At 44.3% G+C, this 144,179-nt stretch overlaps 2 protein-coding genes and 1 pseudogene across 3 annotated transcripts; 2 read left to right on the forward strand and 1 right to left on the reverse strand.

Moving 5' to 3' along the window:
• The first annotated feature begins 5,404 nt into the window (after window positions 1-5,404).
• Ero1b (endoplasmic reticulum oxidoreductase 1 beta) lies at window positions 5,405-51,508 on the forward strand. Its single transcript, XM_051167774.1, has 16 exons — window positions 5,405-5,533; window positions 15,878-15,997; window positions 19,639-19,722; window positions 22,643-22,684; window positions 24,450-24,532; window positions 27,887-27,960; window positions 35,077-35,197; window positions 35,301-35,347; window positions 37,887-37,898; window positions 39,861-39,887; window positions 44,126-44,218; window positions 44,366-44,612; window positions 45,485-45,554; window positions 46,522-46,608; window positions 48,016-48,149; window positions 50,514-51,508. The coding sequence occupies exons 1-16, from the start codon at window positions 5,432-5,434 to the stop codon at window positions 50,572-50,574; spliced, it is 1,404 nt and encodes a 467-aa protein (XP_051023731.1). The 5' UTR covers window positions 5,405-5,431; the 3' UTR covers window positions 50,575-51,508.
• Window positions 51,509-58,463: 6,955 nt separating this feature from the next.
• On the reverse strand, window positions 58,464-91,904 carry Gpr137b (G protein-coupled receptor 137B). Of its 2 annotated transcripts, none has more exons than XM_051167793.1 (7): window positions 91,408-91,904; window positions 74,695-74,744; window positions 68,077-68,299; window positions 65,568-65,717; window positions 63,941-64,069; window positions 60,310-60,434; window positions 58,464-58,684 (listed from the first exon to the last, which is right to left on the reverse strand). In XM_051167793.1, the coding sequence occupies exons 1-7, from the start codon at window positions 91,774-91,776 to the stop codon at window positions 58,573-58,575; spliced, it is 1,158 nt and encodes a 385-aa protein (XP_051023750.1). In that variant the 5' UTR covers window positions 91,777-91,904; the 3' UTR covers window positions 58,464-58,572. The 2 variants fall into 2 exon arrangements, with proteins under 2 accessions (XP_051023750.1, XP_051023742.1); XM_051167785.1 differs by lacking the exon at window positions 58,464-58,684 and adding an exon at window positions 58,703-60,075 and having other exon boundaries at window positions 91,408-91,902.
• A 38,343-nt stretch (window positions 91,905-130,247) lies between these two features.
• Window positions 130,248-134,339, forward strand: LOC127186896 (60S ribosomal protein L7-like; annotated as a pseudogene).
• The last annotated feature ends 9,840 nt before the right edge of the window (window positions 134,340-144,179 follow it).

Genomic DNA, 144,179 nt, shown 5'->3' on the forward strand with positions numbered 1-144,179 from the left:
GAGGCAGAGGCAGGCAGATCTCTATGAGTTCGAGGCCAGCCTGGTCTACAGACTGAGGTCCAAGACAACCAGGCCTTTTACACAGAAAAACCCTGTCTTGAAAAATAAAACAGAACAAAAAAGATTTCAGCATTTTCATTTATTTAACTGTCCTCACCCCCATCAAATCATAGATTACTGGTGAGCCTGATGGCATAGCCATGTAATCCTAGCTACTTGGAAGGCTGAGGCAGAAGATCACAAGTTTAAGCCTAGCCTGGGATATAGTGTGGGTTCAGGGACAGCTTGAGTTACTTAATGAACCATATCTCAAAATAAAAAGTAAAAGAAGAGGCCTCAGGGTATAGCTCACTTGCCAATGATGGATGAAATTCTAGCTTAAACTCCAAGTATTACAAAGAAAATAAAAGATTATGTATTCCTTTTTAGTATAATAACATACTGAATCTATTATATAAGAGGTTTTATTCAAATTGCACAAAACCTGTAAATGCATTTAGGACTAGCACTACTTCTTAGCCGATTCGAGTCTATCAACTTTAATGCTATCTAGTGAGTGAGCACACTTGAGTGCTGCAGCTGGGTAAATACTAAGAAGCACAGGAACACTTTAGAAGGGAGACTGCCTAATACAGAACCATACACCAGCCAGGCTCTTTGGTTTTCATTAGTTTTAATCTCAATTCATTGCAAAAGAAAAGGAGAAGAAATCCCCTAAATTAAAATTCAGAGATGTGATCACCAAGCAAAAAGTCCCTTTTAAGTCATAGATGGAGATCCCATACAAAAAGAAAAAGAAAAATCGTCCCCATGGTCATTTGTAGACACACCAGGACTATCAACACAGATGTTTAAACATGCCAGATTGCTACCTTGTAGGTTCATTAGTCACAGTTCAGCTTGCTATCACAAGAAAATGACTGGTGCTACTAAATTTCCACTCGATTGCCTTGACTTTAATTTAGGGCCATCAGTCAGATTTTCCTCAGCAGAAGTCAGGAGTTATCCAGGCCCTTGAAGAAACACACGCACTTGGAGACATTTTGGAAACATGCCACTTTGGTAAACTTACGTCTCTTTGGTATCATGGCCATTCACCCGAGCTAGTTTTTAAGTCTTTGCTTTAAAACAAAACAAAACAAAACAGACAAGCAAGCAGAAAACTGAGCAGTAACAGACATTTCAAGTAATGTTTGAGGTTAACTAAAAAAACAGAGAGAAGTTAATTTTATAAAATAAAGGGCTTGCGCTGGGCTCAGTGGTGCACACCTGTAATCCCAGCACTGGGGAGGCAGAGACAGGTTGATCTCTGTGAGTTCAAAGCCAGCCTGGTCTACAAGTGAGTGCAGGACAGTCAAGGCTATACAGTGAAACTCTGTCTTGAAAAACCAAAATAAATAAATAAAAATAAAATAAATAAAGGGCTTAGTTACATATGTGGACCTAAAACAATTTGATATTCTCCTTTACTGCCGTTTGTCCTCCGTCCCCTACAGGTCATCCCATTTTCAATGAAGGAAACTGTTAAAGCTTAGCTGTTGAGAGCCCTGACTGTTCTTCCAGAGCGTCCAATTCCCATGCTGAGTTCATTTAGGCTTCTTTGAGGGTTACAAGAAATAAAATCATGCCTTACCAGCTGTCATAATTTGGATATAAAATGCCCCCGGAGGCTCCTGTATTTGAATATTTGATCAGCTGGTAGCCCTGTTTCGGGAGGGTGTGAACCCTTTAGAAGGGGAGCCCAGCTTAAGGAAATCAGCTTCTGGTGTGTGTGTGTGTGTGTGTGTGTGTGTGTGTGTGTGTGTGTGTGTGTGTCTTGAAGTTTATAGCCTGACTTGTCTTGTTTCCTAGTCCCCTGAGATGTCAGTATTCAGCCTTATGCGCCCACTGCTACAGATTAGAGCCTGTTCCCTGTACCCATGGATCTGCCTACCCCAATGATGGACTCACCTGTTTCCCTTTATGTTGCTTCTTGTTGGGAACTGGTCATAATAGCAATGAGAAAAGTAACTGATATGCCAACTGCACTGCAAGAACATGTTACTGCTATGTTTGGTTGTCAGGGTACTGATGTATATATACTTCTCAGTGCACCCACAGACCAGGGCATCTGGGATAATTTAATGAATGTACGAATGCAAGCCAAGGTAAAGAAAAGTCAATTTAAAGCCAGGCCTACCACCATTCTAGTTACTCTAGAGGCTTGAGACGGGAGAATGGAAATTTCATGGCTTATCTAGAAAACTTAGCAAAATAAGAAAATAAGGGAGCTGGAGAGATGGCTCAGTGGTTAAGAGCACTGGCTGCTCCTGCAGAGGACTCCAGTCGTGTTCTAAGCACCTATATCAAGCAGTCCCTAATCTCCTGCAATCCCAGTTCCAGGGGATCTGATACCTTATTCTGTCCTCTGCAGGCACTGCGTGCACAGTGTGCACTAAAAGCGGGTATACATGCATACACATAAATACAACAAAATTTTGAAGAAATTAAAATATAAAGAAGACTGGGGACATGGCTCAGTAGTGAAGCACTTGACTAGCAGATGTGAGGCCCTAGGTTCAATCTCTACTACCACAGGGGGGATAGTGAATTCGTATGACATCTAGTGCTTCTGTCTGTCTACCCTCTTTCTCTATAAATGTTGGAAAGCAATGGGTCTTACCATGCACTTGTGTAGCTAGTCTCTTCCCATGCTTTGTGCTTTCTATTTCTGTTTCTCTCTCTCTCTCTCTCTCTCTCTCTCTCTCTCTCTCTCTCTCTCTCTCTCCCTCTCTCTCTCTCTCCCTCCCTCCCTCCCTCTCTCAGCTAAACTTGAGGAGGAATTTGAATTTTGATGGGAGGTAAATGATGAAAAGTAACTGGAAATATTGAGTCAATACCTTGATAATGTTCTGGAAAAGACTAGCCACTAGTCCCTATTCCTCTTGCTCCCTGAAGTACACCCAGATGGACTCACCTTTCCAGAACTGTAAGTGGTCAAGCCTTCTTCAGTCCCATTAGTTGTCATTTTTCCCACTTACCATTATTTTTCTCATTGTTTTTAAATGTAGCTGTATTTGAATTTTTCTATACCTTGCCATTAAGGGGATATGGATCAGAAATTTGAAACTGAGGATTATAGGTAGACAGAAAGGCAACGCCTGTCCTAATTGATTTTATGCTGATTTTAATGAAAGCAGGAATAAACAGCAAGGCCAAAACTGAGGAAGGCAGCTTGTTTATGAGTGAACAATCCCCTCACACTGCTCATTACAACAAACACTAAAACAGATCACAGCACAGGTCAGTGTGAATGACCCTTGGTGCCTTTCCCCTCTCACACTAAGAGAGAAAAATTGCTTTTAAACATTGTGAGTCAAGTTTCTGATCTGAAAGCCAAATACTGTGTATCATATGACTCTATTATAATTTTTGTAAACTCTTATCCTTCTATCAATTGGTCATTCAGGTTTTTCTTCAGTGACAGACCCTGGAGTGGCTCTGAATGGTAGCCATGGGTTCTGCTCTTGATATCAGATATTAAAAAGTTGAGGTTTTGAAATAGGACAGTTCATAACTTAAAAAAAAATTATGGCCATGTCCCAAATGCAGCACAAAGGGGCCGGAAGAAAGTCCCCTCATAGCCAAAGCAGATAGAAAGGCAACATTGAGAAGAAAATGGAAGTTATGTTGGCTACGTAGGTAAAGGAGGCCTGGGCCAGAGTGGAGGCAACACAAGTGTGGAGGAGAAAAGGGATCAGCAAAGCTGAAGTCAAAAGAAGGCAGTCTGTGGAGTTCCATGGCCTTGCACTTGGTTTATTGCTCTGCTGTCACTGTCATGAAATTCCTCACATTTTCCCAAAGAGAGTTCCTTTACTTTCATTTCTGGTTGACCCTACAGATCATGCAGTAGGTCTGGAGAAGTCATCTATGTTCTCTGAGAGAAAGAACCGCTGCTGGGCTGACGAGTGCGCAGCCATGCCTGCGGGGCTGACGTGTGGGCAGCCATGCGTGCTCCTGCCCTAATCTCTGGAGCTTGTAGATGTTACTCCAGAGGGCAAACGAGACTTGAGACTTTGGAGATGTGATTAAGGGTTCTGAGATAAGGAAATTGCCTGCGTTATCTAGGTGAGCCCCATGCCATCGCAGGTCTTTACATGCAGGGGCACAAGAGAGATGGGGTCAGAAAAGACAGCAACAGCAGGTTACGTCACTGTGTCACCGAGGTCCTGAGTGTAGGAATGCTAGTGTCTGTAGAAGCTGGACAAAGCAAGAAGCATTGTTCCCTGTAATACTCAAAACGAATACAGTCCTGTGGATTCATTTTAGACTCCTGGCTTCCGGAATGTAAGATAATGCATGGAGTTTGTTTTCAATCATTAAAATCGTGATCATTTGTTACATCAACAATGACAAATTGATACACACTACTCAAATTCAGGAATATTGATAAAGCTAGCAGCTACCATTTATTGAACACTTCCTATTTGCTAGGCACTACAGGAAGCCAGTGTACACACTCTTAAATTAACCTAGAACAATATTTGGGATATAAATAAGATGATGAAACTGACTAGAATGTGATAAATTTGGGATAGTCCATGTCCTTTGAAGCTTTTGTGTGCCTTTATCCTGATTTATTCCCCACCCCCTATAGCTTTGGGTTTATCTTCATGTTTTAAAGTGCATTATAGATTTTCCGGTTTTGGAGAGGAGTAGGGCAGACACCAAGCGATGACATTCACTTCTGGGCGTGTGACATGAAGCCTCCTTGACAAGCCGCCAGGTGGTTTTAGATAACTGCAGAGGTGACAAAAGAAGCAAGGAAAGCTCCTGGGATAGCGGGTCAAATATTCCTCCGGTTGAGGATGTCCTAGATCCAGGAGGCCAAGCAGTGACAAAGAGCGACCTGCACAGTGCAGGAAGCCCTGCGGGCCCTCAGCCTTGTTCCTCAGAGCGACAAAACGACAGCTCCACAGCCTCTGGCCAACCCTTAAAACAGTAGCCGCTCTCCCGCCCGCTCTGGAGTGTTTTGGAGGCCTCGTGGTCCCGCCTCATTGGCCGCCTCGGAGCCCCGCCTCAGGGGGGCAGAGCGACCTCCGAGCCTGTAGTTCTCCATTTTTGAGGCCTCCCCGTTGTGGAGGGGACCTCCAGGGGCTATTGGGACTACAACTCCCAGAAGGCTTTGCGCAGAGGGCGTGATCACAACTGAGGACGCCGGGGGCGGGGCCTCCTGGGACGAAGCGGGGGCGGGCAGCGCTGGTATATTAGTCGCTGCTGCTGGCAACGGTACGTTGTTCCCTGCCTGAGGACGGCGCCCAGGCTTCAGGTCCTGGAGGCTCCCGGCTCCTGGCTCCGTGCTCCCGGGCACTGCCCCCTGCAGTAGTCGTCGCGGCGGCCGGCCGTTCCCCAGTCCCGAGCGGCCGAGGCGACCCCAGCGGCCGAGGTCACCATGAGTCCCGGTTTTCAGCGGGCGGTCGCCGGGCAGGGGGCGGCGGCCGCAGTGCAACTGCTTGTCATCCTGAGCGTCCTCCCAAATCTAGTCAGGACCCAGGTAAACCCGAGGGACTGGAGGCGCGGGGGACGGGCGTCGCCGAGAGGCCGAGGGGCAGGTGCGAGTGGCCGGCCAGGAACTGAAAGAACCGCACAGGCTAGTGCGGGAAACGTCTGTAAAACGCGGCGGGCGCGGGTACGGCGACACGCGTGGCGGCGGTAGACGGAAGAGGAAGGATGGTGACGGCTAGTAAGCGCTAGCTAGCGGGTTTATCTTTGTGATGGTGACGGGGAGGAAAAACGTCTGTGTCTTGAGCAAAGGTTGGGGTCGGGGGACGATCCTCTGACACCCTTCCCTCAGGAGAAGACAGGGAGGCAGGCCCTTCACCCCTTTCCAGAGAGGACTGTAGGGGGACAGGACTTCACTTCCTAGAACTTGTGCACTAGAGATATCCAGGCTGTACCCGCTCTGTTATTACCCACCTATCCTAAGTATGCAAAGTGGCATTGCCAGATGAGGTGAACCCAGTTACGACTTTGGAGGGTCTGGGCCCCAAGTATGAGCCTCTAGAGTGAGGCTTGCTGGCTGGAGAGTCTGTTAGACTTTGGAGTTGCCTTGGTGAGGCAGGTGTTATTTGAGGTGTTCACTAGATGCTAGAAAGCCAAGGCTTAGCTGACCACAGCCTCTTGCCTTGAGGAGAGAGGTAGGTTTGCTGCCTTCTTTAGTGAGGAAGATTAGAACAGGTTGCCAGATGCTGTTGTATCTTGTGTGCACCTGCTGCAAAGTGTTAGCTCGAAGAGCCAAAAATGAAGCAAAACAAAAGTGTCCCAGAAGGCCTGATAATGAGGGGGCATGCAGTTTGAAGCAATTAAAGCTCATTGCTAAGGAAAACAAAAAACAAAAAACAAAAAAACCCAAAAAGATGGTAACTATGAGGGTAACTGTGTAAACATGTTTTTCTGACTTTGTTCATGATATTACGGTGTCCAGCACTAAATCCTAGAATCCTTGACTGTTCTGCTTGTGTCTGTGTGTGAATGCTCTTTAAATGAATGATTTGATAAAAAAAATAAAAGAAACAGCTGGGAATAGTGATACACACCTGTGGCCTCAGCACTCGGGAGGCAAACAAGCAGAAGGATTGCCACAGGTTGGACGCTAGCCTGGTCTACATATCGAGTTACAGGTTAGCCATGACTGCATAGCAAGACCCTCTCTCAACTAAACAATGATCCAAAGCGGTGGGTGGGAGGTGGGGTGGGGTGGGGGCTGCGGGGGTAGGGAGTGGGGGGCACTGAAAAAAGGGAAGGGAAACAAATTCTTTGTTAAACATGCAAATTCTCTAACACCCTTCTAAATATCCTGAGTCCATCTGGAACTAAGCAAGGAATCAGCATTTTAAACAAGCCTTGTAAGTGTCTGTAATGCTATTGTTTTTTTTTCCACTACATTTTAGCCTGGCTTGGAAAGCAGTGATAGAATTCTGGGTGTATCTACCAAAGTTAGAAAAAATAAATATCCTAGGCTGTCAATAGCAAAATTATTTTGTAGTTACTAGTTTGAGTGTTTGGTTTGAATGGAACTTATATTTAGATGTTTTTATAGAATCTAACTTCTCATGCTCTTGCTTGATATATGTCATATATTAATTGTATACTTTATAACCAGTCTAAAAGTTTCACTTAAGGTTTCCCCAGCTACCAATAATCATATCTAATTAGTGGTTTATAATGTACCTGTAATTCTATTTCGTTATATCTAAATGAATATTTATAGATAGATGAACAATTAAATATTTGTGCATTTCAAAATAACACTGTACCAAACAGTCTACAAAAGTGTACATATGTTTTTGTTTCTAGTGGTACTTTCTAGTGCAGTTTTGATGACATTTTTAGATAGCACTTTAACCTGTAACATGCTTAATTATATATTACCAAATTTTATTTGGTACGTATGTCAAATTTAAGGCTGTGATGGTAAGTGAGGTTCAGAGAGCTTAATTGACTTGTTAACTAACATAAACTGGGGCCCTAATGTAGCCCTTTCTACTCTACCCAGCATTAACAAACTGGCATATTTGCTTCAGTGTACAGAAAAACAGAGAGCAGGAAATCACAAAATGGAATGATGACAGACAGTTCTCTTACTCCTCATGCATCTTAATCTTGGTAGAGGGGAAAAAACAAAGGGAAGAACTAGAATTTTTGAAAAACACCTGTTTTGTAAGAAATCAAAGTCATTTAAGGGATTAGGTACTTTACCTTCTATATTGAAAAGAGGAAAATATTTTTGACCATGTTAAAGGATGTTCATTTGTATATCTCATGCCCTCATGCTCTTATAAATGAAATGAAAATATTATGGCATGTTAACATACAGTTTTCCTGAGCTGGGCTTGGTGGTGCACGCCTTTAATCCCAGCACTCGGGAGGCAGAGGCAGGCAGATCACTGAGTTCCAGGCCAGCCTGGTCTACAAAGCAAGTCCAGGACAACCAAGGCTAACCCAGAGAAACCCTGTCTAGAAAAACCAAAAAAAAAAAACAAACAAAAAAAACAAACCATACAATTTTCCTGTAAAAGCATGCTTCAGTCAGATATATTTAAAATGCCCATCTTGAGGTGCCATGAAATCAAAGAACACACAGCTTCCCATTGAATGGAAGTCAGAAATGTGGGACTCATAGTGCCTAACTATTCTATTACCTCATGGGGGTGGAACTGGCAAGAAATAACACCAGTGTCTTCCTTCTTAAGATGGGAGAATGAACCCGGACTACAAGAGAAACCCTGTCTGGGGTGGAAGGGGGGGGGGGGTGAGACTCACTACAAAGTCTGTACCCAAAGAGCTATACATCCTTAGTGTAAGTGTGAATATGAAACGAGTCCCAGCTGGAAGTGGTGGCATATGCCTGTGATCCCAACACTCAGGGAGGCAAAGGCAGAAAGATCTCAGAGTTCAAGGCCAGCCTAGTCTACAAAGCAAGTCCAGGACAGCCAAGGGTACACAGAGGAATCCTGTGTCGAAAAACAAAACAAAAAGCCCCTTTTTAAGGAAGAGGAAAATAAAAGAACTTGCTAGAAGTAAGGGATGAAAACTATGAGCCATCACTTGCCTTTTCAGGCCAACTTTGTAGCACTTGTGCTAGGACAAGCGAATTCACAAGTCCAGGTTACCAGAGAAAGCAAGTATCCATTCCTCTTAGAGAAGTATATTTTCAACTGAAGGACTTAAGATTTTTCAAAGATTGTGTTCATTGTAGTAAACAGTAGAATAAGCAGTGTGCCAAAGAAAGTAATCACAAACCACGAAGCAAGAGAGCACCGTGAGTTGGAGGCAGATGGCCCTGCCTTATGGAGGCTGGGTTTACCTCGGGTTTGTGTTTTTGTTTTTTTTAACTTTTGTTGTTTTCTCTGACTAGTTATGTACTTTCAATGCTGGGCAGGGACAGTGAGCCACAGTTCCCCACCTATGCCCACACAAGGGTAAACAACTTGTACTCCACAAGTTGTCTCCTGTGTTTCTGACCTATGATGTATGGTAGGTTCTGTGTCTTGACTGCATTTCCATTGGTATTTTTGATTAGTGGGATTATTGGGGATTTTTTTAATGGGAAGTTGAAGAATACCTATTGTGGAAACACTAGAGACAATAAATGGCCTTAGGTTCTGAAATTTTTAGGTAGATTATTTAATATCAATTTTAATGTAGTAGAAAAGCATAGAAGTATGAAAAAAACAAAGATCTCAAAGAATGAACAAAATATTAAAAATAGTGACATTTTTCAAATTTTTCTAAGTAAAATTTAAGACAAGTAGGTGATATACACCTATAATCTCTCTCAAGAGGTAGAGTCAGAGGGGCTGGAGAGATGGCTCAGAGGTTAAGAGCACTGTCTGTTCTTCCAAAGGTCCTGAGTTTAATTCCTAGCAACCACATGGTGGCTCACAACCATCTGCAATGAGATCTGGTGCCCTCTTCTGCATGCGGGCATACATGTGGGCAAAATACTGTATAAATAATAAATAAATCTTAAAAAAAAAAAAAAGAGGTAGAGTCAGGGGTTAGTTTCAGTTACAGAGCCAGCTCCTTTTTGGCTTGAACTACTTGAGACTCTGTCTCACAAAAAGATGGGGAATGGGCAGGGGGAGGGGAGGAAAAAAGAAAACATAAAACTCAGAGGATGACTTAACTAGCTGATTATACCTAGTTTAAGAAGTCATTAGTACAGTTTTTCTACATAATCCTTCATCATCTGCTCTTCTGTCCTGCCAGCTTTATGCCTTGTTAGCAAAAGAGAACTTACCGGTCTCTGTGCTGACTCTGTGTTGGTTAAAGCCATGGATGAATCTTTTGTGCTCTTATATTGTATATTAGGGTCCATTTATGCTTTCCTACCTGAGGATATGGTTCCCTTTGTGTCTCCCCACCCCCACCCCTGTCATTAATTTTTCCTTCCTCTAATGGATTTTTACTGTCATCCTAAAATATGATCTTGGGTTCTTGGTATTGAACTCTGGTCCTTATCAAGCTCTCTAACAATTGAGCTATCCCTTCCCCATTTTCAAATTCTGTATCTAGAAAATTTCCTGAGCTGTCTTCATTTTATCTCTCCTGTTGTATTTAGCTTGTTTTAGTCTTTGTTTTGTTTTGTTTTAATATTTTATTTAATTTTAATTTATGTGCATTGGTGTGAGGGTGTCAGATCTTGGAGTTACAGACAGTTGTGAGCTGCCATGTGAGTGCTGGGACTTGAACCTGGGTCCTGTGGAAGAGCAGGCAGTGCTCTTAACCACTGAGCCATCTCTCCAGCCCCCTTCTTTGTTTTGTTGAGCCTGTTCATTACAGCTTTGTTCTTTAGCCAAATTCATAGTTAGTATGGAATATATTTGTTTCCTGTTGGTGCTATAACAAATCTTCACAATTTAGTCACTAAACACAATATAAATTTTTAAAAGTTATAGTTTTGGGGACCAAAAATCTGAAAATGAGTTTTACAGTGATAAAATTAAGATAAGAAGAAGGTGGGAGCCCTGGAGGCTGTAGGTGGGAACTGTTCCTTGATCCTGCCAAGCTTCTAAAAGCATCTTTAGTCTTTGGCTTGTGACATCTGCCTGTATCTTCAGTGTCAGTGCTGTAAACTCTTCTAATGTCTCCTGAACCAGTACTCCTGCCTACTTCTGATAAGGAATTCTGTTAACTCTATTGGTCTCCCTTGAGTAATCCATATAGTATTCATGTCTTAAGATCCTTAATCACATCTTTAAATTTTACTTTAAATTTTTTAGTGTATGTGTGTTTGCACATGCATGTGCACTTGCTTGCTTGCCACAGCATGTGTGTAGATATCAGGAGTTGGCTCTTTGTTTCCAACTTTACATGGGTTCCAAGGATTAAATTCAGGTTGCTAGGCTTGCCTGGCAAGCATACTTACCCACTGAGCCATCATGCCTGCCCCTGACCCCATCTTTAAAGACTCTTGCTTTGTATACCTTGAGCTGTAGTTCAGCTGGATAAGCTGTGATTTTTTTTTCATATTATACAGCATTTACAACAAGGAAAGTGAATGAGCTAGCTACAAATAAAACTCACCATCATAGATAAATGCTAAAGGGAAATGTTAGTAAAAGCAACATCTTGCACAAGAATCGAAATGAAATATTAAAATTATTAAAATGGGAATTGTGAGTATATTGTTTAGGGATGCCTTACAAAGAAAATTAATCACAGCAATAAGCTTTATTTTAACTTCTATGTAGATATAATTGAGAAGGAACTTCAAGAATATAGGAAATATTCACATCTACATTTCAAACTTGTGATACACAAGTTTTAAAAGTTACAGATATGTATTAACAGTAATTTATCCTTCTTACAGTGAAAATGGCTTTTGTGTATGCGCATATACGTGCACATGGAAGCTGGAAGTTGACATTAGGTACCATTTCTCTCCACCTTATTTTTTGAGACAGTCTTATGAAGCTGGAGCTCACCAACTCAGTTAGACTGCCTGCCCAGCAGGCCCCAGGGATCCTTCAGCCTCTGTTGCCCTAGTGCTGTCTCCTCAGCTTCTTATGTACATGTTGGAGATCTGGATTTAGGCCTTTATGCTTGTGTGGCAAGCATTTTGCTAACTGATCCATCTTCCCAGCCCCTGAAAATATTATGGTTTACAAACCAAAAATTTTCAGTTTAAAAACATTACTAAGAGGAGGCTGGAGAGATGGTTCAAAGATTAAGAGCACTGACTGCTCTTGCAAAAGTCCTGAGTTCAAGTCTCAGCAACCACATGGTGTCTCACAATCATCTATAATGCGATCTGGTACCCTCCTCTGGCCTGCAAGCATAGATGCAGGCAGAACACTATACATAATAAATAAATCTTAAAAAACAAAAACAAAAACAAAAAACCATTGCTAAGAAAGAACCGTTACTAAATAAAGTTTTTTTTTTTTTTTTTTTTTTAGTTTTTTTTTTTTTTTTTTTTTTAGTTTTTTGTTTTGTTTTGTTTTTGTACGGGTTTTCTCTGTATAGCCCTGCCCTTGAACTCTGTAGATCAGGCTAGCCCCAAATGCAAAGATCTGCCTGCCTCTGCCTCCCAAGTACTGGGATTAGAGGCATATGCCACCATGCCTGGCTTAGAAAAAGTATATACACGGCTACAAATTCTACATCTTATCACTGCTTGTGTGCCCTCTTCTATCCAAGGGCTTCATGAATAGAACCTTTAATAGGCAGAGTCCCATTCTTGCTTTTAGTTAAAACCTTGAACTGAGATAGCTGTAAGTTCATGTGCCCTTGTAGGAAATAATACAAAGAAGTACTATGTCTCCTTTACCACAATGATAACGTCTTGTAATGTCTCAAGGGGAAAAAAAACCAACAATAATAAAAAAGACAGAGTTATAAACAGAATGTTGCTATTAATAGAATGATTTAATATTTTCCTAACTCTTTGTACCTTATTTGTGTGTATTCTTTTATTTATTAATTTCTTGAGACAGGGTCTCTCTGTGTAGCCTTAGCTGTCCCAAAACTTGGCTTTGTAGACCAGGCAGGCTGGCCTTAAACTCAAAAATCTGCCTGTCTCTGCTTCCTGAGTGCTGGGATTAAAGGAGTGAACCACCATTGCTTGGTTATATTCACATTTTTATTACATACTGTTTCATGCATTCACCACCACGGTGAAAATATGCATCAGGCTATTCACGTCAAGCATCTATCCTGTCCCCATCCTCCTCCTCCTTATCATTTCATGTATTCACGTGTGCAATGTGTGGATACAGATGTTCCATTAAAGCATCTATCTTGTTCCTATCATCATCATCATTTGTGTGCATGTGGGCGTATGTGTGCACAGTGTAGGTGCAGACACACATAGGGAGGTCAGATGACAACTTTTGGAAATTAGTTCTTCCTTTCCACCATGGACTCCAGGGATTGAATTAGGCGATCAAGTTTGGAACATAAGTGTTTCTACTTGCTGAGCCATCTCACTGTCCATATTTGTCACACTATCTTGTTCCTACTCCAGCTTGTACCCCCAACCCAGCCTCTAAGCCCTGGAAATTAGTACCCGTTCCACCATTTCTTAAATATTTTCAGAATATTCTGTACATGGAACCATAGCATGTAAGTTTGGGAAATACTGTTTTTTACTTAGGAGATTTCTTTCAGGATTAACTCAAGTTGAGACAGAGTTTCTCTGTAAAAGGAACTTTTATTCACCTGTTTCAGTTATTGTCTGGGAGGCTTACAGCCTCTGTCTGCTAACCTAGGCCTACAACTGGAAGTGTGTAGTCTCGGTACAATCTAACCTAAAGGGCTAGAATGTTTTCAGATTCAGAGTTACTGCTAAATAAGCTCACCCTTTCTTGTTCTTTCTGAGCTCAAAACTGGCTGGTTCAATCCAGCTAACTCACTCAATCTGGCTTTTTTCTCAGGCTCTGAATTTCTCTGTGTTGAAGTTATTTTTATATAATTCTGTTTCTCTTAGCTTATGTCTTAACCTGGCTATCACACAAATAATTGAAACTCCTTTATATTTATTTATAAGGTTTTACAACACAATCTTGAGCAGTTTAAGTATGTTCTTAGCCTTCTGTTACCCTGACTTCATCTTTGCCACAATCCCCAAGTTACTTGCTTTTAGTTCTTTCTTTGCTCCAGCTAAATCTTCATCCCTCCTTCACCTCTGCTTGTGGCTGAATCCCCTGCTTCCTCCTCTAATCCCTGCTCCCCTGGATGGCAAGAAGTCCTGCCCTATTCTCTCCCAAACTCAGAGATTAGCTATAAGCTGCTTTATTGGCTAACCAGGGAACAACTGGAGAGCAGTGTTTATACAACATTGAGACAAATCAGCATTTAAACTACACAATAACCTTATACCTAAAGCTCTGCTTGGCCTTAAACTAACTCCAACAATCTGCTCTAATCTGGCTCCTTCTCATTCTCTGGCTCGTTCAGCCTTCAACCTCTCTCTATAAAACTCTCCCAGTAAAACTGCCCCTTCCCCCAGGATAGAGGTAAGGACATCCTATTGGGACTCTAGGTGAGAGAAGTATGGGAGATTGGGGAAATAGAAGGATCCAGAGGGTCCTAGAAACCTACAAGAAGAACACTATGACGGGCAGATCTGGACCCAGTTCTGCACAATCTATGGCACCAACCAAGGACAGTGCATGCAGTAAGCATCAAATCCCTACCAAGATCCAGCCAATGGACAGGACATTCTCCACAGTTAAGTGGAAAGTGGGGACTGACTTTCACATGAACTCTGGTGCCCCATATTTAACCACGTGTCCTTGATGGGGAGGCCTGGTGGCACTCAGAGGAAGGATAGCAGGATACCAAGAAGGGACTTGATACCCCAGGATCGTATACAGGGGGAGGAGGTCCCCCACAGTCACAGTCATAGGGGAGGGGAATAGGGTGAAAGTGGGAGGGAGGGAGGAATGGGAGGATACAAGGGATGGGATAACAATTGAGATGTAATACGAATATTATCAATTAAAAAGATAGTTTTAAAAAAAACTGACCCGCCCCCAGCACTGACCCTTAAGTAGCTTCCCTTTCCTCCTTCCTCTGAAAGTTGGGTGTACCCTATTCTGTTAGCTCTTTCTCTGATTTGTCACTTTTTCTGCCACTCACTCAAATAGACATCACTTTCAAACATGAGTGCTTCCTTCTACAAACTAACTTTACCTTCATTGTTTAGGATTAAAGGCATGTACTACTATTCCTGGACTTAAGCTTTTCTTTACCTGAAACTTGCTGTATACCTGGCTGGCTTTGAACTCAGATCTGTTTGCCTTTGTCTCCTGGATTAAAGGTGTGTTTGTATTTCAGATCTAGGAGGTCTTTAGATGTGATCTCTTGCCAGACCAGGCATGTTCTGAATGAAAATCCTCGACATTTCTCCATGTGTAGCTTTGGCTGTCCTGCAACTCACTCTGTAGACCAGGCTGGCGATCCACCTGCCTGTGCCTCCCAAATGCTGGGATTAAAGGTATATGCCACCACACCCAGCTGAGAGTCATTTTAAAAATAAAGCTGAAGAGTGCCTTACAGAACTTTTTGGACTTAAATTTTACCTCATATATACCTGTTTCTCTTCTTGGCTTCATCGATACTTTGAGTAGTGGGGAAGAACATAGACTTAAAGCCTGTAGATTTGAGAGTTAAGTTCCATGGGTATGTAAAACAATCATTGTAAGCTTTGTTAGGCCGTAATTTCCTACAGTGAGGGCCATAATGCCTTATTTGCAGGAAAGCTTTAAAGAGTAGATGAGGTGACTTATAAAGCTCTTAACATCAGGCCTGATACACAAATGGCAGCCCAAAAGAAAGACACAGGTGGTTTCAGCAGTGGCACTACAGGTGTGGCTTCTAGGTTAGTCTGGAATCTAGTGGCTACTTGGATTTTTATTGGTGGTTTAGGCAGGGAAAAGGCAGAAATATCTTCCATTCTGAACCCTAAAGGAAGGTTTGATATTTCTAAGTAGGAATATGTAATTTTCCTAGGTTTCCTTCTTTGTTTTTTGATTCAATTGCCATAGTTAAAAGTGACTACTTTAATGTTATGAATCTTGAAAATACTTTTTACAGGTAGTTATTTTGTGAGTGTGTGTTGGGGGTTGGCATGCATATAAAAGTCAGAGAACAAGCTGCAAGAGTCACCTCCCTCCTTCCACCATATAGAGGGAGATTGAATTCAGGTCTTCAGACTTGGCAACAAGCATTTTTACCCACTAAGCTATTTCATTGGCTCTAATGTTATTCATAACATTAATCAGTAAAACTGGCTAACTTGAATGAATAAATTTTCTTTTAAAGTAATAGAATATAGTTATTAAGGTATATACATTAGTGATTTCCATGTCTTATATGATACACATTCTAGGTGACTGGAGTCCTGGATGACTGCTTGTGTGACATTGACAGCATTGATAAATTCAACACCTACAAAATCTTCCCCAAAATAAAAAAGTTACAAGAACGAGACTATTTTCGTTATTACAAGGTAAGGTGGTAATTTTAAAATCTGTTAAACTAAAGATTTCTCTATAGTTGTCTATAAATGTGACTTGTTTTATTATGTTTTGCAAAATCTTTTAAAAATAAAACTTAGTATTATAATGGGAAAATTGCTATGTTTGGGGAATTACTCTTCTTTCAGTTTTGGTTTTTGAGATGAAGAGTCCTTCTTTACAGAAGCTTCAGATGCCCACACAGACTTTGACAGCCTCTGTGAGCATAGATTCTGTATCTGTCCAGGCTTCAGTTAGGCAGTGTGTTGGTATAATGGGTATGCTGCAGCAGTGCAGAGTCACAGACTGTCACTGGGACACTTTGTGGGGGCTACAAACCAAGTGATGCTACAAGTAGAACATGCTCACAGTAATTCTGCAGAATCTGTTTTTAACCTAAGATGAATCTCCAGGCCCTCTGAAAATACCAGTGATAAGGCAGCAAGCAGTTTTTAAGTATGTCAATAATCAGAACTCAAAGAAAAATTGTAATTTTACATTTTAAAGGAGACAATACCAAGGATATAGCCTAGTGAGTTAAAAAATTTTTCATTAGTGTATATTCATTGTATAAAGCAGTGGGCTTAATGGTGGCCTTTTGGTTCAAGTACATCATGTGCTTTGACCATATTCACTTCCTGTTCTTCCAGTCTCTGGAGGTTCTGTGATCTGGAGTCTCAGTGTGTCACAGAGTCTATTTTACAAGTGTATTTTAAAGCTACACTTGGCTTTACTTGGCCTTGTTCTTGCTCTTAGGATTTAGTTGGTATATAATTTAGTTTTTATTTTAGTTTGTTCTAAAATTTAAACATGATTTCCTTTTTTTATCTGAATAGATTATCTTAGGTCTTTAAATATTTTTGAGGGTGAAAATTTTAATCTTTTGGCACTTGTAGATTGTCCAAGAAGATAAATTAGAAAATGTCATATTTGGGAAACCATCTTTTTGTCTACAAATACCAAGAATATCCAGAAAGCAGTGAATGCTTCTTCTTGTATCATATCTGTTAGGATTAAAAGACAAACTGAAATAGTCCATGTCAGAAAAGATGAAAGTAGAGCAGGCACTAATGGCCATTCTCTTTAAGATAACACCAAAGCTTTGTGGTGGTTGAATCTAGGCTCTCTGGCATGGTAGGCAACTAGGTAAGCACTGTTTCACTGAGCTGTGTCATCACCCTTCACTGAACATTCAGCCTAAATTAGCTACTTTCTCTTTTGTTATTGTTCTTCTTTTTCTTTATACAAGAGTCATATTTCTGGAGGAGAGAAGCATGATCAGTCCAAAAAGTCATGTGATACTTTTACCAAAAGAAGGAAGGATTCCTTGGGTGGCAGTACTATTCAAAGGAGCATGAGGAATTATTGTTTCTTAAAGGGAAATTAGAAGAGTTACCGTAGAAAGAAAAATGGAAGCTAAGTAGGTGAAAATAACAATGTGGCCCTGGGCAACTCAACATAGATTTTCATTTCTCTGCTTGTTTAAAATGCTCTAACATGTCTGGCTCAGAGGTTAAGAGCACTGGTTGCTCTTCCAAAGGTCCTGAGTTCAATTCCCAGCAACCACATGGTGGCTCACAACCATCTATAATGAGATCTGGTGCCCTCTTCTGGCATGCAGGCATACATGCAGGCAGAACATTGTATGCAATAAATCTTAAAAAAAAAAAAAAAATGCTCTAACAGGATAAGATTGTTCTATACATGACCAAACATACTTATGCCTGTTCCCCAAGAGACTGCAGCCCTGGTTTTGCTGATGCCCTCATTCCAGGAACAGGCAGGCATTTGAGGGAGAGATGTTCTGCTTCTAATTCTGTCTGCCTGTGAGGAAAACAGAAAGCTCTAACCATTCACAGTATACTGTACAAGTGGAAACCTAAGAGCAGTTGATTTCAAACACATATACATACTCGGTTCAGTGAACAAGGAGCTGGGGGTAGAAGCACCCACCCACCTTTGCAGCTAGGCAATTGGTCACACTAGTGACTCTGACAACCTCTAGTTTTGGTACTGTGGATACAGCAGTAAGAAGGACAAAGCTTTTGTTCTGCTTAGGGAGACAAACAAAAAAGTATACATTAAACTGTATTGTCAGATGTAAGGTGAATACTATAGAAAAAATAAATCAGGAGACAGTATAAATGGGGTGGAGATAAGGGATACAGAGATTGATAGCCTTGCTTTGATGAAATGATCAGGAAAGGATGGTATTTATGCTAATGGAATATTTGAGCAAAGACCTTTCTAATTGAAAGTGTAAGTGGTGGTGAGATCTCGAGAAAATATTCCAGGGAAGTTGAGTGAATACTGTAAAAATTTGACATGAGAATAAGCTTAGTATGTTTGAAGAATTTAAAGAAGGCTTGGGCCATAGAAGCAGGTCAGTGAGTAGGAGTATTGGAGAGGTAGGGTACATACATGGTACATACACACATGAAATCATACAGCAATATATTAGGGGGTGGTTACATTTGAAGTACATCTTTGGAAGGTCTAGTCTCCATTGCTGTTGAGAAACCTGAGTAAGGTGGCGGAACAAACTTTCTATAGGCGAAATAATACAGATAAGAAGAATGGGCAGTATAGAAACTTTGGGGTTTAAGGAGCCTGGTGTATCAAGCAGAAATGCAGTGTAGTAGATGAGGTAAGAAAGGCAGATGACAGTGGTTGCATAGTAGTGTCTAGCACTGCCGCAGCACTAGATTTGCTCCACGGGAGATAGAGATGAAAATGCACAGGAAAATCCTGGTGTGCTGTGTGCAATAGATAGTGGTAGAAGGAGGGAAACTATCGCAGTAACTTAGGCAAGTGACAAATGATGGTGGTAAAAAGTAACAACTAAGGGAGAAACAAAACTTCAGTTTTTAGCTTGGGCAATATGTTGTAAATTCTGTTGTATTATCAGCTTCCTATTGTATGAAGAATATGGAAATCAGTGTTTACCATGTGACCTTTGCCCTTATTGTCCATTCTTTTCCCACTGAAAATAGTGGAATTGGTGTCTCTTCATTGTTATCACCATCAGAGCTCTCCATTGCTTTAGCCAAATGCTTTAATCTTCCTAAAATATGATGTCCCCAGAAGCCATCAGCACTACTACTGCAAAACTCTGGATTCTTCTTTGGAGCACATATTACTGTTTGCAATGAAATAAGTATGCAAGTATTTGATTTTTTTCTTTCTTCAGGATATTATAAGTCCTAGGAGAGAGAGCTGTCTTTGGCCTTGAGTTTAGCCTGGTGTCTAACAGGTATACCAGTTTTCACTACATACCGACTAAGGTAGTACAGGAACCATAAGGCTTAGGGGATGGTAGGTGTTTGGGGAATGTTAAAATCATTCTGAAATGCTGCCCAATGATGACTGCGCTTCAAACGAGCAGTGAACTCAAATGCCGTTCCTCTTTTCAGTGTCAGAGAACCTATAGCCATTTAAAAAAAAAAGTTAACACTCCATCCAGATGCCTGCAAAGCTGCAGTCATTTAATATCTGAACTGTGTATATGCCACAGAGTAAAAAAGCTTCTCTTTCCCCATCACCACTGTGTCACTGTGCCCAACACAGTGACACTAGCAGACATTCTGTAATTATCATACCCAATTGCTAATATTGATTTCTTCTTCCTTGAAAGGTTAATCTGAAGCGACCATGTCCTTTCTGGGCAGAAGATGGCCACTGCTCAATAAAAGACTGTCATGTGGAGCCCTGTCCGGAGGTCAGTAAGTAAGAGTATAATAATGGGGGGCGGGGAGTGCGGGGGCAGGCTGGTCTCCTCTTGGACTTTTAAAAAATTGTAACCCCTTGCCAGTATCATTGTGTTTGGACTTGTCAGCAGATTCCTAGGCTTTCAGATCTTATGACTAGGTTCCTTGAGAGATGGGTTGAGGAACTCTTGTATCCAGTGTGTTGAGGATGGGATGTGGATGTAGGTCTGATTCTAAAATGGGAGGAAGATCAGAAGCTCGTTCTAGGATTAGACATATGGCGGGCTTTATTGAATCTGCATCTTGTTTCATGGGCAAAACGAACACTTCTGGACCTAAAACTTCACATGTAAAATGGGGATGAGACCCTACTACTTAAGCCCTCTGAGACCTTGTCTTTCATGTCTCTCAGCTCTGGCCTGGAAGTCTCTCAGCTTCTCTCCTGGGCTACTTTGTCTCTCAGCTCCCACTCAGAGCTTATAGAAAATACTCCTTCCAGCAAAGTTGGTTTTGTGAGACTTTCTCTCTTCCTCCATGGACTTAGATTTTTATTAAAGCCTCATTCTGTTACCACAAACAGCTTGGCCTCAGTACAGTTCAAATGGCCAAAATTGGCATGCTCGATTTTCAATGATGGCAATTTTGATCACTGTATAAACAAATGATCCAAAAAAAAACTTTTGATCCTAATTAAGAACGCATGGGACCCCAGGTAGGATACAGGGATCATTGGTAAACTTTACTATAGCATTCACCACAGTCACCCATCAGGAACAACCAAAATACAGAGGGTACACATCCTACTCTCTCAACCCCTAGGTTTAGACACAGTAGAAGTAGTCCAAAGCTCAAGGGTCCTCATATCCCTAATATCACCCCTATTAGATGATATTAATCCCATCTCCCTTTCATGCCATCTCTTGTTTCAGACCTTAACCTCTGGCTATCAGCTATTCAATAATGCTCTACCTGACTGCTTTGGAGAATGTTGGTCGTGGATCAAACTCAAGACCACCATTTGTGGCCTTGCCCACTGGCTTAGTAAATTCTTTCACTTTGCTGATTGTTCATTGTTTAAAGCCAAATATCTCTCCCACCCCTTATCTTTCCCACATCTCTCTCTTTGGTATCACAGACTGCTTTAGCTCTTTAGGAAGACACTTTGTGGGTACACTGGAGTCCACAGACTGTAATAATACCCTAACCATTAGTACTACCATCCAACTCCTATGTCCAAACATTCACAATGCCTCAGCTATCTACAACATTCCTGCATACCACTGCCTACCTGCTGGATGATCTGGGCTTGGGCTCTGGTGTTCCTTTTTTCCCCAAACTGGTGAAACCCAGTGAAGAACTCTTGCCAATTCCAGTTACCAGGTTTCTAGAGGCACAACATGATAAACGAGTAATTTATATCATACCCTTTCTAGCAGTCCTGGGCATAACCACTGGCGTGACCACTGGAGTGACAGGACTGACTGCTTCTCTAGCTATTTACCACAGAGTTTCCCTCTCAGTTCATCCATATCTACACCAGGGGTGGCTCAGACCATCCTTACCTTCCAAGGCCAGACAGACTCACTGGCCTCAGTAGTGTTAGAAAAATCAATGAGGATTAGATTTACTAATAGCAGAGAGAGGTGGCCTTTGTCTCTTTTAGGGAGGATTGTTGCTTCTATACTAACCATTTGGGTATAGTAAATGATTTGACAACTCCAGATGGATCTCAAAAAAAAAAAAAAGTAAGAAGCAGCTTGATACCTCTGCTCAGTGGATCATTGACAGTCTAGTACGGAATTGGATACCTTAACCCTGCTTCTCCTTCTTTTCTTAATCCTACTAATAACACCCTGCTTCATAAACTTCTTGTCTAAATTTCTCCAATGAAAGACTTCTCACCAGACTTCTAATCAGTTGCTATTACAGGATTACTGGGCCCTAGCTGTGGAGCCAGAGGCCTACAACACAGATTATATCCTGACAGCAAAAAGCAAACCAAGGAACTGCCCCTTATCAGCAGGAAGTAATCTAATAATGTCACCCTCCTTTCCGACCCCGGACTTTATCAAAAGTAAACAAAAGGGAGAATGTTGGTTACTCACACCAACTCAAGCAACAGGCAGGGACTCCCTTTGTAAACTTTGTGTACTTTGTAAAGTTTGTAAACCCTCAACTTAGGAAAACGGCCAGTGGCTCCCCCTCACACACTTTAGGCACTTTAGTGGTCAGGTCCAACCCCCAGACTTCCTTAATTATCCTAATGTTTGTGTTCTAACAGCTGTGATGGTTATTCCCAGCCTGATGCAGAGGAGTGGCAGGTCCTGCCTTACAAGGAAAAAAAAATCCCATCAATCCCCAAACAGGAAAATCCACCAATCTCTGAATTTGCCACAGGAACCCACCAATCCCTGAACAGGAAAACCACCAATCCCTGAGCTTCCCCAAGCAATCCCACCAATCCTCACTCTGGAAATCACCTTAGAAAGCTCTGCCCATCCCTGTTAGTGTGTTACCACCCCACCACCACCACCACTACCACCCCCGCTCCCCCCACCACCCCCGCAAGAAACTCCCTATAAAGCCTGTCTGCTCAGTTCCCTGCTGTTTCTCACCAAGCAACTGCCCTCCTGGGCTTTTCCCTCCCAATAAATCTCTTGTGTGAGGTTTGTTGTGCTGTGTGACTTCGTGGTATTTCTTGGCTCCTGACTGCCAGGATACTACCCCTTCAGAGCTATAATACTTACACATATATGCAGGCAAAACATTCACACACATAAAACATAGTTTGTTTTAGTTTTTAGAGACAAGTCATAACATAAGAAGCAAAAAAAGACAGATGCATTTTGTTCCCCTCCGTTCCCTCTGATAGCAACCATCCCTTCTGACTGTCTTCTAAGTAATGTTTTTTTTTTTTTTTTTTTTTTTAAGAGTAAAATTCCAGTTGGAATTAAAGCTGGCCATTCAAATAAGGTGAGTTATTTTTCTTTCTTGAATACTTTTGGATAATGGGGGCAGTAGAAAGGCATGAATTTAGCCTGGAATGGGGGCACTTGACCTCAGAGTTCAAATTGCTAACTCTTGAATTAAGCAGTGAGGCTCTGCATGCCTGGCTTCTTTTGAAATTACATCTGTTTACAGAATCTCTAGATAGAAAGACTAAACTGTAACTGCAGCAAAAATACTAGTAGCTATTTTCAGTCTTTAGTTTCAATTAGTGTCTCTTTTAGATTCAGATTATATTGTATAAAGAAAATTATTACCAAGATATTTGGAGCCAAGCACTTAGAAATGGTGTTAGGGTATTTGTTGTGTTTTTTGGGGGGATAGGGTGGGGTGGGGTAGGCGATGTTCTTAGCTGGCAGTTAACTCACTTTCCACTGCTGCACATAAATGATGAAGATTTCCCCCTCTCACGTCCTTTTCCTTTTGTACTGTTTCTTTATTCTGTCCATCTCTCCCATGCATTGTTGATGTTTACTTGCTCATATTTACTTTGGTTTCAAAGCTTTAATAAACAAAGTAGCATCAAGGCAGTCCACTCCCCAACACTGTTCTAATCCCATTTTACTTCCTCTTCCCAGAGGCAGCCACTTTCTGCAGTGACTTAAGTGTTCTACTCCTACTACCTATGTGCCTGTCTAAGTAACACATTTTCAGGGCATGTATCTGCAGTACAATATATATATAGATTATTTTATGGAAAGTGAAAAATAATTTTATAAATATAGATTTCAAGTTGTAAATACTTTTTAGCTTATGTTTTGGCTCAGCATTTTTGCTTCTAAGCCTCTGTCTCTGTTGGCATATCAGATCTTGTGCATTCATCTTTATAGCTACATTTTAGTCATTGGTATAACTAACAGTAGCCACCTGCACATGAACATTTCAGTCATTCTGGTTCTTTCTTTGCTCTTATAGTGAAATACTGGCACTTTTTTCCCTGGTCTCATTGTGAATACATGAAAGTTTCCTTGGTGCTGTGTATACAAGTTGGATGCTGGGGGGCTAGAGAGATGGCTCAGCAGTTAAGAGCACTGTCTGCTCTTCCAGAGGTCCTTAGTTTAATTCCCAGCAAGCACATGGAGGTTCACAACGATCTGTAATGAGATCTGGTGCCCTCTTCTGACAGGCAGGCACACATGCAGGCAGAACATTGTATACATAATAAATAAATAAATCTTTTTTTTTTTTTTTTTTTTAAGTAGGATGCTGGATCATAGGGACCATAGGTTCTGTATATCGCAGAATTTTAAAATTATACAAAACAATAAGATGGTTGTAAAAAAAAAAGATGTTTAAAAAAGTTATCTGGGCATGGTGGTACACACCTGTAATCCCAGCACTCTGGGGGGCAGAAGCAGGCAGATCTCTAGGAGTTAGAGGCCAGCCTGGTCTACAAAGTGAGTCTAGGACAGCCAAGACTACACAGGCACTGTTTCGAAAAACAAAGTTGCCTTGGGATATGGTATAAGTTGAAGACAGCTGTTCTAAGGATTTATGTGTTTGTAAAACTCTAGATACATATTTATCCAATTTCTTTCCCAGATGACATCATCACCAGTACACTCTTGCCTTCTTAATGCCATTGTTCACTTAATGGGTAGAGATTCATGCCTTCTTAAAAAAAAAAAGTCTTTTTTACTCTAAGGATTTTGGTGATAGAACGTGTCATGATTGATTGTCACTAAAGAGGAGCTAATCCCTGTCAGTTAACCACATACGCACTTTCTTATAGTACTTGGGAGCGGTAAACAGCACCCTAGACCTGGAGGACTGTGAGCAGGCTAACAAGCTGGGGGCCATCAACAGCACATTAAGGCAAGTTTAGTTGTACGTAGTTTGTTTACATCAGTGACTGTTTGTGATTTTCTTTTTGAGACAGGGTTCTTTGTGTAGCTCTGGCTGTTCTGGAATTCACTTTGTTGGCCAAGCTGGCCTCAAATATCTGCCTGCTTCTGCCTCCTGAGTGCTGGGAGTAAAGGCTTGCACCACCACTGCCTAGCTTGTTATTTTAATAAAATATTTTTACTTAAACATTAAATTTTCAGCTAGTGAACAATCTATAATGTCTGCATCCTTTGGCCTATTTTATCCTCAGTAATAATTCACTAACTGCAGAGGACGGGTGGCCTGGCAGCACTTTGTGCTCCTCAGGAGCACTGTGTGGGAGGAGCCTGAGCCTCTGAGTCTCTAATAGGCAGGAATCCAGTCTGTGTATTTTCAGTAATGAAAATTGCTGTTGACCTAATTTAAGTTTCATCATTTTTTATGATGGCTTCTTCTTATTTGGTCTAAACAGAAACTTGCTTTTAAAGGTCAGCATAATTGATAATAAACTCAGATTATTCAGTATAAAGTGACTCAGTGTAACTTATAGTTGGGTTGCAATATTCATAAATTCTTTTAAAATTTATAATTGCTATTAAATCATAACATTAATGGTCTTTATATTATATTTGTTATATGAAGATAATAGTCTACATTATTTACCATTAAAATTTTAATGTAGAAAAGTTGAAAGGATAATAGAAAAACAGCTACAAAATTGCTCTTCACATGTCAACATTTTAATGTAATGTTTATTTGTGGCCTGTGTACCGAACCTAGGGCCTCACCTATATTAGACATGTTTTCTGCCTCTGAACTATATTCCTGGTCCTCTTTTTATTTTTTTCTTGACTGTACATTTGCTTTCAAGGCTTCTGTTGAAACAGATTTATCTAGTTCCTTTAACTGATAGATGTTTTCATTGTGTAAGTGCATTACATTTTACTCTCCTGCTCTCTTTTTTCTCCTATGAGAAGCTTTTAAAATTAACTTTAAGTATAATATGGGAACAATTAAGACATGTGAACAGTGTGAACTTTATAGCTGTAACCTAGCATAGTGTCCATACTACCCAGATGACCCTGTGAACTCTCCTAGCTGCTACCACCTTCCAAAATTCACCATGATTAGAAATTAGTGTTATTCATTTATACAAGTAGAATAATCTAAAATGTGTTCCTTTGTATTTGTGGGTGTTTTTTTTTTTTTAATTTTTGGTTTTGTTTGCTTCTTTGTTTTGTTTTGTTTGAGACAGTGTCTTACTTTATAGCCCTGGCTGCTCTGGAATTCACTATGCAGGCCACGCTGTCCTCACCCTGAGAGATCTGCCTAGCTCTGCCTTCTGAGGCAGAAGTACTGGGATTAAAGATATGCACCACCATGCCTAGACTTCTCCACCACCTCTTTTTTTTTTTTTTAAGGTGAGATCTTAGGCTAGCCTGTAATTCATGATTCTCCTGCCTTCTTAGCCTCTCAAGTTCAGGGATTACTGGTCTGTGGCATCACATCCATCTTGGGTCTGTCTTCTTTAAAGTATGTTTGAGGCTTCCTTCATGTTCTTGAGCATATAAACACTCGTTTTTGTTGGCACATAATATTCTATAGTATTGTTGGAATCCTACTATTGATAGCTAGATGCTTTCCACTTAGAGGCCATTTTAAAAACAATTGGGTCATACCTGTGTGCATTTCTAAGAGAATAATCCTAAAAGTGGAGTTAAGAACTTCCAAATGGTTTCTCAAAATACTATAGCAAATCACATTGTCACTAGTAGTATATAAGATAGCTCAGTAGGTAAAAGCACTTGCTACACAAACTTGACAATATGAGTTTGATCCTTGGGGCCCATGTGAAATGCCAGATCTAGTGATGCACATCTGTAATTCCAGTATTCTTTTGGCAAAATGGGAGGTGGGTATAGGAGAATAGGCTGGAAGCCCAGGGGCAGCTAGCTGGAGTACACATATGGCAACAGAAAGACCCTGCCTCAAAACAAGGTGAAAAGAGAGAACTGACTCCCCAGTTGTCCTCTGACCTGTACATGTGCACCATGGCACTAGCATGCTCACATGTATAAATACACACACAAACACACACAAACACACACACACACACACACACACACACACACACACACACATACACATGGGGCGGGCAGAGAGAGTTATCCTAGTTCTGCATTCCTCTGACAATTCATACTATAATTTTAAACAACTTTATTTTGAAGTGTACTTGACACATAGTGTGATGTACATATTTGAAATGTATAGCTTCATAGTTGGATATATGCCATGGAATGAGGTCACAATTAAGGCCAGCCTTGTGTCCACTCACACTTCCTCATCCTATGTTTTCTCATATTTTTGCCTGTTATTTTTCCCCTTTTGTATAGTGAATGAAGGATAGGATAGCACCTGAACTTTTTTAATTATTGTTACCATTGTGTATTAAAGAATGAGAAGGCCTGAATATAGATTAGAGCAGGTGTGGGTCAGAGTGTATTGAATGAATGTGATTGGTTCTTACATTAGAACTCATTACCACAGATTTTTTTAAAATGTCAGGTGGAATATAAAATAATGATAGACCACAGGGAGAAGGAAACAATGCAGCTCTTGCCAACATGGGTGGTGCATACCTGCAATCCCAGCACTTGGGAGGTGGAGGCAGGAGGATTTGGAAATTGAAGCGAGTCTAAATTATATGACAACACCCTGTTTAAAAAATGCAAGTGTTGAAGTGTCAGCTGTGTGGTTAGAGGGCTAGGCTAGTATGCAGAGGTGATCCCATGCAGCATAAATTAGTTAACACAATAAAGTTCTTGGTATTTGGGGGGGTCTATAAATATAGAAGCAACTTAAATTTAAAGAATCCAGAAAACAAGCTGAGGTTCTATTTGAAAGAACAACATTACTACAGTTGGTTGTTATATATTTTGTAAATTACATTCAAATTACTGAAAAGAAAACTAGGGCTAAGAATAATTTTAACTTTAATCTCAGCATTTAGGAGGCAGAGGCAGACGAATCTCTGTGAGTTCAAGGCTAGCCTGGCCAGCTAAGTGAGTCCAGGACAGTCAGGGTTAAAACAGAGAAACCCTGTTTCAAAAAAACAAACAAACAAAAAGAATTAAAGTAGTATAGTTAGGAAATATAAACAACTCATAGATATTGATAGCTCTGATTTTCATATGAATTGCTTTTATCATTCCTTCATTTAACAATTGCTAGAATTTGTGGCATCATCTTTTGAAAAAATGATCTCTATTTTTGTTCACTAGAGTACAATGTTAAATTTCAGCTCCAAATGTAATTTTTTTTTTTTTTTGTTCCTCCTTCTTATAGTAATGAAAGCAAAGAAGCATTCATTGACTGGGCGAGATATGACGATTCACAGGACCATTTTTGTGAACTTGATGGTAATAAAATAAGTTGTCATCATCACTTTAACCTGAAGCCTTTTATAAGACACTTGAACTATTGAAAATATGACCTGAGTTAGTGCTTTCATACTAGCTTTTTCTGTGGAGACCTTACTATTGATAGTGATATTAATTGAGAGAGATGTTTGAGGCCCTGTGTTAGTGCTATAGATATATTATTTCTTTCTGATCTTACAGCTTCCTTGGTATATGCATACTGTTCTATGGCTGAGAAACTTCAGCTTCAAAAAGCAACAAACTTACTCAAGGTCATATAACAGCAAGATGCTGAGGCATGATTCAGCCCTAGATCTGAGTCCCAAACGTATTCTTAATGTTCCAGTATGCCGTCTCCTGTGGGCCTTCACTTCAGATCACTCAGTTCTCGGAGCAGGCCATGAGAACCTATATCATTCCCCTGCAGGATGGAGGACGCTGACTTGACTTTACCATAGCCCTCTCTTTCCAAGCACCCCTTGGAAGGCTGATTGGAAGGACACTGGCCAGCCATGTAACTTCCACTTCCCTTAGCAAAAGAAAATTACAGTAACTCAAAATTGCCTGCGAATATTTCTACTGTGCTGTGTATTCAGTTATTTATTTGGCCTCTCTCCACTTTTTACTGTACTGTTAACTTGTGGGAAGTGGGAAAGAACATGAGACTCATCCTACGCAGATGGTAATGGAACTTGGGAAGCAGAAACTTCCCTTTAGGGAGCTAAGGTGTCATACTGCTTTGTAAGGATTTGAAGAAGATTCTCAGATTGTCTAGTTAGTTTTCTACTGCTGTGATAAAACCCCTTGACCAAGGCAACTTGTAAGAGAAAGCATTTAATTGGACTTAACAGATTCAGAGGGCAGGAGTCCATGGTGGTAGACTGAAGGCATGGTGGTAGGAATAGCTGAGAGCTTACGTCTTGATCCTCAAGCACAAGGCAGAGAGACGGAACACCAGGAATGGCTGGAGTCTTTTGAAACATCTGAGTCCACCCCAAGTGACCCGCTTCCTCCAATGAGGCCATATCTTCTGATCCTTCCCAAACAGTTCCACTAACTGGAGACCAAGTATTCAAACATATGAGTCTGGGGACTGTTCTCTTTCAGATGCCACACAAAACTATGCTGTGATAAATGTTAAAATGGAGACACTTATTGAGGGCTCCTGCTGTAGCAGAATTAAGATGAGAACTGAGCTGGAGTGTTACCATGGTTTTTCTGGATATACCAATATATAACCAGTGCAATGTGAAATGTCTCTATTGTGGTGCTTAGAATTGGTGGTTTTGTCAGAGCTATGTTCTCTGGCTGCTATCTCTCTACTTGAGTGGAAGTACCTCAAGTACTTGTCACTGTTTATTTTATGTCACTATTCTTTCATTTGCTGAGGTTTACATTCAAGTATGATGAGTGCTTAGAACCATAGGTATTTCTAAGTGCTACAAGTCATGCTTGTGATCCCTGAACTTGGGATATGGAGGAGGGAGGATCAGGAACTCAAAGTCATCCTCGGCTACATAGAATTCAAGTCTAGCATGGCTACATGAAACCCTCATCTTAAAAAGATGTACCAACGAAACAAACCCACTATAATCATTTCTTTCAGTTAAAAAAAATCAAGCATGGTTATTTTGGAGACTTTCATAATAATATATTCTGTGATTATATATTACATTCAAAATAGGCATCTCATAAAACTCTATTCAGGGTTGAAGATATGGCTCAGTGGATAAAGCACTTGTCTTGCAAACCCAAGGATCTGGGTTTGAATCCTCAGCACTCATATAAAGCTGAACATAGTAAGCAGCAAGGGACTTTATCTAAAGGCAAAGACCAACAACCAAAGCTGCCCTCTGGTCTCTACATGCATGCTATGGCACATGCACACACTTCTGCGTACTGGGTTTAAAGAAGAGAGGGAAAAAAAAAACCCTCACCACAAACACCTATATCCTATCAGTCTGCAGGAAAATTGTTAAGCTGATGTGTTAGGTTACCTGTCATTAACATAGTGTTAGTAATTTTTTTTTAGATAGATTATCTGTGTGTAGCCCTGGATAACCTAGAACTCACTACGTAGAACAAATTAGCTTTGAAGTCTTAGTGATCCATCTGCCTCTGACACCTGGGTGCTGGGAAAGGCATGTACCACTGTCTTAGTCAGTGTTCTATTGCTATGAAGAAACACCATGACCGTGGCAAGTTTTATAAAAGAAATCATTTAGTTGGGGCTTGTTTACAGTTTCAGAGGTTTAGTCCATTATCCTCATGGTGAGTAGACATAGTAGCTGAGAGTTCTACATCTGAATCCAAAGGCAGCAGGAAGAGAGAGAGAGCCACTTAGCCTGGCTTGGGCCTTTAAAATCTCAAAGTCCACCTCCAGTGACACTCTTCCTCCAACAAGGACATACCACCTAATCCCTCTCAAGTAGTCCCATTCCCTGATGGCCAGCATTCAAATATATGAACCCTTGCGGACCATTCTTATTCAGCTACCATGCCCAGCTTAACCATTTTTTTTTTAATGTTTTTTTCACCAGACTTGCTGAAACATGCGTGTAAGAGAGGGAGTGGCAGAAAGATCTCTTGAGTTTCAGGTCTACAAAGTAAATTCCAGAACTACACCAAGGAACATTGTCTGGAAAAAACCAAATAATAAAAAAATCATTGGTTTCTTAAATTGTAAAATTGGAAGGCATATTCTGTAACAATATTTATTGAAGCAGGGTCTGTCAGCTGAACCAGAGCTCACTGAATGCAGCTAGTCCAGCCCTCTTGCTCCCGGAGCCCTAGCTCTGCCTCCTGAGTTCTAGCGGTGGCCCACAGCTGCCAATGTATGCTCTTGGCATACAAATTCTGGTCCTTATACTTTTGTGGCAAATGTTTATCTACTTAGACATCTCCTTAGCTCTACCTTGAATATTTTTCAGGTTGTCAATTTAAAATACCTAAGACTAAAAATTAAATATAAAATATAAAATAAAATACCGAAGACTTGTATGTAATTTTATGTATATGAAACTATGCCACTTAACCATTCTTCTGAACAGCAGTGTCTGCTGTGCCCAGTGGTTTATACCTGCAGGGTTTATTGTTGCCAAGCCCTGCAGGCTTTTTATTGTTTAGGGATACCTGGTTTGTAATTTCAGTGGATTAAAATTAAAATCTCAAGAATCCAAAATTTATTCCTGAAAGTACCTATATTGCCCCTATCCCTGGTGTTTTGTTGGTGCTGCTGTCTCTATTTAGAAGGAAGGGGAGCCCTGTAGGTCAAAGAGTAGGTTTTAAATAGTTTTGTGCTTTAATTGTCGCGACCCTTCCGACCAGCGGAAAATAAGGACGCGACTCGAACATTCTTCTCCAGGCAGTTTATTCAGGAACCTTTTCAGCAAGCTTCTTCTTTTCTTTTCTCCTTTCTCCCTTCTCCTCCCCCAACACCTCCGCGCCCCTTTATATCTTCTGCCTCAACCAATCGGCAGCCCTTATGTCGGTAGCTCCAATTGGTTCCCGACAAGGCGGGATGCATACGTCAGAGCAAAGCACGGACCACAACCCAAATAAGGACTTGTTTACCAGGAGCAGAATTGCAAGTCATCCTGCCTGGCAGGTTGCCAGGCGCCATCTTAGCGAGGGTGATAGCTTCAGCTTCCCACATTTAATACCCACTAAAGCAAGCTGATCTCCATGTTCCCCTTGCTGCCATTGCACACAGCTGTCTGCTTCCCTTGGTTCATGCGTCTGCCCAGATGTCACCTGTCTTCACTCAGACACCACACTGCTGGTTTCTGCCCAGCTCACTTTCCAACATGTTTCTGAGTACATACAAGGCTTGATTTGTGTGCTGTCCACCTGCTTCAGGTGGACTGTGGACAAGGACTTGGCGTTTTGGCTCAGTATTGTATTCTTAATGTCCAGACTTGTACGTGGACATGGAAATCCTTAACGAATACTTGGCTGAATAAGTAATTGGTTCATTAATAGTGTAAGTAATCTAATGGATAGAGCATGCTCATTAATAAATTGAAAACATTGTTCAAAATAGATAGTCATTTCCAAATCTGGGTGTGTCATGATTACTTGAGCTTTATAAACTATGGATTCTCCTCAAGTGTGCAGACCATATTTTGCAGTGAATTTGGGACAAATTAGGTAAGATTGGTAATAGGCTATATATTCTCAACCAAGAATCTTGTTTAATCTGTAACATATGCCTCAAGTCTGCACTGTGAGCCGACCTATCTATGCTTTAAAAAATATATGGGTAAAGGGATTGGGTTGTGTTTGATACACAAGAAAATGAGGTGCAACCTCATAACACTGCTACTAAATTAAGACAGGGAGAGGAAAATTCATTTGGAACAACGCCATATTAGAAAACATATTCATTTAGTTTGATGAATTTCCAAAATTAGGAATAACAGAATCTTAATCTTTGGATCCCTAGATAATGATTAGCATGGTCAAATAGAAAAGATAGCTTTGTAGAGGGAAGAAAATTTTCAGGGAGAGGGACATAGAGGTTATAGGCCAGAGTTGAGAATATAATTTGTATTCAAATGAGTTAGACTTGATGTCATCCTGGCCCCGGGGGCAGGGAATGGCTGCAGCACCAGTATGGGAACTAGCCACACTGAAGAAGTTCTTACCAGTATATAGATCACAGATAGACAGGCCTTTTTAGTAAATACCAAATAGAAATATTGGGGGTTTTATAGACGCTCTGTGGCATGCTCTCAGATCTGCAGGGTGCTGTGAAAGCAGTGCTGGAGCACATGCACTGTGGCCTTCCAGAACATCGTCCTTCCCAGCATCAGGCTACACTCAGCCATGCATAAGGTAGCAAACTCTACCCTTTTCATGATTTCAAAACAGTATTAAAACATTTCTGAAATTAAGGAAAACGAAGAACAAAAGCTTCATTTTTTAAAACAACCATAATTGGTTATACACTTTTCTTTTTAAACTTCCTTAAAATATATTAGATGATTTGTGTGTGTGTGTGTGTGCGTATGCGCGTGTGCGCACGCACACATTGGTGGTGCAGAGTATCAAACCCAGGGCTTCACACATGCTAGGCAAGTATCCTTTTGAGTTACATTGCTGACCCACTAAAATATATTATAAATTGTCAGAGTTTGATATCGGAATCTTTTTCCTTTATAATTGTTAAGTGAGTTTTATATATATGCATATATATAGTCTATATACTATATACATATAGTCTGTATATGTGTATTTATACACTTGTATGTATATATAACGAATGTGTGTATATGTACATGTAGTCTGTGTATATATGCAATTGTATATATAATATGTGTATATGTACATATATGTGTGTGTATATATGCAGAATATATCAGAATACATTGACATTAAGTGGCATTCAAGAAATTTTATATAACTGAATCTGCTTTACAGATGAGTTTAAAAACAGCCCATAGAAGCCAGGCATGGTGGCACACAGGAGGCAGAGACAGGCAGATCTCTGTGAGATCAAGGCCAGCCTGGTCTACAAAGTGAATCCAGGACAGTAAGGGCTCTGCTGCACAAAGAAACCCAGTCTTAAAAACAAAACAAAACACAACAAACAAAAAAAAAAAAACAAATAAAAGACAGCTCAAAGAAATTAAAAATACATACATAACTGGGGCTGGAGACATGGCTCAGCATTTAAGAGCACTAGGTTCCTGTGGACCTGGGACCAATTCCTAGAACTCATGTGGCAGCTCAAACTGTTACTCCAGCTGCAGGGAATCTGATGCCCTCTTTCAGCCTTTGTGGGAACTGCACACATGTAGGGCACAAGGATAAGTGTAGGCAAAACACTCATACATAAAATTTTGTAAATCAAAGATATAGAAGTTAGAAATAAAAGCAGGCAGGCCATTCTATTCCTGCCCTGGCCACTGCTCTCTTGATGTGTACTCAGTAAACTTGTCTTTTCATACTCTGGAAAACATAGAAATTAAATAATATATTTTAACAGTTATTATTGTTTAATTACCAAAAATAAAAACAAAAACTAAAAACCCACCATACTTTTTTTCCTCTTAATGTTTGCATTTGCTTTGCAGGTATTAAAAACCAGAGCGTTGCAAGCACATTTTCCACTCAGCTGCACCCTTTATCCTTAGCCCTAAAAAAGCAATGCTTTTAAAAACCTCATGACCTGAACTTTCTTTTAAGTTAGGATTTTTAAAATTAATGACTTCAAGTCAAATTAAACTGCTTGTTCATTTTTTTCATAGCCAGTTGTAAAATAAATTGTTTCCTGTGCCTAAATTTTTATAGTGCAATATGTTTGGGATTAGGATTAAAGATAAGATCTTAAAATTCTGTAAAATCATGTTTCCATTTCTGTTTTTATTCAGTCCATTTAATGGTGACCCTTTGTGGTTACTTATATATTCCTCCTACATCATGATAGCAGCAGGTAGCCCTAGAAGGACATGAATCAGGCTGCCAGTTTCCCCTGTGATTATGGGAACAGCAGTCATTTCATATCTTATGGATCTTGTTCACGGACAGAAAAATATACTATAAGGAAGGAGAGGAAGTCTAATGACCAAATTATTCTGTAGAGAATAATAAAAAGAACCTTTGTAATATAAGATGTAACAAAGTAGTATTTCTGCCAGGTGATGGTGGCACACGCTTTTAATCCTAGCACTTTGGAGATGAAGGCAGGTGGATTTCTGTAAGTTCAAGTACAGCCTGGTCTACAGAGCTAGTTCCAGAACAGCCAAGGCTACACAGAGAAACCATGTCTTGAAAAATCAAACCAAACCAACAAAAAAATAGTATTTCTGAGTCTGTTGAGGTAGATAATTATAAAAGGAAAAGGAAAAAAAAACCCACATAAATCTGATTCTGTTACATTACTTGAGTGAACCTTGAGGTGCCAAAGAAAGGAAGACATTGTTCTTTCCTCTCTTCAGTAATTGTCCAAGTTATATAAATTTAGGGTCACGTGTAGTCACAGGGGCTACCCACCCAGCTGTGTGAGCTAGTGACTTGAATCAGGAACCTCTATGATTGCGGAGTCGCTGCTTTGTGGTGCCAAGCTGTAGGTGAGTACTGAGGCTGAGTGGCCTTACCACTTGTTCCTGGCAGATGAACGATCTCCTGCTGCACAGTATGTGGACCTGCTGCTGAACCCAGAGCGGTACACTGGCTACAAGGGCTCCTCGGCATGGCGGGTGTGGAACAGCATCTACGAAGAAAACTGCTTCAAGTAATGGAGGGCCAGAGCGGGGAGGCAGATGGTGGTTTCTGTTGGTAAAGGTGAAACATATAAGCCGAACCATTTTACCGCTGAGCTTTGTGCTCTTTTTCAGGCCTCGATCTGTGTATCGTCCTTTAAATCCTCTGGCACCCAGCCGAGGTGGGTTTCCCATACATTTCATGCTTTTTCAAGCTGAAGGAAAGTAAAACAATGATTTTAAATTTCACTTATTTTTAGTGATCAACACAAGCATGAGTCAATAGGCTGGATGTCTTCTGGAGCTCTGCGCCAGGGCCTAAACTAGGAGCTTGGTGTAGGATGGATTAGAGGATGTTGAGTGATCTGTACATATCACAGATTTCCTGAGAAATTCAAATTCTGGAGGCCCAGGTCCTGCTCTACAACAGTAAATTAAGAAGCCAGAGAATGAGGACCCAGTCCCCATGTTTTTAAACCCTCTAGTTCAGTGGTTCTCAACCTTCCTAATACTGTGACCCTTTAATACAGTTCGTTGTTTTGTGGCAATCCCCAAACATAAAATTATTTTTGTTGCTACTTCACAACTATAATTTTGCTACTATTATGAATCATAATGTAAGTATCTGTGTTTTCTGATGGTCTTAGGCAACCCTTGTGAAAGGGTCATTCAACTCCAAAGAGGTCACGATCCACAGGTTGAGAACCACTGTTGTAGTTCATGATGTGCAGCTAAAAGGAGAGTCAGGGGCTCATCACAGAGTGCACACTGGGAGCCAGGTGAGCACAACACATGGGACTGAGCCCCACCAGTGACTTATGTAACGAGCTCTTTGTGCTACCTGGGGTGCCTACCAGTGCAGCATGCTTTGCACAGGAAGGAGACTGGCTGCCCTCAACACTGCTCCAGTCCCTGCATAGCCAATTACCAGCTGGTCATTAAGTGTTTGCATGCTCATTGTGAACCTGAACTTAAAATTTTACATTTTAAGTTTAGTTCAGTTGATGTAAAGATGGCAGCAGTGTCAACTGCCATTCATCATATAGAACCTCAGTGTTTGCCCAGAACTCGTACCTCATAGCATATGAAACTAATGTTATAGTGCCAGATGCACCTCTTGCTATAAAGCAGCTATTTAAGGTACATGTGTAGCCAGCTAATGTGCTGTTCTGATGGTGTAGCATGCTGTGGTCAGTGAGGACATCTTTATCTTCTTACCTAGGAGCAGCTAATCCCTGGGATTGACACTGTAGCTGACCTACCCATTAGGCCAGGATGGAGTTAAAAAATTGAAATTCCTATGTTGATTTGTACCTTTTGGCCTGAGGCCCAAATAGATGTGAAGTGGTTGAACATAGGCAGTGCTTTTAAATGCTAGCTCTGTCAAGGCCAAATGCTATTCTCCAAGCTCATTCCAAAACTGCCTGGTAAGGTTGGGACTATGAACAGAATAGTCATGACTTAGTTTTTGTCTCTTTTGCTGTTTTTATGTTATAACTTGTATTTTCAACTTTGATGTTTTAATTACACAAAATGTTATAAAAATTGAGACACTGTAGAAGCTGAATAAAGAACAATAGGGGATCCGTCCATCTTCTGTTTGCTGTTAAAATTAAGGAAGGCATTTCTTCAGACCTGTTCTGAGGCTGTTTCAAAGTAGAATTGTATTATTGTATTTTTTGTTTAACAAAATATGTCAAATCCAAAGAAACACTTTGTTTCCATCTACCATAAATTAGATAAACTGCTGGAAAGATGAGGAGGGGAAAGAAATCAACAAAGAGAGGGAGGAAAAGAAAAAAAAAAAAACATGGGACAGACTACTAAAGATAAACCAAGGCAGTGAGAGTGGGCACAGCTCTTCTGGGCTGTTCAAGGAAGCCTGCAGCTCTGGCTGATGCTATTGGTGGGTTCTCTCCTGACACAGTGGTGGAGGCTCTGCCCGCCCAGCGGTTTCTTCCACTCTATTCCTGAAGCAGTGTCAGCTCTAGGCTTCTATTTTCTAAAATGTTTTGAGCAACAGAACCTTTTTCTGAGAAATAAGCTCTCTGGTCAGAATCTATCAGGCAAAGGCAACAGTGCAGCCAGGTCAGCCTTCTGGTCTCTCCCACTAGGGAGGATGTCTGACTCTCTAGTTCAGGTTGTCTGGGCAAACGTGTAACCATCTAGAGGAGTACCTAGCATGGAAACTATGCTGTCTGCAGAGGTGGTGTGTAGGCCAAAGGATATTCTGTATAAATGAGTATGAACCTAGCTGCCTCTGGCCATCTCAGTTGCTTCCTATCTTTTAATGTGCTGGAGATGGAACCTGGGGCCATGTATATACTAATGTTTTATCACAGCTATATCCCCAGCCCCGCAGAGTCTCACTGAGTTGCCATCCCAGCCTAAAACTCATATAGCCCAGGCAGGCCTTGAACTCAGTAATGATGGTCCTACCTCAGTCTCCCAAGTATCTGGGATTATGGACCTGTGTCATCAGGCCAAGTTTCTTCCTCCTTCTCCCCTTCCCATCTGTTTGTTTTGTAGAATATGGAAATCTTGGACTCTTTGGCCTGTGTTTTTGTTAAGAGCTTATTTGCAGGATGCCTGCAATAGTGATCAGAGTTCATGAAACACTGAGCAGTTTAACGGTGAGGATTAGTCATGCAGTAAGATTAGGAGGGCTGGGATCTGAGCAGGCTAAGGCATTTTGTAATTTCTTTCTCTTTTCTTCTTTAGGGAAAGATGATGGTGAGTTGAAACTCTTCTGTTTACTTCAACCATGGAAGAACCTTTTTACTATTGAACTCTGATGTTTTTCTTCTTTTTACCAGAAGCAGATGGCTTAGCCTATTTTTCCCAGAAATGAATGGTGAATGGTGATCAAAAATGAGATTTTCTTAATAGCAAAATTGTCTTGTGTTTAAAAAAAAAAAAAAAAAGAGCATAGAGACCATTTTACCTAAAGTTTAATAGATCCATTTTCCAGGTTTCCCATTTCCTGTTAATATAATCTTGAAGGTTGGTGGTAAGGACACTTGCTGCCAAGCTTGATGGCCTGAGTTCAAGCCCGAGGACCCACATGATGAGAGAGTTGATTCTCTTCGATTGTCCTGTGACTTCCACACCACATATGCCGTGACACTCATGAATCCCACCTCCCACCCACATGCACACTGAGCAGTGATTTTAAAAATCTACCTGAAGAGTCTAAGGAGATGTAGCAAAGTTGTTTTTATCAGTAACTTGTGACTTCTTTATTACTTTGAAAGTTACGTTGTCAATTTCCAATAGTGTACTCAACCTTCTAAAGACTATTTTCTAGCGTTTGGCTGTGAAAGAGCCAAAAAATTATTCCAGTCCTTACTTGTGTTCATTGGCAGACTGGGAAGATGTATAAAATGCACACATTCCCTTTGCAAGCCAAGAAAGCAAATGCAATGCACAACCGATGAGACAACATACATAAACTCAGACAAACAGCCCTATCAGCAGGTGTAACTCAGTAATGCTGGAACAAAGCACCCTCATGCATCATGAGAGGATGATGAGGAAGGCTTCCTGGAAGAAGTGGCCTTTAAGATGAAGTCTGGCAGGTATCCATCAGTAGGATTAGCTAGTAAGGGCTTGTTGGAAGAAATAGCACAAGCCTGGAGCTGAACAGGAAGTCTAGAGTGTCCTGTGTGACTTATTTGCAGTGGAAAAGCCTGAAGTTGTCTGAAGGGACAGATTAAGAGGCCATATGGAAGCTTTTGGGGGCTGGAAGTTGAAGTTGGGTGAGTGAGGTAGTAATAACCCTTAGCAAGGGAAAGCTGCCTGTGGTGTTTTGGAGTGGGGTGGGGTCCCACTCAGGAGGCAGAAGAGCTCCCAAGGTTTATCCTAGAGACTGAACAACTCTGTGGGCTGGGTTATCTGTACAGCAGCAATTCCCTTTCTTTTCCTCTCTAGCTCAGGAGCTTTATTGAGCCAGGAATGGTTCTCTCTTTTAGTGACAACTTACATATGTTTATCAGCAGTGTTTATCAGCATGCGTCCTGGGGAATGACTCAACAAGATCAGTGCTATATCTATGTATTTACATACTTAGCTTTTTTGTGTGGCAGACACTTTCAGCAGTTTGCAGGAACACAGCATGTAGTTACTAACTCTAGTCATTATGCTGTAGAGTAGAACTCTAGAACTTTCTGCTGTGTTTCTTTACCACCATCCCCTTAGTCCCAGGGAGATGTCTTAGGTCCTATACAGATGAATCACAATCACTCTAAGTAAGAATTACACTGAAAATTATCCTTTGAAATTTAGTCTTAGATAATTGAGCCAATTACTTTATTGGCTTAGGAAAAATTGAGTAATTATAATTTAGTTTTTATATTTGTGGTTTGCTGGTGTAATTAAATACTATGCTTGATACCTCAGACAGATTTATTAAGTGTTTGCTCCTATGCTTTTGGATTTAAACCTCCAGTGAATAAGATATATTTTACTACTTGCACTAAATATTTTATCATATATTTTAATATTCAAAATGTCTATAAGAATGCTCTCCAGACCTATTTAAATTATCTGTGGGTTTTTCTAGAAACATAGGCCCATTTTGCTATTTGGTCTAAAGGAATAGACATTTCTAGAAGTAATCTTCAAATGACCTGTCTTATTGTTTATACATGAATATTTAAAATATTTAACTAAATTCTTTGTTTCTTTGTTTTTAAGGAGAATCATTCTATACGTGGCTAGAAGGTAAAACTTCATATTTGTGATTGATTATCTAGACAACTGATATTTAACAATATTGAAAGAAAGTAACATAGTTTGGTTTGTTATATTTTGTGATAAAATTATGTGAAAATCTTGAGGATATTGAGCAGCCAAAAATCAATAGCAGATGAGTACACAGCTAGAAGGGTTATTGGGTATTCCTAACTGGCTCCTCTGTCTTACCTATCTTATCCATATTTTACTAGTAACTAGCAAGCAGGTCTGCTCTTAAAGCAGAGATGTTTCCCTTATTGAGGAAGCACTTGTGATGTGTAAAAAAGCAAAGTGAATTCAATTCAGAAGGTTGTGTTTGTGTTTGCCCACGGTCATACAGTGTGCATCTGTCTAATAAAAATTTAAGGCAATATAATTTGCAGTGTATTTTTCATTCTTCATATTTTCCATATTGGAAATATAAAATGTTATTGATTAAAGGCTAAATGCTCTAGGAGTCTCAACCACTTTGGCTAGTAACTGGGAGTTTTTTTTTTAAGTTATCCTATAGTGTTTTATATTAGAGGAAGATGAGCAAGCTGAATGATAGAGGGAGAGCATTGCTTCACAGCCATAAGTTTTCAACACAGAGTTAAACTCTAAGTAGTTGATTCTGTTGATTGCTAATTGGCTGTGCTTCTTATGAACATAATTTCTGTTTGTTCTTCGTCACTTATGTGCATATATTGGTCATTATAAAGCGAACATGTGCAAATACTGTTATGAGTTGTGTTGGGAAATGACCTTTAGTAGAAGATGCATAGCTTAATAAATCTACTCTAAAGATGAACATTGTGTTTATCAGGGTGTCCAATATTTTCACATTGTGACATGATACTGGGGACTATAAACGTATTAGGCTGCGTTTATAGATATCCCGGGATGCATGCTATATAAGAGCCACAAGTTGGATACTCCTGATTGAGACTCAGAGAGATAGTCAGAAATTTGTAATAATGGAGGAGGACAATGGGGGAAACACACATCCCTGTCAGTGTTTGGCCTTAGGCACTGTGCATCAACTACTGTACCAGTGGTCTGCTACTTGGAGTCCCTGACTGAGTATGTGGTTCCACAGAGTACTTCTAGCTACAGGCAACTGGCTCATCCTTTTCTGAGATTGTTTCCTCTTCTGGAGCTGGAGAGTAACAGTAGCTGTGCTGTTCATGGAGGTGATGCCACCAAAAAAAAAAAAAAAAAATCCTTGAAAACTGCCAGGAGATACTCAAATGCAAACAATTCTGTGCCAGTAGTAAATCTAGCCTTCTTATGAGAAACATGTTTACATGCATTCAGTGTTCCCAAAACCCACTGTTGAAAATTAATTTGAATGCCATCAAATCTAAGAGATCTCCCTAAATTGGGTAGTCTTATTTGCTATGTATTGTTAGAACTAGAAGTTGGTGGAATTGCCTTTGTAGGTTGGCTTTTGTGTGTTAGGGACTTCAGAGCAAGAGGTAGAAGCTTTTGGCTGCTCCTAGGTACAGCCCCACCCATTTTTGGCACCAGGTTGGGCCAGAAGGTCTCCAGCATCTCTTCCCAGTGTTGTGTGTCTTCTTTGTGCAGTCGATTGGCAGGTCTTTCATGTCTGAATTTTGTTTGAGATCACTTAGTTCACAGAAACGTGTTTCTGCCTTCTTCCCCCCTATACTTGCTCCACCCCAGCTTACAGGTTCTGTGAGCTTTGCAAAGAGGAACTCCTTTCAGTTTGCTGGGCTCTGGTTTTTAGGCTTGTGAGTTTTCATGAACTTGGCTTTACTTCTCTACACTTTGGACATTTTGTAAGACAGAAGCACTGCTTATATAGGTAGGTTGGAAGGAATAGAAATTGAACCTGAAAATTGATCAGTTGCTTCTTAATTACAAAATTTTTCTTGAAGTCAGTACTTAATATTTTAGTAAATCTCTTCATTTTATTTGTAGCCCTTCTTATAAATATTTAAAATTGGCACAGGGTGGTGGCGGTGCATGCCTTTAATCCCAGCACTTGGGAGGCAGAGGCAAGAGGATTACTATGTGTTTGAGGCCGGCATGATCTACAAAGCGAGTCCAGGACAGTCAAGGCTACACAGAGAAACCTTGTCTCGAAAAAATAAAATAAATAAATAAATAAATAAATAAAATTGGCTGTATGCTTTCTGGAGAAAGCTATAAAATACAGTTTAATCTCTAACATTTTGAATTAGAGAATGAGATCTCAGAAGAATTGTTCTTTCCTATTTTGAGGATGTTTGCTTCAGAGCCATCTGTAGTAAGATGTAAAGAGTAAACTAGTGGTCTGAGAGCCCTTGATAAGATGCAATAGTATACCATGTAGGTGCTCTTTATTTTTTTTAAATGATGTATTTATTTATTTATTATGTATACAGTGTTTTGCCTGCATGTGTGCTTGCAGGCCAGAAGAGAGCACCAGTATTGATAGTTGTGATCCACCATGTGGTTTTTGGGAATTGAACTCAGGACTATTAGAAGAAAAGCCAGTATTATTAACCTCTGAGCTACCTCTCCAGCCCCTCACAGAGGTGCTTTTATATTAGGAAAATTCTCCTTGTACATAAATGAAACAGTGCCCTAATGTCCACATTTTTCCAGTGGGAAGGGTGTCAAAAAGAAAGCAAACAAGCTGGGCAGTGGTGGCGCACACCTTTAATCCCAGCATCTGGGAGGCAGAGGCAGGAGGATCTCTGTGAGTTTGAGGCCAGCCTGGTCTACAGAGTGAGTTCCACAGCCTGGTCTACAGAGTGAGTTCCAGGATATCCAGGGCTAAAGTAGAGAAGCCCTGTCCTGGGGGTTGGAGAGAGAAAAAGAAGAAAGCAAGCAAAGCCTGTTGGGTGGTAAAGAAAAGCTGCATCTAATGGATTGTTAAAGTATTTTATTCAGAGGACATAAGAGATGACTCTATGTTGCTTGTTTTGCAGAGGGCCTGAGTTTGGTTCTTATCACCCACTCACAACTATCTGTAACTCCAGTCCCTGGGATCCCATGCCCCCTTCTAACCTCTGAAGGCATCAGACATGCACATAGTACTCATACGGACATGCAAACAAACATTCATGCACATAAAGCAAATCATAATTTAAATCTGTTATTCTGTATCTTCATTTATTTTTTTAAATTTCTATCAAGAATATTCACCAATTTTTTTATTGTGATCTAGTGAATACAGTGTAAATTACCATGTTAGCCTTGAGGTTTTCTTTGCTTCAGTGCTAGAAGTTGAGCTCAGGGTCATGTGCATGCTAACTGTATTCTTGTCTACTGAGCCCTCACTCCAGCCTCATCTTAGCCATTTTTAAGTTGGTGGCACTAAGTCAACTAACAATGTATGTTACTGTAAAAGAAAAAGTCTTATAAGGTAGCAGGGGTAGGGTAAGGATTATGTTGGTATTTGCCATAAATTTTGAGCAGAAGCCTGAATGGGTTAAGGAAGTTTAGTGCCTCACAGGGCAAAAGGTCATCAAGGGGCCTTCTTTCTCCATCACAAAGTGAATTCAAAGAAAGAACAAAGAACATAAGAGAAGACACAGCCATTGCTAAGGCAAAGCAATGACTTCATTGTTATAGTTGTGTTTAGTATGTTCTTAGTCTAAACTACAACCTGTGCAAGGCTATAGCCTAGGAACTTGACAGTTACATCCAGTAGTGGCTGGACCACCACTTTCCAGGGCCAGGTCTTTCTGGGTGGCCTAGGAACTACATGGCTGCATCCACAGTGTTTGGGCCACCTTCAGGGTCAGGCCCTTCTCTCCTCTTCTGTGTTAAGGTTTCATCATACTTGGTTAAGTCCATTCTGAAACAAGAATCTTAAGTGTGTTTTAGTGAAAATCTCCCTCTAATTGTCTGACATTATCTCTTGATTTGTTCTTACTGACGTGTCAGTTACCAACAAAGCTGTCAGGAACTTCTTATGCACAAGTTTTATTCTTCCCCAGCATTTCAGAGGGTTCTTTTCATGGCTACTTGGTCCTGAGCCTGTGAGCAGAACATCATGACAGAAGAAATGTATGACAGATGAAAGCTGTACTGCAGACATAGAGAACATCGCCCCTCAGGCCCTGCCCCAACCAGAGCAACAAGCATCCCAAACCTAAGCCTGTAGGGACACTGCATGTTTCAGTCATAACAGTGTCCTTGAATATTAACCTAAAACCCATGTGCTGACTGATTTTTATTAAATACTCTGTATCTAATAGACGTGGGTTCTTTTTCTGTATTTTCCTGAATAGGTTTGTGCCTTGAGAAAAGAGTCTTCTATAAGCTTATATCAGGACTTCATGCCAGCATCAATTTACATCTGTGTGCAAATTATCTTCTGGAAGGTAATCAGATTTGTCAAATGGGGCCTTTTTTTTTTTTTTGCTTCTAAGATATCACAAAAAGTGTTGGAAAGTAAAATATATATTCTATATAAAGCAAAACCAAAAACTTTTTATACTAAAAGAGAATGTATTTCTCTTTCTTTCCAGAAACCTGGGGTAAACCTAGTTGGGGACCTAACATCAAAGAATTTAAACGTCGCTTTGACCCTGTGGAAACAAAGGGGGAAGGTCCAAGAAGGCTGAAGAATCTGTACTTTTTATACTTGATAGAGCTTCGAGCTTTGTCAAAGGTGGCCCCTTATTTTGAGCGCTCAATTGTTGATCTGTATACTGGCAACTTGGAAGAGGATGCTGACACCAAGACCCTACTGCTCAGCATCTTTCAGGACACAAAGTAAGAGCTGGCTGTTAGCATCCAGGAATCTTGCATTGCTCAGATGACATGGAACTAGGGGTGATGAAGACCTGGTGTTAGAAAAGAGTGACACGGAGCGGAGGAACACAGGAGCAGAAGTAGCACAGTAGTACTGCAAGCTTGGCTGCAGAAATGTTCACTCTTGAAAATAGGCTTTGTATATTTTAATAAAGGATTTCAGGGTTTATGTAGCATCAAAGTGCTCCACCGATTTGGTATTCTTTCTGTTACTGCTTAAGTTTGCATAGTGTCATAAGTGTGTAAGCATTGCAGTGAACATACAAAGTTTTATTAGCTACTTTCCAAAAGGTAACCTTTTAAAACATCCTTAGCCTATAAAATATTCACTGTTTGTTAAATGACCATAACAGGGAGGGTAGATGGGGCAGGACCTAAAGTAAACTACATGCTAAAGTATACAAGAATATTGAGTATTGGCATACTTGGAGATTGTTTTTGATTTTTTAAATAATTTTGCTGATTTCCTTAAAATATTGCACTCTTTAGTTTTTCGAGACAGGGTTTCTCTATGTTATCTTGGCTGTCCTGAATTCGCTTTGTAGACCAGGCCAGCCTCGAACTCACAGCAATCTGCCTGCCTCTGCCTCCCGAGTGTTGGGATTACAGGCATGAGCCACCACACCCGGCTAAGATATTGTGCTCTTATAAATTACAAAGCCATGTGTAGCTTGCTGTAATCTTATTAGTATATATGTGAACTGCCACCCTCCTACATTATAAATAAACAGCAGATTTTATATATGTGTAGGGCTACAAAATTCTAGCAAAACTCTAAGAGAAGTACTTGGGTTTTCATCAGTCACTTACTAGTAGTCTTATCATTTCATCAGGTCCTTTCCCATGCACTTCGATGAGAAATCCATGTTTGCTGGTGACAAAAAGGGGGCCAAGTCATTAAAGGTAATTGGAGGTAGTGTGGAAGCCATTTCTTGTATTTTCTTTTCTTCTTTTATTTATTTATTTATTTATTTTTATTTTTATTTTATTTATTTATTTATTTATTTATTTTGGTTTTTTGAGACAGGGTTCTCTATGTAGCCTTGGCTCCTGGACTCGCTTTAATAGACCAGGCTGGCCTCGAACTCACAGTGATCTGCCTGCCTCTGCCTCCCAAGTGCTAGGATTACAGGTATGCACCACCATGCCCAGCCCCTTGTATTTTCACTTTCCAGTTGTCCAACCAACATTTTAATGTTAGTCTGATTAGATTTTGCTATAAATTGAGATTATTGGTTGTGGATTGAGTACCTATGGCACAACGTAGCATTAGAAATGATTTTCTTTTTCTTTTTTTTTTTTTTAAGATTTGTTTATTTATTATGTATACAGCATTGTGCCTTCATGCCAGTAGAGGGCACCAGATCTCATTATAGATAGTTGTGAGCCACCATGTGGTTGCTGGGAATTGAACTCAGGACCTCTAGAAGAGCAGCCAGTGCTCTTAACCACTGAGCCATCTGTCCAGCCCCTAGGAATGATTTTCAACTCCATCTATTCTGGGAACAACATTCTGAGTTAGATTTTACATACTTTTTCTGTCACTGTGAGAAAATGCCCTAATAAACTAGAGTCAGTGTCAGCAACAGTTCAGTTTTTACAAGTCCAGGCCTCACGCTGTGAACTTTCCAGCCCTTCATTAAAGTGCCTCCCTAGTAAAACATGTTGAAAGAACATGCAATGTGAATCTTAATGCCTCTGTTAATGTCTGCTGTTTTAATGTACTATGTTGTGCTATGCAGTTTCAGGCCTTTTTACTACTGAAAACAACTTAATCACTTGTAGACCTTAAACATTTATTTTATATATGTAATTCAACTAAATGTAGCTTAATTTAAAAAGTTTAATTCAAATATTTTCTGCACACCAGGAGGAATTCCGGTTACATTTCAAGAACATCTCCCGCATCATGGATTGTGTTGGGTGTGATAAATGCAGATTGTGGGGGAAACTGCAGGTGTGTGTATGTCTTTCTTTTCAAACTGTTCATAGCTTTACATTTTTCTGCTTACTTCAGTTTTATCAAAATATCTTTGTTAATCATTGAATTAGTGTTTGGAAACAGACAGATCCAAATGTGGCTTTTCTGTGTTGTTGTTAGTTTTGTTTTTGTTTTTGTTTTTTGAGACAGGGTCTCTCTGTGTAGCCTTGGCTGTCCTGGCCTCACTTTATAGACCAGGCTGGCCTCAAACTCACAGAGATCCACCGGCTTCTGCCTCCCGAGTGCTGGGATTAAAGATGGTGCCACAGTGACCCCCTGGCTTTCTGTGTTATTACTGAAAGATAAACTCTACTACACTGTGCTGGAGATCCATGGGCAAGGACATTTTTGTATTCTGTGTCTTAGTACCACCTGAGGTTCATTTTTAAGTTGGCCATAGATAGAGAATTTTATTTATATAAAATAAAATACATAAGTCCTAAGCATCACATTTTGGAGATGGTTTGTTTCAGTGGTGAAAGGGTGCCGAGCACAAAATGGCAGGCCTGAATCTTCAGGGAGCAGAAGATTGCTTGATTTTTACCTCTTCTTTCTTTCTTTCTTTCTTTCTTTCTTTCTTTCTTTCTTTCTTTCTTTCTTTCTTTCTTTCTTTCTTTCCTTTTGTTGTTGTTGTTGTTTTTGAGACAGGCTTTCTCTCCTGGAACCTCTTCCTCTTCCCTGCCTCCTGAGTGCTAGGATTAAAGGTGTGTGCCACCTGGTTCTCTTATTGTCTTAAAAGATGACACACAGTGTTAGACAAGGCTAAACACAGAAAACCAAAAGATAAATTTAATTAATTTTTGTTTGGGTAGTTTTCCGTTGTTGTTGTTGTTGTTGTTGTGAGACAGGGTCTTGCTTTTGTACCCAAGGCATCATCAAATTTGTGATCTTTCTGTACCAGCTGGGACTATACAGTACTAGTGAGATGGCATTATTTTAAAGGCACCTGTGATGAAATGAAAACTTTGTTCTCTCAGTGCTGAGAAATAACTTAGTGTAGGATCACTGCGCAGTACTTTTGGAACTTTGAATTGCTAAGGACTATAATGTAGCGACTGTGTTTAACAGAGCTGAAGTAGAGCTGAGTTAGAGCAGGATTTGATCCCTGGTGAGAGAGAGAGAGAGAGACAGAGAGAGAGAGAGAGAGAGAGAGAGAGAGACAGAGAGAGAGAGAGAGGTTATTTTTGTTTTTATTTAGGGGTATGTGTGTGCCCACAGAGGCCAGTAGAGGGTGTTGGAGTCCCTGGAGCTGTCCAGGTGATTCAGAACCACTGGATGAAGAGCTGCAAGCATTCCTTACTGCTATCTCCAGCTCCCTCGCGGTAGTTCTTCGTAATACCTATTGTGTAAAGTTAATTGTAAATGTATGAATATTTTCTTTAGACTCAGGGTTTAGGCACTGCCTTGAAGATACTATTCTCTGAAAAAGAAATCCAAAAACTCCCAGAGAACAGCCCATCCAAAGGCTTCCAGCTCACTCGGCAGGAAATAGTTGCTCTTTTAAACGCTTTTGGGAGGTAAGCTGAGACCTAATTTCCTTGCAGGTTTCAATATATTGCAAAGATTGTCTTTCCCCGCAAAGGTATGCTTTGGTTTGGTTCACTGACAGAAAGAGAAAGTGCTGGATGTGGTGATACACACTCCTATAACCCCAGCGTTGAGAAGCTGAGGCAGGCAGAGCATGAGTTTAGGGCTAACCTGGTCTATGTAGTAAGACCTCGTCTCAAACAAACTCGCTGAGTTCATTGTTCAGTGAGGCCTCAGGCTGACAGCCACATTCTCTATCAGCCCCAGGAGGAACTGGTAGTTTCAGTTCCACTACTTTTCAGTTTGCTTTCTCAATTTTGTGAGGGAAATAGTCTCCTAATAGTCTTTTCTTTGGCTGGCTACTGCCTGTTGTAGTACAGTAGTAGACAAGGAAAACGTGATTGGAAAGGTGATCAAAGATATGATGTCCCTTCCTCTGCTCGGTATTGCCAAGGCTGAGGAATCTTCCTCACATGCACTTCTGCCCCGTTTCCTTCTGAGATAGATAGCAGAAGTTTTGTTTTTTGTTTTGTTTTGTTTTTTTAAATAATTTAGATTTGCCTGCAGAGATATATACAGTGTCAGGGGATACAAAGCAAAAGGAAAAGAATCATAAAAAACAATATGCAGCATTATAACAGTAGGGCAAATACATCAGTCATGGAGGAAAGTTTACTTTTTAAAATGAGACTGAATGACAGATTAATGTGTATGTTTTATGAGTATGATGTTAAGTTCAAAGGAGACCAGTCACTCAAAGATAACTTAGCTATGGCCCAGCCTTCACCAGCCTCTTCCATGTACATAGTGCAGGCTGACCTGGTCCTCCCTCAGTTCTTAGTGCTAGAGTTACAGGTATGAAGTGATGTGCCCAGCTCTTCCCAGTATTTGCAGGTGTGTGTGCTAACCAAGATACAAAGCACAAGGTAGATAGATGCTGATGGGGTTTTATATCTCAGAAAACATCAAGTCTACACATTTTTGAGATCTGAAAAAAAAAAATAAGATAGAAGAACCTAGGTGAAATGTAAATTATTTGAAATGGAGCTGAAGTGAAAAAGATCTTAAATAACAAACATTTTAAGCCCAAACAAAATTAAATTGAGAAAAGAAAATTTAAATTGAACATTTCATCAAAATTTCATTGGCTCTCAGAAATGTTCCCTTCCATTGTCCTTCCAGGGGTGCTGGCCGGAAAGCAAGTTTTAGAGTCTGGGGATCCTGGCCTGCCATTTGCCAGCAATACAGTTCAGCAAACCTTGGCTCCCCATGTAGAATCCAGCTGCTAACTTAGGGGTCCTGGAAAAAATACTTGACTTGATCCTAATTTTACCTAAAATGTAAAAGCAAAATTCTGTGTACCTTTTGTTGTTTCACCTCACAGGCTTAGATCATCACCTGGACCCTCCTCAAATATTGGGGTAAAGAAAAAAGTTAGCAGGGTACACTATATCATTAGGCTATAGGAGAAAAATACTGAATTTTGTTACATTAATGCTGAATTTTGTACATAAGGGAAAATGAACTTGTAGGGTTATTTTGTTTTTTGTTTTTTGTTTTTGTTTTTCCATATCCCAGAGTTTTACTTCTGGGTTTGAGCTCTTTCTTCACTCATTCAGCCACTAATCGCACAGTGCCATAAACACAGATAGGCACTGGGGACTGGGAGGGACTGTGTAGGAGACAGCAAATATGTGTGAACCATTTATGGCTCTGTTTCCATCACTCATCTAGTCTTTTTGTTGTTGTTACTGTTTTGTTTTTCAAGTCAGGGTTTTTCTGTGTATCCCTGGCTGGCCTGTAACTCACTTTGTAGACCAGGCTGGCTTCAAACTCAGAAATCCATCTGCTTCTGCCTCCTAAGTGCTGGGATTAAAGTCATGAGCCACTTTGATACCTGGCTGTTATCTGTGGTCTTGATGTGAAGATGAATTGGTTTCTTTTGCCCTTCTAAGCAAGCCCAATGAACCAAAGCTCCATGATTTGTCAGCTTTTTTGGGTATTTTGTTTGTTTGTTTGTTTGTTTGTTTTTTCAAGACAGGGTTTCTCTGTGTAGCCTTGGCTGTCCTAGACTCGCTTTGTAGACTAAGCTGGCTTCAAACTCACAGTGATCTGCCTGCCTCTGCCTCCTGAGTGCTGGGATTAAAAGCGTGTGCCACCACACCTGGCGATTTGTCAGTTTTAATAGGACTCACAGCATTTCTATTTTAAATGGAATTTGCAATGTTCAGTGTTTGGTTCTTTTAGATTTTTGCTTCCAGGTTATATAGCTCAAGAAACCAGTATCGTCTATTTGCAATGTGTGCACATCACATCAGCTGTGTGTATAATATGCACTTGTTTTCCTCCTGCAGGCTTTCTACAAGTATAAGAGAATTACAGAACCTTAAAGCGTTATTGCAGAACAGGAGGTAATGAAGAATTGTGTATGTCTCCATAGACATAACGGACTGTGTGAAGCCTTTTAGCCTTGGACACTGAACAGAGAGACTTAAGTGTCTAAGACTTGAAGAATTCTCAACTCTTAAAGAGAAAATTCAAATGTCCACTTGAATATTTATGATCCTTAATAGACTATCAATTAGAGATATTTATAAATGAAGTATATACTTTAAAATTGTAAGTTATGCTAATCCCATGTTTGTTTCACATTGGTTTTGTTTGTACTGTATTACTCGTCATTCCTAGTTGTCAAACTTTAAATGACCGTGTCTGTCCTGAGAAGACTATTCAGTCTGTTGTAGAAAGAGAACTAGGGAACCAGTGCTGCCTAGGGCTGGTCTCAGTGACAGAAATTTGTCAATGGTGTACTTAGTATTTCAGCCTCGCTTAACCCTGTGTGTCATCTTCTGTAATACAGGGCTGTCGCGATAATGAATAGGCCTTTCAATGACTAGTGAGAGAGGTTCTGGATGATTTCCCAGGACTTCGACCATTTTTAAATGTTTAGTTGCTGTTGCTGCTTTGGTTTTGAAGGTGGGTAAGTGCCATCCCATGCTCACTTGGCCTGTGTACCCGAGGCTGGCTCAAGAGTGGCATGTCCTTTACCTAAAGCCTACAGCTCTCTTTCTGAGTTTTCTTTTTGTTCCTTCCCTAATTATAGACATTTTTAGTTGCTTTATGAAAAGCCCTATTTATTTAATGGATTTTTTTCTTCACAAAATTTGAATGGGATCCTATGGGTTTATAATGCTAATTGCATTATACACAAATTTTGCTGTTTTAAAGTAAGCATTTTAAATATTTGATTTTGAACACAATCTATGCAATCCTCTACCTCTGTGTGGCTCTGTCTGGTGAAGTGCTTCAGCATGAGTGTGACCGCCTCCTCCCCTCTCTCCATCTTCAGTTCCAGGTCAGTCATCCCGAGTGTGACGGAAGACACTGGAGGACTTGAAGGCCCTAGACTACCATTTTCTATGCCTGGGATTTAAAGGCTTTAAGTGTTTAAATCTTGGTTCTTTTAAAGGTGGCAGTGGATAATGGAATTACTTGAAAGGTTTTTAATCTATGTGGAAGTAATGAGAGTCCAAAGTCTCACTTCTTTTAGATTCTGTCTTTCTGAAGTAAACAGTAAGTGCTCTTAAACTCACATCTTATCTGCCAAAGCCTAAACTGTTCCTTGTTAGTCCACGGTGTGCCCGATTGTTAGTTGGCTCATTGCCCTCTCGTAATGCCTAGTCTTTCCCTGTGGAGATGTGATGGGGACTGAGGCCTCACTAGTTATTTCTGCTCCTAATTCCTAATCTTTATAAACTTAATGTTTTGTTGATAGTGGTGAATTTTGTAGGTTGGTTTTTTTTTTTTTTTTTTTTTTTTTTAAGCTGGCTTACAGATTTCCTTTTTCTTTGCTTTTTTTATTTTTATTTTTTTAAAGAGTTGCAAGTATTACCATGTGACAGGAGTAGGCCACTATAAGACAAAAAGTCCAGAAAAGGAATGTCAGTGACCTTGCTAGTACATCAGTAAGTTTTGTAGTGCCCATTTAGAATGTAAGGCAATGTGAACATTTTGCACTTTTGTCTATTTTTATTTTAAATGTAGAGGTCGTTTTGGAAATGCAATTTACCACCATTGCAGTTAGATGCTGTTGTTTAAACTATTTGCTTGAGGGGGGAAAAGTTCTTCATTTTCACTTGCTGAATTCTTATTAACTGTGATTGATTTCAAGCTTAGGGCACACAGTAGTATAGAGTGTGTTCTAGAAAGCTGAAAGAAATGGTTAAGCCAGCATGTCCTCAAGATTGTAATGAATTTCTTCAGTTAGAGAAGTGTTCTGAATTTGGTATTTGACGGATTAACTTCACATACATTATGGTGTGTGCATGGCCAACATTGCCATGACATCTATGGACTGTGGAGACTGTAGGATTGTTTGGTGACCCTGGCAAAGAGTCTGTCCTTAGGAGGCTGTCTGCCAGTTCTGTCACCTGCGCTGGGGGAAATGAGAACACTGCTTACATTTTGAGAATGCTTGGCAGCTGAACAACAAAATGCTTGCTGCTTGTAACCCATCACCTCCTGTAAACATCTAGCACTTGACATCAAAACTGGCGGAAATGATTGTGCCTGGTGCCATAACCAACGTGAAGCGGAAGTATTTCCCCCGCTGGCCTATGACTGATTTCCTTTAGTGGCATCTGTGTTAGACTTTACATACTAAAATGGTCAATGTTCAGTGCTCCTCCTGGTTTTGATTATGTGGAGGAACAGCCAAAATAAGATCTTAGTTTTGAAATTTGACAAGTCAAATGTCAGGCCTCTGTACCGTATGTATGAAATGCTGTGCCGTGTTTCTCAACCCTGCCTAGGTGCCACTGTATGTAAGCAAGGACAACTGTGCTGGTCTTCCTCAGCATTGCCTTCAGCCGGACACCCGAAAACAGTTCACAGTGGGCCTCCCAGCAGTTTGCAGACTGAAGTTCATGCAGAAGCCATAGCTAGTCACCAAAAGGCTCAGGGCAGGTACACGGTATCATGTAAATTCCTTGGTATAAGCCGAGCACATAAATCCTCATGTCCTTTATTTGAAATAACATCTACAGGTGCAGCTTGGAGTTTTCTGAGCAGAATTCCAAATAATTTGCTGTTGTGCCCACCAGAATCTAGACCATGAATTAAAATACATGTTTCTGCAATCTTTTGTTTGTTTGTTTTCCCCCTCCTCCATATTGAGTGCTTCTTATGGGAATGTGAGTAGAACTTATGGATCAGAGAGAAATACACTTCTGCAAGGTCTGAGGGGGACTCTTCTTGCAGTCAAAATGGCAGGCACCGGCTCGTCACTAGCCACTAGGTGGTAAATACAGTTGTTTGCTAAAGCATGAACACAGATGAGACTCAGCCATGATCACAGCTCATGGCTGTGGAGTCTGAGCATACCACCAGAGCCTCCACTGAGAATGTGGGCCATTTGTGTCACTTTTCTAATGGCCAATTTCCATCCAATCAAAATGTAACAACTTCAGTGTTCTATGATTTGTATTGAGTCATGGGCTTTTTAAACAAATTCTTGTTTTATTTAACTTTCCGAATAGGTGGTACATTCATGTGGTTAAAAAACACAATATATACCAAAAATACAATGTCTCCCCAGCTTTCCATAGTGCACATACACACATGCCCTCTCCCTCTAGCTTTTTGTATTTCCATTCATACCCTTTCTTTATATACAAATATAAAACCTTAGTTCTCTGTGTCTTTACTTAGGAGTGACATCACATACACACCATGTGTTTTTTTACCACCTAAAATATCCAGTGGCCACAAATCACCAGATAGTCTTTTCACTTTAGTGGTTACTTGATAGCCTTACTATGGTTATGCCATTGTTTAGTTGAGCATACATCTCTAAGTATTCAAAAGTGAAAGACTATAGACCCTTGTAGTTTTGAAAGCACTGACTCAGGCTCCGCCCTCCAGAGAGGCTAGCTCAGTTCACATCCCTCCTGTGCTTACTCGCCCACAGCCTCGCCATCAGAGATGGTGTCCAAATGCTAGACTGGGACATTCTGCAAGAATATAAATTTAAAATGCTCATTTTGAACCTAAACATATAAAATTAACAACTCTGAATAAGGAGTCCCCTGATTTGCTTAGTGTTCTTTGTGTACCTCTACTGCATGGTTATTAATCCTTCAAGTGTGATGGGCTGCATATTCTTCAGTGTGTGATTTGGCTTTGTTCAAATAGTTTTCCATGCTGTTTTATGTCTGTTCTCCTACACCAGTTCTTTTGTAGTTTCTGTATCAACTCAGACCATTTTCCTCACTTCAGACGAAGACAGTCATCCACTGGCATTTTTTTTTTTTTCTTAAGTATTGCTGGTTTTGCTTTTCATTACTAAATTCTGATCCTTTGAAACGGATCCTAGTATAAAATAAAGGCCAAGAAACCAACCTAAGATGGGTGTTTTAGCACATGCCTATAATCTCAGCACTTGGGGAAGCAGAAGCAGGTGGATCTTTGAATTTCAGGCCAGCAAGTCTACATCATCTCTTTTTACAAAAGCAAGTCTGAGACAGCCAGAGCTACACAGGGAAACCCTGTCTTGGGGTAGAAAAAAAGAAAGGAAAGAAAAAGATACCTACCTGAATTTCCCTAAGGGGTATCCTGCTTGTTCCCAAACCACTGCCTGAACAGCCTATCTTTTCCATGACTAATTTGAGGCTACATATAGAGGGGAAAGATCTCTGACGTCTTTATGGACTTAGCTCTTTATCTAGGTTCTTTTCCCATTTCATTAGTCATTTTGCTATATGTACCAGTAGAGATTGTTTTAATTAAATAATATTTAGTATTAGTCCTCAGTCCTCTTTTGTGATGATGCAGTTATACAAATATATATATATATATATTCCCCCTCCATTTGTCCAAAAGTTGCACATCTGTTAACGACGACACACATAGCCCTGGGAAGGAACTGTTCATCTGAATGCCCGCACTCTACGCTTTAGCTAGGATCTTGAAGGAAGACCACAATTGAGGAAGTGACTACTGGGTGTCAGAATCATGGGTAACAGTTATATGAACAAGAGTTGGTAGAAAGGGAAGAATTTTGAGGCTCATGTGAGCTGAAGAGTTTCTACACTCCAATTCTGACTAGGCTAAAGTTCGGGGACATACAATCTATTCAGATTATAGAAAATCAGAATTTAAGAGGTAGGCCAGATAAGGCTTAGGGGGAAGAAGCCATTAGTAAGGTATCTAAAACAGAGCAGGGGCAGATCAAGGTTTGAAGAAGGCAGATGTGGATGCCTGTAGGCATTTGGGTTCAAGGATCACAAGCCTGGATTGCATGAGTCCATACCTAACAGGGCAAGGACGGGGCAAAGGTAGAGGGAGTCCAATAGTTTGTGGCATAGCCTTAGCTGTCCTGGAACTCACTCTGTAGTCCAGGCTGGCTTCGAATTCAGCCTCCAGAGTGCTGGGATTAGAGGCGTGCACCACCACTGCCTGGCCAGGAGAGGGCTTCCCATGTGTCCCTGCTAGGACCTGAGAAGAGGTTAATGTAGGTGTGGTTTTCTTAGCAGGTTTAAGGCCTGAATTTGATCTCTGCTGTGCAGGTATACATGCATTTCCATGCACAATATTCTAGTAATAGCCACTATGTAGCTCCAAATGAGAGTCTCACAGTGCTTCTGAAGCACCCACGGTGACTAATGCTTCTTTTGCTCTTGATATGGGTCCAGTTGTCTACAAAAAGCAGCTGAGATTTAGTAAAGAAGAACTTTGGAAGGCACCAAGGCTTACCTGACTTGTGTAGATAAACATGGGCCCCCAAAAGCTATTATGTGTCTGTGTCTGACACAGTCAAGAGAGTTGGCAAGAGCAAAGAATATATCGCAGTGGTGGAGTACTTGCCATGTATGTGGAAGGCATCCTTGCTGTAGCCACAAAAGAAAAAATAAAAAAGCAAAAAACTCAATGTGACTGGGACATGTGCTGTAATAACTTTTAGTTCACAGCTCAACTTATAACACTCCAGACATCAACTGTCTAAAGGACTATGTGTCAATCAACAACAGATATGAACATAGCTTGGCCAGAAATCCTAGCTGTACAGGCAACTGACTCTTCCAGCAGTTAAAACATGCATGTCTTCTGTTACAGCAGACCTCAATGCTGGTACCATATTTTCATTGGTATTGCTTCTCCCACGAACTTGTTCACCTCAGTGGGCTGGCCTCAGACTTGACCTAGTGCACAATACCGTGCTTGGTCCTGTGCACTTTAATATTACCAGGGTTTTCATTTCACGCTGCTGTGAACAAGAACTTCTTCCCTTCTGTTTAACACATCAGGAACAGCTTTGTTAGCAGAGGAAGTAAGGGAGAAGGCGCAAAGGGCACTCAGACCTCCTTCCTACGTGTGATCCACAGCCATCACACTTATATTCCAGCATGTGTTGACAATATTTGAGTTGTAGTCTTACTTTTAAAAAATAGTGACATTCAACAGGCATATTGTTTTGTCCTTTCCAGGAAAAAAAAAAAAAAAAGGCAGGCATGAATGCTGACAACTTTATTATAAAAAGTGGATCATAGCTTGTTGGTTAATGATGGGTGTCTGTTTTCTTACAAACTGTAAAGTGTGCATGTGCTAAAAAAAAAAAAAAAAAAGAGTGCATACAGAACAACCTTAATGATACTGTGCTTCTCAGAAAGCCCTGCCCTTGGCTGCTGATGGATACAGACTTGCTAGAAAGAAGGACATAGGAGCTGTGGGCACTGGCTGCAACAGCCAAATTGTTGTAGGTACAGTGACAGATAAACTGTCTTATACGCTGCTAGTAAAAACTACTGATTAGACAACTTGTGCAGGCTTTGCTTCAGTGACAAATTCACCCTGGCAAACAATGATTTTCAATGGCTCACAGCACAGATGTTTGACCATATGCGAAAGCAATGATGTGGTGAGGGGCTGTGCAAGGTCTTCAACTTTGTGCTCTATACAGTGAAACCCAATCAAGGCCCATTTGAAATTTAGGATCCAAATTTTCTTTTTTCCAAGATAGGGTTTCTCTATGTAGCCTTGGCTGTATTGGTCTCACTTTGTAGACCAGGTTGGCCTTGAACTCACAGAGATCCGCCTGCCTCTGCCTCCCCCAAGCTGGGATTAAAGGCATGCACCACCACACACAGTTTTTTAATACCCAATTTTTAATACATGCAAATAAGAGAAAGTGGGCTTGGCCCTGTTAAATTAAAGCCCCTACATGGGTTTTTCTCAAACTCTAGGGCATCAGGAGAAGTGTGTGAAGTGGGCTTTAGTCTGTGAGCGAGATTATGGCTTTGTGACCTCTAAGACCAAATTATGCATTTTGTGAGAAGCCAGAGCACCTAGCCTCCAGGTTCCAGAGTACAGCCAGGGGAACCCTGAGATGGCACATGGGGGACACAGTCTAGAACACTGTCTGGCCGAGACAGGTCCCACTACCACATAGCTTTCAGTAGATAGAGTACTATTCAAAAATAACAGGCAGTGAGCACCATGTCAGTCCCATGCAAATTACACACATGTTCTACAGAAAAGCTGTCAGGAGCCCATAGTCCTTAAGAGCTTGAGGGTCAGATATCTTTATTGTTAATACTTTGTGAGGATCTCTTGGCTTGTCATTGACTATAGCAAGCACTGGGAAGGCGCAGTCCTGCCATTCTACTGAGGTAGTGAGTATTCAGTTACACCAGGCTGAAGAAAACTACAAAATGGCTACACACACAGCAGAGGAAGTTTAATAGTGTTGGCGACCACATCTTGACAGTATCCACTTGTTACTGGAGTGCTTTATAATAGTTCTCTCGGATGAAGAAGCCCCTGACTCTGGGCAACATTTAAGAGGAACCACTCCTGCTGAGCCAGTTACATGCAGACCACGGTGCTCTGCTTCCTCTCAATCCTGGAGCAGCAGTTAAAGGAATCCATCAGTGTGGCCTTCACAATCAGAGTGACCTTCAGAGGTAAAGATTTGAGGAAACTTGTCCAAAAGCTTTAACTATTCAACCACATACTCTATAGGTTGTAAAGTGAATTATGCATAAAAGTCTGTGCAAACTACAATATATATTGCAATAACAATCAAGGAAAAACCTAGTATACTTTAGCATTAGTATTTAAGTTATATAAAATACATCTTTATAAAAGTACGGAATCTCTTTTAAAAGTTTAAATTATACCCACTGAAATAGCCAGGCTCTCTGCTAGTACTAAAGTAAGGGTTTTATTACTCTAAATTATTGCTTAGTCCTATGGAGCCATGAGAAAGCTATAGCAGAAGAAGAAGGAGGAGGAGAAGGAAAAGAAGAAAAGTTCTGTTTCATAAGGAAAAGTGCCCTAAAAACTCAGTTGTCATCCAATCTGGCTGACTGAAGGTTTTCAACAGAGGACTCTTCCATAGGACTGTGTCAGCTGGTGCTACCCCTGGTTTGCTTTGTCTGGATCCAAAGTAGAGTCTTGCTGCAAAGTCCCTGCTTGTGCCAGGAAGCTGTTAGTTTGTTGTCCCCAATCATAGTAGTCTGGAGCGAAACTTTAAACAAACAAACAAAAGCAGTTTAGTAGCTTGACATAGTGTATCATGCATATGTGGTACGTGTAGTGTAGCAATAGATCTGAGTTGTTCAGGTTGGTGTCTTGAAGCCCATTTTCTATCAAAGAGCTACACACAGCACTGGCAGCCTGCATTCCAGTCTACTGAACCCTGCAGAGCTCAGAAGTTCAGAACTACTAAAATCTAAAACTAGCCACTGTGGAGAACATAGTTTTAGGGGGGAAAAAGCATCTGAACCCTAAGCTGGCATTATGGTTCACTGCCCATGTTTTGGGCAGATAACTTCTATGTCTGAAGTTCCTCATCTGTGGAGCAGGAGTGGCATTAGCAGCTTCCTTGTTGGGTTGAGTGGACATCCACAAAAATCCTCAAGAGCAATAGCTAAGGCATAATTAGAACTCAAAACTGTTTTCATTTTCCAGAAGGGTCTTGTCCTGCTCTGTGTACAAGCTGAGCACTCCCCTTTCTGCTCTTGGTAACTTCTGGCGAGTAATGGTTAGTGATGCTTCAGTGGGGTCACAGGGTGAAATGGTGGGGTAGGAAGAGGTGGAGCTCAAACTCTTGGAAGAAAGCTTTTGGCCCTGAGAAGTCTTGGTATGCTGGCTTGCTTCCAGAGTCTGTACTTGACATCCACTGCTCTGTGCTTTCCCCTGCAACTTTGCTTTGTTCATCTGATCAGGGCTCTCTCCTCCCTTCCCACCCAGACAGCAGGTGTGTTCCGCTCTGTATCCCATACCAAGGGCCTTTCTGAGCACCCGCAGATCCAAGTGGTCAGGGAGAGGCGGAAACTAGGGCCACTCGGGCTGCCCCTGGCCCTGGAGAGCAGCTGCTTCCCTTCCTCCTCCTTCCTAGCTGTTATCCAGACTCTAGATCTAGTTGACAGCACCAGGTACAGCTTGTTTACTGTCTTGAGTTCACTCACACACACACACACACCCCATTGTGAATGCTACCATGTGTAAGCACCCACTCCAAAATAAGACTGAGCCCAGTCTGCAAGAGCATTTTCAAGAAAGGAGGCAGTTCCCATGTGCTCTGGCACTGAGGTGTACACCAGGGGCAGCCAGGCTGCTTACCTAGCAAAGGGACTCCCACAGATCTTGAACCATGAGAACTCAATTATACTGACCTCACAGGACCGTAGCAAACAATGAATGAGATGACACTTGTGAATATCTTAGTAAATAAATGTTTAAGAATGACAGATTTCAAGTTTTGGTTCTTATATAATGCTCTAGTGATTATTGTTCATGTTTTCTCTGGCTTTGGAAGAGGATCCGAGATGTCTGCCCGGATGTCCCAGATCACGTTCCACTGAGTGACTGGAGCAGCAAATGCTCTGGCTCTCTCTGAGTAGGCTTGGAGAGGTCCTATAAGTAAAGGTTGATTTCTTTAAAACCAGGACATCTATTAAGCATTCCATGGAATAGTGACTGAGTAGGAAAAAATGGGGTAGGGCATCTTTTAAAGATCTTTTATTCTTTCTTGCACCTGGCTATTTCCCATGGTGAACCTAGCCCTGTAGGACAGCTGTGTACAGGAGCAGTCTTCCAGTCCGACCTGTTCTAGTGGCCTAGCACTCTCCCATAGGCACATGGTCTTACCTTCCCTGAAGTCCCTGAGGAGCAATGTTCCAGGCAAGATCATCATCACTGTCGTATCTTCGGGGGTTGTCAAAGAAGTAAGATCTAGAACTGAATCCATGGCTGGGGACCATCCCAGGGTTGGTCTAGAAGAAGACATCATTTTATCATCTATGCAGACAACTGCCTGCTAGCAAGGAGTTCTATAGTTAGCTGGACTGCTCAATGTACCTGTGCATGCTTTTTTTTGGATAGAGGCTCATACATCCTAGGCTAGTCTTGAAATTTTTATTTTCCTCCCTCTACTACTTAGGTGCTGAGATTTAATCTAAGGTTTCCTACATGCTAGGCAAACATTCTACCAATTGAGCTACATTCCTCAGTCCCCCAAAATACAGCATGGGGGAGGGAGGGTGCTGCTCTCTCCTTGAGGATTAATAGGCAGCGCGCGCGCGCGCGCGCGCGCGCGCGTGTGTGTGTGTGTGTGTGTGTGTGTGTGCGCGCGCGCGCGTGCGCGCGCGTGTGTGGGCGCGCGTGTGTTTCAAGACCGGGTTTCTCTGTGTAGCCTTTGCTTTCCTGGACTTACTTTGTAGAACAGGCTGGCCTCAAACTCACAGAGATTTGCCTCTGCCTCCCAGAGTGCTGGGATTACAGGTGCACCACTGCACACAGCTTAGGCAGTTGTTTTTTGTTGTTCTTGAAGAGCTGGTATTCAGTAGAAGGGGGAGAGGGTAATTGGGAGAGAGGATAGACACAAATATGCCTATATAAACATCACAGTGAAATCTATTATGTATATACAGGTAATAATGCTAATAAATGGCTTAGCTCTGACTACAGTGATGAATTACTGTTTTAATTCCTCACTGATATGTCCACACAGCCAAGCATGGTCATTCATGCTTTTAACCCCAGCACGTAGGAGGCTGAGAGATTTTTTTTTTTAACCTCCAAGGTCAGCAGGATTGTCTCAAAGCAACAAGAAGTGCCCTAGACTAAAGCAGACAGTCCACATGGAGACGCACAGGCTCTTAAGGGAGTTTCTTACCTCAGCACCCTCCCTCAAGCCTTTCATATTTTTGCCCTAAACTGAATTAAAAACCTGCAGATGTATACTGCTGTGTTAATGCTCGGCTGCAGCTCTGAAGAGGTCCAGGGTAGGGTCACGGGGGCTGGATGCGGAATGCCCTTCTAGCTCACTTTATCTCTTGGGTGGCCAGAGCTGATGGTTCAGGCAGCTGATCAAGATTGAAAGAAGAAAGAGGAAAGGGAGCTCAGGGTTTCTTTCTCTAGGGACTGACTACCGCGTGGCCAAGGAAGAGAATTTAAACTGACCACAATTTTCCTATGGCTGAGGCTGTAAAAGCGGCTTCTGCCAGAAACTGCGTGGGGGAGGGGGGGTGGATGGGGGTGTGTGGATGGGGCGGGCCTAGAAGGAGGCTCTTTGCTCTGTAGATACTCCTCTTCTTTGTGGAGATCTTCAGTAAGCTAATGAAAACTTAGGCTCGGGTAAAGAAGCCCTGAGTCCCAATCTCAACACCGTTTATTGTTGGTGACCGTACTTATACTTCTGAGAAAAGGGAATTACCTCATAGTCAAAAGAGGACCATTAACCACAAAAGCAGATGAATTCTAAAATACAACAGGTTACATGTTTTAAAGCTAAACATTTTTTATCTATGTATGCATTACGTAAGTTCATAGTTCAGAATGAGGAAGATTGGCAGAGTCTTAGATTAATAGGGTCTGAAACTTGCAAGAGTATATGACTTATCAATTAGGATGGACCTAACTATACATTATCCAGCTATCTCTTAGTTCATAATGAGTTCAGGCCAATAACTTTATCTGTCTTTCATTCTAAGAAACAGAGTAAATTCAGACATCTCAGGTAGCTTCATTCCAACTTGAGATCATGAGAAGTTTAAACCAACTTGTGTATATTTATGGTGAAATACCAGGATTCCTGGGGTGCCATCTGGCGTGGAGGCTTATCTGTAGCCACAAATCTGCTACAAGGCTATCCCTAGTGAGGCATCTAGAGATCCACAAAGATATTTATTGCAGCCATAAACTCTCTTAAACTGTTTTAGAAGATATAAAACAATTTAACTTTTAAAACTGTTTGAATCAAATCAGCAATTCCATTATCAAGGATTAATTCATCTGAATAACAAACAATACATCTTCAACAAGATCCTGTAGGAAGTTTGCTTAATCAGAGCTGGTCAATACCCAAAAAATAATAATTCACACCAATGCTAGATGTTTTTTCTTATTCTTTTTTCGAGGCAGGATTTCTCTGTGTAATCTTGGCTGTTGTGGACTCGCTTTATAGACCAGGCTGGCCTTAGACTCACAGTGATCCACCTGCCTTTGCCTCCCTGGGTGCTGGGATTAAAAGCATGCGCCACCATGCCCACCTCTAATGCCAGATTTGAGATGCAGCAATGCACAATTGACAAAGTAGTCAGAGATTGGAAGCAATTCTGGGGTGCATCACGGTACAGACCTTGCAAAATATTGGATCCCTTCCAGAGATCTCTCATGCCTACTGAACTTCCCCAAACCAATGGTTCCTGACAGCACATCAGAAGCTGGAAGCAGTTCTGGGGGTGCATCATGGTACAAGACCTTGCAAATACCGAATTGCCTCCCAGACTGCCCACATGTCTAGTGAGCTCCCTTACCAAGGTGGCTCTTGGCTGGAGTCCACTCTGGCAGGGAAAGCATAGCCAGGCTGTGCCTCATCTCCCATCTCACCCTGGTCTGCTTCCTGTGCCTGGCGCAGCAGTGGCCACCCAGAGATGAGTAGGGAGAAGAGCAGAGAGCCATTGTTACCTGGGTATGGAACCAGAGCTGTGCTGTGTCTATGGGCATCATTCTGTGCCCTCCTTACTAGCCAAAAATCCACTCCCCACCCTCTGAGTGTGTAGCCCAGAAGCCAAAGTTGTACCCTAGCTTGTGTGCTGCAGCAGAACTTGACTTGGTTTTCTCTTCTATAGTGTTGGTTAAGCAGAAAATGGAGCCAAACAGGAGTGGGGCTTTAACATGGTTGCCATGATGCCACTGCGCTGCTCTCTCACTCCCTGATGCGCTATTGTCACTCTGGGATAAAGTAGTCTCTGTTTTCCTTTGTTCTACTGGTCTTTTCAGACAAGGTACCATGTAGTTCAGGCTAGCCTTGAACTCATTATGTAGCCAAGGACAACTGAACCTCTGATCCACTTGCTTCTATCTCCCCAGTGCAAGGATTACATCATGCCTGGTTTTATGGTACTCAGGATCAAACCCAGGGCTTCATGCATGTTAGGCAAGCACTCTACCAAGTGCCATATCTCTAGCCCTCCATTTTCTGCTAAAAGAGCAGAGTATGGGTTTAGAGGACAGTGAATACTGTGTCACGTTAAGAATCACTAATCCCCAGGGCATGGGATGTATTTGACTTTCTTTTTGTAAATAAAGCTAACCCCCTACCCCAAAACACATTTTCTTTGAGAGGATTAAGGGAAAAGAAGGTTCTACTTGAGTCCTGAATGACCTACCCCACAATGGGATGTAAGACACTTCCCTGAAAAACTGGGAGGAAATTCCTACTCACCAGTTTCAGGAGGATTAATTAGGGATGTCAGCAAAAAGATGGGGTACTTACAAGATCCTTCGTGGGATTTCTGACTCGGAAGAAATAAACCACCAAGGTGGTTGGTAAGAGCTCCCACACGAAAAGCACCACGCCAAAAACTATGTAGCCAGCATCGCCCAGCTGGCTCTTCAGATCTGCCTGTTCCAGAACAGGGAAAATGAAATCATGAGACCTCAGGCAACCAGTGTTGGAGGACACTCGTAGACACAATGAAACTCTGTGTCTAAAGCCTGTACTTTGAAACTTGGTTGCAGTGATGGGTCAGGCCTCCGCTGGAGGACTGTGGAAACCATTTAGGATGATTGATATGACTGCCTATTCATTTACTTTGAGGGCTCAGGGGATGAACCCAGAGCCCACACCCGAGCCCTGACTCCACCCAAAGAAGAGCAGCTTGTCTGTCCAGAGTCATCTTCACATCAGCTATGCCCTGTTCTCCACCCATGAGAGCTGACCACAGGCAGCTTGTCCAAGCAAAGTCCTCTGAGCAAGGCAGAGGCCAACGGGATGGCTATGAGGGCTTCCTGGAGGGAAGGTCCCAGAGTAGAGAAGAGCTGAATATGGCAGCTTCTCAGCCCATTCCCGGGAAGAACGCACTGAGCCACAGTCTGGCCCTCAAGCCTTCTAGTACATCATGCTGAAAGTGACCAAGTACTCCTCCCCAGAGCAATGGTACTCATGTCACCTATTTCCAGATCACCATAGATCACACCAGACAGGTGAAAGTGTGGTTTCCCTTTCACCAAGAAGGCAGAGGTGCCTGAGGCCACTAGGCACAGAGGTTTTAAGTTCTTGATTGAGAGAAAATTGGAAGTAATTTGTTAAAAGCAAATTGATGGAACTTCAGTTTGGAGACATGAAAGGATCAAGTGGGCAGTCATGATGGTTTGAACTTGTATGTACCAATGCTACTGGTCTGTCTTTGAAAACCCTTGTGTATGATGAATATCTCTATAATTAGCCACTGCTTAAAGCCTGGTTTTCCTCACAAATGGCGCACATACCTGAGCATCCTTGCCTAACTTTCTCCTGCTGCACCTGTGGGACAGGCTTGGCCAGGGTTGCTAGCTTACACCCACTGTTTCACTTTTCCAGGGAAAATGTGCATGTAGCCATTGTGGATTTAGCCCACTGAGGTTTTGGTTTTTGTTTTGTTTTTTTCCCTCTCTCAATACCTTAAATCAGCTCCCACTGTGAGTACCGGTGGAATTTTGTAGCTGGACTTACACAATTTGCGGTATTTGCTGTTTTTCCAGATAACACTAAGGAATGTTTGCAAAGCAATCCAGTAGAGTCCTATTGGAGGGGTTCATTTCCCACCACACTGCCTTATCTATGCTTATACCTCATTGGGCCATCAACTCCCACACCACAGAGAAAGATGCCTGTTTACTTTTGTACATGCAGTACTTTTTGTACAACAGCAGAAACAGGGCATTTGGCCTTCCAGCAGGCACTCTCTGCATCCTACTAACCTGGTTCCCATGGAGGCTCAGCTCACCACATCTCACTGATCTGGTCACTGTGCAGGCAGCACCTTGCCTAGCCCCCACAGACCTGGTCCCCATTGTGGTAGCAACTCAGTACATCCCACTGATCTGGTCCCTGCACAGCACTCTGTCATGCCCCCACTGACCTGGTCTGATACATTGTACCAGTCATAATCAAAGGAATGGACGTTCTTGATCTGAGAAAATGACAAGATGAACAGGTTGTAGCAGGCCCGAGAGGTGTAGAGCAAGATGACAGTGACACCAATGGCAGTCACCTGACACACCGATGAGCCCTGGAAGACAAAGCCGACAGGAATGGGGTATTGTTAGTGTGCCCACTGCAGGTATAGCAGCTCTTTCCCTCCCCTGGTGTGTGTGTGTGTGTGTGTGTGTGTGTGTGTGTGTCCGTCCCTGGTGTGTGTCTCTACCTGGAGCTTGCTAGTCCTCCTCTCCTGCTGAGCACTGGAATTACAAGTATATGCCCTTGTACTCAGCTCTTATATGGTTTCTGGGGAAATCAGACCCAGGTCCTTATATTTGTATTTTATTAACTGAGTCATCACCCCAGCCCATAAGGCCTTGATCTTAATCTTAAGTCCCACCATGGAGTAACAAGATCCCGCCTTGCTGACTGGCACAGCAGGCAAGCCCCAGTTAGGATGCACACAGCCTTGCTCAAAGTCTCTAGAGCCTTCTAGGCTGGGAGCACAGAAGTCCTGCTTGGCCTCTGGGGTGAGGCCACTTGAGTATCTGTGACTTATCCCTCCTTATGAAGCTATATCAGTTTCTGCAGTTAGTAAAGGGGCCCCCAGCTAGTTACCAGGACCAAAGAAAAGCAGAACTGACATGCATCCTGCATTGAGGAGTCATCACCTAAATCAAAGTACCATTCATTTTGTCACAGGGGTCAGCTAAGTATATCTGACAATCTATTATTTAATCCTTCCTTTTAAAAAGGCAGTTTTTAAAAAAATTTTTACACAACTTGTTTATAAGATAAGATAATTAACTTTACGGCAAAAATCAAGGGTAAAATTCATCGAGATTTACAAACAAAAGAACTGGCCCATCGAATGAATAGGATTTTCATGAGTCCAGCTGAATCACAGCAGGCCCTGTGAGGGCTAAGGGCAGAGATTTCCACCAACTGATGATTAAAGACAACATGGTGGGGGCCCAGCTGCCCTGCAATTTTTGGGCCAAAGGCATTTTAAGACCCAGAGGAAGATGTGTGTCTGTCTGAATGCAGTGCACAGGCACTGGAGAAAAATCATGTAATCTCTTCACAAAAGGGCCCAAGAAGTGATGAGGGTAAGGATGCAGGCAGGGCAATTCTCCCTGCCTTTCCTGGGCTCAACACTGCTCTCTACATACCCACCCAGCCCCATTCACCAGCCTTCTAGGACTTAGGTTGGGAATTTGTCAATAAAGAGATTCTGGGGCGTGGCTGACCACAAGCATTTTGGTACCACATATTTGGTACATGCATATTTGCCCTTCTCATAACCCTGGGGATAAGATAGCATGGCAGTCAGGCTGTGAGACACTGTGGTGGATAAGAGGCAAGAGCTACCATCTGGGAGCAGGGGCCAGGTACATGCCCACAGCCAAGGAGAGGCCATTGAGGGCACAGCCTAAATCTGAGCCACCACAAAGGCACAGCAGGTGTTAGTAAGTCCATGAACTCTGATCCTTGACAGCCCACATTCACTTCAGCTTTGTACTTGTGAGCATAGACCTGGGACAAGCTTCTTGACCTCTATCTGTGCCTCGGTTTCCATTAAGTGGGGCTTTAACACTACCCTTATTGAAATGGAAGACTGACATTAGCTCATGCGCTAAAAATGCTCATCAAGTCAGGCCTAGAGGTGTAAGTCCATGAGCCAAGCTATAGCGGTGGTGGCTGATGCAGGAGGATCCATCACAAGTCCAGCCTGGGTAGCAATGAGTTCCAGCCCAGGCAACTTACAAAGACTTTGTTTCCAAATAAGATTTATTTTTGGTTTTTGGTTTTTTGAGACAGGGTTTCTCTGTATAAACTTGGCTGTCCTGGACTCACTTTGTAGACCAGGCTGGCCTCAAATACACAGAGATTCTCCTGCCTCTGCTTCCCTGAGTACTGGGATTATGGCATATGCCACTGCGCCCAACTTCCTAATCAGAATTTTTTGTTGTTGTTCAGTATTTTTTTTAATTTTATTTTATTAATTTATTCATATTACATCTCAGTGGTTATCCCCTCCCTTGTATCCTCCCATTCCTCCCTCCCTCCCATTTTCCCCTTACTCCCCTCCCCTATGACTGTGACTGAGGGGGACTTCCTCCCCTTGTATATGCTCATAGGGTATCAAGTCTCTTCTTGGTACCTAATAAGAATTTTTTAAATGTGTGGGACTGTAACTAGTACACATGGGCCCTGGGTTTGCTATCCAGCACCACAAAAATAAGTTAACAGTTAAATAGTTGTAGTTTTAAATCAGACTGAGTTTTCCCAGAGACTCTACACACCCTAGCATATGCTAAGCCGTCTGGAAACAAAAGTTCACACAAAGTTCAATGAATCACAGAGTGAGCAAGATCTGTTGTGTTCTATGTGCAAACAGGAGGAAGCCATTTTCAAAATAAGGAACCTTGACCACATTCCCACCTTACCTTTGACTCCAGGTAGATGTTGGCCAGGGACATCTTGGAGATTTTGTAGAGGCAAATGGAGAGAGAGATGGCACACAGCACAAAGAGTGTGTCATTGATGGCCACTCTCACAGAGACGACAACCTTCCTTTCCCAGTTTTCCGTCTTCACCAGCACCGCGCAGGTCAGATTCACCAACAGGAAAACAAGGCTGATGAAAAGTGAGGCCAGGTAGAGGGGTAGCCTGGGAAAGACAAGACACACTTCAGGGTCTGTTACTTCATATTAGCTACTCATGCTGGGTCTAGAAAAACTGGGATGTTTGGGCTAACTGCTGAGGCAGAAGCTTGGCTCTTGGTAGACATTCTCAGATTCTAATTACAAAATGACACTGTCTAGGCCCCCTTACCTGAGGATCCTTCGGAGGGTCCCATTTCTAGGACATAGCAAGAGCTGGCTTGCCTGAGCGTCCTATCAAAATTGCCTATGCATGGAGATAAGAGCATCCTTGGACTCAGAGCTCCAGAGGGAGTACAGAGCCTCTATCCCATCATCCTCAATGAAGGTGAAGGGAACACAATGCAGTCTCTTTGCACTTCGTCCTATCTTCTAAAAGTAAAACTCCATGATGCCTGCCTCATAAGGCTGTTGCTGAGCACAGCTCTGTCCTCCATGCTCACTGTATTCATATGCCAGAATCCACCAGCCGAGAGCCAAAGTAACTGAACTGCATCTGTGCTGAACATAAACAGACTTCTCCTGGCATTACTCCCCAAATACTCATCTTGTTTAACATTCACATTGTTAGACATTTAACCTAGACATGAGTTATATACTATAGTGAGGATAAGGGTAGGCCGCATGTCTATGCCATATTCTATAAGGGACTTAGGCATCCAGAGTTTATTTGTGGGTCACAGAATCTATCCCGCACAAATGCTAATGATGAGCTGCATATGTTTACTACAACCATTTGTATAATGTGTTCAGCCTCCCTCCTCAATCCACTAACTATAGAGAGAGCTCCCTGTGAATTGCTACAGGGGCTGGAGTCCTAGCTCAGTAGTTAAATGGACTGGCTGCTCTTCCAGAGCACCTGAGTTTAATTCCCAGTACCCCTTATGGCAGCTCACAATGCCTGGAACGCCAGTCCCAGGGGATCCAATGTCTTCTGGCCTCTACTGGAACCAGGCACTCATGAGGTGCACATGCATACATAAAACGATGAAAGGTTTAAAAACAAAAAATTCTGCTACAGGTGGGGCTAGGATCACAGCTACATGACAGAGCACTTGCCTGGCACGGAGGCCTAGATGTGCACTCTAATACTGCAAGAAAACCACACTACACATCTACCACAGCAGCTAATAAATGCTAAAGGGATAAAAATGGCCCAGTTTTGTAAAAATTATTTTTCTTTCCTAGTGCTAAGGATTGAACCCAAGGCACTGCACACCCTCGCTAAGTGTTCTAACACAAAACTACAGGGCCCAAGCCCTGAACCATTATTTCACTGCCGTTTCATCTTAGTTTTTCAGAGCTACACATGCAAAAGAGGCCTCCACGTAGGTGATGCAGGCTCCTTAGACTCACTGCCACTCAAGGCATAAGCAGCCTTGAGTGTCTCTCGCAGCTCCCACATTATGTTCTTTTCTGGCAGACGTGCAGAAAGGAGGGAAAGTGTGTGGCTCAAAAATGGTGTGAGGGCTTTGCAGATGGCTCAGCAGGTAAGTTTTGGTTCAAACCACCAGAACCCACATAAAATGGTCATGTCTATCCACATGTGTAACCCCAGTGATAGAGTGTGTGTGTGTGTGTGTGTGTGTGTGTGTGTGTGTGTGTGTGTGTGTGTTTGACAGATGGGAGGTGTTGGCTGCCAGGCTAGTTCCAGATTCAGTGAAAGATGACTTCAAAAGGATAAGGACAGGGGTAGAGCTGGACACAAAATGTCAGTGTCCTCCTCTGGCCTCTGAGTGCACAAGTGGACGGACGGACGGAGACACAGAGAGAGAGAGACGGGGGGGGGGGGGGGGGGGGGGCTGGTGCAGGTTGCCTGTGTTCATAATCTCAACGCCAGTTAGAAGCTGTGATCCCATGAGGCCTTTCTCTCTGGCTTCCAGTACAGCCTGCAATTCCGCTCAGCAAGCTGCTACAGAGACTTGCTGACTCTGACCCTTCCATACCTGCAGGCATGCACACTCCCTTGTTTCTGCTTTCCTGGATCCCTTAGATTTGAATTCCTTAGGTTTCTTACAGCTTACAACCAAAGAGATGAGGAATCAACCCATGCCTGCCTCCACCTACACAAGGCCTAAAGTCCAAGGCCTAGCTGTACCCACCCCATAGCAGGCAGGGGTTCCTGCCACTGTTGTGTGCATTTTGAGGTGGAAGGGGTCGGGGGGGCAGGGATATAGCTCAGCTACTGGAGAACTTCCTAGTATGTGTGAGGCCCTGGGTTTGATTCCCAGAGCTGTATAAGCTGGGAGTGGTGCTGCATGCCCATCATCCCAGCACTTGAGCTGTGGAAGCAGGAGAGGACCAGAAGTTCATGGTCATCTTCAGTGACATAGTTGGAGACTAGCCTGGAATACATGAAACCTCACCTAAGAAGGAGGGACTTGGGCGCAAAGCCCTCCATGAGCTACCTCAACCTGGCTCTTTCTGTTTCCCAAAATACACTATTACAACATCCTCTTGTTGGAGACAACTTGCCATGAACAAAGGACATCTTTCCAGGTGAACAGAAGGGACTGTGGACACCCCCCTGCACAGCCCTGAACCCAGAGCCATATGTCCCTCCAGCCAATGTGACGAAAAGGGGAAGCCACATAGGCCAGCTAGTAATGATGACAAAGAGTTCAGAGAGACAGACAGACAGACAGAGAATGCCCAGAGATCTGGCACTCAGTCGGTGCAGTTGGGATGGATGAGGAGGGGTAAAGTATGAAACTCAGGACTACACAGGCAGAGCAGCAAAACCATCACCTGACCACATCAAGGTTTCAGAAAAAATTTATGGAGGCGCGTCCCTGGAGCAGGTGAGACTGCAGGCCGTGCCTTCCCAGGGAGCTCCAGGAACAGTGAAAGTGATGGCCAGGGATCTGGAAGCAGGCATGTTAGTGTGGTGGTGGAACCTGAACCCAGAAGTAAAGCTCCCAGGACTCTGTAAAGTCTTGGTCTCAATTATGACCCTCTAAACCCACCACACTTTCTCTTGTGTGTTTTCAAGTGTGCCACATACGTGCCAGTTCAACTGTACAACATGCACCGCTTCCAATCCCATCTTAGAAAGGTGGTTATTTCCCAGTGACTGTTCACTTCCTGAAACCTGTGCAGCTGATGCTGTGTTCCAAGGCCTCTGGCAGAGAGGCTTCTGGAAACTACAACTCCTACCAACCCTGCACTGCTATAGGACATGCCTAACTGGGTTGACATGAAGAAACAGCAGATACAAAAAAATAGCTGGGCCAGGGGCTGTGTGCCCTGATGGAGACTTGGCAGTAGCCTAGAAACTCGGCACATTTAGACATCTGAATTAGGAGGTGGGCTTCTTGTATACAGCTGAACAAGGAAGTAGGATTATTATATACAGTTAATTTCAGTGGGGATGCCTCTGTAGGGGAGCAGTCAGGGGCCGTAAACATCCAGGAAGAAGGTGCTGTGGACATTTTCTGCACACCAACCAGGGGAAGGCTCTGTCATTTCCCTGAGTCTTACCCAGCCAGTGTCTTGGTTACTGTTCTATTGCCATGAGGAGACAACATGACCAAGGAAACTTATAAAAGGAACCATTTAGTTGGGAGTTTGCTTACAATTTTAGAGGTCCATGACCATCATGGCAGGAAGTAGACGGGCATGGCACCAAAGCACTCGCTGAAGGCTTTACATCCTGATCTACAGGCAGCAGGCAGAGAGACACTGGCACTGACCTGAGCTTTTGAAACCTCAAAGTCCACCCCCAGTAACATATTTCCTCCAACAAGGCCACGCCTCCTTCAATAAGGCTACACCTGCTAACCCTTCTAATCCTTCTAATCCTTCTAATCGTACCAGTTCCCCGCCCTAGCCACTCTCATTGAAACCACCACACTCAGAGAAGGCTTTGCTATTCCAATGCATCTGGGGTCCTTGACATGGCCACTCTCATGTCAAGTAAGGCACTCGCTGAGGTCTTCTTCCCCTCCCCACAAGCAGTTGTGGATCAGGCCCCTCCTCACCAAACCAGCCACTCTTTCCTGACTCAAAAAGGACATGTGGAACTGTGACTGTTTTATCTGTTTTCCATGTGTGCTCACAGTAATGAAAAATGTACCTGTAAGGAAAGAAGGACAAATGCAGGGTCCATAGCAAACTGCCAGTTATGCTAGCTTCTAAAAAGCCCTGTTTACTGTTCTGCTAGCAGCTGCTGAGCTTTGGTGAAACACACAGATTGTGACCCTCTTGCCTCTAAGACCCTGCAGGCATAGGAACACAGGCTCTCTGAAGATAGCCCCAGGCTTGGCACAGCACAATCCGCCTGTATCTGTGTAGATGACTGCTCAGGATGCTATCTTAAATATCATTAAAACTATGGCTATTGTTCTTTCATCACGAAAGCAAAGTACATTGGGAAAGTTCCAAAAGGATAAAGTGTGGTGAAAACAAAGGGCCCTGGAAGAACATCATGGAGCACCAGCAAGCATCACAGAGCACCATGCAGGATCACAGAGCACCACCAAACAACACAGAGCACCACCAAGCATCACAGAGCACCGTACAGGATCACAGAGCACCATGTAGGATCACAGTGCACTATGATGCACCATCCAGCATCATAGACCATGGCACCTGCTGCCAGCTGTGGGTAAGGGTCCCTGCATTCCACTTCTTAGCTGGTTGCCACAGCAGGACCAACAAACCTTCATTTCCCTCTTTTCCTGCACCCCACCTTCTGCCTCAGCCCAGTACACCATGAGAAGATGGCATGAGATGCAGGCTAGTTCACACATCCCCACTCTGATCTTTACATGGGTTGATCTTCCTACCTGTGATCTTCCTTTCCTAGATTTCTGGGTATCGAAGCCTGTTCTCTGAACTGTTGGGAGCTGACAGTCTTTACCTCCTGGTGCTAAGATTACAGGCGTCCATACCATGCCAAGCTTTAAAAAAAAGTCTGGAGATCAAACTGAAGTCTTGACTGAGCAATGTCTCCAGATTCAAGTCTTAAAAAGGGGGTGGGCTGGAGCTGGACCTGGTGGCACACGCCTTTAATCCCAGCCCTCATGAGGCAGAGGCAGGTGGATCTCTGTGAGTTCGAGGCCAGCCTGGTCTATAGAGCCTGTGTCATACATGATAACCTATATACTATAAATGCTTTGTAAATAACTGACAAGAAAAATGTCTGTATATGTTCAGTACTGATGCAATTTTTTTCTGTTTAGGTATGTATGAGTGTGTGTGTGGTGTAGTGTGTATATACATGGGTTTATGTGCCATAGCACACATGTGGAAATCAGAGGACAACTTACGATAGTTGGTTCTCTCTATTATGTAGGTTCTGGAGATACAACTCAAGTCACCAGGCTTGACAGCAAGCACCACTGAGCCATCTTGTCAGTCCATTTCTGAGTATTTTTGAACTACTGATGGTTGGATTCATGGATGTGGAATACTGACTGCATTTAAATGAAGTCTGTATACATTTTTGTGGCGATGCAATGACTCGCTTTTCCAGTATTTTGTGCCCATGGTGGTGGAGTACTTTGGGCAAGCCCACAAAACACAAAGAATCCAATGTGCCCAGCCCTTCCCAAGGCATTTTCTTCCTACGTCCCCAAAGCCAAACCCGATCCTTATTGCTCGCCTCTGAAGATACAGGCTCTCATGGGCCCAGATTAACTCATAAATCACTACACAGCACATGGAGGCCCCAAACATAAGACCCTGCCTCGGCATCCCAAGTGCTGAGGTTACAGGTGTGCAGCATCATACTTGAACCAAATCTCACCATTCTAAGCTTTGGAGAATGAGCGATTTCTCCGATAATGCAGGAGGACCATGCACTGTCACTTTCCCCATAAACTGGGCATGTCACTCAAGGTCTCTCCAGACCATTTCCCTCTCTTGGACTCCTAGAATAAACCAGAACAGCCTCAAACTTGGTATCTAGCTAAGATGACTCTGGATTTCTGATCCCTCCGCTTCTACCTTCAGAGTCCAGAGATCACAGGTGTGACCACATCTGGTTTTTACGGTACTCAGGTTTGAACTCAAGGCTTCGAGCATGCTAGGCGAGCACTTTCTAAAAGCTTCATTATTTTAAATACTGTTTGAAGCAAGCATGATTGTCCATACCTGCAAAGTCAGCAAACAGGAGGCTGAGGAAGGAGGATAAGAGAGTACAAGGCAAACCTGGAAGGTTTTGTGTGTGTGTGTGTGTGTGTGTGTGTGTGTGTGTGTGTGTGTGTGTGTATTGCATAGGACCCCTGCAAATCCTCTCGATGTGCAGGTTCATGGAGAGCATTTGATTGGGCAAACAGGACCACTGCAGAGCTGTTTGAGTGTTTAGAGGAGTAAATGTGCACCCCTCAGCTGGCGAAACAGGTTTCATGTGCAAACACTTCACCTTCTGTCTGAGAAGCAACGTTCTGGGGTACTTACCGATATTTGAGTAACTCCGGAGAATATTTTGACTTGGCCTTGAAAATCACCTGCAATGACAGAAAAACATGGAAAGCTGGGACACAAAGTACGGACAGCAACAAAATGTCACCACCGCTTAGGGTTCCCCTCGTTTTGCAGCCAGGTACCAGACACTTCCTGACAGACAGCAGCAGTCCTCAGGAGGCTGAGGTAAAGAGGGTACCAAGCTCAAGGACAGCCTAGGCTACAAAGTGAGTTTGAGGTCAGCTTCAGCAACTCTGTGAAACTTTGTCTCAAAAGTAAAATAAGGACTGGGGTTCTAGCTCAGTGGTCAAGTACTTGCCTAAAGTGTGCAAGGTCTTGTGTTCAATTCCCAGTTACTGAAGAAAAATGAAACCAAAAACCAAGAGACTTTGCTAAAATATCCAGTAAAGAAAAGAGAGAAGATGGGCTGAAGAGATGGCTCAGCGGTTAAGAGCACTGACTGCTCTTCCAGAGGTCCTGAGTTCAATTCCCAGCAACCACATGGTGGCTCACAACCATCTATAATGAGATCTAATGCCCTCTTCTGACATGCAGATGTACATGCTGGCAGAACGCTATATACACATAATAAACAAACAAACAAATCTGGGGGGAAAAAGAGAGAGAGAAACTACATTATTTTTCAAAGAGTGTTTTTGGAGCAGGCGTGGTAGTACATGCCCACCATCTTTAAAGCCAAGCCAGACAAGGCAAGACTCTGTTACATACCAAAAACAAAAACAACACACACACATACCTGATCTTATCATGGGAATACATCATTTTATTTCACGTTGTGCCACAGTTGGAAGTCCATTCAAAGTATGTAACTGTAACTACACAGGGTCCTAAGCCTCTGGCTTTACCCACAGTGCCTCTGGGAACTGCATTGTCAGCTAGCCCATAACTGAGTGGCCTTATCCAGTGGGCTCAGCTCCATGCATGATGCTGTCATCAAAGAGAAGGCAAAGACCAGCCCTGCTTTCGATGGACAGTCCCATTGGAGAAAAAGGGTACAGAAAAACAGAACCGCAAAGAAGTTTCTAGCTGCAGGTGGTGGAAGCACAGACCTACAGCCCATGGATTCAGCCTCAGACTGGACCACCAGCTCATCCCTGCTCTCAGCATGTGCTGCAGGTGGCCTAGGTCACATGATGACACTGGAGAGACTGTGAGTGGACTAGAGTGAACCCAGGGCTAATATGGAGTCCCAGCTTACTCCCAGCCTTTGCCAATGTTGTGCCTGTTTTCCCTGGGACCTACAGAATGATGTCCTTACTCCAGCAAGTGTGCACCTTTATAATTAAGGGAATGATTTTTTGCTTCCAACAGTCCCTGGCCCTGTAGCTCTGCCTGCCCACTTTCAGTGAAGGACATACTGAATGGAATCAGGTGGGACCCAACATCCCTAGCTAGCCAAGACCCATGAAACTCCCTCCCAAGTTCCACGTAAAGCACAGGGTTCCCAGCGGCTGATGCTGACCTTAAACACTCAAGCCTTGTAAACCTTTACCCACTTCAGCTCAACAAGTACACCTGTGAGAATTCGCTCTGGGACAGAACCCATCTTGCTGTTCCAACAGAACTGGTAATCAACAATGAACATTATTGGAAATACAGTCATGTGAACAAATACATTTGCCAACATTAGAAAAAATATTTATTTTCTTATTTATGTGTGTATGTACAGATGTGCCATGGCATGCAGATGATGGTCAAAGAACAGCCTTGAGTCTGTCATGTGGCTCCCAGGGATCAAACTCAGGCCATGAGGCTTGGCAGCAAGCATCTTTACCTATCTTTCTGGCCCAGAAAATACTTGTCCTCCTAGAGGAATTCACAGAGCCTTTAGCAGATTATTATGGCAGTCTTCGAGAGAAACATGCTATACAGCGGTTTTCCACAGTTATATAACCAGTCGGTCTTCCTAATGGGTGCTCAGGGAACAGGCGCTGGGGAGCACTGCCCTGTGGTACAGATGGGATGGTCACAGCAGCCTGAGAAAGAGTAATACCACCCACAAGGGCACCAACAACAATTAGGAAAAGCAAGTTTAATGTTCCCAAGTGTTCTCCCCTGAACATGAACCCAAGTGATGCACTGAGTGGGAGAGTCCCACGCCACTCCCGCCACTACCAAAGATAGATCAACTTAGCAACCCTAGCTCCTCTCACCATTAAGGTCTCATCCTTGCCTGAAGGGAAGATGCCATCCCAGACAAAGGCTGCTCTGATAGAAGGGCGTTACTCTGATCCACCCAAGCCAACACTCAGGGTCACATCAAGATCAAAACAAAAAGTTCCACCCACCTCCTTGTGTGGCAATTATATCTTGTCTGGATTCAGCCAAGCTCCTTAAGCTGGTCTCAGAACTCTCACTTCTCTCTTCAACTTAAGTTCCCTAAAGTCTATATCAAGTTCTGTCAATTGAAACTGAAATAATGTACTTGACATGAGAATGGATATTCGATACACAGCATACTTTATATAGCTATATGTATAGTTTTTGAGCATAAACTTTCTCCTCATTATTTTAAGAGATGTATACATCCAAACTAAGTTGTAAAATAGTATTAATAAATCCAAGTTGCCTGGTACACCCACTCTGTCTGCAGGGGCTTCATTAAAGAGGTCCTTGAGCCCACTTGTCCTGCTACCCATCTGCGTGAGCCTGCACTGACTCCCACTGACTTTGGCAGGGACCCAGCTGGGAGTAGAGGAAGGCTACTGACATTGGAGAGGCAGATGAAGATTAATTGCTTTTGTAGTTTACAGTGCCTGTTGGCAACACAGGTACCTCAATGGATACAAAGTCAGATACACAAAAAAAGGTACAGGAGGAAAGCCCCTGTCAACTAACAGGTCATTGGGTGAATCCAACAAGAGATTAAGGAAACAGTTCTAATGGGCAAGTGAAAGGGTCTGAGCACAGGACAGGCACCGGGCTCTGCACTGGCCTCTGAAGAACTGCAGAAAGGAAAAGCCAGCCCCCGGCGAGGAGACAGACAGGTGTGTCCGTAAATAAGCATGAGTGGTGTGAAAAGATCTGAGGAGGTGTGATGAAATGAGAAGAGGAAAAAGATCATCTAAGGTTTAGGAAAGTGTGATATGAGGGAGGTGTGAGAAGAACCAGGCATGAGGACATGCAAGGAAGTATGGAGAGATGTGAGGTACAGGGAGGTCTGAGGAGAAGTGGGGAAGTATGAGGGGGAGAGAGAGAGGTCTGAGGAGAAGTGTGAGGGGCAGAGAGGTCTGAGGAGAAGTGGGGAAGTGTGAAGAGAACCGAGAGGTGTAGGAAGCGAGAGATAAAGGGAAGTATCAGATGAAGGCGTTATCAAAGGAGGCTGTGGAGAGCTGTGAAGGTCTGCAGACATGAGCTGGTGTGAGGAGATGTGACTATAAGAAGCTCTGGGGAGATGAGGGAAGGTGTGGAGAGATGTAAGGGGATGATGGGAAGTGTGAGGGGTTGTAAGGACGTATGGGAAGGTGTCACGATATCAGTGTAGGAAGGTGTAGAGAGGTGTAAAATGTGTAAAATGTGGGGAGGGATAAAGAAAGGAAGGGAGGTGAGGAGAAAGAACTGGGCAAGTATGGGGAGGTGTGAGGTGGAGATGTATGGGATGTGAGGGGACACGGGAAGGTGTGAAGAGATATGAAAGACGTGAGGGTGTAGGTCACAGGCGCTTGGATTTGTGGGATTTGCTGAGATGTAGCGAGGCAGAATTATGGAGAAGTGTGAAGACAGATGTAGTATGAGGAGGTGTGAAGACAGATGTAGGGAGGTGAGAAGATGCGAAGTGTGAGGACACAGGAGGCAAAGAGTGGGATGTATTAGAAAATCTAAGAAGGCATGGAGCATAGGGATGTAGAAGTGTGCTTTGTGAGCCTGGGGAGAGCCCTGGAGCCCTGGCACAGCAGGAAGGCTGGCTCAGGTGGGACCATGACACCACAGCCCAGCACTGCATTGGGAGTGACCATGCCTCAGGTAAGAGCCATGGAAGATTATCAGTAAGAACTGCTTGAGTCAGAGGCAAAGGACCCACACTGTGGTATGAGTTGACAGGCAAATCAGAGCCATGCTGTAGATAAGTGGCTGTCTAGTCTGGAAGGTGGTGAGAAAGTGACCACTAATAGACACAGGGCTTCCTTTGGGGTAAAAAGCAATTGTGTGACAGTTGCACAACTCTGTGAATACAGTGCTCTCTTAAAAAGGGGGAGTCATGTGAGGTATGAATAACCCCTTAGGTTTTTGTTTTGTTTTGTTTTGTTTGAAGAACAAAGAGGAACAGGGAGGAGTCAAGGAACAGCCTCTTCAGCAGTCAAGGTCAGTGTGATGTGTGGAGACAAGGAGGGCTGTGAGGTGAGACAGTAATGGACTATGGCCACTGGGCCTGGCAGCTGGGGAAGGCCTGAAGGGAAGTGTACACCCAAAACCGCAGGTAGAGGGAAATGGAAGCCGTGAGTCAATCCAGACATAATCACTCTTTAAAACTGTATGCAGGTGACGTGTAAGACAAATGTTATTTTCAAGGCATGAGTCCCTTGTTAAATTTTTAAGACTGGGAGGCCTGCCAGGCAAGGCAGGCACCCAGCAAAGGGATAGAGTAGTCAGATTGTCAGCTCTGGGGTAGTTTAAAAAAGAGTGGCCCCCGTAGGGAAGCGGAGTCCCAACTGGTCATCTCTTGTCACCAAAAGAAGCTTCCAGTACTAGAATTGGGTTACCTCTAATTGAGCTGTTGGCCAAAGGGACCCAGGCTGTTACCAAGATTATAGTTTGCTATTGGTTGCTCTCCACAAACTGACAGCAAGGTCCCATTGCTTAAAAACAACAATCACACAACTCATTGACCATAGAGGTGTCAGGCTGGTGCCTATGTAGAGCCTTTATTCCCTGTGTTTCAGTGTCTTTGATACAGGAAGGTTCTCTGCACACACACAAGAGAGAAATGTAAATACCAAGCCAGCCACACACCCTCTATCTGCAATACTTTACCACCTTCAAGATGTGCCGGGGTAACGGTGGCACGGAGCCTGTGATACTAAGCAACCAGTAACGGATTTGACCTCTAAGGCCCACTCCATGAGATGGAACCAACACCCTACACTGTTTGGATGATCATGAAGTTGAGACTAGATAGCCCAGGGACCTAAGGTAAAGCTAAATACTATTGGTATAGAAAAGGAAAAAAAAAATAAATATATATATATATATATATATATATATATATATATATATATATAGTGATAAAACGACTTCTAATGATAGTCTGCAATACTCATAGATCAGTGCCTTGTTCACCATAGTAAGAGAACAATGGGAACAAATGCAGAGACACACAGCCAGACATTAGGAGGACAGTAAGAGACCTTTGAACAGCCAGCCCTAAATGGGATGTCTCCCTCAAATCCGTCCCCTCAGAGCTCAGGGAACCCCTCGGAAGAGGAGATGAGGAGAGTGTAAGAGCCAGAGGGGATGAAGGACAAGGAAACAAGGCCCTTAAATCACCATGAGCTCATATAAACTCACAGAGACTGAGGTGGGTATGCACCAGGTCCTCTGCACATAGGTTATGGCTTCAGTGTGGAAACAAGTGGGTCTCGGTTCTTAAGGCTTCTCTTAGGTTCTTTTCCTTCTGTTGATCTGTCTTGTCCAACTTTGATGTGATAATTTTTGGCTTTAATGGTTTTTGTTTTATCTTATACTTTTTGAATGAATGAATGAAAGAATGAAAGAAATAAAAACCCACCCACTAGGGTAAAGTCTAACAACTGAACTGCCATTTATACCTGCTGGGCAGGCCTCATGCTCTGGAGTACTGACCAACACATAATGGACTCCATAGTTTGGGTGCACGAACTTTTATTTGGTTACAGTTTGGTGTTTGGTTTTGTTTCCTCTTCCTGTTGTCTGAGGACCAGGATGTATAGCACTCCCAGCTACCTCCTCCAGCACTGGTCCTGCCAGTGTGTTTCTATGTTCTCTGCCATGACTAAGTGGACTAAACCTCTGAAAGTGTAAGCCAGGCCCAATTCAATGCTTTCGTGTAGAAGATTTGCCTTGGTCATGTGTTTCTTCTCAGCCCTAGAACACTTCCTCCCCACCCCTCACCCCAACCCCAAGACCAAGGCTTTCAGGGGATCCCCCACAGTGGGGAAGGAGAGGGAAGAGGAGTGGCCTAAAGGACGGGAAGGACACAACAGTCTTATCAGAGACTCCATAGGCCTGTCACCTCAGGCCTTTTCCAAGACAGAGAAGTAAGGGGGCTTTTTAAAAGCAAACGCCTAGGCCAGAGTGGTGGTGGCACACACCTTTAATCCCAGCACTTAAGAGGCAGAGGCAGGCGGATCTCTGTGAGTTTGAGGCCAGCCTGGTCTACAAAGTGAGTCCAGGACAGCCAGAGCTATACAAAGAGAAGGAAATTCCTCTTAGTTTTAGCTTAGCTTCATCCGCCTTTTTTATTGTGAGGAGGGGGGGGTGTCAGTTAGCACTGACTAACCTCAAAGCCTCATTCTCCCTGTCTCTGTCTCTCAGGCACTGAACTTACAGGTTTATTCTAGGATACCCCACTTCCTCTGCTTCTTTAAGTTCTACCTGGTGCTCTGTATTGATGATGCAAGCCACTTAGGAGGCTGAAGAGAAAGGATCCAAGTTCAAGGTCTGCATGGGCAACTGGGTAAGGCCCTGTCTCAAAAGGAAAAGTAAAAAGGGTCTGGGCACACAGCTCAGTTGACGGCACGCTGGCCTCACATCTAGAAGGGTTCAATCTCCAACAAGAGGAAAAGGAAGGAGCAGAAGGGACCCAGGGATGGTCTGCCCTGGCAGAGCACTGACAGGGTTTCACACGTCTTGGGTGGCATTCGGTGACTTCTATGGTGACAGCCGTACAACAGTTTCAGCCTTAAGAGGCTCTGGCTGACAGATGGGAATGCGGGCTTCCTGCACGGTGGGATCCTGCAGGGGTTTCTGACTCTCCTCTAATTACAGGTAACCTTAAAACCCCTCAGGAATCCCAGACCCTTCACCACACTCTTATACATGACAAAGCGGGAACCAGGGTCCTGCCAGTGACGCAGTTCTTTTGCGAAGTGGCTGGCCTCTGCCTCTCTCCCCTAATAAATCACAGGCTGTTGATGTCACAGAGCGGCTCGCGCCCTTGGAACTCCTGATAACCTGTGTTTTCAATCACTGCCTCAAGTTGGCATTGACATCACTCTCACTAAGGTCACCTTAGTTGATCCTGGTAGAAACAGCAAAGGGCTGTCCGTAAGGATGTAGCTGTGCCAACTAAGGATCCTCAACGCTTCCTAACTTATACTTGATTTGGGATTCTTCCATTATTTTCAGGACATGGGTACACACTTGTAATCCCAGAATTTGGCAGGCTGAAGCAGGAGGATCACTTCGAGTTTGAGCCTAGCCTGGGGCTGCATACTGAGACCCGGTCTCCAAATCACCACCACTACCAAAAAGAATTCTTCCGTGGAAACCTTGTAAAATCCTTCCAAAAAAACAGCCTTCCTAAGAGACCTCAGTTCCATACCCAACCTCATGAAATGCCCCATAGAAAAAGACAGGCTTAGGAGATATAGCACAGTCCCCCACCCTCTGCAGGGCTGAAGCCCCTGGAAGTAACAGATAACTTACAGGTTCAAACACAGGTTTGTTAGGTGTATGCATGCGAACTGATCTGGGAATGTTAACAGATGGGCTTGCATTTTTACCACTAACTTGCCAAATCCCTCATACTCTTCACTTTTTATTTTGAGATAGAGTCTCTGTAAGATACTTAGGCTGGCCTTGATCTCATCTGAAGGCTATGAACTCCACCAAACCCTCCTTCCCAGCCTCCAGGGTAACTGGGAGGACAGACCTGTACCACCACACTTAGTTCTTATACTTTTTTTCTTGTGCTGGGTATTAAACCCAGGGTTCTCACACATGAATGCTACCATTGAGCTACATTCCCAGCCACTTAAACAGTTTATTTTGTAACATATATGTGCCCACCACTCACTTCCAATTTAACACTTCCAATAGTAACACTTTGCATGCCTGTTCCAAGTATGGAAGTGTGTGTGTGTGTGTGTGTGTGTGTGTGTGTGTGTGTGTGTGTGTGTGTGTGTGTGTGTATGTTATGTTCTGGGCACCCCAGAATTCAACATCACAAGTCTTCCTAAATCACTGTCTGACTGTTTGTTTTTTGAGACAGGGTTTCTCTGTGTAACCTTGGCTGCCTTGGACTCTAGACCAGGCTGACCTCGAACCTACAGTGATCTGCCTGCCTCTGCCTCCCAAGTGTTGGGATTAAAGGCGTGGACTACCTTGCCCGGCCCTGACATTTTTTTTTTTTTTTTGAGACAGTGTCTCTCACTAAATCTGGCAATTTCCAATTAAACTGGGATGGTTAGCCAGGAACTCCAGGAATGCTCCTGCCTCTGTCTCCCAGTGCTGGGATTATAGGAATGTGTAACTATGGATGCCTGGCTTTTTAAAAAATGTGGCTACCCAGATAGGAAGTCAAGCCCTCACGTTTGTGCAGCCAGCCATCAACAACTGAGCCAGCTCTCCAGCTCTGCTTGTCTTTAATGAAACTGCCACAATTGCCAGCAAAGCCCTGCTTGGTTCTCTTACCTCCCAAGGTGATCTGTTCCCTGAGGGCTAGTGTGTTTGATCCAGGCAGGCTCATGCTTTTACTAGGTATATGTATTTCAGTGGTTCTCAACTTTCCTAATGTTTTGACCCTTTAATACAGTTCCTCATGCTGTGGTGGCCCCCAATCATAAAATCATTTCATTGCTACTTCATAACTATAACTTTGCTACTGTTATGAATTGTAATGTAAATATCTGTGTTTTCCGATGGCCTTAGGAGACCCCTGTGAAAGGGTCATTTGACCCCAAAGAGGTCGTGATCCATGGGTTGCAAACCACCAGTGTATGTAGAAATGAACCATGGAACTGAACAGGTTTGCATTTCTCATGTATGTATCCATACCTCCCACAGCCTTCTACATCTGCCTTGTCTGCCTATGACAACACTCACGACACACAGCTCTCCACCCCTATATTTTCACCTCGTCCCCCATCTGCCATGTCTTCACAGGCCACCTATGTATGTCCACCTCAAGCAGAGGACACCTAGGTGAAGAGTAGGAAGTCTAGCCTCACTAGCCTCCCCTGTGATCAGCTGTGCATCTGGGATAGGTAGCTCGCTGCTCCTCAAGTGTCCACAAAATAAGATGGATAACAGCACCTCCCTGGTGCATTTCTGAGGCCTAGGTGAGTCAAATGGGTAAAGGTACCATGTAAGTCTGGGCTAGTCTTATATGACAACTAGAATTGTTTGTCTTCAAACCGTACATTTAAATGCAAAAGACTAGACTGAATGCCTTCTTGACCATAAGAGGAACTCTCATACTCAAACAGGTGACAAGACTCAGTGGCACATGGACATCTACTCATGGTCCTGCTGCACTGCCCACTTCCTGATACACTGGGGAAATTACATAAGCCCGGAGAAGCCCTGGTCTTCCTCCTTCGTTCCCTTGCCTCTCAGCACTAGCCATCAGCCTGTTGCTTCAGCGTGTACATCTGTATGCTTTGAGCTTCCCTGCTTCACAGAGCACCATGGCAGACAGCCAGGATTCCTGAAATTAGGTACAGTGTGGCCCTTCCCACAACGTTCCCTAGAGAACTCAGAGTAGCTCCAGGGGATCTGCAGCTGAGGCCACCAGTGCAAGACAGCAAAGTGAATGTGCTTTGGCATTCTTTGCTAATCTTCCCTTCTTGATGGGAGATATGGCTAACGGTCCTTAGGCTTGGGACTAAAGGGGGGGTGGTCTACAGACCTGAACCCATCCCTGTGTCCACAGCAGTGGAGCAGACTAGCCTATGGAGGCTAATTTGTACACACAAAATCATCCTGGGTCCCACAGTGAAAAATTGTCCCTTAACACTTAAGAAGGGCAGTTAGAGCTGGATGTGGTGGCACATGTCGGTAATTCCAGTTTTAGGGAATCTGGTGGGAAGATCATGGGTTTGAGGTCAGCATGGGCAACACAGTGAGTTCAAGTTGAACTCCTCCTATGGAAGCTCTTCAAGTTGACCCCACAGACACACCAAATGCTGATCACTGGCACCTCTACATTTCCCTGTTCTTGTCTGCTGAGAGGCAGATTCTGGGGCAAACCTGTTGAGCCCCAGAAACAGGTTGTTGAACTATGCAGGCTCAGCATCTGTCATATAACCAGGGGTGCACAGATATTCATCTGGGTACTTCCCCAGAGATGCCTGTGCCCACAAGTATCACTGCAGCCTCTTTCTAAGGAACCATGCCTCATTGGTCCTACTTCTACCTGTCCAATGGAGAGGCAGAGGTGGCCTAGTAGGCTCAAGGACAGCTTGAGTCTGAGCTCCACACCGCCCTGCCTGTCTCAATCTGACTAGGGACTGTCCACCTGCCATGGCACGGAGTCTAACAGAGAACAGCCTCTCTCACAGGAGCTCTCCTCAGTCCCAGGAGTGCCAGGGCTGTCCCTGCCAGGGCACTATGATCATATGATCATAGTCTCCCTGTGAGATACAATCACAAGTTCAGTTCAGCAGCCAAGGCTGCTCAACTGCCACAACGGTACAAGGGAGATGAACCAGGCAACAGGGAAGATATGTTTCTCCCACAGTAGAAACTAGTTAGTCAAGGCCAAGGGCTCCACAAAAGAGGGTCAGCTGGCTAGCATGCAGCAGCTACACACATCTTACCACAGGATTCCTTCCTGGAAAGCAAATTCTGCAAAATCCACAAATCAAGTTAGCACCAAAATGTCCAAGGTCATCCACCCCACCCTACCCCTGCCTCAGAAATAAGGCAAATGTGGAGGTTTTGGTTTTTTTTTTTTTTTTAAACTTTCCCAGGAACCCATGACCTTTGTGGGTCATGTGCTGTTGGATGGCGTTAGTTCCTCGTGTTCTACAAAGAATGAATAACCATGGGAACTCCTGATGGGGAAGCAGCCTGGCTTAGGCAGGCCTGCCCCTGCCCCCATACTGAGGATGGAACTCAGACTTGTGCATACTAAGCAAGTTCCCTTCCACTGAGATATGCTAAGGCTTCCTCTGGACCCTAACAATGTCCCCAACCTTCTCTTTGCATTTTTATTTGAAGATAATGTCTTACCAAGTTACACAGTCAAGCCTTGAACTCATTCTGTGGCCAAAGAAAGCCTTAAAATGTTGATCCTCAGCCAGGCATGGTGGTGCACGCCTTTAATCTCAGCACTCAGGGAGGCAGAGGCAGGTGGAGCTCTGTGAGTTCGAGACCAGCCTGGTCTATAAACCAAGTCCAGGACAGAGTCTGAGCTACACAGAGAACCCTATCTTGGGGGAAAAAAAACTCCTGCCCCATTCTTTTGCATATTAGGTCTTCACCAAACCCTGGATCTAGGCAGGGAGGTGCTACTACAGTGTGCTGCCTGGGGCAACGCCTGCCTACTCAGGGATGAGGCCTGGCAGGTGAGCCTGGGGACAGTGAGTGCTGGCAGATGCACCCTGGCATGGGTCACTAAACTCATCCTGATGATGACAGCAACTTAGGACATGTGTCCTGACAGCTACTTGTCTGACTATGGAAAAGCAGGGACTGAGATGTAGGGGGCCAGCATCAGGAGCTCCCAAGGGTGCCTACTGTTGTTCAGTCTCCTCAGCCAAGCCTCTGAGAGGAACCAAGGTCAGAGGACTTGAACCACTGATCCAGTGGCAGGTGTCTGCCTGTCTGCAGAGGGCCAAGCATGCAAAAGAAGTTTTGGGGAAGGGAGGAAATGACATGCAGAGAGGAAAGATGCTAAAGTTTTATCTGGTAACCCAGGCTTACCACCCCAGCTACTCAGGAGCACGAGTCAAGAGTTCAAAGCCTCGGATTGCTGTGAGTTTAAGGCCAGCCTGGTCTACAAAGCAAGTCTAGGACAGCCAAGGCTACACAGAGAAACCCTGTCTCAAAACAAAACAAAACAAAACAAACAAAAAGAGTTCAAAGCCTGTCTGGGCTGTATTGCAAGTTCAAGGCCAACCCTGGCAACCCAGCGCCAAGGGGACAACAGAGAAGCCTGGTCTGCTCAGGTAGGAGGTTCTACCCAGGAGGTGCTGGGAGCAGTGAGTGCAGGCTCTCCCTGAGCAGAGGCACACACAAGCATAGACAGACACACAGGTCACACAGGAATCCAAACACTGGCACGTGCAAAGGCACATACAGACATAGACAAACTGATATTCAGAAACACACATGAGCATGCATAGCAAGCACGCACCCAAAGATACACATAAGCATGAATCCTGACATGTACATAGATGTTCACACACAGAACACACAGGAGGATACACACAAGACATAGACAAGCATGCACACACAGGCATATACACAAGCAGGCACACTAACATATATAGGGGTTCACATCCAGGTACACAGATACACAGGTACATGTACGTGCAGGCATTTGTATACACACACATGCATGCATAAACAACTTCTCGCAGACCCACACAGACATCGACAGGTAAGCAGGTACACAGGGGTAACTCAGTACATACAGTGTTGGAAAAAAAAAAAAACCCTTTGCATCTGTGGTCACACATGCAGGCGTATCAATGCACACAGCTATGGCTGACCAAGCATGTGGGGAGTGACCACAAGGGCCAAGAGCACCTGGGCTATGGGTGGTGCACAGGCCAGGTTAGGCATAGTTCCAGCTCTGACGTGATATACCCGGAAGTCAGCAAGGTCTGCCTGGGTCTGTTTCCCAAGCTTTAGACCACTTCCCTATTACCAAGAGGCCTGGAGGCCTCCCCCTCCCAGCTCCCAGAGGCCTGACATAGAACAGGTATCTGATAGATATTTTACCTGGCTTTGCTTACTCCTCCATTTGTCTCCTCAAACTACCCCACTGCTATAGCAGGACCTTGTCATAGGGACCAAGAAAAGCCTGAATCCATTTCACCCAGCCAACCTCAGGAGACTCCAAAATTGGAATCCTGGACTGGATAGTTCTAGGAAGGGTGACTAGGACACACGGCTACCAGGATCTCACAGCCGCAACCACCTCACGACTCTCAACCTCTGCTCTGAAAACAGACGTGGCCCATGCGGAAGTTGAGGCCTCTGCTTTGGACCTTCTTTCCCTATAACCCAGTAGAGGGACACTACAACTTCCCCACACAGGAACTTTCACAGGCCCTGATCTCAAAGCCCCACCCTGCCCTAATGATAAAGAAAGTGACCTGATGTAGTAGTGCTTAGCAGACTCTAGATCCAAGGCTTCCATGGACGTCTGGCCCTCCCCTGCAAGCTGTGTGCAACCCACCTGTCCCCGGGGATAGGTGCAACAACCCCCCACTGAAAACAACAGGTCCTTACCATCCTGTATATCAAATAGAGGCCAGACATTTAGGGGTTGCACATACACTCACATTGATACAGTTTTCTTCCGATTAACAGATCAAGCCAGCCCCTGACTGCCCCTCCATCTTTCTAGCTACACCAGAAAGTGAGATCAGAGGGAGAGTTTCATGAGCACCTCCTTCCATGTCCCTGAAGAGCCTCAACAGAGACCTGCTGGCCTGAGAGTGTGTGGGCCCAGTGGGTATAGATACCAAAGTAAAATGGCTTGGCTAAGAGAGCTCTGGCAGAGCTCACTGGACGGGGTCCCCTAGGTTCCTGAACGCTCCAACAACTTAGAGGGTGGTACCTGCTCCTGTCTGTTTTGTGCAGGGGAGGGTTCCTGTCAGGCAAGGGAAAGAACCCAGATGGGGGAATCCAGAAAGACACTAGTAGACGACATGCAGCTCAGAGTCTGTATGGTTAAACAATACAGGGGTCCTACGCCTAAGGCTTCATGCAAAAGAATCAGAAAATGGGCCAGAAGGAGGCTAAAGGCCACTTCGTAGACAAAGCAGCCACCCGCAGAGGCAGGGCAGGACCAGGGCAGACAGATTAAGCTACCAGGCAAGGAACTGCTCCCCTGCCAGGGCCTTGAAGGAGAGCAACAGGCTGAGAGAGAGCAGGGCACACCCTTCTCCAAACTGCTGTGTGTGTGTGTGTGTGTGTGTGTGTGTGTGTGTGTGTGTGTGTACAACAAAAATACCATGGGGCATTCCAGAGGTGGGAGCATTCCACCTGGGATGCCGACTTTGTGGCTGCCCTTTCTGAATCTTGGGAGGAGAAACAGTGATGGGTTATATATAAGAAAGGCTAAAACATGAGTGAGCCAGATGTGAGGATATGACTGAGGTAGCTTTCTCTACCTCTCTCTTCTTGATCATTTCCAATACCTGGGCCATTTAGCTTTCTCCTACCCAGCCTCCTGCCACAGGGCCTCCATCTCTGGGGATGCAGGCCTTGCACTGCCCGAGTCTCATTGTCCTCCTTCTCTTCAGTCCCTTAAGTGATGACTGGCAAATGTTCTTGTACATACTTTATCACCCCAACTGCATTTGGGTATTTTTAGCAGGGACTCAGATAAGTCTCACTCTGTAGTCTAGACTGGTCTCGAACTTTCAGCAAATGCTGAGACCACAGACAAGCACCACCAGGCCCAGCCAGCACACACTTCTTACCTGGTAGTTACAGCCCTCCCCCACACTTTTGGGTTTATATGGTCTGTGATGAGGTCAGGCAGAGTGACCCAGGGAAATGCACATTTCAGGCACTTCCAGGCTGAGAACACCATGTCAGAGAACAAGCAATGGGGCAGCAGGCTGCAAACCAAGAGCCAACTTCCTACCTCTCCAGAAGGACTGGAATTCTTGTCAGGAGGCTAGGAATCCCCTCATTGCGGTGCCACCCCCTCCTACCAGCTACCTTGATTCTTCAGTCAAAATGCCCCTTCCTACAGTGTCCTCCCGGGGGGTGGGGGAGGCTGGGGGAAACATAAAGGAAACAAAGATAGTGACTTGGGGCCTCCTGACCAGTGGCTCTGTCTGCCTGGCCACTGTTCCCCTTGCTCAGCATTTACTCAACAGCCAGCAGATGGTGCAGAAAATGTGCAGGCTGGCCCCTAATCCATCCGACTCTAAGGGCAGGCTTGGCATGCGACCGCCAGAGAGCCAGAGCAACCTACTCAAAAGAGACAAATGATAAGATCTCCATCTGAGATACAGTTTTCCAGGTGGTACCACCTTACTGGCATCTTACAGGAACCACCACACTTCCATCCAGTTACAAAATCCCATCTGACTTAAAGCCGGTGGCCTAGACTGGAGTTTAAAAGCAGCACTTGAACAGGCCATGCCCATTACCCAACTCACAGGACCACCAAGAAGCCACCAAGCAGACAGGATACCTATTATTATTAAATAATATATATATACATATAATATATACACACACATACTCCACTATATATTACATCTGAGTGGGGGAAGGGTGGAGGGCTTTCATACTGCAGCTCTGGCTACCCTAGAACTCAAAGCAATCATCCCCGCTCAGCCACCCAAATTCTAAGATTACAGGTATGAAGCACCACACCTAAACACATCTGATATCTTTCCTCCTCCCCTCTTTAGTTTCCTTTAGACTCCCTACAGAGTCTCAGATATCCCAGGCTGGCCCCAAACTTGCAATGCAGCTGAGGCTGGCCTAGAACCCCCTGATCTTCCTGCTGCCATTCATCAAGTACTAGGATTTCAGGTGTGCACCAACACATCTGGTATTTGTTAATCAAAAACATGTCTTCCAGTAAGCGGTTCCCACTATACAAGGACAATTCTGACCCTAGCTAAGGCAGACCCATTATTCACTGCACCACTGATTTGCACCTCAGCAAGGACCATTATCTTTTCATCAATAACATTTTCTTTGTGGAAACAAGAGATACTGTTCAACAGCACAGAATGCCTGCTTACACATGGCCTCGGCCAAGCAGAAGGCACTTTAATCACTCCCATCAGGTGACACAGCCTAGAGCTTGCCCCTGGGCAGAGTACTAGTGAAAATGGGCATGTTAGTGCTTGGAAAGCTAAGGGGACCCAGAGAAAGCAAGGACGACGTCACAGTGTCATTAAGCTTTGTGAAATGCATTATTCGGTGTCTATAAAGCCTCCTGCAATCACTGTACTTTCATTAAGACACAGCTACCGGAGGCCTCGTGCAACCCTTTAGCTTATTAACTACAGGTCTAATAAAATGAAGCTGGTGAGCCTGTAAAAGAGTCCGGGTTCAATTTTATGGCTTATTTCTTAGGGCTTCTCCGATGAGCTCTGACAGCAAGCCAAAAAAAACTCCTGCAGCTGGGGAGCTGGGCGTGCCACCAGACTGCCCTGGTGAAGCAATCTTGTGGAATGAGTTACTAATTCATAGTACAGTAGGGCTCCTAATCACGAAGGTTCAAAACATCTCATCAAAACCAAGTCGGTCCCATCATTACTCCCAACAGGCCATGTCTGGTACCAAAGTGGGGCTAACACGCTGTTGAGCAAGCGAGACAAGGGAAATTAGAGTTCAGGCACCCCTTGCATCAGCACCGAATCCGATGTGCACAGAAGGCTCACGGTAGGTACCTGGTTCCCTACTTTCGGGAACAAAGCGGAGAGGGGGTCTCCTGAGAATAGGGCCCGCAGACGGAATGGTACCCAGGATCCCAGGCTTGCCTCCATCTTCTCCACCTGCGGTCGAGGAGACCTGCCCTCTCCCGGAAGATGGGGGGCGACCGCGGCAGACACTCACCTGCGTGAAGTACAAATTCATGAGCGTGAGGGTGAAGAACTGCAGACACACGGGGAAGCAGTAGAGCAGCCAGAAGACGAAGGGGCTGAACGAGTTGGCCGCCACGAAGTCTCGGAAGTAAAAGGAGAAGAGCACAGTACGCAGCGAGGCCCAGAAGAGACAGAGGAAGAGGAAGACGCTCTGGTAGCTAAGCCGCTTGTGACGGTAGCGCAGCACTAGCCAGAGCTGCGCGTAGATGAACACGAAGAGGAGCGCGTAGAAGGCGGTGTAGACCGCAGTGAGGCCGAGCTTCACGTAGGGCGGCACCGCGGGGCTCAGCGTGGGTGGCAGCGAGTCGTTGCGCACCGGCTCCCACGGAGGCGCCTCCATCCGGCTGGGGCCTCTCTGGCTTCATCAGGGCTCGCAGCCGTCCGCTCCCGGGTAGCCGCGCATCGCGCCGCGCCCGCCGCTCCAGAACCCAGCCGGGAAAACAAGCCGCACTTCCTCCCGCCGCACCACATGATCTACTGGGCGGCCTTTGTCTGCGATTGGCAGTGCCGCGCCCCCGGGAGCGCGCGCCCGCCCCCGGTCCGCCCATCCCGGCTCTGGTGAGCACCCTGGGGACAGCGGCCTTTAGAGCTGAAGCCGGGTCAAGCACCCTTGTGACTGTGCGCACCATGGCCAAGACTAGGGTCATCCGCGCAGGCCACTGCGCACTCCTAACTTGGGTCTGTGCGCCTCTCAGGACCCCATGGCTAGGGCTGGGGAGACATCTGTGGCCCTGACCGGCGCGGTCCTCATTATCCCGCGACTGGCAGCATCGAGTCGGGGATCCTATCCATGACACTAGGGAGCATCCGCGCGCCCCCTCATAGGATCAGTTCACCTATTTGACTTCTCGCGCCGTTGGTAATAGAAGAAATTTGTGCCTCAGATTTGAGCATCCCCTTTCTCACACACAAACTCCTTGCCCCAGACCCCACCAGAAGCCTGTGGGCTCCAAAATAGGAGTCAGCAGCAGGCATTTTGTTGGGGGTGTGGCTTAGGGGCGTGTCTACGCTCTTGACCTCGCGCTTTCTGCTGCTGCCTGGTTTTGCAGTTCATTCTTTTATTTAAAAACCAGACCATTTTGTAAGTTCCTTCTCCAGTACACCCACACGGTCACCAGTATTTAAAAACAAAATTATGACCACGAGCTGCCCAGCTTCTGCAGCGCTGCTGAACTCTAAACGCAAACGGCCAAAGGGCTGGAATTTTTCTCCTGCCTGGGCTTGTAGCTATGGCTCTCTGGCCTAGCTGCACAATGTTCTCCCTGAACCCCTAACTGCCAGCTGTAGCGCGGCTGCGCCCTTGTCCTCAGAGCGGTGGAGCACTAAGGGCTAGGTGAGACAAGTGCAAGCCTATCCACCCAGATAGCCTGTCTTTCCTGTGCCCCCGATCCTCTCAGCCTCTGCTGCCCAGAGGGTCTCTCGAAGTTGACTCTGATTATCACCAACCCTGTGCCACACTACCTTTATAGTGGTAAGTGTTGGGAGTTGGTGAGTTCCGAGCTCTCAAGAAACCAGGCTGCAGCCAGACGCACGCCTTTAATTCCAGAATTTGGAAGGCAGAGGCAGGCGGATCTCTATGAGTTCGAGGCCAACCTGGTCTGCAGAGCGAGTTCCAGGATCACCAGAGCTGTTAAACAGATAATCCCTGTCTCGAAAAATCAAGAAAGAAAGAAAAATAGGCCAAGAGTGATGGAGCATGCCTTTAATCCCAGCACTTGGGAGGCAGAGGCAGGTAGATCTCTCCATGAGTTCAAGGCCAGCCTGGTCTACAAAGCTAATATAGGACAGCTAAGGCTACACAGAGAAACCCTGTCTCAAAAAATCAAAAAGGAAACAAAAGCAAAACAAGAAACCAGGGTGCCTGTGTGCAGGTGTAGCTAGTGGAGCAGTTAGCACAAGCAGAAGGAAGCTCCATTTCTTGTGATTCCCTTTCTCATTTTTAAAAAATATTTCCTGCCTCTTTCCATGATCTTTTAGCTTAAGAAGGCCTAATGTGAAGCTGGCTTCTCATCAAAATTGTGATTTATACACTCTCAACTAAAGAAACTATATGTGCCTTCAGAGTAGAGTTCCTTATCTAATTCTGGTCTTTCCTGGTAGATACCAAGTTTGTCTGCCTGCTTCTGACTTGATCCATTTCAGTGAGTTCTGCACAGAGCAGCTGCCTGCCTGTTATTCTCAAGTGTGGTTCCCCTTAACTATGCCTGCACATTCTCAGGATCAATATCCCCCATTCACTGAACTCCTGAGGAAGGATGTGCATTACTAAACCCTGCTAACGTCCTGAGCGAGACAACTCTTTCATGCCTTCCTCAATCTCTGGCCCAACCTGTTCAACTATCTGTATGGAGTCATTACCCCCAGAAACTTTGTTTTCAAGACAGAGTCTCAATTTGTAGCCCAGGCTATCCTGGAACACACTGGGCTTTGAACTCAAGATCATCCTGCTTCTACCTCCTGAGGCACCAATGCACTTACTAGACCACAACACCTATTGTATGCTGGCCACATAGGCTAGATGTTCTGATGGTGTCTTTCCAGAGCATCTATGTCTAATTTTCAGTCATCTTGACATCTGTTTGAGTTTCCTTGGGATAAGAAGAATTTTCTTGTTTACCACTGAATCCCATGGCACAATCTGTCTCCACTTGATAAGACTGAAGAAATATAAAATGTCCTTAGAACCCAACCTTTAAAATGTGTCCTATCCTGTGCAAGACTACCTATTGATCTGAGGTGGCTGCTTGCTCTCCAACTACTGTGTCCAGAGCCCATGCAGGTATCAGACAGAGGACAGAAGAGCATTTGACCCATCTTGTTTATGAAGCCATTCCAGAAGTTATGTACATGCATCTGACTTCTACTCACTGCTAGGATCTGATCACCTTAGTAAGCTAGCTACAGAAGAGGTTGGGAGGCACCATTCATTCTGTATGGTGCTATACGGTTCTGAGAGCCCCACTTCTGATGTTATGGATGAAGGGAGAATGGACTGAGAGAGGAACAATCTACATCACACCTTCCAAAGAATGCCAGTGTCTGGCTGGAGCGATGGCTCAGAGGTTAAGAACACTGGCTGTTCTTCCAAAGGTCTTGAGTTCAATTCGCAGTAACAGACAGTGGCTCACAACCATCTACAATGAGATCTGGTGCCCTCTTCTGGCCTGTTGGATCATATACAGGCAGAATACTGTATAAATAATAATAAATAAATCTTTTTTTAGAAAAAGAATGCCAATGCTGGGTGTAGCAGTGCACACCTTTAACCCAGCACTTTGGGTCACAGAGGCAGGCAGATCTCTGTGAGTTCAAGGCCAACCTGATCTACAAATTGAGTCCAGGACAGCCAAGGTTACACAATAACTAGGCATGGAGTGATGTGTAGTATTGATTGTCTGCTTGACAAGATCTACAGTTACCTAGGCAACACACCTCTGGGCATGTTTGTGAAGAAGGTACTAAATTGAGTTAACTGAAATGGAAGTTTCACCATAAATGTGGATGGCACCATTCAATGGGATACAGTCATAGGCTGAATAAAAAGGATAAAGCAAGCTGAACACCAGTATTCATCTATTTCTGCTTCTTGGCTAAGGATGAAATTTAACCAAATAAATGTTTCATATTCCTTCTGCCATGCCTTTCCCACCATGACAGGCTGTATCCTCAAACTATGTGTCAAAGCAAACCCATTCTTATCTTGTTTTCATTGAGTATTTTCCCACAGCAACTAGAAAAGTAAATAACACACATGGGTACTTTTATCAAGTATTAAGATGCTTATCTCAAGCCAGGCACACCTGTAATCCCAGGACTCAGGGACGCAAGGACAGCCAAGGCTATACAGAGAAACCCTATCTTGAAAATAAAAACAAACAAACAAATAAACAAAAAGATGCCTATCTCTAGTTGGTCCTATAAAAATCAATAGAGGAAAACAAATGAAAATGTATGATTGCTTCAAACAGAAACATACTATGACATGGCAAGGGGAAAATAAAACAGAAGTTAGTTAGGGTCCTTGGTATACATCTGGTCCCAAAGCTATGGATGATGTTGGTGACTCCTCACTTTGAGGCGCATTGTGTAATCTCAATTTATGTTTTATTTCATTTTGAGTGTTGTGAATGAAACCTAAAATCTGGTGAGTACTAGGAAAGTGCTCCACTTTTTTTTTGTTTTGTTTTGTTTTGCTTTTTGAGACAAGGTTTCTCTGTGTAGCCTTGGCTGTCCTGGACTCACTTTGTAGACCAGGCTGGCCTCAAACTCACAGCAATCCACCTGCCTCTGTCTCCCAAGTGCTGGGATTAAAGGTGTGCACCACCACATCCGGCTAAGTCCTCCACACTTAAGCCACATTTTCAGTTCTATCAGGTCCCTCAGGAGAAATCCTATGAGGGCCTTAGCTTGTGAATGTTTGCCCTTGGATATGCCCCTAGTGGGGGAACACATTTCTATGGCTGGACTCCATCCACTCACCTCCTTTCACTCATCACATTAGCATAACCCTTGATCATCACTATTATCAGAGCAAACATGGTCAGCAGCAGCAGCAACATAGTCATCAATCATCAACGTCATCACCATCTTCACAGTAATCACAGTCATCATAGCCGCCACAGTCATCATAGTAACCACAGTCATCATAACTATCAGAGTCATCATAGCCACCACAGTCACCATAACCACCAGAGTCATCATAGCCACCACAGTCATAGCCACCACAGTCAGCATAGTCACCACTGTCATAGCCACCACAGTCAGCATAGCCACCAGTCATCACAGCCACCACAGTCACCATAACCACCACAGTCATCATAGCCACCACAGTCATCATGGTCACCACAGTCATCATAACCACTAAAGTCATCATGGTCACCACAGTCATCATGGTCACCACAATCATCATAGTCACCACAGTCATCATAGCCACTACAGTCACCATAGCCACCACAGTTATCATAGCCACCACAGTCATCATGGTCACCACAATCATCATAGTCACCACAGTCATCATGGTCACTACAGTCATAGTCACCACAGTCATCATGATCACTACAGTCATAGTCACCACAGTCATCATAGCCACCACAGTCATCATAGCCACTACAGTCATCATAACCACCAGAGTCGTCATAGTCATTACAGTTATAGCTACCACAATTGTAGTCACCACAGTCATCATAGTCACCACACTCAGAGTCTCTACAGTCATAATAGCCACCACAGTCATCATAACCACCAGAGTCATCATAACCACTAAAGTCATCATAGTCATTACAGTCATAGCCACCACAGTCATAATCACCACACTCATAGTCATCTCAGTCATCATAACCACCACAGTCCTCATAGTCAGCACAGCCATCATAACCACCACAGTCAAAGCCACCACAGTCCTCATAGTCAGCACAGTCATAGTCACAACAGTCATAATAGTCACCACAGTCATCATAGCCACCACAGTCATCATGGTCACCACAGTCACCATGGTCACCACAGTCATAGTCACCACAGTCATAGTCACCACAGTCATCATAGTCACCACAGTCATCATAGCCACTACAGTCATCATGGTCACCACAGTCACCATGGTCACCACAGTCATAGTCACCACAGTCATAGTCACCACAGTCATCATAGTCACCACAGTCATCATAGCCACCACAGTCATCATGGTCACCACAGTCACCATGGTCACCACAGTCATAGTCACCACAGTCATAGTCACCACAGTCATCATAGTCACCACAGTCATCATAGTCACCACAGTCATCATAGTCAGCACAGTCATAGTCACCACAGTCATTATAGTCGCCACAGTCATTATAGTCACCACAGTCATTATAGTCGCCACAGTCATTATAGTCACCACAGTCATAGTCATGACAATCATCATAGTCACCACGGTCATCATAGCCACCACAGTCATCATAGTCACCACAGTCACCATAGCCACCACAGTCATCATGGTCACCACTGTCATCATAGCCACCACAGTCATCATGGTCACCACAGTCACCATGGTCACCACAGTCATAGTCACCACAGTCATAGTCACCACAGTCACCATAGTCACCACAGTCATCATAGCCACCACAGTCACCATAGCCACCACAGTCACCATAGCCACCACAGTCATCATGGTCACCACTGTCATCATAGCCACCACAGTCATCATGGTCACCACAGTCATCATGGTCACCATTGTCATCATAGCCATCAGTGTTAGCATATCTAATGTTTCTTCAACCCACTGTCATGAAGAGTCTGAGAAAGCCAGAATCTATTTCCAGGAAACTGTGTCGGAATCCTCTAAGTAAAAGAAATCCCTCTGAAACTTGTATTAGTTAATTTTACTGTCAACTTGACACAGCCTGAAGTTACCTGGGAGGAGGCAACTCTCAGATCAGAATGGCCTGTGACATTGTCCATGAGTGACTATCTTTAGTGATAATTGATGTAAAAGAGCCCAGTCACTATAGGTGGCACTGTTGGCATAATCTTTTTATGCAATGGGTAAAATTGTCTTTGTATTATTCAAGTGCTGTTTTCTGGTTTAGCAGAGATCTGAGTACAGGCTGGACAGTTGTGTTGCTATTCTTTTGCTGCATCGTTGTTTTGTAAACATTCACTTCCCTCACCTTCTGCTTGGTTCAATAAAGAGCTGAGTGGCCTTAGCAAAGGCAAGGGAGATAGGTGGGACATGAGGCAGAGACAGTAACTCTGGAAAAGAGTCAGGTGCAGGAGGGGCCACCAGCCAGACAAGGAGGAGGAAACAATGCCAGGACTGAAAGGAAAGGTAACAAGCTATGTGGCAGAAAGTAGATTAATATAAAGGGCACAGTTCAAAATAAGAGCTCGTTGAGAACAAGCAGAAGCTTTGGCCAAGCTTTAACAATAAAAATAAGAAATCTCTGTCATTACTTGGGAGCTGGTGGTCCAAAGAAAGTCCTGTTTTATGCTATTATTCTCAAATAGATGGCCCTAGGCTGTATAAGAAAGCTAGCTAAACATGAGCCTTGAAACTATGCAGACTGAGCCAACAGCCAGCAGGCAGTGTTCTTCCATCCTTTTTGATTCAAGCTCCTTTCTTGAACTCCTGCCCTGACTTTCCTCAGTAATGAACTGTGGCCTGGAAGTGTAGATGAAATATGCCTTTCATTCCCCACGTTGCTTTTGGTCATGGTGTTTGTCACAGCTTCTAATATTCTAATGCTAGTAGAGCCAGAGGTGAAGAAGCAGAAACAGAAAGCTGGCAGGTAGATTGAGAAGTGCCATTCTCTTTGTCTTGGATCCATGTAACTAGACTTGGGTGTTGCTGGGCACGGCCAATTAGTTCGTTTTTGTGCAGCTGTGATACCTTCAAGAAGCAACTTGAAGGTGCAGGATTTTTTTTTCTTCTGCCTATTACAGAGACTCCAGTTCATCATTTTTTGCCCTAAGCATTTGAGGGGGGGGTGGACTAGAGTGAGCTATCACCTCCACACGTCCCCACAGACCTAATTCCTCTGGGTAGACCCTGTGAGATAATATATAAAAGGAAAGGAAAAGGAAGCTGAGATAACATTAGCCTCTACAATGTCTACATTAGGGAAGTTATAAGAGCATGCCCATAGGGAGTCACAATGAGAACCTCAGACAGGAGAGAGTGGGAGAGATAGCTACCATGAGCAGCTTAATGAGGGTCCTGAACGGAGAGAGACAGGCCCTTCAGTTCCCAGAATATCAGGAGAGTTGGAGCATCATGCATAGGCAACAGAAGTTCTACATTCTTAGAGGTTTTCAAGGGTAGATAGGCAAGCTCCATACTACATGGCCTGGTCTGGCCCAGCCTACGTGTCAGGAATCACAAAGCAAGAAGTTACTGGATAGAAAGGAAAGTTAGAATTCAAAGTTGGCTTGAGTTTGCCTGCAACTCCAAGGGGGAGAGGAAACACAAGGTCACAGCGTTGCAGTTTCTTATAAATTCTACCCAGGGAGAGAGACAGCAGGGGATGTGTGGCCTGGTTTCTGGGAGAGAGCCAGGGCTAGCAAGAGGGTCTGTGTTCTAGCAGGTCCTACCTCTCAAAGTTTCCAGAATCTCACCAAATAGCACCACCAGCTAGGTATGCAGTGGGAACACATGTGTCTGTGGAGACATGTTAGGCTCAAGTCACACCCTTTGTCTCCAGCATTTATCTTGTGGTAGACATCACAGATAAGTCTGCAAGAGGCCATTGCACCGTTCTTTAAAGTCAGTGCTGCTGTGGAGCACAAACACACCTACCACACTTCCTCCTTTGGTATAATGAAAGTCCTCGAGTAGAGCGATACTGTGAGGGATGCATGGTTGTCTTACTTAGTTTTCTACTACTTCTGTGATGAAGGCTATAACCAAAGCAGCACGAAGAGGAAAGGGTTTATTTGGCTCACATGTGTTGTCATATTTTTTTAATGTATTTTTATTTTGGGTTCCTTATATCTTTTTCTACCTTCTCCATCCCAATCCCTTCCAACACCCCAACACCAGGTAGGAGAGAAGGTTAGTGGGAACAGTGAGGAGGGGGTGTAGTTTTCTTTAGCTGCTTCCTGCTGTTCAGGATCATGGAGTTCCTTGGGGCAAGGCCAATCCTCCTCTCAGGACATCTCCAACTTCCCGTCAAACTGCATCAACAGCAACCAGGAGCAGCAGGGGGAGAGCACCAGCAGCCTTCTTCTGTCTCCATCCCCCAGTCTCTCTCCCGATCTGGCTTTTATGCCCCCTGGCAAAGACCACACCCTAGCACGAGGCACTTCATGGCTGACAAACATCACGAGCCCTCTCCAGAGGCAGTTATCAACTGTGGACAAACAATGACTGCACAGCCTCACACAAGTCTGTTTCACATCCCACACTTGGGATCAAAACAAAAACATGTTTACATCCACTACATACATGCCCTGTCCTGAACACAGTGCATCATGGAGGGAAGTCAGTGCAGGAACTCAAGGAGGGCAGAAACCTAGAGGCAGGAACTGAAGCAAGAGCCTTAGAAAAATATTGCTTACTGGCTTGCTCTCCATATTGTTCAGCTAGCTGTTTTTTACAACCAGAACCACCTGCCCAGAAATGTTACCACCTGTATTAGATGGGGCTTTCTAGAGTAATAGAACTTATAGAATGTATTTATATATACATATATACATATATATACACTTATATGTATGTGTGTGTATGTATGTATGGTATATCTGTATATATGAAGGGGATTTATTGGAATGACTTACAGGCCGAAGTCTGGCTAATCCAACAATGGCTGGCTGTGAAGGGAAAGTCCAAGAATCTAGTAGCTGCTCAGTCCATGAGGCTGAATATCTTGGTTGGTCTTCAGTAGATGCTGGAACCCAAAGAAGTTGACTCAATGCCAGTGATCAAATGGATGTGCTAGCAAGGCGAGGGCAAGCAGGCAAAGAGAAGAAGGTCATGACCCAGATTAAAGATGTGTCTCCAGCCTCAAGATCTGGATCAAAATGTGCATCTCCCTCCCTCACAAGTTCATACTAGAAGTGGATTCACCCACTTCAAACCAAGCAGAAAGTCTCTTCCAGGTGTGCCCTCATTTCTAGATTGTCGTTTATTCTAGATGTGGTCAAGTTGACAGCCAATAATAGCCACCATACCACCACTGGTTTGAATGAAAATGGCCCCCATAGGCTCATAGGAAGTGCCATGTTGGAAGAAGTTTGTATTGCTGTGGGTGGGCTTTGAGGTTTCAAGGGCCCAGGCCAGGCCCAGGGGCTTTTCATTAAAAAACCAAAACAAACAAACTAATTAAATGCTTTCTTTTATAAGGATTGCCATGGTTATGGTATCTCTTCACAGCACTGACTAAGACACCCCCCCCCCACACACACACACACACATCTACAGTTAATCTAAAAACAAAACAAAACAAAATGCCCCACAGACTTTCCTACAGGCCAGTGTGATGGAGGCGTTTCTCAGTTGAGGTTCCTTCTTCCCAGATGACCCTATCTTATGTCAAGTTGATTCAAAACAAACAAAAGCTAGCCTAACCATTACATTGATGATGATGGACAAGGCATTCAGAAAGTGTAAAAAAGCTAGGGTAGGTGTTGGTGCACAAGGAAACCCAGTCTAAGCTCATAAGTATCGTCCATGACCTCCTCTGGGAAGAAAGAAGTTACAGACTCTGTTTCCATGTGGCATTCTTGGATTTCCCCTGGCTAGGAGTTACCTTTGAAAGACTCAGAGTTGGTTGGAGATGCTGGTAAGAAGGGAGGCCAGCCCTGGGAGGGAAAATCACATTATTAAGAACCCAGGTTTGTTTGTTTGTTTGGGGTGAGTGTGTATGGGGGTGTTGTGTATGTACACCTGCAGGCACATGTACTCACACCCATTCCGAGGCCAGAGGAGGAAGTAGGTATTGTACTTACCACTCTCAGCCTCTTTCCCCTGAGACAGGGTCTTTCATTGACTATGGATCTGGGTTGGCCGCCAGCAACCCCAGCTTTTCTCCTCCCCTCCTCCTCCCCAGCTTTTTCAGGTCTTCATCTAACAAAAATGAGAAAAGAAAGCATATGGTATCTTGAAGCTATCATTACGTTGGGCTGATTGTAAGGGTCTGAGAATTGCTGAAGAAAGACCCCAGATTCAAGTAGTATGCAAGAACAAAGAGCGTTTATTCTGCAGAAAATACCAGCATGCAGGGGTCACCATCTTACAAAATGGTGACCCTGAGTGGAGCTCACAGGCTCCTTTTAAAGCCAGAAAGGGGAATTCCAGTAAGAGTTAGGCAACTTTTAACCTAGTTAGAGGGAAGCAAGGCAGTTACATGGGTCTGTCTCTGATTGGCTTGGGTCCAGGTGGCCACCAGGCCGCATTCTTGTATTATGAACATTTAACCACAAGTCAAGCACAGTTGGCCAGTCTTAAGTTTTCTCCACATTATTTTGTTTTGTTTGTGTTTTTTGAGACAGAGACAGCCTTGGCTGTTCTGGACTCATGTTGTAGACCAGGCTGGCCTCAAACTCACAGTGATCTGCCTGCCTCTGGCTCCCAAGTGCTGAGATTAAAGGCATGCCCAGCTAAGTGGCTCTTTCCCCTGATTGATTGTCCCTTGGGTGGAAGGGATCTGCTCCTGGAATTGATGATTCCTGGGGTCAGGCTTAGGTCAGGTCTGGCCTTGTAACGATTTTATGGTCTGTTTCTGGAACTGATGGCTCCTCAGGGTCAGGCCTAGGTCAGGTCTGGTCTTATAATGGTTACCAAGATCAAAATGGAGTTTAGAAATAGAAAATAATTCTCCTTTCATTCTTCCCATGAGATTATACCATGGGCCGAATCATAGGCCCAAGTGGGTTTTTGTCTCCCAGGTGATTGGGTTGAAGTGTTCATTTTGAGATCTCAAGACCATACACTGGACTGTGGGGATGCATTCTCACACAAATTTGACTCAAGCATTTACCACATAAGGTCCACATATGAAAACAGTCAGCAAAAGCAGCAGGGGTCCTACTAGTGAAGACACCAGCATAGTAAAACAGGGGGCCAAGAATATAATGTATCATACCAAGTTTCATTCTGTTGTCTAATTTTAGCTCTCTCCTCTAGACTCTTTTGGACCATATCCAGGCTGTTTCTGACAATACCTGAATTGTTGGTATAAAAACCACATTGTTGGGCTGGAGAGATGGCTTAGCAGTTAAGAAAACTGGCTCCTTTCCCAGAGGTCCTGAGTTCAATTCCCAGCAACCACATGGTGGCTCACAACCATCCATAATAAGATCTGATGCCCTTTTCTGGCCTGCAGTTGTATATGCAGCCAGAGCATTGTGTACTGCTAGACTCAATCATCAGAGTCTATTTCTGGAAGCCCATTGAGAGTCAGAGTCCAGAGTCAATGCAAAAGTAAAGGAATTTTATTGAGCTTACACGCCAGGATCCACCAAGCTCAGAAGAGTTGAGGGACCCTGAGTAGCCAAAGCAGTCGGTTTAAATACCCTATACAGAAGCATAATTCAGCAACAGCAATTAGTATAAACCTAACTGGCTAACAAAATTAACCTCTAATGGGATTGGGTAGATTGAATGGAGTGCTGGAAGGAGTGAGGGAGCAGCCCGGAGGGGAGGGAGGGCAGTCTGGAGGCTGTTGGACTTAGCATATGTTAGGGTGAGATGAGGTGGGCATGAGGGTGTGGTTATTCTAGAGACTATCTTGAGCTAGCAGATTCCAAGTAGGATGGGGTAGAAGCAGTGGGGTGCAGCAGTGGAAATTTTTCTTAACTTGTCTCAGTTTGGCATAGATATTTAATAAAGCATTAGCATAGCTGCATTCTGGCTAACTCTGGCTGACCTGAATTCTTCAATACATAATAAATAAATAAATCTTTTTTAAACACACACACAATTGTCCTCCTAGGGTCCAGCATAGCCCTCCTTCCACTAGTGAGTCCCATGATTGTTCTAAATGATGGAGGGATTTTTCTAGTTGAGCAAGATCTGAGTCTATAAGGTTGGCTAGAACTTGAGAAGTCTGGTCTGCCTTAATAAAGGCTACCGTACCAGTGTAGATTTCTGAGGCAGTGCCAAACCCAATTAACATTGCGAGGAGATCCCAAAACTTTGTTTTTCTCTGTGATAATCTAGAACCATCTTCATATAGGAGCTGAAAGAAAGGGAGTAGACTTGAGGAAACGGTGTAATCAAACGCACATCTTGGAATTTTAGAGAATCTGTTGGTGGACACAGGGGTTAGGCCAGTGGTGCATGCAGGCCAAGTTCCATTAGGAAGCCCAAGGTAGGAACGGTTGGCATTTATGATAATAGCATAGTTGAAGATGTTTAAGGTGAGGGAAGCTATTTAGTCTTCCCCCTTTTCCTAATACACATAGTCCCTTTCCAGTCATGGCTTGAAGGGTAATGACTAGGACTTTCCCCCAGAAGCACCTGTTGGCCTTCTTGAAGGAATGGATAAATTTCTTGTAGTAGCCCAGCTAGTATAGTAAAAGGCCTGGGGTCCAGGCAGAGCCAAAAGTCTTCTCTAGTGAAGTTAGTGGTAGAATTAAGGCCAGCATTGTGTCCTTTAGGCCAGGTTCTAGGACAGGCATTGTTGGGGCTGCTGGTCTTATAGCTACAGGGGGAGGTCCGGCAGAACACTTTGTTTTGGGATCTGAAAGAGAAGTCCAGTCTTACTTCCAGACAAAAACAACCTTAATCCCCAAACCTTTCATGCCTCCCACCCTCTGCTCCTCTGTCCTTTCTCAGTTATTGAGACAGAGAAGGGGTTTCTTTTTCCCAGTGATGTTTGGTTTTTTGTTCCGCTGACCTGGATAAGATCCCAATTAATGTGTGTACCCATGGGATGTTGGTTTCTCAACTCCACCTATAGCAAAAGAAACTTTGTCCCAGCACAAGTTCCATAGTCATTTGTGCCTGGGTGAATGTAGAATTGAATAGTCATGAGTTTTTGTTCTAGGCGGTTTTTCCCACAAGTTGCTGTGGCATCCTGTCTGACCCTTTCAATGTTTCCAGATGGAACCTGCCAGGGCACCGAGCTCCAGATGGAAGATGAGAAAGGTGGTACTCACTAGACCAGTGAATATCAAAGTCTGTACCTCTCTCCCTAAGTCTTGTGGGGAAGTCTTAGGGCCTTTAACTGTCCATTTGGTGGTGACAGCTTGGTGCAGGTTTGTGTCTGATCCCTGAGCAAAGCCATCATGAAGATCAGGTGGTTGAATCCTCTTAGAGTCCTGTTGAGAACTTGTTGTTTGCCTGCCGCTGCTCCAGTCTCTTAATTTTCTCTAAGACACAGTGGAGGCCATAGATGGTAGAAGTTTTTGAATTCTAAGCTTGAATGGATCTCATGGGTGTACAACAGCTCACCGCAGTCCAGGGTTGGCCTCGGGTACTGTGACTACTGTTGGTGTAGTCAGGATTACAGTGTACAGTCCTCTCCCAGCTCTAGAGTCTCTTTCAGTGTCTCTTGATGATCACCAGGTCTCCCAGCTGGAACCTGTGTTGCACAGGTGGAGGTGCTTTATCACAGCCATCCCACAGCTGGGACCAGAGGCCCTCCTGTACCTGCAACAAGACTTGTGGCCAGGAAAGAAACTTTTGATCATCAAATTCAGCTAGGACCTCAACTTTTCTATTGGGTAGCAGCAGTGGGGGCCTAGTGTACATAATCTCAAAAGGAGTTAATCTCAAAGTATAAGGGGAATTCCAAGTCTGAAAGAGAGCGAAGGGAAGGAGAGACACCCCGTCACTGCCAGTCTTGAGGGTTAATTTAGTTAACGTCTCCTTCAAGGTCTGAGTCATCATCTCTTTACCTGACCTGAACTTTGGGGATGGTAAGCACAATGGAGTTTCCGATTTGTCCCCACAGCTTTGACTAACTTTTAGGTTACCTGGGAGATAAAGGCAGGACCATTGTCTGATCCCAAGAGTACAGGGAGACCACACTTCCAGGATGATGTCTTCGAAAAGCTTCTTGGCCACTACCACAGCACATTTGGTAGGATAAGCCTCCATGCGCCTTGAAGAGGTGTCTACCAAAACTAGCAGATATCTGTATCCATACAAGCCAGGCTTGACTTCTGTAAAGTCAATCTCCCAGTTTATTCCAGGTCAAGTTCCCCTCTCCCTGGACCCTGATCCAGAGGTCCCTCCATGTTTGGTGTTAACTAAACAGCAGGTTGGGCACCAGGCCATGGCTTCTTCCACTTTCGACCTTGGGTCAAAGACTGTAAGGATTGAGGGTGTGGGGAAAAGGAAAGACTTGACCCAAGAAGGTGGATCCTCAACCAAGTATTGCCAGACAGTGATGTAAGGCACTTGATACGGATGGCCAGGGTTCCCATACACGATGGCTTTGACCCTGTAAATAGTAAGCAAGTAAAAAGTTCCCTCTGATAGCAAATCTACTTCAAACATAGGCCATTCACTCTGGCAGAAGACTGTTAACTTTCCAGGTCTGATGACCAAATCTGATCCCTTCGAGACTCAGCTGAAATCCCTGAAGTGATCTAAAACCAAGTTTAGGTGCGAAGACAATGCCTGTCCCATGACTAAATGAACACCTAAAGACTTATTCTAACAGCCAAAACAGTAAGAAGACTAGAGTGATTACAGTGATGACAGACAAATGTCCTCGGGAAAGTGAAAGCAAAAATCAAAAGTGGTACTCAGGCTCTCAAGGGGTGAAAAGACCTGAGGCTGGTAGAAAAGCCAGATGAGAATTTTCCAGTTCTCCCGGAAACACCAGAGGGTCTGAAGACACTCCACCCCTGGCCATTGGACTGTCCGTGCCTCCGCCAAGTCCTCTTTGGCTTCCAGATTGCACTCAAGGGGTTTCCAGAACAAAGAAATGACAGACCAGACGTGAAGTGAGCAAGCTCAAAATGGAGTTTACAAATTAAAAATAATTCTCAGCCAGGCATGGTGGTGGCACACACCTTTAATTTCAGCACTCAGGAGGCAGAGGCAGTTCAAGGCCAGCCTATTTACAAAAGCGAGTCCAGGACAGCCAAGACTACACAGAGAAACCGTGTCTTGGAAAATAAACAAATAAAATTAAAATAATTCTCCTTTCATTGATGATGTTTTCACTGTCTAAGACCCCTCCATCCCCTACACCAGCTGAAGTTATGACAGGACAGCATAACCCAAACCTTGTGGCTGCTGCTTCTCACATGTTGGTAGATCAGGAAGCAGAAAGGCCAGCACCAAAAGGGAATGTGATGGTCAAGATCAGGCCACAGTAACGCTCTATTGCTTGTTAGGCCTCAAGTATAAAGTTCCCACAGCCTTCCACAACAGGGCCACCAGATGGGAACCAAATGTTCAAGTATATGAGCCTGTGAGGGACATTTCCCATCAAAACCATGGCATGCAGACATTCTCCATGAGTTTGGTGATAGCTACCAGGAATAATACATCTTCTTAGCATCACCAATTAAAGTCTCCTCTGTGGATTCGGTTATAAAAACTGCCTCCCATGGAGAGCGGCAGTATTAGGAGGTGTGACCTTGTTGGAGGAAGTGTGTCACTGTTGGGCAGGCTTTGAGGTGGAATCCAATCCCCTTCTGCTGCCTGATGATCACAATGTAGAACTCTCAGCTCCTCCAGCACCATGTCTACCTGCACACTGCCATGCTTTATGCCATAACGATGATGGACTAAACCTCTGAAACTGTATGCAAGCCCAAGTTAAATGTTTTTCTTTATAAGAGCTGCCTTGGTCATGGTGCCTCTTCACAGCAATAAAACCCTAAGACATATTGTACAGGTCTTGCTTGATTATTTCATGCATGCATGCATGCATGCATTCAACAGTGAGAAACTGGGGCCTGGTGAGATGGATCAGTGGGTAAGAACACTTGCTCTGCAAGTGTGAGGACCTGCATTCCATACAACGGTACCCACCTAAAAAGCCAGGCAAGGCTGCACATGCCTGCAACTCCAGCACTGAGGAACGATGCCCTGGGACCCCAGCACTTGGGAAGCAGAGATAGGAGGATGCAGAGTTCAAGGTCATCCTCAGCTACAGAGCAAATTTGTTTTGTTTTGGTTTTGGTTTCGGTTTTTCGAGACAGGGTTTCTCTGTGTAGCCTTGGCTGTCCTGGGATCGCTTTGTAGACCAGGCTGGCTTCGAACTCACAATGATCCACTTGCCTCTGCCTCCCAAGTGCTGGGATTAAAGGCGTGCACTACCACCGACCGGCTACACAGCGAATTTGAACCCAGCAAATTTGAACCATATCTCCTGCTCTTCCTACCCCATAACTCCCAAAATAACTCTGTAAGAAATGGATATACTGTTGGCATAGTATTTTTTTTATCACCTATCCTTGAGAATTCTTAAATAGTTAAGGAGTAAGAGAAAAAGAGGCTAAAGAAAGGGACTCTTGCTTACAGCCAACTCATCACTTACTTTTTTTTTTTTTTGGACAGGGTCTCTCGGTGCAGCCCTGGCTCTATGTGGACCAGACTGGCATTGAACTCACATTGATCCATACACCTCTGCATCCTGAGTGCTGGGATTAAAGGCATGTGACAAGAAGCAGAATAAAGAAGAATTTATTTCGGCTTCTAGTTAGCAAAGGTGTCAAAGTAGGAAGGCTTCAGTAAGATGGCCACTTACATCACTCAGTGAGCAGAGACTAGCTGGAAGCAGAGTGCAGCCTCAAAGCCTCCCTCCCCATAATGACCTACTTCCTCCAGCAGTAAGGCTCTACCTCTCAAAAGTCTCACATCTGCAAATAGTGTTTCCAGCTGGGGACCAAGTCACTCGTTTAAATGAATAAACCTGAACAAAGCCCCCACCCACCCACCCACCCCACTGCCCCAACCCCCCACCCCCACCCCCACCAGTGGTAGAAGGACACTGTGCTGTGTGATTCTCCTGATTCTGGATGTAGCTGTAGCTAACAACAACCTGCAGCGTCTGGAATATTAATACAATTGTAGAAGAGGTCAGTCAGTCACCGGAAGAAACAGCTGTCTGACCTAAGAGCCAGAGGTCCCATCATCACAGGTGACTGATTTGTTCTCATGGACGAGCCTTGATAGACAGAAGCAATAGTTACAGCAGCTACTGAATTACTTGGATATATTTAAAATATTCAGTCTTTGGTGACATGGTGGCACACACCTTTAACCCCAGCACACAAGAGGCAGAGGCAGGTGACTATCTGAATTTGAGGCTAGCCTGGTCTATATTACAAGTTCTAGGCTAGCTAGGGCAACACAGTGAGACCCTGTCTCAAAAACAAACAAACAAATTCAACCATTGAAAACTGTATTGTGTGGTTCACGGACACTAGCTGCTACTCACAGAGACTCCTTGCTTGCTCTAGTTGGTGATATGTTCTACAATTCAAGCCATAAGTGCAGGAACACAGATGACATCTTCCTTTCCACTGTCAGCACACATAAGGGGCTAAGTTCATGAGTGGATCAGGAGGCATTTGATGTTATTTTCCTTCTTAGCTCATCAGGATAAAAGCTGGCACTTATGAGGTTTTTAGTAAAGATGGCAACCTATACATTTGAGTGCTAAGCTTCAAAAGCTCGAATCCTGGGATCTAAGAGGCAGATTAAAGTAACAAGAAGCATTTTACAAGGTAACATTCTTTTTTGTTGTTAGATTTTGTGTGTGTGTGTGTGTGTGTGTGTGTGTGTGTGTGTGTGTGTGTGTGTGTGTATGATGTGTGCCTTGTGCCTGTGGAGGTCAGAAGAGGGCATTGGATCCCTGAGACTGGAGCTATAGGCAGTCATGAACCACCACGCAGGTTCTGGGAACTGAACCTGGATGTTCTACAAGAGCAGCAAGTGCTCTTAAGGACTGAGCCATATGTCTAGGCCCTGTATGTAGCATTCTAATGTGTGAAGGTAGCATTCTAATGTTTTAAGGGTCCCTGCATGAGAAAGGGAAGAAGACAGGAGGAAAGGAGGGAGGGACAGACAGACAGAGGGAGTGGGGAGAGAATAAATGGATGGATGAATGTCCCTATTCTAAAGCCAAGCAAGGTAGCCCATGCCTATAATGCCGGTACCCTGGAGGTAGAGGCAAAAGGATTCCTCTGGGCTTGTTGGAAATTTACTAAGTAGTCCAGGCTGGCCTCAGACTGAAGGCAATCCTCCTGCCTCAGCCTCTGAAGTGCTAGAATCACAGATATGCACAGATATGCACCACCACCATGCTCAGTTAAGTGGGGGGATTCAGTGCCTACAATTCTGACCCTTGAGCTTCCAGGGCCTCCCAGGTTACCTTGGGCAGTGGTGACACTCACCACTGAGGAGACTCCTAAGCAGCTTGTGGCTGTGCTCACGCACTCACTCCTCATAGTTGTAAACGGCTCTCATATTTCAGTTTTTGTACAAGGAAAAACAAGGCTACCTCTAGGGAAAAACAAGTGCTGGCCAGCTCTGGGGCCCCAGGGACTGGTCACACCCAGAACATCATTTGCATTTTCCTCTGGTACTGAGCACAGTGAGAGCTTTGTGCTTTGCTTTTCAAGGAGCATGACCTCCCAACCCACAGAACCAGGGAAGGCCAAGCATCCTTCATCTGCTTGGCAGGCAAGGGAGGGAAAGGAGGCACACAAAGCAAGCCTGGGGCCCTGTGAGGGGAACATGCCCCATCCTAGGACTCTAAAGGTGGAACTTGACCAACACATGCCCCAGTCAGGACAGATGCCATCCAGAATAGATAGACTGACCCTTCCAGGCCACACCAAGAATGTAAGACACAAAGGGTATCTGGCTGCAGCACCTGACACCTCATTGGTTGCCAGGATCAATGCTGTTGATCTGGCTGGGTTAGGAGGGTGTCTCTTTCCTCCCTAACTACTCCAATAGCATCCACTCCAGAGAGTGGCACGCTCAGAGAATGCCCTTCACCACAGAGAAGGACCAGCTGCTGGCCAAGGGTATATGTGTAGCTATGCTCCCCGTTAGGCCCTCCAAACAAGCTCCCACCCTGAAGGAAGGGCTTGCTGATTGTACTCTCAAGATGGGAATGTGGTGAGGAATCCCAGTCCATAAAGGAGAGCATGTGATTTTGTCCATCAGGAATCCAGCAAAAAGAAGTTACCAGCCTGGGGGAAAAGGACACCTGGAAAGCAATGGGGCTTTTTCCAGGAGAAGGGGAAGTCCAGGAGTGGGGGGGGGGGGGGGGCCGGCAGCGGCGAGGAATTTGGAGAGTCAAGGGATTAGTGAACAGTTTTGTCACCTTCCGCCCATAGTAAGAACTCAAAGCCAAGCTAGGTGTGACAATGAAGGCCCATGATCTCAGCACTCAGGAGGTAACAGAAGGAGGACCAAAAGTTCAAGGGCAACCTCTGCTATGCTGCAAGTTTGAGGCCAGCCTGGACTATATGAAGCTCTGTCTCAGGAACCAGGATAAAAAGAATATGAAGCCAGATGGTGTTGGCACATGCTTTTAATCCCAGCACTCGGGAGGCAGAGTTAGGCAGATCGATGTGAGTTCGAGGCCAACCTGGTCTACAAGCAAGTCCAGGACAGCCAATGCTACACAGAGAAATTCTGTCTCGGAAAAAAAAAAAAAAAAAAGGAAAACAAAAATTGCCATGTGGCTTTAGTGGTGACTTGGCTGCTGGTACATCACCTCTAAGGGTCCAGTAAGAGGCCCTTATTAGGTAAGGAGCAAGAGGCAGCGTCCTCTGCCCCTGTGGGTGAGTGGAGCAGATGTACAGAGTCAGAGCAGTGAGTTCTGGAGGCAGTGGAGTGCACAAGGGAGGAGCAAGAAGTGGGTGGGAGCTATCTCTGTTTTTCTACAAGCCTGTGAGAATCCCAGCTCTCCACTCCAGTGACCTCCAACAACTATGAAAATGATGGACCCTGGGTATGTGTGCCTATAGCATTCTGCCCACAGCACAGGATCCCATCACCCCAGATACAACTTACAAAATAATGAATATGAAGCAAACTGCAGACATAGGGTTAGCCCACAGACAGAGGAAGTCACTCTTTTGTAAAGAATGTCTGGGTCTAGAAGCAGTCCCATCAGAGAGAACATCTACTGGCAGCAGAGGGTGACTAAGTCACTAGAAGACTTCATCAGATGAGGCTGCCACTTAATTCTGGTAGCGAATCTCAGCCCTACTTGTACACTTTTGCTGGATGACTCCCCACACTGAGCTGCCCTCTTCTTGGTTTTAGAGGCAGTGAGGTTTATATGGTTCTCTAGGTGGCTCCCATGGGTCTGGGAAAGATAACCAGTAGAGCACTTTTTCACTTTTTACTTCTGATCTTTTTGTTTTGTTTTTTGAGACAGGGTTTCTTTGTGTAACCTTGGCTGTCCTGGACTCACTTTGTAGAATAGGCTGGCCTTGAACTCACAGTGATCCACCAGCCTCTGCCTCCCAAGTGCTGGGATTAAAGGTGTGTGCCACCACTTCCTGGCACTTCTGATCTCTTTTATGTTATGGGATCCATCCCATTTAAGAGCTATAAATGAAAAGGGGAAAATAGTTTTTCTTCTGGCACTACCACTTCTTATGATAGCAACAGTTTGATGCACACAATTCGGAGGAAAGACTGAGAGCTTAGAGCTGTTGAGGCCCACGAACACTGAGACATGTCTAGACATGTCCAAGCCTTACTGCCTAAACATAAGAAGAGCCATTTTGTTTTCCTTAGTACGCAATTCAATACTTGCTGCTTAGAATAGAATAATAACAAGATGATAAATGTATGTTCTGTTTGAGTTAAGCCAACAATACCCTGCTATGTCCCTTTCTCATGGAAATGGCAGGGAACCAAAAAGTTCCTAACCTCCCCCGACAGAGAGGGAACTGGAAAGTCCCCAAATTCTCCCTTCCTACATCCCAGCCCATCAGCTTAAAGGTCAACTTGAAATGCTTTGTCTAGCTACCTATACATAATGTTTCTGGAATAGAATTGATTCTTCCTGCTTGGTTGGGGGTTTTTGGTTTTGGTGTTTTTTCCTTTTGTTTTGCTTTCTTTCTTCCTCTTCTTCTTCTTCTTCTTCTTCTTCTTCTTCTTCTTCTTCTTCTTCTTCTTTTCCCTCCCAAGGCAGGGTTTCTCTGTGTAGCCTTGGCTGTCCTGGACTCACTCTGTAGACCACGCTGGCCTGGAACTCACAGCGATCCAACTGCCTCTGCCTCCCAAGTGCTGGAATTAAATTCATGCACTACCACGCCCAGGCTGTTTTCTTTTTTCTTTAAAAACTTATTCTGAGAATAAGTTTGGCTCTGGAGTCCACTGTGTCCCTGATCATGATCAGTCTTGGGGTGTGAATCCAATAAACTATCCATATCTGATTGAGAGTGGCGTCTGAGTGGTTTGTGCAGCTATTCTCGGACCCTAATGAGTGGATTTGGGTCTGTGTTCCCTTTATCTGGCCCTCTGTTGTGGCAAAGCCAGTTCAGGACACAATGGCTATGACATAGCAGTCACTTCTCAGGATGGAATGAGAGGCAGGGAGGCTCAGAGGATGAGCAGGATGCAGTCTGAGCGGATAAAGAATGTAGAAACTGGGGAGGTGTCTCAGTCCATAAAGAACTTGCCATAGAAGCATGAGGACCCGAGTTTAATGATCTCCAGGTTCAGTGGGAGAGCCTGTCTAAAACGAAAGGTGTAGGGCAATTGGCGAAGACACCTTTAACCAACTTACGCCTGTCACATGAGTCTGGTGTCACAGGCTGGTGGTGGCCTAACAGTGCCCCAGGCAGTCAGAGCTGGGAAAGGTCAGGCATAGAGTGAAATAACTACAGAAAAACTGAATGAGCAAGCAGGCAAGCAAGCAAAGAAAAACCCTTTTCTTTTTCAGGATCTCCCTTTATAGCTCAGGCTGTCTGTCCTAGAACTCATCACCCTGCTGCCTCAGCTTCCAAATGTGGCAGGTATGCACTGCTACACTCACCTCAAAGCCAGCTGATGTTTGCTATGCTTCTTTTTGTTTATCTGAGGCAGGGCTTTGCTAAAATGACCTTGAACTCCTGATCCTCCCACCTCTACCTCCCAAGTGCCCAGCTAAAAACCAGTTTTTTCAGGTCGTAGAATGAAATCCATTCAGTGTTTCCTTTATCCCCTTAAATTATTCTTTTGCTCTCCTGGCTCATAAGTGGTTACAGGAGCCCTGGAGAGGCTAGAAGCCTTTCTTCTAACCACACACAGTTCCCAGAGGGCAGAACTGGCCTAGCACACCCTATGTCTAGGTCTGAGCCACTGACCAGTGCTGCCTGTTGGTAACTGACAACTCCATTAAGCCTGTTCCTGTGGCCCCAGAGCTGGCAACTTTCCAAGCTGTAGTTCCCCACTGTCTCCACTGCCCTAGGGACTGGCCTGCTGTCCTTTAATGTACAACCAGACACTGGACTCTGTTCAGCCCCATGAGGGGCATGGGTGAGTGGGGAGGGTTGGAACTGGCAGCAGCCAGTTTTGTTCTGCTTGGATAAAGACTCCTGGTGACCACTTAGCAAGGGCATCGTGGCTATGGGCAGTTGTTCTGGTCTGGGGTCTTTCTCCATGGCCTTTGAGCCTATGGCAGCATGCTGTAAGAGATCAGGTGCTAGACCAAGAATGCCATCTCTGTGAGCATCGTGGGTCCTATGGGATCTGAAGGGGTAGCTGTTGCAAGCTGGGAGCTGGGAGGCCACTAGTTAGGCTACACTGGATCTGCCTTTCTCCAACTCCACAGGTCTGGCATGGCCACTATGCTGGGCTTTATACATATTGGGGCTCAGAAAACAATAGCCTAATGCCTGACAAACTAAGGACACTGAAAGGTCTCAGAGCCAAGATGTCTGATCGTCTCCTACCTCTATTTCGTAAGAGTAACACAAACCAGAAGTACTCTGAGGTCAAAGGGTACTAAGTCAAGGTGAGCAAGGTAGGGAGCTGTAACTAAACAGCCTCAAGGACTATTTAAAAAGCAAGCATACAAACCAATCCCTTTTTGTGCCTGGTAATTTACCATTCTGTTCTCTCTGCACATAGGTGGTTACAGGAGGCTCTGAGAGGTGAGCAGTGTTCCCCCAAAGCAATAAGACACTGAGAAAAACTACCAGAGTTGCCCTGTGGTAACACTCCAGCTCCACTGGTGCCAGCTTTGACACTGACCTGTTTCCTAGTTTGTAAATCTTGTTCTTTCTTCCTATCGTGACTTCAGTATTGCATGAAGGGAATGTAAGATGATGGCCTTGACCTATAGCTCAGTGGGATGGCATCCTGTGGGACTCCCTGGGCCTCCAGGATAGGCTCCCTTAGAAGTCACAGCCACTTTGAACTAACAGTCTCGGCTAAATAACCAGTGGATTAGGTGGAACCAGTCTGTCTGTCTGTCTGTCTGTCTGTCTGTCTGTCTGCAGCACATACACTTCCCTACTCTCCCCTTCCTCTTACTTCTCTCTTCCCTTTCCTCCTCTCCCACCCACTTCCCTCATCTTCTTCTTCCTTCCTCTTCAATCTTTCTCCTTCCTTCTCTTTCCTCCTTCCTCTTTCCTCTCTCCTTCTTCTTTCCTGTCCCTCTTCCTCTCTCTCTCTCTCTCTCTGCCTTTTTGTTTTCAATTTTTTTTTTCAGAGCTGAGGACTGAACCCAGGGCAAGCTAGGCAAGCGCTCTACCACTGAGCTGAATCCATAACCCTGTTATTTTTTTAAGACTTAATATTTATTACACATACAGTGTTCTGCCTACATATATGCCTGCATGCCAGAAGAGGGCACCAGATCTCATTATAGACAGTTATGAGCCATCAAGTGGTTGCTGGGAATTGAACTCAGGACCTTTGGAAGAGCAGACTGTGCTCTTAACCACTGAGCCATCTCTCCAGCCTTTTTATTTTATTTTATTTTATTTATTTATTTATTTATTTATTTATTTATTTATTTATTTATTTTGGTGCTTCAAGACAGGGTCTCTCTATGTAGCCTTAGCAGTCCTAGACTTGCTTTGTAGACCAGGCTGGCCTCGAACTCACAGCAACCTGCCTGCCTCTGCCTACAGAGTGCTGGGATTAAAGGCATGTGCCACCACCCCCTGGCTCCTCCCTCTGCCTTTTTATTTATTTATTTATTTATTTTCAGATTTATTTATTTATTTATTTTTAGATTTCTTTTTTAGATTTTTTTTCAGATTTATTTATTTATCATATGCACAGTGTTTTGTCTGCATGTACCCCAGAAGAGGGCCTCAGATCTTATTATAGATGGTTGTGAGCTACCATGTGGTTGCTGGGAATTGAACTCAGGACCTTTGGAAGAGCAGGCAGTGCTCTTAACCTCTGAGCCATCTCTCCAGCCCCTCTGCCTTTTTAAAGTCAAGATCTCACTATGTAGCCCTGACTGTCCTTAAAAGCACAGAGCCCCACCCACCTCTGCCTTCCCAGTGTTCAGATTAAAGGTGTATGCCACCACAGCCCAGCACCTTCTCCCCTCTTTGATGCAACTTCAAGTCTTGTGCTCTTGCTGACCAAAGCAAGGTCCTAAGCTCCAGGGTCATTAAATTTGGCTACATTAGCAATTCAAATCTGCCAAGGAAAAGTACAAGTGTTTTCAACTCCTGGATGGGAATTGGTTCCTTACTTACTTTTAGCATAAGCAGGCCAGCAGTGGAGGAAATGCCTTCCCACCAATGCATTGCTTTGAATCCCATCACCCCAAGACACAGTATTCCCAGTATTCTCACTCCCCCAGATGTTGCAAACACTTGGTGCTGTTGGTAGGCCCCAAAGACTGCCCCCAGCACCTCTTGGGTCAGCTCTCCAAATCTGCCACTACATCCTCAATCTCACCTATACAGATGGCTCAGGAGTCACCTGTTAGGGAAAGCCACCTGGTCCAGGGGGAGCTGGATGGCCCTTCTCTAGTTTTCACATCACCTGTATGATCTCAGCATGCAAAAGTCTCACTGTCTCCCCACCCTGTGCAGGCAGATGGCAGATGCTGAGGGTATGGGGTTAGGAAACCTCAGGCCTGGAACCGCTGTGCTCATCTGTAGCCCAGCACTCATTTATTTCACAGTGGGGATAGCCATGTTCCCAATGAGGTGATGGCATATGTGAACAGGCCAGTGCATGGGGACTTTTCTTTCTTGTGTCCACTGCTACCCATTGGGCATCATCAACCAGAGAGATTAAATCCCCTTGGGAGCGTCAGGTATAACTTGATCTTCCTCTCACTTAGGGACCTTGTCAGGTCATCAGATACCTCTGAACCTGAGCTATGTCCAAGTGGTCTCCATATGGCATGGCCACATGTGCTCGTGAGCACCTGAAATGTGAAGGGCTGGAGTTAGAGCTGCGTGAAGTGTAAAATGCTTGCTGAGAAAGAGGAAAGAGTTCAAATCTCCAGAACTCGTTTAAAGCTGGACATACTCTGAGCTAGTGCTCTTGAGGAGAAATGTGAGGTGCAACAGGGGAATCCTGGAAACTCAAGAAAGGGGCCAGTTGGCCTGGCTTATGCAAACAATAAGAGATCTTGTGCCAATCAAGGTGGGAGGTGAGGACCAACACTCGAGATGTTCTCTCACCTCCCTACATGTACCTTGATATATGTATACCTGCACACACACACACACACACACACACACACACACACACACACACACACACTTAAATTATTTATGTGATTCATCTTATGTTTCCATGGACAATTCCATTCTATACTCTAGGAAGAATCTAGAAAACTGCATAAATTCTCTCTTTCCTGCCCTCCTTCTTCCTCCCTCAGTCTCTCTCTCTCTCTCTCTCTCTCTCTCTCTCTCTCTCTCTCTCTCTCTCTCTCTCTCTGTGTGTGTGTGTGTGTGTGTGTGTGTGTGTGTGTGTATGTGTGTGTGTGTATTTCTGCTAAGCCACAAGACTGATACTCACCAGAGATCCACATATGAAGAACCAATCGGGCTTTGCACATGCCCCAAACAAGGTGACTTCATGTCCTAGAAATGACTTCATCAAAACCAAAACACTTAGCCCAGTGAGGCCGGTACATCTCTCTGAGTTCAAGGCCAGCCTGGTATACAAAACAAGTCTAGGATAGCCAGGGATGTTACACAGAGAAACCCTGTCCTGAAAAACCTAAAGAAAAAAAATGGGGGTGGGGGTGGGGGTGGGTGAGAGACATATTAGGAAGTACAATGGGTTCAAAGAGGATTGGAGAGGGATAAGAGAGGAAAAATGGGGGGGGGGGGGGGATGGGATGAAGAGATGGCTCAGTGGTTAAGACAACTGACTACTCTCCCAAAGGACCAGGGTTCAATTCCCAGCACCCACATGGCAGCTCACAACTGTCTGTGACTCCAAGATCTGATATCCTCACACAGACATACCTGCAGGCAAAACATCAATGCTCATAAAATAATGTTAAAAAAAAAAAAAAGATGGAAATGGGGGCGGGAGGTCAGTGAAGATGATGAAATTGTCAAAGAATAAATAAAACCTTCAGAAAGGGAAAGTGGTGAGAGGAAGGGAGGGAAGGGGAGGGGAGGGGAGGGAAGGGGAGGAGAGGGAAGAAAGTACTATGGTGCCCTGTGATTTGTCATGGTATCTGTTCTCAGCGCATTCAAACTCTGCAAACTGAGCTTTTCTGCCCAAAAAGGACATCAGGGCAGTTGGGACTGCAGCTTGTGGCTGATGCAGACACTGAGGCCCTGAGAGCAGAGTACCTGTAAGCTCCATAAAAGCAAAGTAAAACAAAACCTTACTTTAGCACACATTAAATCAAAAAAAGAAATGGTCTCATTCCAGGAATGAGGGCTAGAAAGAATTGTGATTCATCCTTGGAAACATCTGAGAAATTGGCTGGTAGACCAGAAGGAAAACATGGGAGGGCCATAGTTAGAGAGGTCTGCAGTTAGCGTAGAATGCTCCTTGGCCTCAGGAGGCCTTGAAGGAGAAAAGCCAAAGAAATCAGGCTTTCAGTTGACACTGAAAAAACAAAAGGCAGAGAAAACTTGTCATGCTAGAAAGACATCAAAAGTGAGAAAGAAGCCAAGTGCATGCTTTTAACCCCAGCACTGCGGAGGCAGAGGCAGGCAGATCTCTGTGAGTTCAAGGCCAGCCTGGTCTACAAAACAAGTCCAGGCCATCCAGGGCTTCTTACGCAGAGAAACCCTGTCTTGCAAAACAAAAATCAAAATAATAATTAAAGGTGAGAACCTAATCACCGAGTATGGGTTTGGACACTCATTGAAGGCAAATACTTCTGGAAAGAAAGAGAAAATTATGTCAACCTCAGAGAAAACCTTAGTTTCCCCACCAAATAAACCTGATGATCTATTGGTCTCCAAAGTTAGGGCTTATGGAATAAATGAACAAAGTTCACTCACTTTCTCCCCACCCCCCTCTCTCTCCCCCCCCCCCCACCCCCCATATGTTAGCTCTTGACAAGGTCTGATATAGCCCAGGCTGCCTTCAAACTCACTATATAGCTGATGTTAACCTTGAACTCCTGACTTTTCTACTTTCACCTCCCAAGTGCTGGGTATTCCCAGCATAACCTGCCACAGCCAGTTCTTATTTCTTTGTAATAAATTCATCAACTTCATAGATTTTTGCTTAACCATCAGAAATTACACATAAACAAGAAAAAATAAAATTATCAACATTGTCACCTAGAGATACTGCTCACAGGTATCTTAATTCATTTTCTTCAGATTTATATATGCACATATGAGATATACATTCAATTGCCTTTTGGGCATCTAAGTAAATATTACAGGGATTTTTTTTTTACTTGGTTTTATGAGCCATGGGCCTCAATTAAGGATTAATCTTAGTTGCAGTCTATGTTACAATGCAAACATGAGGGTTTTTGGTTGCTTTGGTTGTTTTCTTAAGACAATGTCATGAATGCCAGGCTGGCTTTGAACTCCTTATAGTGACCTTGAACTTCTAATCCTTCTGCCTCCACCTCCTCGGTGCTAGTATTATAGGATTTGGATCCTGGGTGTGTTTACTTCAGAAGAAACGAAGGAGGATGAGAAAAATGTGTTAGCTTTCCTTGTAGCACCCCTTGCACTTTACAAAGAGTTTGTTGCCTAAGAATTTTAGAATCTATCAGATATTTCTCTTGCCCACACCACCCCCCCAGTTAACAGATTTATTTATACAAGAGTAGAGTCATCCTTGCCAAACTTAATAGGAGAGGTGAAATGTTAGGTCAAGTTTTCCTTCCTAGATAAGTCTGTCCTTCTCTCTTGTATGTTTTGAAACATAACATAGTATCAGAAGAAGAGGGGCCCAATTCCCAGCACAGCTTCAAAAAGCAAGCTCTTGGGAGTGGGTCTGAAATGGGGATAAACCATTTCTTGATCTCCCATAGGTCCAATGAATCCAAGCAGGACCTGGGCGTTTGGAGTCGCTGTACTGCAGATACTCCCCGTTAAGCCGGATCTTAAACCGGAGCACTCCCAGTCTCCTGACAGACACCAGGGAGGGGCGGGGACAGGTTTATACTCAGACCTCTTGGCTTCTGGAGCCATCTGGGCCTGTGTGGCTGGGAATGGCAGGGGTGGGGGAGGTGAGAGGTGGGGGGATGGGGGTGGGGGATGGGAGTGGGGAGCTTGGGGGGGGTAGGGCACAGAGGGGCTGCCCTCTTTCTCCTCTCTTCTTTAGGACTGAACAGCTAACACAAGGTCTAACATATAGGAAACCCTGATAAACATTCGTAAATGAACGGACAAATAAACAAATAAGAACCACAGTAGTCACATTTAATCCCAGCACCCAGAGGCAGGCAGATCTCTGTGAGTCAGGCTGGTCTATGCAGTCAATTCCCAGACAGCCAGAGCGATATGGAAAACCCTGTCTCTAATTAATTAGTTAAAGGACCCATCTCCTATATTTCTCATCAAACTTGCATCCAGGAGGCCTCCTCCTGATGCAACAGGTTTCAGACACAGTTGTCTTGGTTAGGTTTTTTTTTTTTTTCTCTCCTTGTTGTGACTGACAAGTTGCAGAAGCAACTTCTAAGAAAAGGAGTTGACTCTGGCTCGGGGTTAGTCCATCATAGCAATGAAGGTGAAAGCAAGGTAACTGGAGACGCCCTCTCTGTCACCATAGGAGCTTGCAGCTTGCTCACACCACAGCTGATGTTTCCTGACTTGGCCTTGAAGACAAACATATGCCTATTATCCCAGATAGGCCATCAGTAGTAGACTAAAGAAACAGTTTCCTTCAAGTCTATCTTGGTGAACCAAAGAGTTTAATCACGGTTTCTTAAAAGAGGATAGGTGAAAGGTTACTTACGGGAGTGTGAACACCTTAGGAGGGTGAGAGCGTCTCTAGCCTCCAGTAACCATTAACTTTGTAACTCTGTATCCTCAGGGAGGTGTTCGGCCACAAAAGCACATCCTCTCACCTCTACTGCAGATGGAATGTTAATGAGTCAATCTTGTTTGGCTATTGTGTGGGTAATCACGTGTGCTGTGGGTTCAAGAATGCAATGGCCAAGTTGTGGCCAGAGGACAGCATTCCACAATAGCAGGTCAGACAAACAGATCTCCAACTAGAAAAAGATTCTAAGTATCACCTTCAAAGGCCCACTTTAATGGTCTACTTCTGCTAGGTGAGTTTGGAGAATGATCAGAGAGAGCTTGACCCTGAACCCAAGCATGGGACTTTTCTCCACTGCTTCCCGTGTGATGTCCTACCCATAGTGACTTAAGCGATATGTACTGAGAAGGAATGTCACAGTGTGTTAGTTAATGGTTTTGGTTGGTTGGTTGGTTGATTTTGGTATTTCAAGACAGGGTTTCTCTGTGTAGCCATGGCTGACCTGGAACTTACTCTGCAGAACAGGCTGGCCTCAAACTCAAGAGATCTGCCTGCCTCTGCCCCTGAGTGCTGGGACTGAAGGCTTTTGCCACCACTGCCTGGCTTTGCTGTAAATGTTTGATCTTCAGCTCTGGGCAGGGCTGCTCACAGGGCTTGCCAATTTCTCTCCTGAATATTCCAAGGCTGACTGGAAGCTAGTGACACTGTGTTACTAAAGGTGGAAGTGTGTACATATGGCTCATGGGTTTTCCGGGTCACACATTAATTTTCCTGAAAGTCAGGACCCACCTAAATTTTCAGCTAGTTTGCATACTGAGGTGACAATATGTTCGGGAGACACTAGAGAAAGGACGACAGGGGTCTAGCTGCTTCAGTTTGTGGTTCTCTTGCTTGCCAGTCCTCTGACCCTGGAGTTGGGGAGCAATTTAAGCCTAGCCTGTCTCCCTGGCCACACCCTTTCCTGCTTCTGCATCTGGGTCCTGGTGGAAGTTTGGAGGAGGGAAGCTGTGGGCCTAATGACTCAGGGGAGCTTGGGGGGTGGGGGGTGGGATGGCATGCAAAGACTTCTCTTGCTACAGCCTGTAAAGCCAGCTTAGGCGTCCAGTCCTAGAATCCTATCTCCGAAAGTTTTGGACTGCTTTCACTGTGGGAACAATACAGGTGGTGAGCTGGAGCCCGTTCTTCAGGGATTTCTGGTTCTTTCTTAGGAATACAACTTTCTTTCGTGGCTTTCTTCCTTAGGCCATTTTACCAGAATCTTCTTCAGTGTCACAGCTTGTAGTTGGGTCTGTGTGGGAGAAGAAATCTTTGTTTTCTCAAAGATGGTTCCAGAATTATAGAGCTGGAATGGGGTAGAGGGGTGGGGGTGGGGGTGGGAAAAAGGTGGACCTTGGCGCCATCTGCTGGAATTTTATGTTTTGTCATCATTTGGGTGACCAGAAACACAGAAATTTGATATTCTGGTTGTTAGTACAGAATCAATTCTCAAAACCTTTTATAAGAAGAAATGTAGAAGCTGGACAGTGACACATGCCTGTAATCCCAGCAGTCGAGGGGGCAGAGGCAGGTAGATCTCTGTGATTCCGAGGCCAGGCTGGCCTACAAAGCAAGTCCGGGACAGCCAAGGACACACAGAGAAACCCTGTCTTGGAAAAAGAAGAAGAAAGAAAGAGGAGGAGAAGGAAGAGGAGGAGGAGGAGGAGGAGGAGGAGGAGGAGGAGGAGGAGGAAGAAGAAGAAGAAGAAGAAGAAGAAGAAGAAGAAGAAGAAGAAGAAGAAGAAGAAGAATTTAGAGCATGTCTGTGATCCCAACCCAGCACTGGAGAAGTTGAGGCAGGAGAATGACAAGTTCCAAGCCTGGGCCATTTAATAAGTTCAAGGCAAGTATAGACTACATAGTTAAGACCCTACTTCATTGGGGCATGGGGGTGCATGCTTCTAATTCCAGCACTCTGTAGGCAGAGGCAGGTGGACCTCTGTGAATTCGAGGCCAGCCTGTTCTACAAAGGGAGTCCAGGATAGGCAGGGCTCTGTATAACAGAGAAACCCTGTCTCTAATCCCTTCCACTGCGCAAAACAAAACAAAAAAACCCAAACCTTTCTTTCTTTCTTTTTTTCAAGACAGGGTTTCTCTCTGTGTAATCTTGGCTGTCCTGCACTTCGTTTGTAGACCAGGCTGGCCTCGAACTCACAGTGATCCAACTGTCTCTGCCTCCCAAGTGCTGGAATTAAAGGTGTGCGCCACCAGGCCCAGCTAAAAACTCCTACTTTCAATATGCCAATAGGTAAAAAGAGGGCCAGATCCCTGGAACTCGCTGGTCAGCTAGCCTGGTCTAATCAGTGAGTCCCAGGTTGCAACGAGAGAACCTGCCTCATAAAATGGTGAAAGCAGCTGGACAGTGGTGGCACAGGCCTTTAATCCCAGCACTTGGGAGACAGAGGCAGGCAGATCTCTGAGTTCAAGGCCAGCCTGGTCTACAGAATGAGTCCAGGACAGCCAAGGCTATACAAAGAAACCCTGTCTTGAAAAACAAACCAACCAAACAAACAAACAGGTCAAAGCTCCTGAGGAGCCACACCTGAGGCTGATTTCTGACCTCCACATAGGCATAAGGCATAGACATACACTCATGCATACACACACACACACACACACACACACTCACAAAGCACTAAACACTAATGTCTCTGTTGGCTCTGTTTCTTTAACAATTAAACTTTATTATGAACTTATTAAACAAAGGTATCTTCCTTAGAATCCAACTATCCTAAACAGGAGGGGAAAGAGATTAAGGAGAACAAGAATGAAACCTTCTGGGTATCAGTTCCACAGGGTGAATCCCTTGGTGTAATTCTCCGGGTTTCTCCTCTACCTGACAGAAGAGGTCCACACGTTCTTCGCCCTCTTCTCCCCGGCTGCTCCCCACACAGTGGTCAGGAACCTCTGATCTCTCTCACCTTGGTTCCCCAATGTCCTTTTCCTCCTAACTGATGGTCCTTTTTGCAATATAATACCCCTGGTGGAGTCGCAGGAGCCTGTCTTTTGTCTTGGGCTGAAACTTCCTCTCTCTCTGATAAAGATCTCTAAGATCTTTATCTCAGTGGGATCTCAGTGGGGTCAAGCCACCCAAGACTGCTTTCACCTTGGGCCCAGCCTGAGGCAAGGTCACATTCCTTCCACGTGTCTCTACTAAAAAATGTATCAAATCTGCTATCTGCAAAAATGGTCAATAATTATTTTTTCACACTTTTTCTTGCAGTACTAAGGTGCGAACGCAGAATCTTAGGCAAGCTAAGCAAGTACACTACCACTGAGCCACACTCTCTGTCCACCAAATACTTGAATTTTTCTTTTTTAAGTTTTTTGAGACAGGGTTTTCTCTGTGTGTAGCCCTGGCTGTCCTGGAATCACTCTGTAGACCAGGCTGGCTTTGAACTCACAGAGATCTGCCTGCCAAATACTTGAATTTTTAACTTGACTTCTTCCCTTCCATCCTGCCCTACCTTACAAATGCAGATGGTCAGAACTTCTGACAGTTTGGTGTGACATTTTAATTCTCTAATCGTGTGAAAGTGACAGGCATTCAGTAGCAACCAAATCACATTCTGAACATTTGTCTTTTCCTGGCCTACAATACTAGGTGAAAGTCACCCCAAGATGTCCCATCCAGCAGGACCAGTAATTACGGGGTTGCAAGGGGAGCCATACCTGAGGGATGAGACGGAAAAGAAAGAGGCGAGACCAAGTAGCGCTCCTATCAAGGTCCGTTTATTGAATCAAAAACAGAAGCTTATATGGGGTGGAGGCAGGAACTAAGCAGTGGGGGGGGGGGCACGAGAATGTCTCCAGCTAATACCATCAGGGGAACATTCTGTGGTTTTTCCCAGAACAATTTCTATCTTATCTTAGCTAACTATCTCTAACTATCTCTCGGAAAGTCCCGAGCTAACCTGCTAAACAACATCTGCAGAGGCTGAAAGGAGGAAGTTAGCTTTGGAATGGGGCATCAGTATCTTTCCATAGCCAGTAGACTCTTTTAGCCTTGAATGACCCCGGGCTGGCTCCGAACATCTCCCCCTTCTTTATTAAGTAGAAGCAGAGAGAGAGAGAGAGAGAGAGAGAGAGAGAGAGAGAGAGAGAGGAAGAGGGAGGAGAGGGAGAGGGGAGAGGGGAGAGGGAGAGGGGAGAGGGATAGGGAGAGGGGAGAGGGAGAGTGAGAGGGAGAGGGAGATATGCGAGTGAGAGGGAGAGGGGAAGAGTAGAGGCCCTGACCCCCTCGAGGTGGGCGTTGCATTCAGAGGTCAATGCGTGGCCATTTTTTTCAGGTCACACATGTCCCCAACCTCCCAGACACGTTTGCGCAGGACAGGGAAAGGATAGTAACATCCTTTATGCGCGACATCTTGTATGCAGTCAGGCGTGCTCCTCAGGAACCTACCGAGGTGTCTGGCATGGTTCCCTACAGTGCTTAGCCTCGCACCCTCTCAAGTGAACAATCGACTCAAGCCCTTAGGTCTCAGTTTGTTGAAGTCGAGGCCACTTTTAGCCGCATTATCGGGGCGGCATAGTCTTTCGCCTCGGGGTCGAGTCGTTCGAGCCTGTGGTAATGAACCTCCACATGGGTGGGTCCCTTTATGGCAGAGTCTATCTGGCATTTGACAAAGTCAGTAATCTTTCTGAAAGCCCACGGTCCAAAAGATTTTAGTAGTAAGACCCCTATAAGAGGTCCCAGCAGCGAAGGGAGGAGGGTAGTCAGAAGAGGGGAAGCAGAAAACCAATTTTTATACCAGGATTCAGCTCTATCTCGCTCCCGCTTGCGATTTTCTAGACTTTCTCTGACCTTCCTCATGCTATCTTCTACGATCCCGGTTTTATCGGTATAGAAACAGCATTCTTCTTTGAGTGCTGCACATAATCCCCCCTGTTGTGAAAACACGCCTGTTTTGGAGAACCACCTCCTCGAGGGAGGAGAGGGACTCTTTTAAGGCAGCCATAGCAGTCTGTATTTCAGCAATATCTTGATTTATGGCTGCGCTAAGTTGATGGTAGTTTTGGTTGGAGAACACCAGGGAGGAGATGCCTGTCCCAGCCCCTATGGTTCCAAGCCCCAGTAGGATGGCGATGGTTGCGGCCGTAATAGGCTCGTGCTCGACCCTGGATGGTGTACCCAGAGAAGTCCAGAGGTGGAGAAATTCATCTGTTGAATAAACTGTTAATCGGCGGAGTAGTTGAACAAGCACACAGTAATCATGTTGGCGTAAGAAGGACTGTACCACAATAAACGGGGTTAGGCCAGTGGAACATGCCAAATAGGTATCATTTGGGGCTACCAGGTAGGTGGAGCCGCCACTGACCTTAAGGGTCTGATTACACAAAGAGCAAATAATGGAGGGTAAATGCATCCTGGGTCCCTTGATGCAGAGCCCCAGACCTGAAACTTGGGCCAGGGTCATGCCTTCCCTGGCCTCCGGGTTCCAGCAAACCAGGGAAGAGTCCGTTGTAGGCAGTAAGATTGCCAAGATAGCAATGCCCTTCATAAAAAGGGGGGGGGGTGGGGAAGCATGATAACATACCAACAATCATATGCAAGGTTGGGGACGGACAGAGTGCAGGGCAGACCAGGATTCATTAACCATGTCAGGATATATTAAGAGAAGGTGAGGGACCGGGAGGTATGGTGGGTTGAAACAGGGTAGTGTGGGGTGTAACAGTGGCTGTTGGGTGGCGTGCATCAGTATCAGACCGCTGGTTTTGTAAGACCTGATTTGGGCCAATCTCTGTCCCTTAGCAATAGTCATGGGGCCAGAGGGAGCACTGACCAATACGTTTATTTCCCCAGTATAATCATTGTCTACAATGGAGGGGTGAACAGTCAAACCCTTGAGCTCTGCCAAGAATAAGAAAGAACATATCTTGGGGTGGAGGCCCACATATCCCAGTAGGGAGGGCCTGGACACTGTCTTCAGGGGTCAATATTGTGTCGGTGGAGCTACACAGGTCCAGTCCTGCGCTCCCTGCAGTGGCTCGGCAGAGCAAGGAGGTGGGGCTGATTGTAGGGGGACTGATTGCGTCGAGCCTGTCTGTGTCCCCGAGGCTGGGCAAAAAGGTATGGGTCTCGGGGCCCGGGTCTGGCCCCTCCATCCGTTTCCCTGCAGTAGAGGCAAGGGATTACCTTGAATATCGGTTTTGGAACGGCAAAGGTTTGCCCAATGTTTTCCGCGTTTACAGCGCGGGCAAACAGTTGCTGGTGCAGCGCTCGAGGGAGGCGAAGGCGCATTGTCGGGGAGACCGGTGGTGGCCGCCGAGACAGGGCATTGTCTAGCAAAATGACTGGGCTGCTTACAGCAGAAACAGGTCCTGGGGCCAGAATGGGCCGCCTGGAGGGCAGCTCCTATTGCCAGATATGCACTTTGGGATACTTTATGGGCAAAGGGGTCAACATCAGCACAGAGTCTGATATAATCATTAATATCCTTACCCCTCATATGACCGCGCAAGGCGGTTTTACAAGCACTACTAGCATTTTCATAAGCAAGCTGTTTTAAAAGCTTATTTTCAGATTCGTCTGGGCCCAAGACTCTCTCTGCGGTCTCAAATAGACGTGCAATGAAATCACTGTAAGGTTCATGGGGGCCCTGAACTACTTTGTTTAACGGGGTGATAAGAGAACCCTTCCCTGATAGAGTGCGCCATGCCCCCAAGGCTGCATTTTTAACTTGGGCAAGAAGCCCAGGAGGTAATGCCGCTTGCTTTGTTTCTGAAGAATAGCGGCCCTGCCCTGTTAATTTATCAAAAGTCCAGGAAGAAGAAGTGGATTTTCTTTGATTATTTTTTGCCGTTTCGTGACAGCAGTCCATGAAATCAGCTTTCTGGAGTAAATATTGTCCACGCTGGAGGACCGATTGGCCAAGTTTGAGCCATTCTCCTGGGACGAGGTAGCCCTGGGGGGCAAGAGAATCGAGCAGAGAAAGAGTAAAAGGAGCGGTGGGCCCGTAGTTTTTAACCTCACTATGGAGATCCTTTAGGATCTTGAATTTTAGGGGCTTAAAAGTTGGATTGGGGTCTGAAGGGGAGAGGTCAGAGCCCCCCTGTTCCTCATCATCTGAGCCATGACCACCAGTATCTTCTAAATCATCGGCCGTCTCGTCACCCTGTGGCGGAGAATCCTCAGTAGAGGCCTCGGCACTGGAAAACTCTCTGGAATTGGCTTGAAGCCGGGTCATCACAGGAAACACTAGCATAGGGCGTTTTTTAGAGGGGGCCCTGGGGCGCTGAATTGTGGCCCCTGTCGTGGGGGCGGGCGGTAGAAGAGCTTGTCGGAGGGCATCTTGGAGGGATTGGACCTCCATAGAAAGTTCAGAGTATTCTTTTTGAAGACTAAGAACCTCTTTAAGGTCTTGAATCTGTAGTTTTAAGTTGCCTTTAGCCAAATGTAAGGAGTATTTACCGGGAAGGTGAGGCTGAAGTGTGGGGGCAATAAAGGGAGGGGGCCGATAAGGGGGCGGGCAGGAAAGGGGTGGCCAACCTGGGTTATGGTACTTGGCAGCCTCTTCCTCTAAGGTAGCTTCCTCAGAGGGGCTTAAATCATCCGAGGTGGGGACTGTCTTAACAACAGGATAAGCCTGGGTTGCAGGGCCCTGGTCTGTGGGGGCATCATCCGCCAGAGAGAACATGGACAGGGAAGGATATAAAGGCTTATTGGAGGTGGGAGGGTCATCCCCCATGTCTACGACAACAGAGGGACAGGGGGATTTTAGGGACTGTAACGACTTGGAGCCATGCGACTCCAGGGAGGCCAAGGAGGCGGAATGAGATAAGGGCTGAATAAAGGCCTCAGCTGAAGCAACCGCGGAAGAAATGTCAGGGGCATCAGAAGAGATAATATCTTTAATTAAAGTCCAGTAACTAAAAGTTTGAAGAGGAATAGTCTCAGGATTAATAGTAGGACCATTGCCAGGCGGTGGTGGCACACGCCTTTGATCCCAGCCCTCAGGAGGCAGAGGCAGGTGGATCCCTGTGAGTTCGAGGCCAGCCTGGTCTACAAAGAGAGTCCAGGACAGCCAAGGCTACACAGAGAAACTCTGTCTCAAAAAACAAAACAAAAACAAAAAAAGTAATTAATTAATAGTAGGACCATCAATGACAAACCAGGGACAGGCTTGGGAAACAAATAAGAAAAAACGTACAAGGTCTTTTTTCTCAACTCTAACTCCTCTTTCCCTGAGACAAGTTTTAAGGTGGCGAATAAATTGCGCCTCCTTCGAGAGACTTTTACCCATTGTATTGACAGAGATGAACACTTACCAAAGTGCGGAGAGGTCCTGTGAGCGGCAAGCCCGCACCGGAGACAATCGGAGGTACTTTCAGTTTGACCGCAGCGAGAGACTTGAACTATTGCCCACGAAGGGTCTCTGTCTCAGTAGAGGGCTCTCACCTCGTTGGGCGCCACTTGTCCCGTCCAGCAGGACCAGTAATTATGGGGTCGCGCGGGGAGCCATACCTGAGGGATGAGATGGGAAAGAAAGTGGCGAGACCAAGTAGCGTTCCTATCAAGGTCCGTTTATTGAATCAAAAACAGAAGCTTATATAGGGTGGAGGCAGGAACTAAGCAGTAGGGGGGGGGCACGAGAATGTCTCCAGCTAATACCATCAGGGGAACATCCTGTGGTTTTTCTCGGAACAATTTCTATCTTAGCTAACTATCTCTAACTTGTTAAACAACATCTGCAGAGGCTGAAAGGAGGAAGTTAGCTTTGGAATGGGGCATCAGTATCTTTCCACAGCCAGTAGACTCTTTTAGCCTTGAATGACCCCGGGCTGGCTCCGAACACCAAGGCTGCGAGAAAACAGAGGGACACTCTGTGTGATGTACTAAGCTAACCAGCATAGTGGGTTAGTGTGTTGCATGCATTTTTAGTTTACAAACTTCTCCTCTTAAGATGGGTTTATGGGCATGAGGCTCTATCGTCATATAGTCTAAGTCAAGGCACACCTGCCCTACTGCACAGTAAAACAGCCAGAGAGAAGGGAAGGGACAGACAGCAGGCAGCACAGCCGTGCAAGTCCACATGAAGAGATCCCTAACAGCTCTTCTTCCAGCTGGGCCTCTGGAGGCTGTACCAGAGAAGAAAAAGGTTCCTGCTGGGCCAGACACCCTTAAGAAAAAATGAAAGAATTTTGCAGCGTTGAAGCGCCTTGGGAAGAAGTTTGCCTTAAAGATACTTCCAACAGTCATGAGGAAGCTCAGCTACGAAAAAGCAAAGCACTGTCACAGGGAACCAATAGGCAGATTATACGGGATTGAGATTGGCATAGCTAGGATGGCAAGAAAAGCTAGAAACGTCTATGTACCTACAGAACCAAAATTGGCACTGGTCATTAGAATCTGAGGTATCAGTGGTGTAATCCACAAACTATTGCAGCCTCTGTGCCAGATCTTCAATTGCATCTTTGTAAAGTTCTGCAAGGCTTCAACTGACATTGAGTATTATCACATTTATTAGGTAACAGTTTCCTCCAGATTGAAACATTCTGTCCTTCAGGGACCTCCTTAAACAGAAATGTAAACAACTCAAAATAGTTTCAAGAAGTCCCTGAAACTGACCAGATTCAATGGCCTACTTCCTGTCAGAGTAAGAAATAAGAGCTGCAGAGAAGACACTCAGAGGAGCCAAGCTGCAAAGAAGACTCTGAGACTCTGGAAGAAGCAGAAGCCAGGCAAGAAAGGGGTTTAGAGCAGAGTCACTTAGAAAGGACACTCTTCAACCTGTTGAGCTGCCTGTAGTATGCACCAAGTTCCTAGCTTCTGTGAGCTATCACTCAAACTGGGGTGGGCTTTGGTGATGAGTAAATTCTGCTCCTATAGGTAATCCCTCACTCATTATGGTGGTTTGAATAAAAAAGGCCTCCATAGTCTTTGAGATTTGAATGCTTGGTCACCAGGGAGCAGCACTATTAGGAGGTATGACCTTGTTGGGGGAAGTGTATCACTGGAGGTGGGCTTTGAGGTTTCAGACGCTCAAGCCAGGCCCACTGTCTTGGTCTCTTTCTGCGCCTGCCAACATGTTTTTTTGGTTTTTGTTTGTTTGCTTGCTTTTTGTTTTTTTTCAAGACAGGGTTTCCCTGTCTAGCCTTGGCTGTCCTGGACTCCCTTTGTAGATATAGATAACCATTTTCCTTCTAATAGGCTTCTCCACTTTAAAAATAAACATCCAGTTATTTTTCCTAAGATAACTCAATTTCAGCCTGTGAGAGATGGTTTGCTGATTTTTACTGATGGATCTTCTAATGGAAGAGCTAGTTACGTAGTAGAAGGACAGACGTATGTTATTCCTACTACTACTAAGTCTGCTCAAATTGCTGAGCTGCAGGCAGTAGCTGTTTTCCAACATTATGCCTTTTGTTCCATTAATTTATATTCAGATATAGCAGAGGCAGTTCCTCACCTAGAAACTACAGGACAAATCCAACCCCAATCTTGGGCTAGTGGATTATTTTCTCAAATCTAGACAGGCATTCTAAAGAGAAAACATCCTCTTTTTATAGGACATTTAAGAGCTCACACTGATTTGCCTGGACCTTTGGCTATAGGTAATGCATTAAAAGATGCAACCATCAAAAATTTCATATGCCTTACAAATATAGAAAAGGATCAAGAAGCTCATAATTTACATCATATTAATAGCTCAAGTCTAAGACTTCAATATAGGATTACTAAAGAGCAATCTTGAGCCATTGTGAAGGCATGTTCCACATGTCCTCAGTTTCTTCCTGTACCACATCTGGGAGTTAATCCCAGAGAACTGGTCCCTAACCAACTTTGGCAAATGGATGTTACTCATATCTCTGAATTTGGAAAGTTAAAATACGTCCATGTGTCTATAGATACATATTCGGGATATTTAATTGCTTCTCTCCAATCTGGAGAAGCCACAAAGAATGTAATTGCTCACAGTATGTCTGCCTTTTCTCATACTGGTGTGCCTAAGGCTATCAAGACAGATAATGGCTCAGGGTATGTTAGCAAAGCGTTTCAAAAATTTTGTGACTCTTTCCATAAAGCATATTATAGGTATTCCTTATAATCTTCAAGGACAAGGTACGGTTGAATGAGCTCATTCTACCATAAAAACCTATTTACAAAAAGTAAAGAAGGGAGAACTTTAACTCCAATCACTTAAAATGCTTTGAACCATGTTCTCTTTATTTTAATTTTTTTGTTTTGTTTTGTTTTGTTTTTGTTTCTCAAGACAGAGTCTCTCTGTGTTAGCCTTGGCTGTCCTGAGCTAGCTTTGTAGACCAGGCTGGCCTCGAACTCACAGCAATCCGCCTGTCTCTGCCTCCCAAGTGCTGGGATTAAAGGCATGTGCCACCACGCCCGGCCTATTTTTTTTACTGCTTGGTGCCAAAGGAAATTCTGCAGCCGATCGATTCTGGCACAGCAATACTCAGTCATCCTTCGCTAGAGTGACATGGAAGGATCCTTTAACTGGACAGTGGAATGGACCCCACCCTGTATTAACATGGGGTGGAGGCTCTGTTTGGGTTTTCTCACAGGAACATGATGCTGCATGCTGGCTGCCTGAGAGACTTGTGCGTCAAGTGGATGCTCGCATGGATGAGTTTGCTGATGATCCCGAGGTCGGAGAAGAAGTGCTGTTTCTATACTAATAAGTCTGAGATCATTCGAGATAAGATTAAAAAGCTGCAAGAAGACCTGGAAAAGTGGCAAAAAGAGCTCCTAGATAATCTCTCTTGGAATGGGCTCCATGGATTCTTCCCATATCTTCTCTCCCTTTTAGGCCCCTTGCTTGGATTATTAATATTACTATCACTAGGACCCTTTTTCTTTAACAAACTCATGACCTTTGTCAAACAACAGGTCAGTGCCATACGGGCAAAACCTATACAGGTCCATTATCACAGGCTGGAGCTTGCAGACTGAGGCTATTCAGAGGAATAGCAGGCCATACCCAGGGTAACCCCACCTAAGACAGGGCCAAGGGTCAAAAAGGTTACCCTTGTACCCAATGACAGGTTATGGAGGGCACCAGGGGATCCAGAGCCTATGCCAGGACTATGCACAATCGGGACCGTATCCAACCTAAGACAAGAGATGTCAACCAATTTTCAAAGACATCAAGCTGTTCGCCCCTTGCTGACGGGTAAGGAATGGTCTAATGAGGCTGATGCAGCCTAAGACAGGCCTGGACCACCCATCCAGCTTTAAAATGTATATTAAAAAAGGGGGATCTGTGGGGGACAGTCATTCTAAGACCCCTGAGTTCATAGTAAGAGCTGCTTCATTCTGGCTATAAACTGCCTTTTCCAGTAAGACTACTGGTAAGAGCAGATAAAGGCCAGCTGCCCCTGAGGCCACCCTGTTCTGGGAACAGCACCTCCGAGAGTTGTTTGCTTGACTAACCAGGCCCTTTACAACTTTTCCCCTTCTGTGGTTAGAGCAGCTGTAAAAGTAGATAACTGCTGAAGCATTTTACAGTTGTATATCTATAGCAATCTCACTTATGCAAATACCCCTGTCCCAGTAACCCCATAAAAGCTCTGTGAGGATTTTCAATGAACGAGACTTGATCAGAAACCTGTCTTGTCTACATTTCTTGCACCCCTCCTTGTCCCCTTTCCCCTCCATTTCTAGGGTCTCCTGTTGACTGTTCTGTGGGTTGGGACAATGACACCCAAATTCCTGTAAGTAATCCCAATTAAAACTCATTGGTTCACCAAGCTAAACTTTGGTGTTATTTGTACTTTGGTCTGTCATTGGTTCCCTACTCTTGGCTGAGTGGGTATGTGAATTAAATCTCCCCAGGAAGTTTTGTCACACAACCACATTGCACAGGGGTATCCCAACATGAAGTCAGTAAATGAGCTCATTTGCAAGCATAGCTACGGCAAAATCAATGAGAAGCTAGTTGCCTTGACAGATTGCCTTAACTGCTCATCTCTTGGTGAACATGGCATCATCTGCATGGAGGATCTAATTCATGAAATCTATACAGTCGGAAAACAAGTGAAGGAAATGAATAATTTCCTGTGGCCCTTCTCCATATGGTAGAATGAAGAAAAAGATAACTCATGTGGAAGATGGAGATGCTGGCAACAGGGAAGAGCAGATAAGCAGGCTTATTAGACAAATGGACTAAGGTGCCGCCCATGATATTTTATAATCTGGTTAGTTAATAAACAGTGATTGTTTGGGGGGCGGGATTCCTAACACCTCTCATTATTAAGAAAATGCAAATCCTTGGGAGGCAGAGGCAGGCAGATCTCTGTGCATTTGGGGCCAGCCTGGTTTACAAAGAGTTTCAAGACAGACAGACAGGGCTATTACACAGAGAAACCCTATCTCAAAAAACCAAAAAAAGAAAAAGAAAAATGTAAACTAAAGCTACCCTAATCTCAGCACTCTGGAGTCTGAGGCACAGAATTGCCAAGAGTTCAAGGCTATCCTAGGCTACTTAGTTTCAGGATGACAAGGTGTAGTGGCTCATGCCTTTAATCCCAGCACTCAGGAGGCAGAGGCAGGAGAATTGGGGTGAGTTAAGAGGCCAGCCTGGTCTACAAAGTGAGTCTAGGACAGCCAAGGCTACACAGAGAAACCCTGGCTCAGAAAACAAACAAACAAAAAATGGGAAAAAAAAAAGAGAAAGTTTCAGGATAGCCTGGGCTAGATAGAACCTGAGTATGACTCTCCAGGACCCATGTAACAAAAGCTGGGCATGGCTATACATATGTGTAACCATAGTGAGGGAGCAGACACAGGCAGATGCCAGCAGTTCAGTGGCCAACTAGCCTGGCCAAACCCATATGCTACCAGTTCACTGAGACCCTGTGTCAGTACAACAACATAGAAAACAATGGAGGAAGACATACAAGATCATCCTCTGATCTTTGCAAGTGCATATACCACACACATACACAAATGCACACACCAAATAAAATATAATAAACCAAAACCAAAAAGAAATAAAGAAAACCTACCCAAAAACATCACTCCACAGGCAATGAAATAACTATGGTGAAAAAGACATAATCACATGTGTTGACAAGCATGTGGCATGTTTGCAGCTGCCAAGTATCACTGATAGAGAATCACCATGTTGCGCTTACTTTGGACAACAGTCGGGACAGTTCCTTGTAAAGTTCAATCTATATTGTTTACACAGCTCGGCAGCCCTCCTCCTAGATGTTTGCCCAAGAGAAATAGAAAATGCATATGTTCACACAGAATGTGTACACAAACATTTATAACAGCTTTATCTGTGACAGCAAAACTCTGGAAACAACCCAAATGTCCATCAACTTGTGACTGGGTACACAAATATTTGCACATCTAAAATATAAAATATCATGCAGCAGTTAAGCTGTAGAATGAGCTGCGGGCATATGTTGTTGTATAGCAAGGAAGAATCTCAAAAACAATGTGTTCAGCCAAAGTCTGACTCCAAAAGACCATGCAAGATTCCCAAGTACGGCCTGGAGAGATGGCTCAGAGGTTAAGAGCACTGTCTGCTCTTCTAAAGGTCCTGAGTTCAATTCCCAGCAACCACAAGGTGGCTCACAGCCATTTATAATGAGATCTGGTGCCCTCTTCTGGTGTGCAGGTGTACATGCAGGCAAGAACACTGTATACATAATCAATAAATAAATCTTAAAAAAATAAACAAATAAAAGATTCCCAAGTAGTTGAAAATCTAGGAGCAAAACTATAGTAACAGAAAGAAGATTCCTACCTGCAAAAGTGGTTGACATGTTCCATATCATGATGACAGTAGTGGTCACACAACTGTACACATTTGTTACAACTTAGGAACTTAATTCTTTTTTTTTTTTTTTTTTTTTTTTTTCAAGACAAGGTTTCTCTGTGTGATCCTAGCTGTCCTAGACTCGCTTTGTAGACCAGGTTAGCCTCGAACTCACAGCAATTCACCTGTCTCTGCTTCCCAAGTGCTGGATAAAAGGCGTGAGCCACCACACCCGGCAGAACTCACATGCTTAAACTTAGTAGATTTTACTGCATATAAATTGCACAGCAACTGGGAAGCTTCCAAAAGGAGGCAGAAAGTGGGGCAGAGGGCAGAGCTCTGTAGACTCAGTGGGAGGACACTGCAGGAAGCTTGCATTTAATGGGGCAGTGAACGGGGGAGTTGAAGGAATAGGGAGAGAAAAAGAGGAAGAGGAGAAAGAAGAAGGAGACAGAAAGGGGGAAGAGCAGTAGGAAGGAGGAGAGAAGGAAGAAGAAAAAAAAGAGGAGGAGGAGGAAGGTCCTAGAAGTCATGTTACTGGAAAAATCACAGAATTGCTCCATTTTCTGTGTCACATTTAGACAGTAAAAATAATCTCTGGGTTTCAACAAGCATTGGTTTCTGTCTTCTTGCTCTTATTTTTCTAGACTGTCAGTTTGACCCAGCAATACACCCAGGCTGTCACTGGGATGTCCTTTTCAGGCCTCTGTGGGCCCTGCACATACATGATGTATATAGAGACATTCAGGCACACCATTCACACACACAAAGATAAATAAGTACCTCAAATAACAATAACAATGAAGAAGCTAGCTATAGACATGCTGGCAAAGGGACCAGCAAGGTGGCTATGGGAGTAACTTGGAACTGGGTGCTAAACCAAACCCTTTCTTCTTTTCTTTTTGTCAGGGTAGTTATCACAGGGACAAAAATGAAAGCACAAAGTCTGGGCTCCGCCCTCCAGATAGACTCTTTCTACTTTCACATTCCTTCCAGCATGAACTCCATGTTGCCTTTGGGGCCACATTGGACTGACACCTTGAAGTAGAACGGATCCTCCATCTCTTGAGTCGCTTCTGTCAGGTAAGAAAAGTAACTATGTATTTGGCTCAAGATTCTTTCTTTCGGGGCTGGAGAGATGGCTCAGCGGTTAAGAGCACTGTCTGCTCTTCCAAAGGACCCGGGTTCAATTCCCAGCCACCACATGGCAGCTCACAACTGTCTCTAATCCTGATTCCAATGGCTCTGACACCCTCACACTAAGATAAAATTAAATAAATTATTTTTAAAAATTAAAAAAAAAAAAAAAGATTCTTTCTTTCACTCTGTTGGTTCTAGGGCCCGCTTGCTTCCAGCCACATCTGAAGTGGACAGCTGCCACCTACATTGGTTTGTATTATGTAAACAGCCAAGAACAGCACAGCCCAATCCTACATACAATTGGCCAGCCAACACCTCCCTTTGGTGCTGGCAACATAGGGGTCACATCCTTCTGAAAAAGCAGTTCACACTCTCTGCCACCCTCCTGTGGCTGGACCTCAGGGTCATGCCTCCACACAGAGAGGGCAGGGGAACCTGGACTAGTGGCAGCTGCCTCCCTGGCACAGGCTTCCCTTCGCTTCTGTTAAGAGAAACAGCTCATGCTGTAGTTTGGATCCTGTTGCAGAGCAACAGATTCTTGGAAGGTAGTTGCCCCGGGATTGCAACTTTAACCAATAACACACACACACACACACACACACACACACACACACACACACACACACACACACCCTGCTCCCTCCTGTGTCCAGCACTGATTTTAGCCTCTCAACCACTTGTTTGATAGCACCCATTTCACAGAGGACTAAGCAGAAAGACAAAGAAGTCCACAACAGACAACCCAAGGTCACACCTTGGGAGAACACAGAGCTGGGACAAGCACACAGGCAGTGGCCTCCAGAGCCTGTGTGCTTACCACAGCATCCACAGAAAATGGCCAGGGAAGTTCAAAGTTCACATTACATATGAAGTAGGGGTTGTAGGCAAGGGACAGGAAATTGTCACCTTTTTGCATATACATTTCTGGATATTGTGCATTCTTGTTTGTTTGTTTTTGTTTTTAACAGCCTAACACTATTTTATCATTTGAAAAAGAGAGGCCTACTTACTTTCTTAAGATTTACTTATTTATTATTATGTATACAGTGCTCTGCCTACATATGCATCTGCAGGCCAGAAGAGGGCATCAGATCACGTTATAGATGGTTGTGAGCCACCCTGTGGTTGCTGGGAATTGAACTCAGGACCTCTGGAAGAGCAGTCAGTGCTCTTATCCACTGAGCCATCTCTCCAGCCCTACTTATTTTCTTATAGTCTACTTTGTTGTTGTTTGGTGGAGGTCGGGGTTGAGACAAGATCTCATATAGCCCAGGGTGGCTGAGAATGACCTTGGCCTTTTTTTGGTCCTGCTGCCTCCACTTCCCTGCCACTGGGATCACAGGTATGCCTCCACAGCACCCAATTTATGTGGGCTGAGGCTTCATGTGTGCTAGGCAAACACTCTACCAACCAAACCACACCCAAGCCCTTCTTGTTTTATTTTGAGATGTAGTCTTACTCAAGACCCAGTGGTCTTACGCCCCCACCTCCACCCCAGACAGGGCTTCTTTGCACAGCCTTGGCTCTTCTGGATTCGCTTTGTAGAGCAGGCTGGCCTCGAACACACAGCGATCCGCCTGCCTCTGCCTGCCGAGTCCTGGGATTAAAGGCATGTGGCACCCGACCCAGCAAGGCCCAGTGGTCTTAAACTCACAACATCCTCCTGCTTCAGCCTCCCTGGTGCTGAGATCCCAAGCATGCATCACGAGATCTAGATTAGCTTATATATTCATGTGAAAAATAAATGTAAGGCTGGATACAGGACGCACACTTGTAATTCCAGTATTTGGGAGGCAGAGGCAGGACTGTTGACAGTATGGGCTAACCAGTGAGACCATGTTTCAAAATGCAAGGGGGAGAAGAGAAAGGAAAGGAAAAAGAAGGGAGGAGAAGCCAGGCATGGTGGTGCACGCCTTTAATCCCAGCACTTGGGAGGCAGAGGCTGGCGGATCTCTGTGAGTTCCAGAGGCCAGTCTACAAAGCAAGCCCAGGATACTCAAGACTACACGGAGAAACCCTGTCTCAAAAAACCAAAAAGAAAAACAAACAAACAAAAAATCATGCTCACCTGTCTGGCTGGTCTGGGGCAAGCCTGGCACTTAAACACATACACAGCTTCAGGGGTAGCTCACTATGGGACTAAAAAAATATATATATTATGCTGGGTGGTGGTACTGCCTCATGCCTTTAATTCCAGCACTTGGAAGATGAGAGGCAGGCAGATCTATATCTATCTATCTCTTTATCTATCATCTATCTAATCTATTTTAAAAACTAAATATGGTAACACATAGCTGGAATCCCAGTGAGTGAGAATCAGGCAAATCTCTTATCTATCTATATCTATAGATTTAGAAGCTGGATATGGTAGCACACAACTGTAATCCCAGCACAGAACTGAGGCAGCTAAGGCTACACTACTGAATTCCTGGCCAGCCCGGACTACACTGTAGGAGCTTTATTGCTTGCTGAGCTGCATCCTCAACCTTTGTTTTTTCTTAATTTATACTTATTTGGATATATTTATCATAGGCTGAGCTCCTACTGTCCTTGAGCATACTAGCTATCAGCATTGGGTTTTGTTTTTTTTGTTTTTGTTTTTGTTTTGGTTTTGGTTTCTCTGTTACACAGGGCCCTGGCCAGAGATCCGCATCTTAATCAGAGCAGGTGTAACTACCTTCAAGAGGCCTTCAATCTCAGCCTAGTTGATGTTTCCCCACAGAAAGAGGGAGTGTGAAGATCATTAGCCCCTCACCTGAGCTTCCAGTTACTCCCTCCTGTACTTCCCCAAGCCCCAGCTGTACATGGTCTTGGGACGTAGAGTAAGCAGGATGAAGAAGGTTAGTTGAAGTGGAGCTCTATCTACAGGGAAGTTGTCCTCCATGCCCCTGTAAGCAAGCCCAGTAAACTCATTGAAACTCCTTGGCTCACCTGGGTGTGGCTGGAGTTGTTCCTGTCACTTGTACCCTGTCTGGGTAAGAATTAGAGTACAGTAGAGCTCGAGGCTTGCCTTTGCACCCTTATGTCTTGTAAGGACTCCAAAAAGAAGGCCCACATCAGCTGCCCTCACTTTGATCAGAGCCTTCTCAGCTTTCAGAGCTCCGTGAATCTGTTCTCAGGTGGGTTGCTGTAGTGGAAGGCTTGTGTGGCCAAGCATGCCTTCCAAAGGGCATAAGAACAAAGCAAACAAGCAGCAGTCCTGAGAACAGCCTGCAAGGTTTTCAGACACTACGAGAAGATCTGTGAATGAAGACCCAGTAGCAAGGGCAACCAGGGAGAAGGGAAAAAGGCATGATGGGAAGGTAGAAGGATGGGGGTGGGGCAAGTGACCCAGAATGGCTGGAGCAGGAAGAGAGAGGAGGGAGGGGGGCAAAGCGGGGCCTGGTGCCTTGAGGCAGAGCCAGGCTTCTGCCACAGCCACAGGCTCCTGGTAAGCACAGGCTGCTGTTGTGTGTAAAACTGTTAAAAGTTACACGTATTATCCTTGAGTGTTATATATAATTACACAATCTCTCTATAAAATCACACCATCACATATGTAATTATTACACGTACACATGTAATTTATACAAAGTGAGGGGTGAGCCTATATAGTTAAGAGAACCCTGATGCTGATGTGTTGCAGTTAATTGTATCTGTATGGCCTAGGAAGACAATAACTGACACAAAGAGACTGAAATGTAATTCAAAGCTGCAAGCACTACCCTGGGCAGAATCTAAACTGCTACTAATGTACCAGTAAACCAAAACTAAACTACTCTAATCCTATGTCCTCATAACCTACTATATCCCAGGCACTTGCCAATCTGATGGTCCTTGGGCAGCTTTTTCTCTCCATCAACTCCCTCACTTTTAACTGTTAACTCCCGGCTCCTCCTCCTCTCCAGTGCTTTATTGACAACTATTACATCCACTCAAGGCATTCCTCCACACTGATGTCATTTCTCTTTTGGAATTTAGCTGTATTCTCTTTAGACCGTGAGAAAAGTAAGATGTAGTAGGGTGTGGCAGTGCTTGCTTGTAATTCCAGCAATTGGAAGAGCTCCCCAAGTCCTAGGCCAGCTTGGTCTATGTAGTTTACCTTTTTAAATTTTAATTTAATTAATTAATTATTATTATTATTATTTTTTTTTTTTTTTTTTTTTTTTTTTTTTTTTTTTTGTTTTTTCGAGACAGGATTTCTCTGTGTTGCCTTGGCTGTCCTAGACTCACTTTTTAGACCAGGCTGGCCTCGAACTCACAGTGATTTGCTTGCCTCTGCCTCCCGAGTGCTGGGATTAAAGACGTGCGCTACCACTGCCTGGCTTTAATTTTTAATTTTTATTTTTGATGTTCCCCCCACCACCGCACCTCAAACTTTCAAAGCCTTAGGGGTTCCAAAATAGATAACTTGGGAACCAGATTTTCACATCTGGCAAGTCCCCAACAGTTTTCTAAGGGATGGGTAGGGCAAAATTAGGAGCACTCACTGGGTGAGGCACCTTGGCATTCTCTCGCTCCAGAATACTCTGATTTATGGTGTCTTTCTTGCTTCAGGACAGGACTACAAGGCAAGAACCTGGAGGCAGGAACTGAAGCAGAGATCACAGGGGAATAAAGGTTTGCTCAACCTGTTCTCTTTTACAACCAAAGACCACCTGTCCCGGGATGGGACTGTCCACAATGGGATCTCCTACATCAATCATTAACCAAGAAAACATGGGCAGGAATTTGTTACTCACTCATTTTATTTTTGTTTTGTTTTGGAGACAGGGTTTCTCTGTGTAGCCTGGGCTGTTCTGGACTCCTTTTGTAGACCAGGCTGGCCTCGAACTCACGGCGATCTGCCTGCCTCTGCCTCTCGAGTGCTGGGACTAAAGGTGTGAGCCATCATGCCTGGCATGGCTCACACCTTTAATCTCAGCTCTCAGGCAGAGGCAGGTGGGTTTTTGTCAGTTCCAGGCCAGCCAAGACTTCAGGGAGAGAAGCCCTGTCTCAAAGTTTAATAACTAACTAACTAACTAACTAAATAGTCACACTTGCCTACCGGCCAATCTTTTTCTTTTTTTAAGATTTATTTATTATGTATACAACAGTCTGCCTGTATGTGTGGCTGCTGCTAAAAGAGGTCAGTAGATCTCATTATAAATGATTATGAGCCACCATGTGGTTGCTGGACTTGAACTCAGGACCTCTGGTAGAGCAGATAGTGCTCTTTTCTTTTCTTTCTTTTTTTGGGGTGTGGCGGGTTTTGAGACAAGGTTTCTCTGTGTAACCTTGGCTGTCCTGGACTCACTTTGCAGACCAGCCTGGCCTCGAACTCACAATGATCTGCCTGCCTCTGCCTCCAGAGTGCTGGTATTAAAGCTGTGCGCCACCATGCCTGGCTCACAGATAGTGCTCTTAACTGCTGAGCCATCTCTCCAGCTCCTTACTGGCTACTCATTTGTTTGTTTTTGTTTTGAAACAGGGTTTCTCTGTGTACCCTTGGCTGTCCTGACTCACTTTGTACACTAGGTTGGCCTCGAACTCCCAGCAATCCACCTGCCTCTGCCTCCAGAGTTCTGGGATTAAAGGCGTGCATCACACCTGGCCTACTACTGGCTGATCTTAATGGAGGCAGTTTCTCAATTGAGGTTCCCACTTAGATGATTCAAACTGTGTCAACTAATGCATACAGTTTCCATGTGCAAGAGTGGTGAGCATAGTGTGCAGAGAAGAAGCGGCCTCCATTTCAACAACCAGCTCTCTGGGTAAGGAATCCAGTCCTGGGAAAAACATGTTCCAGGAAATAGTTAATCCTTTCCAGCACGGAGCCTAATTACTTCCCATCTGGTTCTTTCAGCTTATTCCTTGCCTGCTGTGCCCCTCAGCTAGTGAGGAAATTTCAGGATTGATTGTTCACCTAGTTTTATTTGCTGAAACCAGAGGGCCACAAATGACAGTCCGCAGGCCAGATAGAGCCCATTGTAAAGTGGGAAGAGTACTCCTCCGGTAAGCAAAGGCACTAGAAGGGTTAAGGGCTGGAGAGATGGCTCAGCGGTTAACAGCACTGGCTGCTCTTCCAAAGGACCCGGTTCAGTCCCCAGCACCCACATGGCAGCTCACAACTGTCTCTAACTCCTGTTCCAAAGGATCTGACACTCTCACACCAATGCACATAAAAGAAAGTTAAATACATTAAAGAAAAAAAATTTTTTTTTTGCCTTCTGGGCCACAAAGCCTCAACACTGACCTGTAGCTGGCCCTCAGAAACAATGCTTAGCACATGGTAGGTCTGAGTGAATGAAGGAACTGAATGAGTGATTCCTCAGGAGGTCCACTGAAAGAACTCTACTTGGGGCCTGGAGGTGGCCCCAGGTAGAATTTGTGTTGTTGTTGTTGTGTGTGTTTGTTTGTTTTTGGCCTTTCGAGACAGGGCTTTTCTGTGTCACCTTGGCTGTCCTGGACTCTCTTTGTAGACCAGGCTGGCCTCAAACTCACAGCAATCTGCCTGCCTCTGCCTCCTGAGTGCTGGGATTATAGAATTTTATTATTAGAGGCATATTCATGGGAGAGCCAAACAGCAGGGACTTCTTTCTCATCAGAGGATGTGGGAGTAGGGAGCTGGGGAAAGAAAGAACAAAGAGGAGCTGGGGGAGCTAGGGGTGCTGAAAGGGAATCCCGCAGAGGAAGGGAGCCATGGCTAACACTAGTGCCTGGCACTCCAGCACTAGTTAGCAGCATTAGCTTAAGGCCTTCCTTCCCAGTTGTTAGCCTGCAGTTTTCCAGGCATCTCCCTTGAAAAGGAATTTACAGTAAAAGGACACATCCTAAACTCACCTTTACCTAAACCTGGTGACTCCTGGTTTTATCTTATCAGATTGCAATGACCAGACATGTCCACCCTGAAAAGGGAAACAGGTGGAGGAGTTTCCCTTTGGAACCTGTTGAACAACAAAATTCCAAAAGCTTCCTCCATGGAGCCACCTGGAAAACCAGGAAGTGAGATTCCTGTGAGAAGCCCAGGCTCATGCCCTTAGCATGCACTATTTTTCTGTTTTGAATAAACTCCAGTTCTGCTCATCCTGAAGTTCTTCTAGGCTGCTTGGCCAAACCTCCAAGCATCCAGTTGTTGTG

The sequence above is a fragment of the Acomys russatus genome, chromosome 3 (genome assembly GCF_903995435.1).
Source record: "Acomys russatus chromosome 3, mAcoRus1.1, whole genome shotgun sequence".
Classification (NCBI taxonomy): domain Eukaryota; kingdom Metazoa; phylum Chordata; class Mammalia; order Rodentia; family Muridae; genus Acomys; species Acomys russatus.

Bases quoted from the DNA above. Each gene is read 5' to 3' on its own strand.
- Ero1b (XM_051167774.1), top strand. From the start codon at position 5,432: ATGAGTCCCGGTTTTCAGCGGGCGGTCGCCGGGCAGGGGGCGGCGGCC. The intron at 24,533-27,886 runs GCAAGTTTAGTT...TCCTTCTTATAG, and splicing joins GCCATCAACAGCACATTAAG to TAATGAAAGCAAAGAAGCAT. The intron at 48,150-50,513 runs GTAAGCTGAGAC...TTCCTCCTGCAG, and splicing joins CTTTTAAACGCTTTTGGGAG to GCTTTCTACAAGTATAAGAG.
- Gpr137b (XM_051167785.1), bottom strand. From the start codon at position 91,776: ATGGAGGCGCCTCCGTGGGAGCCGGTGCGCAACGACTCGCTGCCACCC. The intron at 74,745-91,407 runs GTGAGTGTCTGC...CTGTCATTGCAG, and splicing joins TGAATTTGTACTTCACGCAG to GTGATTTTCAAGGCCAAGTC. The intron at 68,300-74,694 runs GTAAGTACCCCA...TGTCTTTCCCAG, and splicing joins CCGGAGTTACTCAAATATCG to GCTACCCCTCTACCTGGCCT.